The following is a 144,179-nucleotide window of genomic DNA, read 5'->3' on the forward strand; positions in this document are numbered from 1 at the left end:
GTGCATTTGATTTGGAGGAGGGCCTCCAAAAATCCTAATATTTATAATTTTTTCTAAATTCTTCTGATTTTACTATGGAATTTGGGGTTCTTAAGTCATACTCAGGGTATTATCATTTTGAAATTTCCATTGAGTTTTGTTGCATATGAGCTTACTAATAACATATGAAACCATTGATATAAGCTATGAGTCTTGACTTTTATGCTCCTAGAACTACTGTATTAGTTAGGGTTCTCTACAGAAACAGAATCAACAGGAAATTTTTCATAAATATAACATTTATAAAAGTGTCTTACATAACTGTGGGAATGTAAAGTTCCAAATCTGTAGGACAGGCTGTGGAGTTGACGACCCCAATGGAGGGTCTGGATATACTCCACAAGAGATGCTCTTCAGCTGAAGCAGGAAGAGAGCTTGTCTCTTCTGTACCATTCTTAAAAGACTTCCAGTGATTAGATTAAGCATCACTCATTAAAGAAGATACTCCCCTTGGTGGTTTACAAATGGAATCAGCTGTGGATGTAGCCAACATGATCATGATTTAATTCTATGAAATGTCCTCATTGCAACAGACAGACAGACAAACAGGCACGACCATCCGGCCAAGTTGACACACGAACATGACCATGACAGTTCATCCCTTGTCAACATGGCAGTTATCCTCATCACCTTAAATCATAACTACTTTCTAAATAGAAAACAATAAAAGATGCATCTTTTTCCCTAACAATACTCAACTGTCCTGAATATAACCGGAAACATGTTAAATCTCTAACAAAACAACATTACAGTCTTCATTTCTGTAACTGATCCCGTGGTCGTAGTTCATATTTATCACTACCTTCTTCTATTACCCATTCCATATTCTCTTTGCCCTCAGCAAGCACTTCGACTGGCCATGGCTCTTTGCCTGGTGGGGTGACCCAAACTTTCATTCTTGAAGTTTCAGAATCATTAGTCTTGCCTGGATTGGGTTGTTGCAGTTTTCCACTGATTTTAATCATAGGGCATGGTAGTACTAAAAGATGTCCTAGGGGATCTCCTATATTCCAGGAAAACTCTTCTTTACCTCCATTATGTAGTTGCAGTCCTATTTCCCCCTGATAGTCAGGGTCAATCACCCCAGCCAATAATATAATCCCCTTCTTGGCTTGTTGATCCAGGGGCATGAATAGCCCAAAGTGACCAGGCGGCAGTCTTAGATTCCAGTTCAATGGAATCACTGCTGTTTCTCCTGGTGGAAGCACTGCCCCTTTTAGAACTAAAATCTGTAGACCAGCAGAGCTCAGGGTCACAGGGACAAAGCAAAAATTTTCCTAATGAATCACTAGGGGTAATAGTAAGTGGTGCCACTCCCATTTCCAACCTTTGGTTCCTGGACCCATGGATTGTGGCTATGCTATGGGAGAAACAGCACCATACAGCAGACACTGATTCAGAGTGTACACAGCTTCTTGGAGAAGATTACCCCAGCCCTTCAAGGTATTGCCACCTAGTTGGAACTGTAATTGAGTTTTCAAAAGGCCATTCCACTGTTCTATCAATCCAGCTGCTTCTGGAAGATGGGGAACATGATAAAACCAGAAAATTCCATGGGCATGTGCCTTTCCCACACTTCATTTGCTGTGAAGTGTGTTCCTTACTTAGTAGCAATCCTGTGGGGAATACCATGATGGTGGATAAGGCATTCTGTAAGCTCACAGGTAGTAGTATTGGCAGAAACATTGTGTGCAGGGAAAGCAAACCCATGTCCAGAGTATGTGTCTATTCCAGTTAGAACAAAGCACTGCCCTTTCCATGAAGGGAGTGGTCCAATGTAATCAACCTTCCACCATGTAGCTGGCTGGTCACCTTGGGGAATGGTGCCACATTGAGGGCTGAGTGTGGGTCTCTGCTGCTGGCAGACTGGGCACTCAGAAGTGGCTGTAGTTAAGTCAGCCTTGATGAGTGGAAGTCCATGGTGCTGAGCCCATGCATAATCCCCATCCCTACCACCATGACCACTCTGTTCATGAGCCCATTGCACAATGACAGGAGTTGCTGGGGAAAAGGCTGGGGCTGGTATCCACAGAATGGGTCATCTTATTCGCTTGATTATTCAAACGTTCTTCTGCTGAAGTCACCCTCTGGTGCGCATTCACATGGCACACAAATATCTTCATGTTTTTAACCCACTCAGAAAGGTCTATTCACATACCTCTTCCCCAGACCTCTTTGTCACCAATTTTCCAATTATGGTTTCTCCATGTCCTTTACCATCCAGACAAACCATTACCAAAAGCCCATGAATCTAACAATGAGATTCTGAGTCTGATTTTCAGAGAACTCAAGTCTACGGCTTCAGGAACTAATATTTTCCTTCAGGATGCTCATAGAAACCTCCACATCTGTCCAATGGTGCTTACGCTTCTCATTTGAAGCCTTAAGCCCATCGCTTTCACTCATGAATGTATCCAGTGTATCTAACAAGAATCAGCCAACATCTCTATACCTCGCATTTCCACAAAACTCTGTAAAGGTGTCAAAAACATTATCCCCCCTGAGCCTGGCTTCATACAAGCGAGGCATTAGAAGAATCAAATGGTGATATTTTGATTATCTCTTTTGCCAACACACTCCATGGATTGGCAATGTCATTCTGATTATGTGAATCAGAGTCCTTAGTGCCTTTAAGTCCAGTCAGAGTAGAAAACTGGTGATAAAAACCCATTTTTAAGACTCTATTTCTTAAGACCCACTCCTGGTACCAAGTTGCATTAGTTAGGATTCTCTAGAGAAACAGAATCAACAGGAAATATCTGTAAAGATAAAATTTATAAAAGTGTCTCACGTAACCATGGGAATGGAGAGACCAAAATCTGTAGGGCAGGCTGTGAAGGTGATGACTCTGATGGAAGGTCTGTACGAACTCCACAGGAGAGGCTTGCCACCTGAAGCGGAAGAGAACCTGTCTCTTCTGAACCCTTCTTAAAAGGCTTCCAGTGATCAGATTAAGCATCACTCATTAAAGAAGACGCTCCCCTTGGCTGATTACAAATGGAATCAGTTGTGGATGTAGCTGACATGATCATGATTTAATTCTATGAAATGTCCTAATAGCAAAAGACAGGCCAGGATTTGCCCAACCAGATAAACAGGCACCACCTTCTGTCCAACTTGACACATGAACCTGACCATGACAGCTACTCCAAATTCCTCTGTAAATCTCTGTCTACCCTGCATAGATTTTGGAAAGTCATTGACAATGACTGTTGGTTCAGACCATGAACAGGACTTAAAATCCACCCTATAGAGCTTACTCTAATCTAAAGGGGATTTAACTTTGAAAGCCAACTAAGCTTTTAGAGTTTGTGGCTGGTAAGAAGGAAAGGGAAGACAACGAGAAAGAGGTTGAGGCATAGGGTAATAAAGGAACAAAGGATAGGAGAAGATGAATAGGATGATAAAAGCTTTGAGCTTTGAGTTGTGATTTGGGAAGATCTAAAAAAGAGATAATCTTTCACATTTTTCATTTCTTTCTGCCAAGGAGTCATTTAGGAAAGTAATTATGGAATCTAAATTTTAATTGTAAGCTTCCTGATACCAATAAAAATACAGATCATTGAATATTTGAAATTTTACTCTCTTTCTATTCTAAGACACTTCTTAAATGAAGCTTTGTTCATTTAAGAACAAAATGGTCACTGAAATTTGAATTACCCTTTGTAAAATTATGTCATTTAGAAAGACAGTCATATGTATTAGGCATAGTCTAAGTCCATGTAAAATGCATGAATCTGGCCTGGAAGAGGCATAAACTTAGGTTTATTTGGGAACAATCCCATGACAGTCTGCCAATGGTTGGTGAAACACATGGTTTATGTACCTCATGCTCTGGGCTCCCAACCTAATGGCTAGGCCATCTCCAATTGCAAACCCTGCAAGTTAGCTCATCTTGGAAGACAGAAGGTTTGCAGAAGAGATCTATTCCACAAGCCAGACTCTCATGGACAAAATAAGACTAGTGAAAGTTTTATAAATGTATAAGCTTTTGATAAATACCAAGGCAAATTTGCATAGAAGATGTCTCTCTGAAGAGAAACTTCCTGAGCACCAAACTCCCAGTGCTGGCCCAATGGATGGACTTAACTCAGACCAGGCTTGTCCTCTTTCTTAGGAGTTTCCAGTCATAAACTTGCAACACAAATTAATGAAGATAGCATTAATTAAAATCAATTTTGTTAATAACAAGGCAGTTTTCCACTAAGGATACATGTCTTCAACCAAGGATACGTGTTTTCAAATCCTCAAATAATCAAAGGAGTCGTGAAAGGGAGTCTTAGGAGACAAAATACAGTGACATTTGGGAGCTTAAATAAAAAGCAATTGGAGGGCGGGCCACGGTGGCTCAGTGGCAGAGTTTTCACCTGCCATGCCGGAGATCTGGGTTCACTTCCTGGTGCCTGCTCATGAAAAAAAAAAAGAAAAATCAATGTGAGACTCCACATTGTTGTAAGAAAGAGACCCCCAACAACGAGGTTCACGGGGCCATGGCAGTTTGCACTGTTTCTGAATTGAGGGTCCTGGGCTTCAGCAATGAAGAAGATATCAATGGGATATCGGTGGGACCTCCAGGTTATTGAAATCCCCAAAATATCACCCTCAAAATTTGATAAATAAAAGTCAAGTTTAGTAGAACTCATCGCAGTGTGCCAGAAGGGGTATAAATGTAGTAATTTTTGTCCTGATTCAAGTGGTTTATGCTGGTTCTTTCAAAGTGGGAAAATGATTAGGATTGGGCAAATTTCATGATAACTAGTACAGAATTGGTTGACAAAGATAACAGAAGGTCTTGAAGTGAGTCTTGACAATTAAACTGTTATTGATAAGTGGCTATTAGTGAAAATATTATTGTCTCCAATAAATTGACTTGTGGGCATTTTTCTTAAAGAAACATTGAATTTAATTATTAGTTTACGATCTTATCTTTCCCAAGCTAAAGTTTCCTAGAAGAAACAACTAAGTCATATTTCGATAAGTGGGCTACAGTTTCATCTAATTCATGTTTCCATGAATTAGTTGGTCTCAGTTCTCAAAGAATATGACTTTACTATCAGAACAAACAGAATTTCAAATAAAAAATATCAGAGGTTATGAAAATGGACAGTAACCACTTGCAAAGAAAAATAGATAAAAAAGATATTCATCATAAATATTTCAGATTAACAATATAGCATCAAGTCATACAAAGAAATAACTGACATAAGTACAGTTAGAAACAGAAAAAACAATCCCACAATTATAATTGAAGATTTTAACATCACTCCCAGACTACATTTGAATAGTGCTATTTATAAGATTATACTTACCACCCCACAGAGAAAGAGCATACATAGACAGTGTAAAAAATCAACCGTATCCAAGAGTCTCAATTAATTTCTAAAATCAGCATCATTTATAGGATGACTAAATGTAACAAAGTTAAAAATTAATGACAAAATTTCATCTCTCTCAAAATTACAATTAATGAATACCATTAAAACACTTTACAGCTAAAGAAAAAATTATAAGGAAATTAAGACATATTTATAGTTGCTTGACAAAAAAAGTCCTACAGGTCACAGGTGACAGAGATAAAGCCAAACCTAGACCAAAACGGACATTTACAAAATATGTTCATCAGAAAATAGAAAGTCAAAAAACAAATGATCCTGGTATTCAACTCAAGGAATTTAAAATTCTAGAGCAACAAAGTAAAATTGAAAAACAAGAAGGAAAGAAATAATTAAAATCAGATTTCAATGAACTAAAGAAGGTCATAATGGATATCAGAAAGTACATAATAGATAATTTATTAAACACTAATTCAAACACTATAATTCGAACACATCTTCAAAGGTCAGTAGAAACTCAATGTGTAAAGCAGCAGGGGGTGTTAACTGTGATTGGAGCCAAGGGGGCAGAAAAGATATCTAACTCTCTTTCCTCAGTTTCCACTGTCAGAGGAATGCTTTTTTTAAAAACTACTGTTTTAGGGGATGCAAGGGTAGTTTAGTGGTAGAATTCTCGCCTCCCATGCGGGAGGCCCAAGTTCCATTTCCAGTCCATGCTCTTCCCCCCCTCAAAAAATGAGCAAGCAAAAACAAACAAAAATTCAATGAATGGTGCTGTAATAATGGGATGCTCACAGAGAAAAATAATGAAATGTGAACCCGCCATACAGCATACAAAAAAAAAAGAAACCTACTGTGTTAGAAGGTTGTTGAAAAATAGGTAATAAATGAACAAGTGATAGACTTACAAACCCCAAAAAGGGGTTTCTTAAAGAATTTAGTAGTGTCGGTGATATCAAATATTTCCTAGGGGGTAAGGAAGGAAAACAATCTTTTCTGAGCAACTCTCCCTTTTTATCTTCAAGACTCTTAACCAATGTAGGATTGTCTTCAGTGTTGATTTCTTTTCCTTATTCAAGCACACTTTTTTCCCAGTCTGTCCTTTACCTAAAATAATAATATATTAGGAAGATGACATATATTTGAGGGAAAAATCTATATGTGTTGACTTCTGTATTCAAACAAAATGAACAATACAGTTATCATGACATATACTGAGTTTGCTAATTGTGCACTCTCTGCCCAGCTTGTCCCTATGGGTGGTGTAAATGCCTGAAGTTCTCAACTTCGGTTGTCCGTCAGAATCTTGATGTCCACGCCTCACCCCAGACCAGTGAAACCAGATTCTCTGATAGTACACTCAGGCAGGGTGTTTTTAAATCTCGCCTTGCAATTCCTAGTGCAAGCAAAGTTGAGCACCACAGTCATAGGGGAGGTTATAAGGAGTTCCAGCTTGTACCCTACTGTTACTCCAGTCTGTCCTTAAACTTTCCCTTTTCACAGCCTTACTGGTATCTAAACACACATATGGCAGCTGACTAGACATGCACATAGCTGGAAGACAGAAAGAGGGAGACCACGCTAAGTGTCAGAATACCAAAACACCTCAATAAGCTGTGATGATGTTCTGACTCTGGGAGGATAAAATTTACTGAAATGAATTTAAACCTTCATTGCTTAGGCAGAGTAAACAAGCTCCACAAATTCATGGTAACTAAACAGCAGTACACATGGAACAATTTTTGAGGAATTTAGTTGATTCTTAGTGCATGTTGATGCCAAATTGGCTTCATCTGAGGCTGCATCAACTAATACATAGTATCTAGAAAAGGAAGACTCTTTTACAAATGCGTGTAGAAACACTGAGTATTGAGTCATGTTCTGAGTAGTGTATTTTATGAAGAACATCGAAAAGAGTATGGTTAATGAGGAATTTGGAGCTGTCATATGAAAAAAAAATAGAGTTGTTTAGCTAGGAGGAAAGCTTGCATAGGGAGCACACGACATATTTTTAAAACATTTGAAGAACTCATATTTGGAAGCAAGATTAGATTTATTGTGTAAAGCTCCAGAAGTCAAAGCAATGGATAGATGGAAGAAAACAGTTTTCAGGGATGTTGACTGGCGAAAAGGGGAATGGGCAGTCACACAGAGGCTGTGTCTCTAGAAACCTCCTATCTCAGGTCTCCTGTCTCAGACCCTCCTGTCTCTAGAAGGAGGGAAGTTTCGGTTTCTTCAGGAAGTTAAATTAGAGTCTCTTTTCCATTTAAGATTCTTGAACCTATAAGAGCAACAAAGTCAACTTGGGGCTGAAAGTGAGTCAAGTTTTTCTGCTGTGCACTCGGCTGAAACTCCTAAGTTTCGCTCTCTGCAACCTGCCCTTCTACCTGAAGATGCCCGATGGCCAACGCAACAAGCTCAGGTGATTCCCCGGGTGCTTTTCTGGTGGGGAAGCGCATCGCTCTTCTGCAGATGCCACGTCCTGCCATACGTTTAGCACACATTTGCCCCAATCACCTCTGTCTCACTTAAACCCAACTTCTTGTGCCCTCAAGAGGAAGCAGAAACTGACTCTGTATCTTCTTTTTACTTTCCCCGAAGATTCTGGCCTTTTTCACCATCTCCCAGAGACTGAGGGTTCCAAGGGGATCGTTTGCATACATCCCAATAGCCTGCACTGTGCTGCGAGCAGCCTTCTAGTTCTTGCTTCCCAGGTCAAAGCTAAATTCCCCAGACGAAGAGGAAGAGGGGTCGCTGCAGATTCCAAGGTCCCTGCGGAACTCCGGGGGCAACTTGCAAAACTAGAGCAGGGCGCCGAGGGTCGGGCGAGCCGGACCGGAGCCCCGAAGGCGACAAGGACAAGGGGTCGGCCCCCGCCCCCCAGAATACCGTTTCCTTCCCGCTCCAACTTTCCCAAGCTTGGTAAAGTCTCCTCTCAGGTGGGTCCTGCAGTGGGTCCGCCAGCCTGAGACCGACCTCGCTCCTCCAGCCGCCGGGTCCCTGGAGGGGTGGGGAGGGGAGGGGACGGCAGAGGTGGGGAGGGGAGGGGAGGGGAGCGGCGAGGGGTGTGGGGGGGAGGTGGGGCCGCCGGGGAGGAGGCGAGGGAAGTGGGGAGCTGGAGGGCGCGAGCTTCCGAGGGAAAGTGAGAGGGGAGGGAAGCCCGGGCTCGGCACGCTCCCTCCCTCGGCCGCTTTCTCTCACATAAGCGCAGGCAGAGGGCGCAGCAGTCATGCCCTGCCCTGCGCCCGCCGCCGCCGCCGCGCCGCTCAGCCCCGCGCGCACAGCAGGCTCCCCCGCCGCCGCCTCCCGGGTCCCGCCGCCGCCCGGCGCCCCGCCGCCCTCCTCCCGCCCCGGCCCCCGCGCCGGCTCCCGCCGCCCGGCTCATTTCCCTTCGGGGAAGGGGAGGGCGGAGGGGAAGGACGGCTCGGGTGGGTCTGGAGGGCTTGGAAATTCCGGGGCGCTGCGGCTCCCCCCTGCCCGCTTCCAAAACGCCCAAACAGCGGCGCGACCCGAGGAGCCGCGGTCGCTGCCGCTGTCGCCCGCAGCCCGGCGGCTCCGAATGCGGGGGGCTCGGACGGCCGGGTGCCCGTGAGCCTGGGACCGGACCCCCGTGGCCTCCCCGCGCCACCGGCCGGGAGAGCGGCGTGCCAAGTTGGGAGCACCGAGCCCCGCCCCCGCCCCCGCCGCCTCGGCTCGCCCGGCCGGGGCTCGCCGGGAGGACACCCGGGACCGCGACCCCGAGGGGCCCGCCGCCGCGCCGGGGCGCCCCCGCCCCCACCAGCGGCCCGGCCTCCCCGCCCGCCGGGCCTTCCACCATGCACTTGCTGGGCCGCTTCTCTCTGGCGTGTTCCCTGCTCGTCGCTGCGCTGCTCCCGGGTCCGCGCGAGGCGCCCGCCGCCGCCGCCGCCTTCGAGTCCGGACTCGGCTTCTCCGACCCGGAGCCCGACGCGGGCGAGGCCACGGTAGGTGCGCGGTCCGCGCGCGCCCAGGGCTCGGGGCGGGAGAGGGGCGGTGTGGGTGCCTTGGGGCCCCGGACCCTCGCGCGGGAAGCGCTCGGACGAGTCGAAGCTTGCGTACGGGGGACCCCGACTTTTGCAGCTGCAACGCACTTCCTTGAAGTTAAGCTTCCCTCTTTTTTAAGTAGAAAGTCGTTACTAGGGGGTAGAAAAGAGCAAGTTACCCAAGTGAAGGGCCCGGCTGGTGACAGTGCACCCATAATCTCCTTTCGAGCAGTCTCCCTGGGGCCAGCGGCGGGTCTTGCGCCCTGTCCGGCTAACGGGGCTTGGCGAGCCTGGGCTCACGCTGCTAGAAAAGTGTCCCTTCAGTGGGACATCAGCGGGAGCTGCTCCACAGCTTCTGGAGCAAGGATGACCAGCGCACGGGGCTTATTTTCCTCCAGTGTTTCAGGTTCCGCAGAACCCTAGATTCCGTGCGCGATTTGAGAGGTGTTAAGGAATTTAGTAACCGAGCTTGAGCGCTTAAGACTTCATATTCACTTGGAGAAGTTGGTCGAACTTGAGAAGCAACAGCAGGAAATCAGCATCTGAGTTCTAATCAAGCAAGGCCGTTTCAGCCTATAAACTGCGCTTCTGAAATCTGGTCGTGAAATACTGAAAACACCTTTTTTAAAATGAGGTGTTTAATCCTTTTCCTTAAAAGAAACTTTCGAGGCATTCTGATTTTCAAAAAGCACTTCTTGTATTTGTGCCTCCTTCTTAACTTGTTCTTCTGAAAGTGTACATATTTACCTTAAAAACTCAGATCTGACAGAGCTCTTGAACTCCACAAAAAAAAAGTTTTATATTCGGCATCATCTTTAACTGGGAAGCCTCAGTTCCTGAACTTGTAGCCCCTTTGCTGAAACTACCCTGCAGCGGCTCATTTCTACCGAGGGCGCGTGGAGAAGTGCCTGGGGTGTGTTACCTCAACTGTCAGTTGACCTTAGCAATTAACACACTGAATGTGAAGAAATTAAATTATTTGTCCAGTCATATTTTGCAATACACTTTAAGATTGAGAACACTAACTTCTAAAATCTTACAGACTATCATATTTAAATTTTGGAAAAAAATTAAAATGGAATTTGTCATTCATTATGGGTCAATGGAAAGCCATTCTGAGTAAAAATGGTACGTGTTAAGTTGCAAAACAGAGGGCATTATATGATTCAGAAAGTGCTCTTCAGTGTAATACTTGCCTTGCTATAACTATAGTGAATAGAAGGTTCTTCTGTTCTTAAATACTGCGAAAATATAGCACTGGACCCACTGACACTTCGGTAATTTGAGAACCTTGAATTTTGTCATACCTATTCACTTCCTTTTTCTGCAGAGTCAAACTATTAAAAGTGTGATTTAGTAAGGCAACACCTCTCTACTGCCTAGAACTTACTTTTACATTAAGAAAGTGTGAAATAGAAAGTAAAATGAAAAGCATTTCCTGATAAGCCAAGAGGCTGCATCAGAGTCAGTGACTCTGAGGGTTATCTTGAATGACTATGATACTGCACGTGTCTGTGTGTGAGTGTGTGTGTGTGTGTGTGTGTGTGCGTCTTGTGTATAGATGTGGGGGTGGAGAAGATTACTTTTAATTTTCAAAATCTTCACTGGTGATGTACTAAAATTTCCCCTTTAAAATCCGTATGCACTTGTAAATCCTGACAAACAAACATACAGAGATAAAATCAGTATGCAGTTCTGTGGGCAAACATTACTTTTCTTATTTAACCATCTTTTATAATGTCTGGTGAATATGGGTTGTTATTCTATGTGATGGGGTTCTTTTCGATTTAATGAAGCACCATTTTAAGTTTTGAGTTCCATAGACCACAAGCCAGTGCATTATTGCTGTACTGTGTTTCCTGGTGGGTAAATAGAGTCTTAACATGACGTGGCATTAATTCCTTCAATGAAACTGCCCTAAGTCCAAAGACTCGATGTCTCTCCCTGCTGGTGTATACAACAGCTGCATTTAGGTTTAAGCAACAGAGAGCAACTGAGGAAGAAGGGACTGTTATTTTTGTATGAATTGCAGAAATCCCAATAAGGGATTTCAGAAGGTAATTGGGAGATTCTGCATATACATAATATCCAATATTTGATTTTTTTGGTGGTTTACTTTTAGGGAATATTTTAAAAGTACTTTAAAACTACAAAACAGCATATAGGTTATAAATCAAGTTAGCTATACAATGCTTCACCTCAAACCCAAAGTCATGCCAAAAATTGGAGATAAAATTACAAATGGAAACATGATCTCCTTGTTCCTCAGTTTCTATTTGCTTGAGTTGGATTCATTTTTTTAAATTATTCAGTTGTAAGACTTACTGAAAACCTCTAAAATGTTTCTCTAATGGGTGTTAGTGCAAGCAAGTGAATTCCACTAAGTAAGGCAGGTGAGAGTCTTGCCTATTATATAATTAAAATTAACTAGACGTGAAAGGAAAATATTTTAAATTATCATCTAACTCAATTAAAGTGCAAAACGTAGAAAAAAGCAGCATATTGCTAAAGCCAGTCAGTTGCCAATATAAAATTAGGTAGAACTCATTCTCCTTTGTTGAAGTTGAGGGGTTTGGTGTTAAAATAGAGAGAAATTGGTTTATGATCAAAAAGAAAAAAAAAAAAGAACTACTTTAATATGATGAGGTAAAGTTGTGGAACTCATCAGTCCAAAAAGTGGGTTGGATTGGAAGCACTGATGCACAGCTCCCTGTGTATTTTGAGATGAATAAATGTGAGGAGGGCATGTCTTACATTTCACACGCGCTTGTCAAACATGGAATGCAACAACAAAAAAGGGCAAGATTTACAGTTTTGTGTCAAGTGAATAACGGATCAAATATTTTTAAATTCTAACATCATATTTTCTGTTTTACATAATCAACTTTAAATATCCCTTCACTTTATGGCCTAAAAGCAAAAGAAGTAGATTGCCTTAATACTAACATTAAATGCTTTAATGAAAATAGTTATTTAAAACTATTTTAGTGAAAGCACATATGGTTTATGGTGCCTACCACAAACCATTTTCTAACAATGGCATCTAACTTACTACACATCAAATTTTCTTTCCCCATCATTTATACTCTGTGTACTTTTCTACTTGGTTTATTTTTGTGTTTACTGTTTCAACTTAATTAATCAGTGGCAATGTTTCTCAAAATAAGATCTGTAAGCCAACTGTATTAGGCTTCTCTGTGGATCTTATTTACTTATTTTTCCTGAAACTAACTAAATCCCTGGGATTGGGCCTAAGAATATGTATTTTTAACAAATGTTCTATTCTTATGCAAGATTAAAGTTTTTGATTCACTGATCTTTGGTATATATCAATAATTCATTTTATGATCATCTCTATTGGTTTTATCATCATCTGCATTACATAATTTTTGAGTTTGTAAGGCCCTTTGTTAGGTAAGGGCCATCTTGAGAAACATAAACTGTCTCTCCTCTCTTCCAGGAGCTTAAACTCAGGTGGGAAAAATAAAGGCTTATGAGCAACCAGCTGAATAATGCTGCCAGTTATCATATGCCTGAAGTCAGGGGAAGGGTACCAAAGTACTGTCTGTGTTCTTGAAATTTGAGTGAGAGATTCATCAGCATGGACTAGATGGTCTGGGTGCTTTGACATAAGAGTGGGTGAATTTCTAGCAGATTAATGCTCTAACCAAAAAGGTGAGAAGCGTCTCAGGTGTCTTAAGGGGGGTGAGAAGGTGAGATCGCAAGCAGGACTGTTTGACTGGAGCTAGGAGTTGATGTTAGTTAACAGTGAACACTTTGGTAAGAGTAAGTTTGGAGAACTAGTAGGTTCACATGGCATGGGGCCTGAGCCAACATAAGGACTGTAAACTTCATGTGGTGAGTCATGGAATGTTATTTGTGATATCTGAGCAGCTGAGTGATTTAGAGAATAGGGTTTTAGGAAGACTTTTGAAGCAACTTGTGGGATAGATTAGAGGTCAGAAAGACTTGGGTGGAACAATTTATGTAAGAAGCAACTGTGATAGCCTAGATGGAAAGTGATGGATAGTCAGAAAAGGGTAGTGGCAGTGGGAGCAGCAGAAAGTGCTTTTATAAAGGAAGGCACAATAGATTGGTGACCTATTAATGCAAAGATAGGGGAGTGGGAGAAGTTAAACCTTGGCATCGATGGTTTAATCATAGAAAAATGTTGGCTCTGATGGTAGGATTATGACATTTCAGAGAAGAGACTAGTTTTCATGGATGGATGATGGACACAGAAGGCCTTATTCCACAGGTCACTTGAGATTTTACTAGACTTAGGACATCTTTGAAAAGAAAGATATACAAGGTAAGCTGTAAAAACTTGCATCCCGTTAAAGGTAATTGATTGGCTAAGGTCAACAGAACTTAAACTGTATGATATACTTGAGCACAGGACAAGTATTACTACAATCCCTGGGGGGAATTAAAAGTATGCATATCCTATTATCCTGCATTGAAACGATGAGGTGAATTGTTCTCAGGTGAACTAGGTCATAGAGGTGAATGAAATATTTAATCAGTTACTTGAAACTGCCCCTGTGCTTCACGTTAAAGTACTCTCTGTTGTACTTCAGATACCCATACTTCTTGGCAACCTATCAGCAGTTTTCAGGAAGAGAGTTCAAGATCAGGGAAATGGGAAATATTTGTGATGTGGAAGGCTTTGAACTCTCTTCCTCTCTTTCCCTCACCCTGAATCCATCCATTTATTCTGGAGGGTCAGAGTTGGACTTGCAAAGAGTGCCTTAGGAGGGGAAAAGATTGTATAAGAGTTGGATCCTTGCCCCCTTCTCTTAGGTATGTGAATCTTTAATAGGAAGTCTACAGATTTTACATTTGAAATTTTCCTTGGAGTATATGATTAAGAATTTTGCCACCTCCTTTCTTATACAAAATTTCCTCCTCAACTCTGAGTGGTGCTGGAGACATATGACTTTGGATACAAAAAGCTTCACTCAACTTTCACTTTGACTCCCCTTTTTGTAACCTTTCTTGGAAACTGTGAATATCTGATTGGTAGCCATTTGTTCATGAGACAGTACTTTGTAACAAATAGTTTGTTACTTATATCAGTGGTGTATCCTTAAGTCTAGTCAGTCTCTATTCCTGTCTGTAATAATTTTCCCAGACTATTGTAACAAAGTACCACAAATAGGATGTCTTAAAGAAACAAATCTTGTCTCACACTTCTGAAGGCTAGAAGTCTGAAATCCACAGGGAAGGGGCTTGCTTCTTTCAGCTTCTCATGTTTTCCAGCAATCATGGGCATTCCTTGTCTTGTAGGCTCTGACTCCTTCACCTTCATGTGGCCTTCTCCCAGGTGTCTGTGTTTCTCCTTCCCTTTTCCTCTAAGGACACCAGTCACACTGGATTAGAAGTCCAGCCTATTCCATCATAACCTTATTTTAACTTAACTAATGCCATTTAAATGACCCTATTTCCAAAATAAGGTCACATTCTGAGACACTGGGGTTCAGGACTTCAGCATATCTTTTTTGGGAGACCCAGTTCATTCCATGTCACTCTTCTTTTATATTGATCTGAGAAGGGAATTTAAATTTGGAATATTTCTTTTTGGCCTTCCAGTTCCAGAACTGGAACTGGGCCTCTAGAGAGAGAGGGTTTTGTCTCCTTAGTATTACCAGAGATCCAACCTAGAGAACTGTTTTTTAGCTCTCACTGGGGTATTTTGGGGCCACGGGGGATGGTGTGAGAGGATCGTACCTCCAGCACTGCCCATGCCTTTGGCAGCTGCTTGTGTCCTCTCAACTTCAGTTCACTTTTTTGACACCACACATACCTCTGCATAGTGAAATTAGGAATTTAAATATTCATTCTTCTTTAACAGCAATATCCTGAGCACTTACATGGGCTGTGCACTTTGCTAAGAGCATTACAAGTTAGTTTTATTTTGTTCTTTGTTACAGCCCTAGGAGATTGATGTTATTATATCTCATTAAAGGTAAAGAACCTGACTCAAGTAACTTCACTAGGAGTGTAAAAAGGGCTTCTTTTTACTTTTTTTTTTTTTTTTTTTTTTTACTTTTGTGTATATATTTTAGAGAAGGATGGTAATGGGTTGGACATTCTCCTGATCTCCTCCAAACCATAGCCATGTGCAAGGCTTAGGCAGAGAGGAATATTCCTCAGCCATTGAGGACACCTCATTCCATTGTGATATAAGTTCTAACTCCCACTGGTGGGACAAACAGAAGTAACCTCAGACTTTCTTCCACGTGGCACCCCTTTGACTAGAGACAGATCATAATGTCACAATCCATAACAGTGATAGGATGACTGCTTAACTGGGTGCCTAACAAGAATTCCTGGCAGTCAAGAGTTTTCTAAGCTGCGCTAATATAGCTACAGTGAAAGACTTACTTATGCCAAATGACCTTTCACAAATAATTGGAGTTGGAAAGAACAAACTTTCATTGGCAGAGGGATTATACCACCTCTGACTTCCAGGTATGTATTGTTTCCAATTACATTACCCCCAGTAAGTATGCATTCTGACAATACCATGCAGGCCTACATTTCATTGCAAAACACATAAAGTTCAGGTTTGTATAAATTGTAAATAAGTCATCATTGATTTTTCACATTGGAAAGAATAGGTTCAGCACAGAACTTTCAACAGTGAGAAATGCTACTGGATTTGAGTTACAATGAAATTCTGAAATCTGCTGTAAATATTTTAAATTTGTTTATGTAATGTGTTTCTTTTGAGATTTAAATTGCTCAGGTCTTCCTATGTTCACTTAATTTACACAACTTACATATTTTTTCAGAGTTTACAGTTTATTTTGCTAGAGAGCAGAGGGTGTGTTTACTTAGTATACTTTATTGGACATCTATCATAGAATCAATCAAATAAACGTCTTAAAATATCTTTCGGTGATGGACTCTTATGGCTTCCTTATACTTGCAGTGTCCTAGTATTTGAAGGATTAGCAATACATATTTTGCAATTCTGAAAACCAAAAGCTCATCTTTGTAAATTATTTGGTGTTATAACCTGATCTGACCTGAAACGAGGCTTTATCCTTTTTTGCTTGTGACTGTTTCTGTATTTCACTGAAGAAATTATAATATGTTTATTTATGAGATGTTTCCATAGATCCTGCTGCAGGGTGAATGTTAATATGTATATACACTGTATTTCCTAGAACTCCTGAGATGATATGGTCCCAAAGGTGTAAAGCGAGCAATAGCACAGCTGTTGTCTACAAAAGATCTTCCTCGATGGCCTTATTGCCATTTGGCTGCCTGCAAGGGAATGAAGGAAATTGAGGACCCAAGAAGTAGGTCCTATGGATACGTCTAATACCTCTTCACCCATTAGTACTATATTTAAATGCTTTTTAATCCAAATTTTCATATGTAAATCTATTTCAATTCAGGAATATTTTGAGGTAGCTTCAATTCCAAGCAGAAAATTGCAGTGCAATAAGGGATGCAAAGAATGTAGCTAGCATAGGGTGTCCAGTTGTGAGGTCAAGCAAGCACTGGCCAGATTGGTGCTGTAGATGCATTTCGTAGATGCATGTGCATCTACACATAGTTCATTGTATATATGGCTAATTGCATCTGCAATCAACAAAGAATCTTGCCCTCAGAAATTTGGGGAGCCTCCTCATGCAATCAGGTGGAAGTCTTAAAAGCCAGGACTGAGGAAGCTGTACTTCAGCAAGCCAGCTTTCCCTGGAGAATTCATCTTCACCTTTATTAAAGTTTCCAGCTTACAGCCTCCCTTACAGAATTCAGTCTTGCTGGCCCCCATGGTTGCAGAAATCAATTCATATAATTATACATATGGGTATATGTGTGTGTGTGTCCATCCAACCACCTTGTTGGTTCTGTTTCTCTGGAGAACCCTGACAAATATATCTTAAAATATATTTTAGAAACAAGGAAATTACTGCTTAAAAAAATACCGATAATGACAAATTATATTCAAGACAATATATGAGATTTTGTAAAAGAATCTTATGATTTATTATCATTTTTTGGAGAGGCTTCTGGGAATTGAATAGGAATGGTGGAGTGGTGGGGAACTGTGAAAAGTGAGTAGATGCCAGTTACAGAAATGGGGGGGGGGAACTGTGAAAAGTGAGTAGATGCCAGTTACAGAAATGGGGGGGGGGGGAGAATATTTTTGGTATGGAAGAATGAGAATGAATTACAGAGGTAGTAATGGTCAGGGACATTTTTCTGAATTGGGAGCAGACCATTTGCTTAAGAATCAAGAGCTTTAAGGGAAGCCATGGGGGATTTGGCAGGAAGTGTGATAAACCAGAGTTTGGATCGAAAGCAACGGAGCCACAGAGATGCTTAAATGTTATGCTAAAAGTAGTATTCTGAGAAGCTCCCTCTGGCATCATTGTACAAAAGTATCTAAAGAAGCAGACCAGAAAGTTGTCCAAAGCTTCAGAGAAGCAACTTTTAACTGCAGAGTTTCCTTAAAGTGTCTGGCAGTGACTGTGCTCTTTTCAATCTTTTGGCCAACCTTATAAGGTATTTGAATTCCTCTATATGCTCTTGATTTCTGATGATGTTTAGTGATGATTACTTTTGACTTTTTATAAGCACCATGACTGTGCTATCTAGATACATTTATAAAATACATTAATAACAGACATTTTTGCTGTTTTGGCTTACAATCTAAACAGAGCCAGCAGTGTAAACAGTGGCTATGCTTAGTTACACACACACACACACACACACACACACACACACACGCACACACACACACACCCTCACTTCTTAAGGATTCTTCATTTTGCCTACCATGACTTCTGGATTCTTTCTTAGCTGGCTAAATAGATTCAAATAATTTATTGGAATGTAACATAAAAAAATCAGAAGTTTATGAGATTAGATTCTCTATAGTTTATAGACTTATTTGTGGCCCGGATGGGTTTTTTTTTTTTTTAATCAGATAACACTAAGGTTTCCTAACAATGACTTCTTTTAAAATATGCTTAAAAGTATTTCTGCTAACAGTAAGACTAAAGGGAGAAAAGATGAACTGTCAGATATATAGAAAAATTGCTTTGTAGTTGGTATTATAAAAATTGTTAAAAAGTGGTGGAAAAATTTACTCAAACTCAAAAGATGCCGACTAGAGTATAAGGCATACAGAAAGAGAAAATATTAAGATGTGGGGAAAAATATTCCAATGTGCAGCTTTGTGCAAATAGCAATATTTATGAGTTTAAAAGGCAGCCCTCTCTTGGATATCAAGTTGAGTATTGTTCTTGTTTGGTCAGGAGCAACTGAACATTTGGGGGTGGAGCAGAGCCATTTATTTTGTAACTTATTTTACCTTAAAACTTGGTCCCCAAATTACTGTTCTTCTCTACCTTTTGTGCAATAATAAAATATGCAACCATAAGTGGTGAAGCCTGGAACCAAAGGTAGCTCTTTTTCTGACTGCAGAACCTATGCACTGCTTTATACTTTCTATGAGAAAGCCTGGCACTCATCATCAGTATGTCTACTTTTTTCAGTCATTTTGCTTTGCTTAAATGGAAATACAGTACAGAGGATAAGAGTATAAACTCCGGAATATGACTATCTGGATCACATCCTGGCTATGCCACCTACTACCTGTGTGACCTTAGGCAAATTACTTAACCTCTCTGTTCTTCCTTAAACATAAAAAGAAAATACTTAATACCTACCTCATAAGAATGTTTTAAAGATTATAGAGTTTATATTAGTAAAGCCTTTAACATCACAACTGGCACATAGTGTTTTGTAAATTTTTGTTTAATAGTTGGACTTTGTGATCAGAAAAGTGCCATAGACATAACCACTATGTTCAAAGACATATGAAGTAACTGTGATATTCTTCAGAGTGATTCCCCAGCACATCCCAATGAATTTATTGTATACTTGTAAATAGAATCTTGATGAGGATGTTCCTGATTTCTAAGATACGGAAATGTCTTGTAATATTTATATTTGGTATTAAACCTAGAGGGAAATCCAGGATGTTTCATTACTCATTGCATCCATGTGCTGTACTCTGCTTAAACCATGTCTCTGCCTCTCCTGGGTGTCTGGATTTGATTGTGTTCTGGAGGGTGGTGACCCAATCATGGACCACAAAGCCCAGGAATAGGGGAGCTGGTCATCCCCTAAAGTGCTCTGTACTGAGGTCATTTGAGCGAAAGGCTTTACTAACACAAGACTTTTTTTTCATGCTATGTAATTCCGTACAAACCCCTTCTGAATGCATTCAAAGCAAGTTTCAATGTATAGCAATGAACCAAGTTAACGTTGCTGCTTTAATCTGAAGCCGTTATATTACATTACAGATAAAGAAATGTAACTATGCATTCTAGTTTTACAATGAAATCACTGAAAAATTTCTAAAAGGCTAAAAATATACCTTCACTGAATAAAAATATAAAAGATGATTTAATAATAGAATTTTACCTGCCAGAGTTAGACGCCTATAAACATATTTAGAAAAATGTGATTTCCCTTTAGCCTTGGGGCATCTTCCCAAAGAGCATTCAGCAGCTTTCCCTGTCTGTGCTCTCCCTTAGGTGAATCGTGGAGTAGATACCTTCCTCTTTCCAGAGGAAGAAAGTCTGCTTTACTAGAGGGCCCTCATTTACTCAGAATAGTTGATTTTGTTTGGCGGTTCCATTTGCCAGTTTCCCAGTTTGCCAGTGGTCAGGTAGCACTGTGAATGGCATGGACAGGGGGTTGGAGGTATGTGAACAGAACAGGGAAGAAGTAATTCATGAGTCGTGCACACAGCCCCAGCTCCTGAAGAGCTTACAGTATGTGGTTTTATTCAGTAACATCTTGAAAATAATCATTTCCTTAGAAGTCCAGTACAGATGTTAGCTGGAATATTTTAGGAACTTTTGATTAGGTGCTATATTTCTAAATGGAGAATTTTTTTCTGATCAAATCAGAACTCTAAAGAAACACTCAGTCAATATGCAAGTAGAGAAAGAATTAGATGGCACTACATTGTCCGTGCAAATCAATACGCAGACACTGGTATGACCTTTTGAAACAGTGGTTTTCATAATTTTATTGCAGGATTAGAACTGTGTGTAATTATATAAAAATGTGCCTTAAATATGCAATTATATTTAATTGTTGTTATATTTGCCTCATGTATTAGTTAGGGTTCTCTAGAGAAACAGAATCAACAGGAAACACTCATAAATATAAAATTTATAAAGGTGTCTCATGTGACAGTGGGAACACAGAGTCCAAAATCCACAGGGCACGCTGTGAAGCCAACAATTCCAATGGAGGGTCTGGATGAACTCCACAGAAGAGGCTCACCAGCCGAAGCAGGAAGAGAGCCTGTCTCTACTGAATCCTCCTTAAAAGGCTTTCAGTGATTAGATTAAGCATCACTCATTGCAGAAGACACTCCCCTTTGGCTGATTACAAATGGAATCAGCTGTGGATGCAGCCAATGTGATCATGATTTAATTCTATGAAATGTCCTCATCGCAACAGACAGGCCAGCACTTGCCCAACCAGACAAACAGGTACCACCACTTGGCCAAGTTGATGCATGAACCTGACCATGACACTCTGTGACAGTATTCACATTTAAATGTTAATATAAACTAATTTTTCTCCAAAGTGATTTTTCCAGTTTTCTACCCATTTCTTTTTCTTTTAGAAGTGTTGTGCTTATTTTTTTGCCAGAAACAAAATTTAAAATAATGTTCCTTATTTAACATTATTATACACAGAAAGGAAATATTCATGAAATTGGTAATACTTTTGCTCACTACTTGCTAAAATAATGGAAAAGGATGAAAAATCAACAACAACCACAAAATGGGCTTTGAGACTATGGTTGCTGGGGAAGACTCAGGCATATTAGAAGTGGGTGCCATTCTTGCTGCCTGGGTACTTACAGGCTGTTCTTGGAGTAAGGAAAGCCATTTACATATTTCCTCCTCAGCCAACTCACATTCAAAAGCTTAAATGCCTTTGTTCAAAATAGCAAAAATAATTACCTTACTTAAAAAGATGTTGGTAAAGGCCATATAACCTTTCACCAAGAAAATAGTACATTTACTTTTTTTGTTTGTTTACATTTAAATCAGATTTCTTTCTTCCCCTGCTATCCTCTCCCACCAAATACACACTGAATATATTTGTCCAATTAAGTCAGAGTAAAATCCTAAAGAAAGTGGCTTTGATTTTCTTTTAGCTGGAGTGACCACACAGCACCATGAATCCTATGACTGAAATCCTATTACCTGTAAAAGGAATTGTTACTGCCACTCACTCAAAGTTCCTTGGAAGTGGCCGGTTAGTTCTGAATACCAGATGTGAGGCTGTTTTCAGCCACTATGGTTTATCATTTCCTACATGGAGTAGTTTTAATTCTTTCTCTTTGTTTATGTCTGCTGTACATATTTAGGTACTTTATCCTTTTTAAAGTCCTCTCCTAAGTTTATCCTTTGAAAACTGGAACACTTATTTAGATTCATGTTTGTTCGTGGGTCATGGCATTTGCGACTTTTCTAAAAAACAAACTAATCCTTTTTTGTCAGAGCCAGATTTTAGTATTGAGATGATAGTAGATTCTTTGTTTGTTCTGAGACCTGAGTATTTCTTTTAATTTTTGGTGTCCATGCCAAGTTGGAAGTTTGTCAAGGCCAAAATTTTTCATGAGTCATGAGCATTACACTTAAAACTGGGTAATGTGAACCTGCCTTGGATACACAGAGAAAGCAAATCCTGATGTCATAAACTGTCGTGAGAAAAAGTAATTACTTTTGCTTTTGACATTGGTAGCGGTGAGGCCCAATCTGCCCAAGATGGACCCTTGCTTTACTTTAGAAAAGCAGACATTTGTCTCACGACCATATGAGCATAACATAGGTGATATATTACTATAATACAGCATCCAGTGATACAGAATTTAGTGAATGTAATGTAAAAAGGTCTAAAGTCTGGGTCACTTACTTGTGCCATGTTCATCTGACGGTGCAGTTTTCCTACAGCTATAAACTTGGGGTGCTGTGAGTGTGGCAGCCTGCCCTCAAGCTTCCTCTTGCAGAAAGCGCCTGAGATTTGAATTTTACCCTTATATACCATTCTTAATTAAAATTGCTCTTGATGGTGATTCTAACTTTGTTACACTTTTGTGAGATGCTGGGAGGTTCCATAAAGTGGGGTGGGGTGAAGGAGAGCACACAGACCTGATTATAGAGAGTTCTCTAGTCCTCTTGGACCTGGATTCCATCTGATGTAGTTCTGACTTTCCTTTCAAACATAGAAATGGAAATTTACAAATTAAGAATTTTATATGTGAAAATTAAATTTTTGGATATTCGGATGACTTATGTGCTCTCCCCGATGCCCTGCAAGTTGCCATAAGGATTGAACAATTACTGAGTAGTGGGTACATGTGAGGTTTCAGAGTTACCTCTATAAAATAGACAGCGCAGTACCACTGATCTGAAATTTAAGGAGTTTCAGCTAAATATGTTTAAAACCTTTTATGCTTTGATAAAATATCACCAAAGTATATTGAACAGTTGCCACTGTCTTCATTGAGACCTAATGGTACACAAATCTCTGAAATTGAAGAATTTCCCCAGTAATACATTGGAACATTGTTCTCTATCTAAATTTAAGTTCTTTCTTTTTTAAAACAGTTTTCTGGCTTTCTGAGTTGATGCTACTTTCGTTAATTAAATAGGGAGGCATTTTCGTCTGTCTGGATACTGTGCTTTCACAGTGCCATGTGCTGGGTCACCCCATGCTGGAGAGAAATGTGAAGTACTTTCAGATTCATGTTCCTCTTAGAGGGTGACAAAGACCCCAAACCTAGAGATCACTGATTCACTTCAAAGTGTCCCACCCGATAATGTGCTGTTGGGTGATCATAGATAGGATGACCCTATTTTCTAAACCAGTATCTCAAACATATTCTGCAGACCTTCTTTGTAAATTGCACATTTTTCTCTTTCCTTTTCTTGTATTACTTTCCTGGGGCTGGCCTAACAAAATGCCACAAACTGGATGGCTTAAGCAACAGAGACATATTGTCTGATGGTTTTGGAGGCTAGAAGTCCAAAATCCAGGCGTCAGCAAGCCAGGCCCTGCCCTGAAGTCTGTGGGGGGGAATCCTTCCTTGCCTCTTCCAGCTTTTGGTGTTTGCCAGCAATCCTTGGCACTGTTTGGTTTGTAGATGCAACTGCTTCTGTCTTCACATGACCTTCTCCTCTGTCTGTCTTTTTGTCCATGTCCAAATTCCCTCATCTCATAAGGACACCAGTCACATTGGACTCTGGCCCAACCCTATCCAGTTAAACCTCATCTTAACTAATCCCAGCTGCAAGACCTTATTTCCAAATAAGGTTTCATCCATGAGAATGGGGGTTAGGACTTGAACTTAACTTTTGGGGGGGACGCAATTCATCTTAACACCATCTTTTACTATAGTGTGCTACTTTTCATTTAAATATTTTTAAACACACTTCAGACACCTGTTCCTTATTACAAAGTAATTATGTCCCCCACTGTCAGTAGTTACACAATGTTATCATTTTGTCTCATGCTATATAAATGTTGCCATCCTCCAAAGAACTTAATTACTTATTTTGAGACCAGATCTTCTTAGAGTACATCTAAACTTGAACTTAAATTTGTTTGAACAGTCAGCTTCCACAAGGCCCTGTCGAATTTTTACCTCTATTTATACATCTTCCCACTATTTTGATGCATAAGTAGTGCTTTTATACTAGGATGATATCTATTTTAGTATAAATGTTAGCTAGCTTCATGGCATGAAAAACAGTACGTACAATGCATCCAGAGTAGACACTATATGTATATTGTTGGCATTTTTAGTGTGAATAATAAGAAATTTTTCCTACTCTGCAATGCTCGGTTTTTTGTTTGTAGTGGGGTTCAGGTAGGGTGCCAGATAACACTTCTTTCTTGTGAACATGCATACATTTATTAAAATTTGTAAACGTGCTCATTCCATTGATACAAGTTGAAATCACTAACTCGGGGGGAATATTTGTAGAGTTTACAGGAACAGAAATAAAGCATAATTGGAAAGGAGACACTCAGACAATAGAGAAATTTAGTTTCTTTGCAAAAGTGGACCAGAGGGCGTTTTGGATCAGAGCAAATGTTTTGCAGCAGGAGGTTGAAGCATAGCTATAAAATATATCTGTGTCAAGTTCAATTATCAACACGAGTTCAATACAGTAAAAATGATAGTTAAGAGGTGAATATAATTTACAGTCTCCTTATAAGTCTTTAATTGTTCAGCAAAATAACATGCTCTAAGATAATTTAGGAAAGGCTATTTAACTAGGTAACTCCTACTTCAACAATTGGATTCTAATAAATGGAGTAGTGCTGTAAAACTTGGGATTGCAGGAGTCTGGTTGTTGGAGCAAGACATTTTCTTCTCTCTTATTTAGAGTACATAAAGGAAAAATTTTCCCTCCAGTATCATTCTTTTCTAGAGAGGATCTTATTTGCTTTTGTGCTTCTCACCTAAATGTTTTTTTTTCTTTAATTTTTGTATTTCTTTTGCATTCCCTTTCTTGTTTCCAGTTATAATTGTGAATAAATGCCATAATTGAATAATGAAATTGAAATTTTTCAAAACTTCCAGCAGTCCGTGTTATCAAAATTCAGTAGCAAATGTGTCTACAAGGAGAAAACGGAGTTTGCCACAAGATGATCAGCAAGTGAGATCACATTGTCCTTTTATGCCTTATTTTGATTAGAGTTCAATATTTTGATGAGTATAATTGTGGTCAAAATAAAAACGTATTTCATTTTGCACTATAAACAAACACATTAAGTTCTTAGATTTGAAGAATGATTTTAGAATTTGATTATCATTTGATGTAGAATAAGATGGAAAGCTAGATTTTTAGGCACATTCAGTTTATTTATTAGATGCCTTACATATACCAAGAGTAGCTTCCATATTTATCTGTTACTTTTTAACATTTTTTAAAAATGTTAAATACTTGTCAGCAAGTATTGTGTGCTGTGTGCCAATGTTTTAAGGTATTGCGTAAAACATGAGGAAAACAATGATCAGATTGTGAGATATTAAGTGCTTTATGTATTTAAAAGCTATATATATATATGAAAATGGCTAATTTTTGTGGGACAAAAATATAGGCAAAATCTTAGAGTTCAGCAAAAATTAATAGCTAATCATCTAAGCTGAAGAAAAACTATTACAAAGCCCATACAATATTTTTTCCTTCAGTAATACATCTGTATAAAAATTTTTTTAGCATTATAAGGAAAAGACAAACTCTAAGAAGTGCATTAAGACTTTGAAAGCCACAAAGTTATTGATTATATTGTTTAAGGCAAATAACATTGTACTATTCAGCTCAGAGTAAAAATTATTTACATATAATATTTATTTGAAAATTCATAGAAATATTCATAGAAATTGTTTACTATGATTAGTAAAGCATTAACAATTTAGTAGTGATTCAGTGTTTAATTGATAAATGTATTAGTTCTGTTTTTCTATCTATTGACTAAAGACATTAAGATCTGAAAAATCTGTAAGAGATTATTTCATTTAATTTTTATTTTTATTTAACAGATTTAAAGCAATTGAAAAGAAATTTAAAATTTTGCCATGCAATAATAAGATGATGGATGGAATCAGCAGCATGTACTGACCTGCTGAATTTTTCCACTATTCATTACGCTGCATCAAGCCAATGAGTATAAAATATTTGGACATTGATAGATAGAATTCTATGCATTTAAAACTTCCTTCTCCATTTTTGCTGAATAATAAGTATCCAAGTCTGAGATAGCAGAACAATATCATTTAAATCATTAATTAAAGAGAAATAATTTCCTAACTATAAATACTAATACCTCGGTGAAACTTTTATACCTTAGCACACCCAAGTTCATTTTGATTTAGACCGAAAAACAAAGCAAAACAGAGCCTAAAGACTGTGTTACTGTTAATCATTTTCTATTTTTCCATAATTGTGGGGCCATTGTATCATATTGTACTTATTAAAAGACAGCTCTTAGGCAACGGTTTGGTCTGCTGTGGAGCACGAGCAGCAGAGATGAGTGCTCTGTCCTCACATGCTCTCCTCAGCCTTTTTTACTTCCCTTCTCTTGTAATATTAGTCTGCAGGTGACCTTGGTAACACTGCTGAAATATCACAGGGCACAGATGTCCCACTGTGTCTCATCTCAGATTTAATCATGTGTCAGGTATCACACCTTGATCTTGGTTCATATGAAGTTTTATAGTGTAATGCAAAGTATTAAATAGTTGGGACTAAGTTTTATTTGAGATTGTGAGTACCCAGTGGAAAATCCATATATCTCAGCTCCCTTTACTACTGGGGTTGCCAGGACGTAGTTCTGGCCAATAAACTATTAGAGGAGGGCGATGTGGTGGTGGCTAAGTGGCAGAATTCTCGCCTGCCTTACCAGAGACCCGGGTTCGATTCCTGGACCCTGCCCATGCTAAAACAGAACAAAACTATAAGAGGATATCTGTTATGGGTTTCTGGGAAAACTTTTTCTTTCCAGGAAAACAGAAAATGCTCTGTAATTTAAAAATTTACTTTATGTTCATTGAAAATGATGCTTTCATATTTATTTATTTACTTAACTTTATTTTTTGCATGGGCAGGCACCGGGAATCGAACCCGGGTCTCTGGCATGGCAGGCGAGAGCTCTGCCACTGAACCACCGCTGCCTGCCCTTCATGTTTGTTTAGAGACAGATTTTTATAATGATAGACTGTGGGCCCTTGACGATGGAGTGATTTTCTACATTCACTTTGCCATGTCCTTAATCTCTTGATGTTTAGAGTTAACATAATTTTATCTTTATAACTCAGCACTCCTCCCCTGGCTGGTTGCCTCTTTAAAAGTATTAGGTTTATATTGTGTGCATAATTTAAGAAGCCTTGTTCAGAAGCCACATTTCAAATAAACAAAAGTTCTGTCGACTAGCAAGTCTATACCTTCTAGCTGTTTAAAGTGTTATTAGCCTGGAAGTGACCCCTGGCCAGCTCTAATTGTTTGGAAGCTGGTAATTAGAAAAAGAGAAATAGAGAATGAGACACACACACACACACACACACACACACACACACATATACAGAGAGAGAGAGAGAGATTCTCATGGGATTTCAAGAGAAAACGTTGGATGAGAAATCTCAAAACTGTGTAAACAAGAAAATATCTTCGTATGCTTTATTCAGATTAATGAATTACGAAACACCTGAACTATTTAAAAATTGTCTTTGATTCAAGGCCTTTGCAAGCCTGAATTTGCCATTATAGTCATCAAGTTTGGAAATTACGAAAGAATGTTAATTTTAATGTAAAACAGATGGGAATACAATACATGGAGTATAAGCTTATCTTCTCATCTGTCAACAAGTGCTTGCAGATGTGATATGAACAATTTTAACTGCAATTATAAAACTCAACGGAATGTTTAGAGGTGACTCAAAAAAAATCTGATTGGCTGACATGCAGAGTACTCATTCTTAAGAAATGTTCTGTCCAAAGCAAGTTTTAAAGGTATACAAATTGTTTTACATTGATTCACTGTGTCAAGTTAATATTTGGGGGGGTGGAATTCAATGTCAAATAATGCCTACGATATATAACCTTACCGTAGTGTCAATTTTTTTCTAATAGTTTATTTGTAAAGCCATCACCTTCTTCTTTCAGTTAGATTTTTTTCTCAGTCATAGAAATTTGGAGCTGGAACCCATAGGCTAAACTTTACTAATTTGAAATGATGAAAGATTTTTTACTTGACAAGTGTTCTCCCTAAAGGTTATTTGCTTCTTCTTTGAGCTGTGGATTTATTGCCTTCCATTCCAGGGTAAATGTCTTAAATTCACTTCTGTCACATTATTTCGCATTGTCTGCAAGTTCATCTATAGATTGTTAAAATGTTGTGAGTCTGTAATATTTATACAGTGCTCTCCCAATGCTTAAGAAGACACTTTGACCACAACAGTTATTAAAATCCGATTGAAAGTCTGAACCTGGGCCAAATGATTTCTAGGATATTCTCAGCTGACAATGTAGAGGATATAAATCAAGGCATGCCAAATGCAGGAAGCAACATTAAAGCATGTGTTCCAGTGTCTTCCCTCATGATATAATCTGGGACATAAAATGTGCTTTTACTTATCTAGTTTATGTAAGAGATCATTATAATTTCTAGAATTACTCATATTTTTCTGTATCTTGATTCTTGGACCTTTAAATTTTCAATTTCATATTCTTCTGTTTTACATGTTATCCCTATTTTACATATGCAAATATATTTGTTGTGCCACAAAATCAACATTCATCAAGCTCCACACAAGTAGAATAATTGGCGTAACTAAACACAGTTGCTGAATCACAAGCAGAAGTGATTTTCTCATTTGGGCCTGTGATTTTGAAGTTGTTGTTAAACTATGCTACATGTGATTAGAACAAAAAAAAAAATGAGCTTGTGAGGGGAATGGATGACTGAGAGTCTTCAAATTACCAATAAAACACCTGGTACAAATTTAGTTGTGTGGTCCTCAGAGAGGAAAAGCAACAGTGATGTTTCCCAGGTGGTGTGTCCACAGTATTGGTACCAGATTTAAAAATCTTCACATGCATTCTAAGTGGTCTGCCTCTCTCTATTCATACTTACGCATTGTTTTAGTTTGCCTGTGCTGCTATGATGAATATCCCACAGCAATAGGCTTAAATAACTAGAATTTGTTGTCTCATGGTTTTAGAGACTAGGAGTCCAAAATCAAGGTCTTGAAAGGATCATGTTTTCTTTTGGGATCTTGAGCTTCCTGGTACTGGCTTGTGGCAATCCTTAGGGTTCCCTGGCTGGTATCTCTGCCTCCATCACATAGAAATCTATCTCCTTGGCATCTTCCTGTGGCGTTCTCCAACCAAATGCATATGAATTTTCTCTCCCTTATAAGGACTTCAGTCATATGGATTAAGGGACAACTTAATTCAGTTTAGCTGCATCTAAACAGGCTCTTTGAAGATCTTGTTCACAAATGAGTCCAGACCTTAAGTGATAATACCATCTGCAAAGGTCCTATTTATGAATGGGTTCTTAGCCGTAGGAATGTGGCATAAGATTTGAACATATGTTTTGTGGGGAGGCATCATTCAGTCAGTCCCTAACACACATTTACTCACTGAGAGAGAAAATGTGGAAACTAAGTCTGCAAAGACGTATTGAGTACATTTTTCCTGCTAATGGAACCCTCAAGAGTATTTTCTCTAACAGTATTTTCCCTATTGTTCTTGATATTCACCTTACTGATTTTATTGCAGAAATTTTAAATTTTATATATATATGTTAAATATTTTGTCAATAAATAGGCATTGTATCAAAGTCTCATTGGGATTTCTCATAAAGAGATATTTAAAAGGTGAAAGAAAGATATTTTGAGGGTATTTGAACTTTGAGTATTTTCCTTAGACTAATTTTGATAGATCATCTGATTTACTAATACAATTTGGAAAGTATATATTATTTTAATGTTTTTCCTTGCAGCTGTGTTGTTATTATGTGTCATTAATGTTTTAAATTATTCTGTTTAATGTGCCTTCTGAGCAATTGTCATGTGTGCTGGTACTTCCAAAAGGAGTCTATATTAGAAATTATTTTATTTCAAGCAGTCATTATTCTTTTGTGTTTTTAAACAAACATTTCAAAGGAATATCTTAAACCACCTCAAGGGAAGGTCTATCACTAGAATAAGAGCTCAGTTATTTTTCAGAGGACACTATAATATAAACCAATAATTTCAAAATTGAAATTATATTAGACACTATTTTTATTTTCTGTCTGGAAAGTCCACATCAAGGCTTTATTCTAATCTGCTTTGTCAGGGAAATATTCTCTTCAGCTCACTGGAAATAACATGTCAGGTTTGAAAAGAGACTTTATTTGTGGCCGAATAAACGTGCTAAAAATATTTAGAAAATCATTCTACTGACTAATATTTTAAACTGTTTCTATAATAACAATGTTGGTTAAATTAAGATTTACCCTTTTGCATTGGAAATGACTTGTCAAGTTCGAAAAGAGACTTTTGAGTAGCCAAATATATTTGCTAAGTGTGTTTAGAAAAGAATTTTAAGTGAGTAATATAAAGTTTTCCTTAAATATAGCCTATTAACTTAAAGCAATAATAGTGACTGAAGTCATTAGGTAGCTGTGGAGAGAAGTTAACCTGTTTTTTGCTGGTTTAACTTTTCTAAATATTTTCAGTTCAATGGGAAAAGAAGGATAAGTTCCAGTTACAATATGACATTTGAATATTCAATCTGGTTGAACTTTATTTCTCAAAATTGCTGTTTTCAAGGTCATATGTACTGATTGGATATTTTATAAGTTACCTGAGAACTTTTTTCTAATATATGCCTGTTTTTCCCTCTGAACTTTGTAGGAATGTGTTTTCTTGATTTTTGAGTGTGGGTAACCAGGAGTTAATATTTTTGAGGAACATGACACCCAGATTTAATACCTAGATAATTCAAGGATGTCTTCTTTAATCATTCTAATTTATTATTAGACAACATAGGGTAGTTTTAAACTGCATAAACTTTGGAGTCAGATCTGGGTTTAAAATTTGCTGCTACACCTTAGGATCTGTCTGATCTTCACCTGAGCCGGTTTCTTGATTTTGTACTAGGAGAAATAACATGCCTTACACAGCTGTGAGGGAGAGCACGGAGAAACACTGTCTTCTGCCAGCCCCCGACGATTCATTAGTTCCTTCTCGTGGTCTCGTCACGGTCCCTAACGCTAATGCTGCTGCCCACGCTCGTGCCTCAATAGTCCTCAAATTGAGATTTTTATGATCCAAACGCCCACAAATGAATACAGCCCAAATATCCATCCGTTAATGTCATATATGCTAGTTAATAGCAGACTTGTTAAATATAAACAATAAATTGCTCTTTTCAAGATGCCGGGGATCTACAATGTTGCTAAAACCAGTGCACAGTACCCAGAACTCTTCTTATTTGATTTGCAACAGTTGATCATTCTTCTGATATACCTTCTTCATTGGTTTTGTTTTCTGAATTTTTTTAAATTTTTTATTGTATAGTATAGCATATATGCAAAGCAAAGAAAGAAAAAAGCGATAGTTTCAAAGCACTCTTCACCAAGTAGTTACAGGACAGATCCCAGAGTTTGTCATGGGCTACCATCCCATCATCTCGGATTTTTCCTTCTAGCTGCTCCAGAACATAGAAGGGTAGAAGGAATAAATATTTTTTTATCATTACATTCACCCCTTTTTAAAAAAAAAAACAAAAAAAATTATACCCAAAAAAAGCAATAAATTTCAAAGCATAGCACAACAACTAGTTGTAGAAGAGATTTCAGAGTTTGGTATGTGTGACAATTCCACAGTTTCAGGTTTTTACTTCTAGCTGCTCTAAGATACTAGAGACTAAGAGAGATATCAATTTAATGATTCAGCCATCATATTCGTTTGTTAAGTCATCCCTTCTCCGTACAACTCCACCATCTCCTTTGAACTTTCTTTCTCACTCTTTAGGGGTATTTTGGTTATGCTCATTCTAACTTTTTCAGGTTGGAAGGGGCTGTTAATAATTTGAGGTAGGGAGATGGAACTAGCTGATGTTCGGGAGAGCCTGGGCCCTCTAAGTTTGAGGACTTATCTGGTCCAGGGACCCATCTGGAGGTTGTAGGTTTCTGGTTTTCTCTTTATTTCACTGGTTGCTCTTTCTCCTTCTTCCTTGCTGGCTAGTTTTCTCCTCCCAGAATTCTTAATATTGGAGTGTCAAAGGCTCAGCACGGGGTCCTCTGTTGTTTTCAATCTCTACTGACTCTCTTGATGAGTTCATAGCTTTGAACTTCAGAATTGTAACTGCTCTGTTTTCAACTTCCTAATTGAATCAGATGGCTGATAAACACTTTAGTTTTAAAGATATTCAAAATTAAACGTCTGATATCCCCAATCCCGGACCAAATGTGCTCTACACACAGCCTCCCCTAATTCAGCTGACGACAGCAAAACACTTTAAATTTGTCAAGTTTAAGTCCATGGAATCATCCTTGATTTTGTACCTTTCCTCCCCATGTCCAAATTCATCAGGAAGTCCAGTCCTGTTGGCTAAGTCTTCGAAGTATACCTTTCGCCTGCATCACAGGCGTGTGTCTTTCATTGTTGGGCCTGATTTGGTACTAACTCCCCTGAAGACTATTGTCCACAGAACAGACAGCTAATCTTTTAACAACATAAGGCACATTAAATTCCTCTCCATTTAAGACCTTCAGACAGCTCTCTATTTCACACAAGTAAAAGCCAAAAGTCCCTACCAAGGTGTAGCAGCCAGGGTCCTGGCAGGAAACACTCGAATGTTTTCATTGAGAAGAGTTCACAACTGGTGTGGGCAGTGCTAACGAAACCACAAAAGAATGCGACTTACCCAGGGGCTAGCAACAGTGGGAGTCCATGCAGGAGCTTGGGAGGGAATGGTGTTGCCAGATACTGGAAATCTCTGGCTGCCATGGAGGAGAAGTTGCGTAGCAAGGGCTGTTACTGCAGAATGCACATGCCACCATACCTATGGTGAATCAAAGAGCGTGTGAGAATGCATATCCCAGCCCTTGTTTCCTGTATATTCTAGCCAAAAACTTGGTTTTGTCTATCTTTTCCACTTCAGCCATTTTGGTGGTTATTTAATGGCATTTTATTGTGGTTTTGTTTTTGAATTTCCATGACTAATGAGGTTGGACACTTTTTTTTATAAGTTTATTGCCCATTTGGATCCCTTCTTTTGTTAGGTACCCATTTAAGTATTTTTTTTTTTTCATTTTTATCCTGTTTCATGTCTTTGAAAAAATTTCTTTTCTGAGATTCTTTTACATGACTTAGATATAAGTCTTTTATAAGGTATATGTACAGCAAACATCTTCCATGTCTTCTATGTATTTCCCTACATATGTATATATGTACATGGGAGGCAGATATGTGATAGGTATATCATAGGGAATTTTGTTCAGGATGTTTTTTTTGTTTTGTTTTGTTTCTTTTTGGTGAGGTGAAGGCGCATGGGCCAGGATCTTCCATCTCTTTCTTGGTCATGATTTTTTAATGGCCAGAACTTCTTAATTTTAATATGGCTCTTTTTCTTTATCATACTTTATTGTCTACACAAGCTCATGAACATAGTCTTCTAGAATTTTCATTGTTTAGTCTTTCATATTTAGATTTGTAATCAATCTGAAGTTGATATTTGCATATGGTGGAGAATAGGGATTAACCTTTCCATTTGGATCGCTAATTAACTCAGCCTCGTTCACAAATGCTCTGCAAAGCTGTCCTTGCCATAATGATGACTTTCTACATGTATATACTTTTTCTGGACTCTCTGTTTTATTATTTTACTGTATCTATTCATTCTGCAGTAACACTGGAATAAATTCTGTAGTTTCATAGTAAGTCTTGGTATCTGGTAGGGTAGCACTCTCGTTCTTTTTCTTTAGCATTGCCATGGCTATTCTGTTAGTAGTACATTAGAAGGTAAGATCATTTGGGTGAAAACTGACATTAGCAATGTTAAGTCCTCTATTTAGGGTTTCGACATTTTCTCTTAATTAAGTACATATATTTTAAAATTTATTTTCTTTGTGTAGAAGTGTTAGACAACTTTTTATTGGTACTTAGGCATTTGATATTTTTGCAGCTATTGCAAAAATTTTTGCATTTCGGTTTCTAATTTTTTCCTTGGTATAGTATTCTTGGTTGGGATCTATTTTCTTTCCATACTTTAAAAATAATTTTTCATTGTCTTCTAATTTCCATTGTTCCCGCTGTCAATGGTACTGTTGCACCTTTAAGTTGGTCAGCCCAGCTTTTGAGATTTTCTGTTTGTCTTTGTTTTTCAATAGCTTTCTTATGCACACTTTTAAATTTAGCTCCAATCTGCTAGAAGTTCATAGCAATTCTTGAATATATAGCTTCTTGTTTTATTCAAACTTCAAACTTCAATATTTTATCTCTCCAACCCTATGAAAATACCAAAAGTCATGGTTTTTTTGTTTTGTTTTGTTTTTTTACCTCTTAGTTGTCCTCTGTCTGGATTCTCAGCTTCCTCCCCAACTCAAGCACTGGCATATAACCCAAGGGGTAAAGTAGCTCTCAGGATATCAGCTCACCTCTCTGGGTTTACCTTGTGCCTCAAATCTTGGTCCCTGAAGCCTGACTGCCTCCATGGTTATATTATACCTTCAAATCACTATGTTTTGCTTTTGAGTTTATTTATATTTTCTAGTTGTTCTCAGCGGGAGCATTGTTTTGTCACAAACTGCTCATCATAGTCAAAGTGGAAGTCAATAAATAAACCATTTTAATAATTATTGTGTGGTTAGTATGCTTTAGTGATTGAGAACAAAATATTTGGAGAGACATTTTGTTTAAATTCTAGCTTTCCTGTGTTTGAGATACTTATCCATAGAAAGGTCAGTTTTATAATATGTAATCAGAAAATCAGGCTTTTTTATAAGACTTTTGTGAAGATTAATTGGAAAAGGTGCACAGGAAGAATTTATTACAGTGACCGTCACATAGTAGATATAATAAATGCACCCAAAATAACTTAGCAACATTATGATACCTCTAAGGTTAAATCATATTGTGGGAATTCTTTGAGACTGGGCTGAAGATAAGTATGACTAGAGTAAGTTTGCATTTGCTTTTACTAGGCACCTTAAGTACAGATCACTTTCAGAGGTGTTTTGGCTTAAGGCTGCTTGAACCACACAGGTAGCATTATTTTAGGCCAAACACCAAGTTATGAGCTTCCCTGTGATTCTGGCACAAGGGAGAAAATGTATTCTCTCCCTTCCTAGCACAAATATTGAAACCGGAAAATTTCTTTGATGTCCTCATCTGTGTTTTTTTTCATTGGGGATATTTTCAGCATCCAGACTTCTTGGTGCAGACTCCTTTTGAGTGATTTTGCCATATGCAAAGCAATTTCAAGTACTGTGAGTAATCATCAGCTTAGACAACATCCTGAGATTGCCGTTTGGAGTTGCCTCAATGTGGAGTTTGTTCAATTCTTAAAAAAAAAAAAAATTCTTTGTTTTGAAATAAGCAAATGATTAGTCAATGGAATATTTCTGGGGAATAAATGGAGCTTTTGTAAAACCCCATGCATGAGAACAAATTGGCTCTCTCTTTGTCAGAAAGGTCTAGTTCTTTCATTGCGTGTTTCACAGAGCAGATTTAAATTGTACGAACAAAGTTCTGGAGTAGAGTTAAAAAAGAAAGTAATGGATAAGGAAAGGAAACTGCAACAGCTTTTGGAATTCTTCTTTCATTTCCTTCTTCACTGAGATGACTAATAATTATTTATTAAAAATAATCTTCAAAAGGTGGAAACCAACCAAATGCCCATCAACAGACGAGTGGATCAACAAAATGCGGGATACACATACAATGGAATATTATGCAGCAGTAAGACAAAATAATGTCCTGAAGCATATGACAAGATGGATGAGCCTTGAGGCCATAATGCTGAGTGAAGTTAGCCTGACACAAAAGGATAGATACTGTATGATTCCACTTTTATGACCAGCATGAAGGTATAATCAGAGGCTTATAATATAGAATATAGGGAACTTAGAGATACATAGTAGCTAGAGATAGGTGAACTGTTAGCTAAGGAGGTGAAACTCCAATGTAAGGGAGTAGATAGGAGTGAACGTGGTTCTCTAGTGGGTCTATATTGCCATATTGAAGATGAACAAGATTGAAAGAGGTTGTATAGTCCTATGATTCCCACTGACTAACACTAGAAATATGAATTAGTTCTTGAGAGAATTACTTCAAAGATATGATTCTGTATAAAGAGTGTGTAAGTTCAACGTACAGAGGGAAAACTGCTATTGCATGCTAGGAGCTATGTTCAAAAGGAAACGATCAGTACTACTACAACAATAGCAGGAATAAATAATGGGGGAAGGGACAAGAATTAAGTGGAGGTTTCGATCTCCTATTTGGCGAAGGTATGCTTACTGATTTTCTTTCTCTTGGGACCAATTAAAATACATAAAATTGAAAATGTGGATGGACTGTGGACTTTGGGCCTTCTCCATGATGCCCAATCAATGCAGGTGGCTGAAGGATGCACTGATGGAGAAGTAGATTGGTGAACGATGGTGTACACTTATGAAGGAAGGTTGTGCTGCTACAAAAAGGAACAAAGTCATGAGGCATGCAACGACGTGAATGAATATGTTGGACATTTGGTGAGACAAAATATGCCAGAAACAAAAGAACAACAATAGTATGATCATCTTTAGAAAATGCTTATAAGAAAACAGGGTCCTATATAGTAAGCTTTTAGAGCAGACACATTATAAGTTCTGGAGTGGTGATTATTATTTCTAGATTTTGTGAGACTCTTTTATATATATAACCTGATATTTAGAAATAAGAATGAAGACAAACAGGTTGGGGTTAAATTAATTCAAAAAGCAGGGGAATGGAAGACAATGTCTATATTTTAGAACCACATATATGCTTTGAGACCAATGAAAGAAAGTTTTATTTGGTCTGGAATTAAAATTTTCTATAGTGCATATTCTTAGCAAACCTATCTCTATAGCTCATTGGAACAATTGAAACACAGGGAGCACAGAATAAGAAAGAGGTCCTTTAATCCTAGAATATATTAAGCAGATAATTGAAAAGTATTGGCGAAGTTCCCTGAAGGATGGGAGAAAAATATGGAAGTATTAAACCTTACCGTCAGGTAATACCCTGATACTGTGTCAAACTTTAGGGACACTCAAACCAATAGACCATGCCCTGGATCATCAGGCTTACTGTGGTGAAGCTCAGGTAGATAGCGGAGAAGCTTAGACTACCTATAGGCAGACCTAAGAGTTACTTCTGGAGGACCTCTTTTGTTGTTCAGATGTGGCCTCAGTGTCTCTAGGTCCCATTCCGCAAGTGAAATCACTGCCATCCCCACTACGTGGGTCATTACCGACAGGGGTGAAAGTCTCCCTGGTGACATGGGAGAGGACTCCCAGGAATGAATCCAGCCCTGGCACCATGGGATCAACAATTCCTTCCTGACCAAAAAGGGGGAAAAGTGTAACTAATAAAGTATCAGTGGCAGAGAGAGTTCAAATAGAGTCGAGAGGCTACTCTGGAGGTTGATCTTATGCAAGGTTCAGTTAGACCTTGCTACCTATCATAACCTGCCAACCTACAACCAGGACCATTCCAGCCTAAAGAACACCTAAGGTAATATATAAGATTCCAGAAGGGTTCCATGCACTAGAGTAACTTTCCAGAAACCTACAACCTCCAGATGGGTCCCTGGTCCAGATAAGTCCTGAAACCTAGCCCAGCCACTCCAGAACATCAGATAGTTCCATCTCCCTACCCCATATTAGTGACAGACCCTTCCAATATCACAAATTTAGAATTGCCATAGCCCAAACACCCCTAAAGCGAGGTATGGAAAGGTCAAAGGTGAAGGTGGAGTTGCACAGAGAAGATAGGATTAAACAAATGAATATGACTGCTGAATCATTAAATTGACATCGCTTAGTCTCCACTATTTTAGAGCAGCTGGAAGTGAAAACTAAAATTGTGAAATTGTAACCCATATCAAAGTCTGAAATATTTTCTACAACTATTAGTGGTGCTGTGCTTTGTAATTTATAGCTTTTCTGTATGTATGTTATTTTCCACAAAAAAAAGAAGGGAAAAAAGTCGATTGTGATGATAAGAAAATAATTAAGCCCCCCAGCCTCCTATATTCTGGAGCAGCTAGAAGGAAAAATCTGAGAGGATCATATGGTAGCCCATGACAAACTCGGATCTGTCCTGTAACCGCTTGTTGAAATGTGCTTTGCAAGCTATTACTTTTTTATTTCTTTGCTTTGTATACATGTTATACTATACAATAAAAACAGTTAAATATATATGGTCATTATAGCCTGAAAACACCTGAAGACATTTTAGCTAGAAATCTTAATCATTCAGATTATACCAATCACTAATAGATGGCTTTGCCCTGAGGAATTCATTATTCCTTGTGGACAGCTATGAACTTAAACCATTGTTTAGTGCCCTAGTTGAAACATAAGCATAAAATTCAGTTAAAAGTAAACTTTATTTTGCATTGCTTTTCTGATGATAGAAAAAATGTGATTGTTGTAGAAAATTTAAAAACAAACATATTTAAAATAATTATCTGTAATATCACCGTAAATATACTTTGCTATATATTTTCCCAAGCTTTATTAAGAGAAAATAAAATTATGCTTGAAATCTGTTTCATTGTCTTCCTTCTAAATGTACTCTTATTTTCCAGATCCTAAAGTATTACTTAAGAATATTATTTTTAAAGAATGCATTACTTCATTTATATTTATTTGTTTAGTGTCTTCTATTATGTTCTTTTCCATGTAATAATTACTTACTTATTTACTTATTTTCCCGAGTAATTTATAAGGTACAGATTCTTCCCAATAACAATAATATTTACCTTTTAAGTTAAAAAAAACATATTTCAATCTATTTCATTCTAATAATCTCAAGAAATAAATTTGTCCCATCATTAAATGATTTATAAGACATTTGCTAAATCTCTCCTCTCTAAAACGATGCTCTGTTTTGGTAGCATAATTGGGGACTCAAGACTTAGATCATTTCAATTAAATGATTATATTTACATTTTATATCTTCATGAAAATGTATTTATAAAAACTTGTGTCCATTTTTGCAACCATATTGCAAGGTATTCAGAGTTAATTTCTTGTTGAAAAATTTCAGAGCTCACTGTCAATTATTTTACAATTGATGTATTTTATTTTGATTTATTTTTTAGTCAACTAGATTATATCTTGAAAAAATGTTAAGACAATGGTGGCAATATATGATAACATTTCTGAATTTTGACGTATGTCCAAATGCTATTCTGCTCTCTTCTATCTATGTATCATTAACAAATAATTTTCAATAGTGTTCATAGCATGGAATCTCTCCCTTTTTACCCCCAAAACAACTCTATAAATATTCCTTAGTTGCTATTTAGACTAATTTATACAAGAAGAATCTGAAGATAAGATTTTGTCTGTGTTATTTTATTATCAAGCATTTCCTTGAAGATTTTCATTTATCTTTTTATTTTCTATTTGTATATTACAGAAATCTGTTCTCTTTTTTAAAGTTTTAAATATCTCATGAGGATAAGTCTATATATCACCTGATTCCCTCAATTTTGACTAATACTCAGACAAGTAGTAGGTGAACATTTTACCTTCAACGCTTTCTTGAACTTGAAATATTGTTAATATGTTATCATTAATATCATTAGTATGAGTTCCTTAAATTGTGCTTCTTCCTTATATCCTTTCATTGGAATTCTGATCATATGTATTGATTTTTCTGTAATTTCAAAAAATATTTCTCAATTTTTGTCATTTTTATAATTTTACACTTTTCCTCTGAATACTGAAAAAGAATTTGCTAGGCTTAGCTGTTAATTCTCTGCTTTTTTCATAGCACAATTTGCTACATGTGTCTTTTTAGCAATTTTGACCCAAATACTCTGATACTGAGCTCAATTTCAACTTACCTTGTTTAAGTTTCTTTTTCTTTTTCTTTTTTTTTTTTGAAATTCCTGTGGAATCAGCATGGAATTTAAAAATAATGTCCTGTGTCTCATGGTAATTGTATAGAGAGTCATTCATTCTAAATTTCAAAGTGAATTTCACAGCTGATAATTTTTCTCTGAACCTCTTCTTGATACAAGTATGAAAATGGCCCCTTATTGGAAATTGAGGTAGCTTTTGTTAGAGGAGATGTGATTTCATGTTAGAGCTTTTCAGATCCAAAATATAGCTGAAAGGATTTTGATGTATGGCTGTGCCTTTGCTTTGACCCGTTGTAAGTTCAGCAACCTGGTGAGCAGGGAGGGAGTTGGAAACTGTGGCAGCTGCAGCAGGAAGCATTGCTTCTGGATACAGAAGTGTCTCTTCTTTGGAGGCAGTCCCAGCAGTGACCCCACAGTGTCCTGGCATGGTCACACTCATCATGCTCTGATGGCACTAGCACCCCAATCTTTACTTGCTTAGCACGGAATTCAGAGGGAAGGGACCTATAGATTCCCCATTTTATGTTGCCTTCTGCATCTGGGAAGTTCCACGAGGTGGGAGAAATCAAGGAAGTTTTTCCACCTACTCCATAATCCACTACAGACACCCAACCTTGTTCCTCTGCATTAAGGAGGCTTAATTTTTCTACTGGGTTTGCTTCCACTTCTCTAGAATAATGTTTCCTTTTCTGCTGTTTTTGCCATGAAGCAGTTTCATACTTGCTTAATCTTAGCCCAATTATAATATGTCTAAAATAATTATTTCAGCGTTTTGTCCCTTGTTTAATACAATTCACACTCTCCCTCTGCATTTACGTTTACTAATATTCTTACATAGAATCTTGGGGGAATAGAGGTGTGTATATGAGCTCAAGTCATGATTTACACACAAGTTATTTGTAGGATTCCAACATTATTATGTATGAATTGTTTCAATAGGCTTCACTTATTAAAAAATAATGTTCACAAGATACTAAAGGCTAGATTTTTTAGCAAGTACCTTTTGTTTCTCGTGCTTCTACTGAATTGGTTCAATCCCCAAAATGTCAGGTCTAAGAAGTCTTTCCAGAGGTGAGCTTATTCAACTGTAATTTCTAAATGGGAAATGTGACCAATTTATCCTGACAGTTCATAATTTCAATAAAAAGAAAATTTTTTCAATTTTCCCCTTGTGAAGGTATTTCAGATTCTTACATATTTATGAATTTTGTTTCTTTTGATTTTTTAACCAGTGTTTGCCTTTAAGGAGGTAGATGATTTTCATGACAGTTCTAGAGGGAGTTGTTTAGTTTTTCAGAAAGGCTTATAGTGTGTTCAACTGGAAAGCCTCCTAGTGTACTTAAAATGTGATTCAAGGACAGTGTGCACTTGAAGATGAGTGATCTTGGCTTTATCATTACTGGGTATGGATGGTGATGGGATGAGCTCCTGAAACTTAAGGTAGAACTGTGCATATGTTAGTCAGGGATAAATATAGGGAAGAAACTAGGGGTCTGTAAATCTAGGAATGGCCACGTGATAGTGTGAATGTAGAAATCGGTAAGAACCTGGGCATCTAAGAAGAAAAAGGATTAGCAGCCTAGGAAGGAAACAAAATATGGTATTTGAGTGTAAGATGGCACAGGAGGTGGACATCATAGAACGGTCTCAGACTTTGGATACAAAGCATAGTCTATAACCATTAACAAGTAGGGTGCAGAGAGGAGCCTATTTTCTGGGGACGTATTACTCAGAACCAGAAAAGTGTCAAGTTCAGCATGGTGTCGATTTGGGAAGCTACTTACTAACACACCTTATTTCCTCTCTGACATAGATCAAGATTGATAACCACATTTAATTCAAATTTAGTCAATAAGAAGGAGATTTTCCAGTATCAGCTGCCAAGACTAAAATAATATGTATGATCTAGCTCTAAGGAGTACCTAGTATGATTGATGCTTGCTACTCAGGCACCTAAATACGTGTTTACTACTGGGAAAGAAATAACTTCTGCTTATTTATTTAGTATTTCTTGTCAGCAAGATCACTTAATTATGTGTAAGGACTGCTTGTTTATTAACCTCTAGAAGGGAAGTAAATGATTCAAACATAATCACAATAGAGAAATAAGAAATATATTCACAATAATAGTTATTAGTAGAGGGAAGAAAAGATTGACTACCAACAGCAGATAATACTACCAACAGCAAGATCACCAAAGTATGGCAAATCTCAGAATCATTCGGAATAAACCTCATTAAGAAAAAGTGAAGCAATTAAGCCTATGTTCTCCAAAAATGAGCCCTCAGATATATAATGGTATATTATCTGCTATTGGTAGTCAATCTTTTCTTTCTTCTACTAATAACTATTATTGTGAATATATTTTTTATTTCTCTATTGTGATTATATTTGAATCATTTACTTCCCTTCTAGAGATTAAAAAACAAGCAGTCCTTGCACATAATTAAGTGATCAATAAGCATATGTTATTGAATGAATAAATGCTTTGCAAAAGAAAATGCCAGAGAAAGAAATAGGATACATGAATTCAGAGAACGTCCAGAGAAACTACGCTTTCAACTTTTTGGAAATTAAAGAAAAGGCAATATATTAAATATTGTGAAATAATATTGCTTAATAAGATACAGAATCTATAATTAAGTTAATTTTCAAGTTCATTAAAGACAACTGTTTGTTAAGCATAGAAGTAATAAGACAAACATAGAAATAGGAGAATGAATGAAATGAAAGAAAAATTCAAACCTGATGAAAACAATGATAAAATCCAGCAGAAGGTATGCTTGAATAGTTGAAAGATAGAATTTTAAAACTGAAATCAATGTGATGACTAAGCATGAAGTGTTAAAAGAGACATAGAACATAAAGTATCAGATGAGAAAAACTGTTCTTTGTTTGACACCCTTTCGAGTTCTTTAGTTCTGGTAATTAATATGTTAGCATTTACATTAGAATGTGTATATGATTTCACCAATTACTGTTTAACAGTGTAAGTCTTGCTTTCTGTTATTGTTTATTTAAAGCATTTAACAGATTGAAAACTATCCATTATAGTTGAATGCCCTGTAGTGACAATGCATAACTTGAATTAGAAAAAGCATGTAATGCTTTCCCATATTGATACTCTAAGTTAATATTATGGATCTATAGATCCTCTGGCTGCTGGACTCTTTATGTAACCATCATTGTCTATTCCATTCATGGCATTTAATATATGTTACCTTGAAGACAGGTACATATTTATTTTTGTAGCCCTTAATATTTACTATCTAGTCTATGTTATAAAAAGTGATCAGAAGAAAAATATATTGATATGTATTGATAATGAGTAATTATTCTATCCATGCACTTATTTGTATTGCCTATTTACATACTTTTTCCACTTATTTCTCACGTTACCAGTCTACATTTAAAGACCCTTATCTTTTCACCAAGTCATAACTTATCACCTAGCTCCCATTTAGAGTTCTTAATATGTGCTGTGCATTGATGGAGGCACTTTACGTATAATTCCTGGGAAACATCTTTGATTCTTCCTTGACTTCATAGCACAATTAATCCATCAGCAAGCTAAGCCTTTTCTTCCTCCAAAATATGTCTCACATCCATCTACTTCCCTGCACTCCACTGCTGCCACACTAGCTTGAGCTGCTGTCATCCCTTGCTTTGACAGTTGCAATGGGCCTTAATTATCTTACCTGCTTCTGCTCTTCACAACCTTTCAGTTCATCTATCTGTGATAGATAGTTCATCTATCAGGTGTGTTTCTAAAAACTTAAGCAGGTTGAAGTCATTTCCCATCTCAACCATCTGGTGGCTTCTTCCCATCATATTTAGACTCCCCACCATGGACTGTTAGACCTCTGGTGTCCTGACCCCTGATGACCTGTCTCACATTACCCTCCTTCTACTATGCCACACTTACTCTTTTACCCTTTTGTGCACCATTTAAACACACTTTTTCCGTAGTGTCTGTACCCTCTTATGCAGACCTGTATGGCTTGCTCCTTTTTGTTGTGGTCTCATCAGTTCCTTAGAGGAGGTTCCTAAAAGAATAAATATCTTCTAAATTAGAAGATATTATCTACCAGTTTTTAACATGACCTTCGGTTTATTTTCATCACAAATTCATTTTCTTTTGTATTTATTGTTTTATTTCTTAATTGATTCTTTTCCTCTATGAAACCACCAGGGACCTTGGAATGTTTTGTCCCTAGATGAATGTTCAGCATCTAGAAAATGTCTGGATTCTAAAAAATGCTTAGATGCATTCAGTAAATTGTATTAAGTAAGAGATTGTGTCTTTTAATTCTCAGAGTAGCTTTATAAGTTCAATACTGTTACCATTATTTAAAAGATAATAAGATCAAAAATTTGGTATGTAAATACCTTTTCTAGGGTTTTTCAGAGATTTCAGTGTCGGTATGAAAATCTGAACCCAGCCCTGTAAGACTTTAGAACTTTACTCATAGTCTTGAACTTCTCTACCACATTATGTTCCAAATTGTTCTTATTTATATACAGTCATCTGTGGCCCAGGAATATAGTATTAATATAATAATTCATGCATAAGTTAACTGGTTGCACATTTGTTTGGTTGAATCACCAACCCCAAAATATCACATCAGCCATGCAATAATGCAGTAATGCATTCGTGTTAGATATATGAACTTTGGATATTCAGTTAAATGAATATGAATACATATGTGTCAATGGGATAATAGGATCATTTATGTGTTATAGTTTAGTATTTGCATAGTATATCCGTGGGTGAGGAGGACTGTCAGTAAAAATTTCTGATTGACTTCATTTAGGTTTCTCTAGAAATGAATTTGAGTCTAGGTTTTGAGGCACCTTATTTGTGTGGGAGGTGATCCCAGGGTACACTGGTAAAGGAATGGTAAAATGAGATAGGATGGGGAAAAGCCCAAGAGATGGTACAATATCGGCTACCATCATGGGAATCTGAACTTTAATTCCAGCATGGAACCATGTAGAAAATGCACCTAAGAATTATCCCAACCGAGAGGTAAGAGAGCAGGGTTATTTATATTTATACATCAGCTCCTGTTGATCTTTGGCTTAGGGCAACTCTTGGGGAACATGAGTCCCCCTGCATGTCCTGTCTGCCATTAAAGTCAGAGACGCACCCAGGCAGTGAAGCGTAGATGCTGACAGTGCAGGCTGAACTGACATTTACTGAAATAGTGAGCACATGGCCATCCAGGCAGGGCATCAGCAGAGTCTGCTAAACCTCCCACATGTATGTGGTAATCGGTATGTTCTGGTCAGAGCTTACATTGATAAGAATTGAGACCAACAGATGAAAAGCAGCTAAATCAAAATTGTAAAATGTAGGAATTACTTAGATGTATGTTATAGTATAGAAACATGATGCACAGCTAATAGTCTAAGTAAATTGCTTTCTCTCTGAATCTGTGTGGTGTTTACCATGTGACAGTTTGTGTTTTAGGAATAGTAAGTTTATTTGAGAAGTTATGTAGACTTATAATATCCTTGTCAGGACTAAATATCAGTAGATATCCTAACAACCTTTGCTGTATTTTCCTATATGTCCCCCACCCTGTTTTTATCATTCAAACCTACCTGTAGTAGGAAGAATAATGGATGTCCAAAAATGTCCATATGCTAATTCCTGGAACCTGTGAATGTGTTACCTTGCATGACAAAAAGGAATTTGCACTTGTGATTAAGGTAAGGATCTTGAGAAGGGAAGTTTCTCTGGGATTATCTGGACGAGTCCAGTTAATCACAAAGGTCCTTAAAAGTGAGAAAAAAGAGTCAAGACAGTCACATTCAGAGTGATGTGATAGGGAAAAGACTTGACCAGCTGTTGCTGGCTTTGAAGAATGGAAGGGGGCCACGATCCAAGGAAAACGGGCAGTCTCTCGAAGCTGAAAAAGACAAGAAGATGCATTCTCCTCTAGAGCCCCCATAAAAGAATGCAGCCCTGGAAACACCCTGATTTTAATGTGACAAGAATCCTTTTAGACTTCTTACCTCTAGAGCTATTAAATAATACATCTATGTTGATTTAAGCTGCTAAGTTTGTGACAGTTTGTCACAGCAACAATAGAAATTTAAAACATTACTAATCAAAAACATAATTATAAGGTCACTCAAGTAAAAGAATATTAAGATCTATGTTTTAAAAGTCATAGCAATATTTCACCTGGCTGTATGCCAGTGATAAATGCTGTATTTTCAGCATTGGAAAGAATTTGGAATTTGATTAAGCAGAAGCAGTTTGGTATTCTGCCTAATTACAATCTATGATAAGCTTTAAGTTCATCACATGGAATATAGTGACAGTCATAATATCCTTGCTTCGCTCAAGAATGTGTTGTTAGACTCAATTTAGATAATTCATACGAAAGTACATTTTGGACTGCAAAGTAATACATAGAATCTTATTTGGCTTTATTAGCAAATGGTAGTGCCAAAAATTAATCTCAGATACCAAATATGCAAAAGATATAAATTAAGCCCATAATTTTCGCCAATAGTACAGATTTATGAGTGTTTCCAAATCAAGTAAGCAAGTATAAATTGTCTTTGCAATGAAGAAGACACTAGGGCTTAACACAGTAAAATATTCACTGAGAATGAATAATGTCAGTGTTATTTTTCCACCATGCATTTTCAAATAGTTTTACTATTCTTTAATTAGAAATGTTCCAAAACAGTTCATTTATATGAGAGTAAAAGCATTTGAGCAGACTGTTAGATACTGAGCTTCTCTTCACGATAACTTTAGAAGACTTTTAAAACTGGGTTCTAATTCCAGGTTTTCTAAATAAAACTTTGGTAAAATAGTATTCCTTGTTTTCATCTCCCCTTTGTGTCTGTCTTCATATTAGCAGTGACTCTTCAGGCACAGAAAAGAAGGAAAGGGTTATCCTCGTTGCCAGTAACAACAAAGAGCTGCCTGCTGAGCAGCTTTGTAGCAAAACTCCAGGCTTCCATGGACTCATGGATGAAGAATCCATAGCAGCTAATGAAGTCCATAAGGTGCAAATGCAGGCGTCTCTCTTCTTAAGCCTTAGACATAAGGCAGCAGAGCCCAGGTCTTTTGTTTCATCGCCTATACATCACTCTTTGTCACTCCCTGCCATTTCCCACCTCTACTAAAAATAAGCCAAAGGCAAACAATAATAAACAATTTGCTGCTTGATTTTCAGACTGCACTATCATCAAACAGTCCTTAAGAATGCCACAGCCGCAGCGTGTCACTTCGTGTTTCAGCAGGATCAAACTGGAGGTGGAAGAGAGGGGCAGGTTATGTCACAATTTCTCCTTATGGAGCTTAGTTAATTGCTGTCAATACCAACTATATGTTTTGGACTAGTTTCCATGCATATCGCTCCCTCCCTTCATCATAATTTGTAGCTTAACGTTTCTTGAACCCATAATGGACATAATGACAGTGTGAAGATTTGGGGTCATAGGTTAGAAATATTTGTTTTATATTTACATTGCTGGAATATTATGCAGAGTTTAGCAAGGTGATATTTAGTGGTGGAGTAAATGTTTCAAAACCATTGAGTAATAATTATTATTGGGGCTTACATATCTTTATCATTTCATATGAATAAAATCATAGAAATAGAAATACAAGATAATATTCCATTGCTGCTGAAAAACCTAAGCCGAGTATTCTCCATCCTGGCTGCGCACCAACCACCTGAGCTGCATTGGATTTAGCAGATTAGGGTGGGTTTCCACTTGTGTGTTTTTAAGCTATCATTGCTACTCAGCTAGGACTGAGGTCTGTTACTCTGAATTAATTTCTGCACATGAAGTTTACTTCCTTTTCTCAGACTAGATTTTACATATAGTGACTCCATAACTGTGCATGATATATCCTGTCTCTTGTCCATTATCATTATTAGGCATTTAATCTTATATCCTTATTTTATGCTTCTTATGTGTGTGTGTGTGAACATTTAAAAACCATTTCAATTTTTGACAATAAGCAGGGAAAATCAAATACATACATACACATTTTGTTACAGATTTTCTTATCCCAAGCCTTTGAATTTTATTAATATAGAAACATATTTTTTGAAAATGAACTCCCAAATGTCTTTTGAATACCAATGACCTTGCCAGGCACATCACAAAGGAGAGAATGAACAAGATGAATGTTGATTATGGGTGTTTGCCTATGACTACCCTTTTGACTGGCCCTTTCGATGTGTTTCTCTTTATGTTTCCCTGGCTTGCCAGTCCTTTGTTGACTGTAGTTGACCTTCAGTATCTGCTTTTTCCATTTCCCTTGGTTAGGTACCCGTACGGCTCCTTTCTGTGGTTAACCTTGGTTTCTTGGCATCGTATTAGGTCCTCGAGCTCAGCATCACTACCTGTTCCCCCACCATCTCCAGCACCTGGCTCAGTTCCTGCCAAATAGACATTTGTTAGGTTAAGTTGAATTTCTGGCCTTTCAATCATCGTTGACAAGACGTATACCACCAATCCTGGAGGGGGTTGAGCAGAATTAAGATTAGAGGTGTTTCTTAAAGTTTTACAACCTAAACATTGCTAACAAAGTGCACGAAGATGGCATTGTGCCTTCGTGCAATATGTTAAGCCATTTAATCTCAGAACAATCCTGAAAATAGTGATTATGAAACCCATTTAAAAATAATTGAATGGAGACTCAGAATGCTTGCAAATAATTGTTTGAAGGTAAACAGAAATAAAGTCGAAAAAACTAGGATTTGAATCAAGACCCATATGGTCCCAATTTCACGACCTTCCCCTTAAACCATGGCATTTAAGTTTATGAAGAATAAGAAGCGTGCAAGTGTGTGCTCACACGCACCCAGCCCTAATTAGATGAGAGAATGTATTTGACACTATATGATGTATAGCTTTTCTCCTTAAATATGGTCCCATGCCAAGGAAAATAATAATGATGACTTTATGAGACCCTTGTTTTCAGTTCAGATTTTTTTTTTTAATGAACAGTGCAATCAGTATCAACTACAACTACCAAACATTTCAATTTACAAGATGTGTTAAATGGTTTTGCAAGTAAAGGTTGCACTTTATCTTTTTATTATCCTCAGCATAGCATATTTTACTATGTATGGGACACATACTCTATTAGTTTAAAATAAGGATCTAGAGGTCCCAGGCAACACATACACAGCATAATTCAGTAGCAATTTGGAAGTTTCCCAATTTCTCTAAAAGTAAAGATAAGCACACCAGATACATCAAGCCCCAAAGTGGACAATCTGGCCTGAATTTCCCAGGTTTTAATGAGCCTACTGAAAATGATTTATATAAAACAAACTCTGAGTTCAACAATTAAATCAGCTGAGTTAACACAAGTGGTTTTTTTTCTGTTCCTTATGTTAAGAATATTTCCATCTATCATATTAGGATTTAAGTCAAAACAAACACAACCACCTGCTGTATGTTCTATAACCTTCTAATTTATTATCAGAAGATGATATTACCCAAAAATAAGTTAGCAAATTGAATATTTTGGGTTGAAAATGATTACCTGGAGTCTTCTCCATACAAAATAGATACAATACAGGAGACATTGGACAGTGACACTCATAAATTAAAAATATAGAGCTAAATACTTTTGCTTTAGCTTCCCTTTTGGTTTCTCTCTCAACTGCAGGAAATTCTCATGGACTTCTAATTAATGATACAATGAATTTATACAAACAAACATCTGTTGACTACTTGCTATTTAGTGCTTGATCCTTAATATTAAGTGTCAATTGAGGCCTGACTACATGTACAGAACAGTTTAAGATTCAATGAAAAAAAATGGCCTGAACTTGGGAAAAATGAGAACTTTGTCTTTGCTTAAGACATTTTTTTAAGATTTACTTTTAAAAATGCCTCCATGACCTGTGGCAGTCAGTCCACTCAATAACAATTCAATTACAACAATAGTTGAATTGTTGTAAAGTATGAAGACAACCAAAGTCACATGGAGCCAAGTCTTATCAATCAATATGAGTATCTCAGTTCATCAGGAAGGCTACTTTTGATCAAAATATCTAATACTGATAAAATTAAGGGATCATATTTTAAATTTTGTTTTCGAAAACAATTTCAAATCTGTGGTTTTGGCATCTTCTCAGTCCTTCTTCACTGCTTTTGGAGACAAAATCCCTGACCAATTGAAAGAGACACAACGACCCTAGCATTGGCCTCACATCTTCCGTCTCTGAATTAAGGAAGCTAGAGGCTGATTTCTTCCAGGACCAGACTTATCATCATCAAGCTGTAAACAGATGGTCAGTGCTGTAAATCAGTGTGGGAACCTCTAAGTCAACACTTAATGCTAATGTGGTATATGCCAAAGTCCCCGTCAGATTTGTTTTGATGAGGTGATCCACAAGGTGACTTAAACTCTTTAAAGTCTGACTTCGGCTACAGATAAAGACCTTTTAGCCCTGGACAGGCTTTGAGCAAAATCTCTCCTGGGTCACTTGTCCATCACAAATTACCAAAATTATAAAACATAAACCCACACTAGTCTGGCATTTAGACATAAAAGTTTCAACCCGTTACTTATCTTGTTTTACTTTATTTCCTAAAATATTTCAAAACCTTCACATGATTTCTTTCCCACTTTTTCCTAGGTCTAGCATCTGATTCTCTCAAATGGGCACTAGGGAGAATTTCGTCCAGTTTATTATGATCACAAGAACCAATAAAGCTTTCTTCAGTAACTGAAGAATGTGGAATGATATCTCTTAAAGTTTGCAAAGCATTCTACTCTTCCTGCTTTCTGCGTCAGCAGTTTATAAGGATATATAAACACATTTAAAACTGAATTTGGTAATTATGTATAATGGCTTTTGAAAGCATGGATTATTTTTAAAGATTCAGTAAGGAATAAAATATGATAAATATAAGTGGTGAAGAGTTGATGTACTTTTCCAAGGAGGGTTTTTATTGCTACACAAAAAAGATATCTTATAAAAATTAAATAACCAGACTATATTTACAATTATTCTATTTAGAGCACTAATTTATATTGTTATTTGCGGGACTTTTTAAAATAAAGTGATTTAGAATATTTTTCCTCTTCAAATAAATATCATGAATGATATATGAATTACATGAACAGTAGAATGCATAAATTATTTTTTTAGGAATGAAATTAATTCTGGATTGATCTATATTTGATATGAAAACACCTCAAATTTAATATGTCTATGTTAATTATAGAAAATTTTAGAATATTTTCAAAGAAACTTCCTTTATAATAATTCCCTCCTGCTTCGATTAATTATTCTTATAGTAGTTTACATTTACTTTTCAATGCTGGTTTGTATTTGAATTTAAGATGTTTATTAGTTGGTGTGATACAGCGGGTGGTCTTTTATTTAGTAATACCACTTAAGTTTGTAAATAGCATACTCTGTATAATCATTTCAAATTTATACACTGATACATTTAGATATTTTAAGAATGGTTTTAAAAAACAATGATCATTTGTTGACTAGAAAGATGATTATTTAAAAATGCATCCTTAAAAATAAAATGAGTTGGGGTAAGTTTATGTTTCACTGTGTACATCACTGATAAATATTTAGTCTATACTTTTCTTCTATCTACATATTTAGCTAATGTGTTGAACAGTATACTACTTAGGAATGTGAAAAATATTTAAGCAATTATGAAATATTTAATAATTTTACGAAAAGAAAACATTTAAAAATAACAAAACAAGATATTCTCATTAAAATAAATATTTACCTCCAGATAGATTTTTTCTGTCATTCCTTAAATGTGTTTAAATTCCTTAAATGTTTTTAAAATGAACAATTTTCTCAGTTTCAGAGAAAATAGCTTAATATGTATTATTATTATTTTTTTTTTTTTGCAAGGTCAGGCACCAGGAATTGAACCTGGGTCTCTGGCATGGCAGGTGAGAATTCTGCCACTGAGCCACCATCGCACCTCCTGTATGGGGTTTTAATTATGTATATGGTTTTAGCTTGCTAGCTGCCAGAATGTGATATACCAGAAACAGAACGTCTTTTAAAAGGGGGAATATATTAAGTTGCAAGTTTACAGTTCTAAGGCTGTGAAAGTATCCCAGTTAAAGCAAGTCTATAAAGATGTCCAAATTAAGGCACCAACAAGAGGTGCCTTCCCTCAAGAAAGGCCAATGGAGTTCAGGTTTTCTCTCTCAGCTAGAAAGGCACATGGCGAATATGGTGACATCTGCTAGCTTCCTCTCCAGGCTTCTTGTTTCATGATGTCCCCCCAGGGGCATTTTCCTTCTTCATCTCCGAAGGTGTCTGTCTCCCTGGGCTCTCGGCTCTTGTGGCTCTGAAGCATTTTCCAAAATGTTTCCTCTTTTAAAAAGAGTCCGGTAAACTAATCAAGACCCAGCTGGAGTGGGTGGAGTCACATCTCCCTCTAATCAAAGCTTAATACCCACAATTAGGTGAGTCACATCTCCATAGAGATAATTTAATAAACTTTCCAACCTTCCATACTGAATAGGGACTAAAAGAAACAGCTGCTTCCAGGAGACGGATCAGGATTAAAATATGGCTTTTCTAGGTGCATAATCCTTTCAAACCAGCACTTACACTAAGCACTATCCTGAATTCTACACACATCTCTCTTAATTATCACAAAAAATCATGAGGCAGCTGCTCTTATTGTATCCTTTAAACAGCAGAACTATTTTAGTAACACGGTGACTAAATAATGTACTTAAGTTCCGGAGCTAATAAGTGGAACTAGACCCTCATCCACTATTGAGAGTACATACACAAACTAATATGTAGCTATAAATTGTAAATAAGTTATAAATCAGAGAAAACAACAGAGAATTTGAGTATAGTGTAGTTATACAAACTATGACCACTTCGTCATGAAGACTTGCTTGAAAGATGAGTGAATTTTAATAAATAGTGAGATTCAAAGCTATAATTGTCCAAAAGCATGCAGCCATTTATTTCCATTTAGGTTTATTTTCATTTATTTTATTTTGATTTAGGTACATTTTTTCTAGTATTTTTTTTCCCTTACTCAAGAAAAAATTTCAGGCCTAGGGTGCTGGCATAATTCTCTACTTACAGAAATTAACACCTATGTCTCCATGGAGAAGATAATGCTGTAAGGTGAGGATGGTGTCTTTTCTTTAATAGGATATAATTTGAATATAGCCCCATTTTTCAAAAGAATAGGTACACTTATCTCAATAAAGGCAAATTAGTTCTTAAAGGCTTTGCTATTTTATTTACATAGGAGAGCTGTTTGTGTATGCCAATTTAAATGAGATAAATTTCAGAAGATTATGAGAAAGAATTTTACATACTTCACTGAAACTATTTCAAAGTTCTTTCAAATGTTATTTTTGAAAATAACCCAAATGGCAGCGGCCTCTGAGGCAGCAGGCACGATGTAGAGGATGGCAGGTTCTCAGGTCCAAGGATTTACCATGAGAATATTCCACTAAAGTTTCCCTGCATGGGGAAACCCTTAATATTTAATGCTTTACAGTGTCCTCATCCATTAAACTCTTCCAATGCACCAAAATAAGAATTTAATTTCTAAGAAGAGTCCCTCGGCTAAGATCCTCTGTCCAAAACATTCAGTGCTGAAAAAGAAAAGGAAGTAGTGATGGCTATTTACTAATATTTCGTTTATTTTCCTTTATTCCCCCTATTTTATGATGTGTAACAAATAGAACTATTCAAAGATTTATGGGTCAGAATTCTTTTTTACATTGAAGAGCTGGGAATTTACATTGTTCTGAATAGCCAGTTATTTTATTTTGTCCAAATTAAACTGTTAAAATAAAAACACCGACACTTACCTTACAATGGTGAAGTAATAAAAAGCAAAGCATTCCTATACTTTCTTCTCAATGTGCAGGTAAAGTCCTAGATAAATGTACTATATAAAAGAGACAGTAAAATGTTTGAAAACTACCTAAAGGAGTATAATGAAGGAAAAAAAAATTCATTTGACACTGAAAGGTTGGTTTTGAGAAATTTTAATAGAATGTGAAGATACAAAAATTGTATTTGGATCACTTAACAATTACTAAGTCATGTCAGAGGAGCTCCAAGAAAAGAACAAACTTCAAGGGAAAAATTCCTAGTAAATTGAGAACAAATAACAAAATTCCATAGCAAACAAATCTACTGAAAATATACTTTCTTAAAAAGCAAGAAATGGCCCTTCAACAGATGTGGATGACATATTTACCAAAAGTAATGATTCCTTTGCTAATAATTGAAAGTAAAAAAGAAAATTCATGGAATATTTTCAAATTACATTTTGAAAATTATTTAATTATTAATTAAAAGTAAAAAAAATATATGATCATGTTAAATTTTTCCTTAAACTTCTTTTATTACAGCAGCACTTGCCTAGAATTGGGTGAAGTTTTCTCCACAGCCATCTCATGGATTAATTCCTAAACTGAAGGTTTAAGAAGATATGTTATATGAGTAAATATTATATTGATATAACATTAATATTATTATATTGATATTTATTATAAAATTGATATATATTTTCTTTTCAAATACTTCTACACTTTTCAGTTTTTCTCACCTAACTTTTGCTATTTATGACAGTCTCTTAAAATCTGCAAACAGGGAGGGCCATGGTGGCTCAGCAGGTAAGAGTGCTTGCCTGCCATGCCTGAGGACCTGGGTTCGATTTCTGGTCCCTGTCCATGTAAAAAAAAAAAAAAATCTGCAAATTCCTTCCACCCAATTTTCTCCCAAAGTAATTAGAGCTGATTTCATATTTGGCTTTGTGGTATGCAAAAATGGCTATTTTACATTACAGAATATGAATATTATATTTGTTGTAGAGATTCTTGTCTATATTTTATGTTACTAATGAAAACACAAGTTTTCTAACATAAATGCAATAGTGCCCCTTTTTATTGACCATTTGCAGTGGACTAGACACCGTAGTAAATGTTTCTTCTTTTTATTCCATTTATGTATATAATCACTGTTAAATTTAATTTGCAATTATAAAATGTATTTTTAAATTATGAATAATCATAAAACAGATCACCAGGTAGAGTTCATTAAATTTCAAGTTAAGCATGACTTTCTTAATCAAGATTTTGCATAGTGCACTTTGCATACAGCTCTAAAAACATAGCAATTTTGACATTGCATTAAATCACCATCTTATTAATGAGAAAACTGAGACCCAGAGAATTTTATAAATTGGGTGGTTCTTCAACATAATGTAATATTGTTCCCAAAATATGCAAAAGCCAACTCAGAAGATCATGTCATTTGAAAAAGAAGAGGAATCTCATAAAAATCATATGTATTGAGTACTTTGTTTCTAGAAAGAAAAGCAAATTCCTCATTTTTCATTCTTCTTTACATTGCTGAAAAATTGATATTGTTAAGGTTTTGTTTCTCCTTTAAATTTATTTATTTATTTATTTTCTGGTACATGATCCAGGAATTGAACCCAGGTCTCCCACATGGAAGGCGAGCATTCTACCACTGAACCACCTAAATTTAACTTTTAATATTTATTAATTTCACATTTTAATTTAAAATTTTGAATTTCATTTAGCATTTGGCTTATATGTGTGTAAAACTTAGTTAAATTTATGATCAGCTTTTTAACTTGAGGTAAAATTACATCCAGATAAATGCATTCCATTTAGTGTATCTATGAAGTTTGACAAATGCTTAGAGCAGATGCCACCACCCAACCAAGAAAGTTCAATCACCTCCTCCTCCAGCTATGCCCAGGTGCCACTTTGTGTTCAACCCTATTTCCACTTGCAGCCCTGTGCAACCACTGATCATTTTTCCCCCCTTCCCCACCCCCCAGTACTTTTGCCTATTCCAGAAATGTTATAGAAAGGGAAAATACAGTATGTAGTCTTTTGAATCTGGTTTATGGTACTTAATGCATTTGAGATTCATCCCTGTTGTTGTACGTACTACTAACATGTTGTTCCTTTTGTTACTTTTTATTACTAAATAGTAATGTGGATCTTTCTTTCTTTTGTATACATTTTACATTTCTTCTCTCCATACTTCACCTCCTGACAACACTAGCAAAATTTAATTTATTCATTAGTTTATTTTCCATCCATTTCAATGGATTTCATGAAAAGTTGCTTTTGAAATCCTCTCTCAAGAACTGGCAATCAGGGCGGGCCGCGGTGGCTCAGCGGGCAAAGTGCTTGCCTGCTATGCCGGAGGACCTCGGTTCGATTCCCGGCCCCAGCCCATGTAACAAAAACGGAGAAACAGAATACAAGAAAATGTTTAAAGATGTTTCCCTTTCTTCCTTCCTTCCTTCTCTCTGTCTTTCCTTTAAAAAAAAAAAAAAAAAAAGAACTGGCAATCACACATTTTGAGATTGCTGTTTTCTGGTTTCCTGAAAACCTTTAGTTTGCTGAGGTTTTAGTAATATCTTTCAACTCAGAGTTCCTCAGACTAACCTATGTTCTAGAGACCCCAAACTCAAGTTCATTATTTTAACAATCTAGGAAGAACTGGATAGTACAATTCCCTTCTCTTGGACAGTTCAACAGTTAATGGATCAACACCCCCTTATTTTGTCCACTCATTTTCTACTTTGCACTCTGATAAATGGAATGTATGGGCGTTACTGTCCCAGTGATCTTTTTAGTTTTTGTCTTATTGGAGTATGCGAAAGAAATCAACTTTCATTTTAAAAACATTTTCTTCTTTCAGAATCATTCTCTTACCTTCTATTCATGACACCACGTTCTCCAAACGCTCGTTCTCCTTTTTAAAATTCTCTTTCATTGGATCATCTTCTGGTGTATAAACTTTAGGGTCTGTATCTCCCAGGCTCTTTTCCCTCTACACTCTTTTTGCTAATCAAATCCCAACTACATAGGTAACTTCATTTACAACTAAATACATAGACAACTCTCATATTTGCATTTACAGGGTAGGTTTCTCGTGAGTAATAGAATCATATAGCCTACTGTCAACTCAGAATTTCAACATGAATGTCTTAAATGTTCCACAACCCACATTTCCAAAACAAATCATTATCTGCCCCTAGCCAGAACTGACCCTCTCATAGTGTTATCTATTGACCCATCACTTTGGCCAGAAACTTTGGATTCATTTAGACATTTCTCCCTCCCTCACTGTACAAATATAAACTAAATACCCTGCATTTTAGCATACAGGAGCTTTCAAATCTGTTTATAAGTCTCCATTTCCACAAGAAGTATTCAATGAATACTGATGACTTCAATTGCCCTACATCAAAAGACAGTACAGAGCGGGCCATGGTGGCTCAGCAGGCAGAGTTCTTGCCTGCCGTGCCAGAGACCTGGGTTCGGTTCCCGGTGCCTGCCCATGCAAAAAAAAAAGAGAGAGAGAGAGACAACATCAAATGTCAGAGTATGAATTTTTAAATATTGATTAAATGGCTGGAGAATACATCAAGATTAAGTATGTGAACTTGGCTTTGAACAAGAGGTATCATTCTGGTGGATGAGACATGAATAGAATGAATTACAAACTGAAAAATAGTTTGAAGACAAAGGAATTGCTGTATTCAGTTACACTTGTGAACAATGAGGATCATTTGGCTGATACAGATTTATATTGGGAATAGAGGGAGAAAAATAGTTTTTAAAAGTTGAATTAAATTAGGGAAGATATTAAAATATTCCCACAATAGTGCAATTATATATGCTCAAATATTGGGTTATGCATTTCTATGTTGTCAGTATAAGTCAGTAATCTTTTTTATCAAATAATACATGAGAATAGTTAAAAGTGAAATATTGTTACAAGCATTGTACTGAAAAAGAATCTCCCCCCTGCCACACATCTGTGCTCTAGAGACCTCTTTTAAGCCTTTTAATGTTTGCCTTCGGCGTTTACCTCCATTATTTCTAAATATTATACTTTCAGTGCTCTTTATTGTTTTTTTTTTTTATATTTAGGTATTATCTATTGACTTGTTGTTATAGAAGGTAAAGATCTGGACTTTTATCCTTCCCTTCACCACCAAGCCCCACACATATTCCTTTTACCACTCACCCCTCAATATGCACATTTCTCATCCATCTGTTGTCATCTTGAGAAGTATGGTATATCTGAATTTGGGGAAAATATAGATTTGATGTTCACTTTATTATGACACTGTGAGTATTATTTACTGCAGAGTGGGGAACACATTATTCTTGTACAAGTGTTTGCGTGTAAGTTTTTGGGGTTTTTTTTTTCTGGAATTAATAATTACTTTATTATTCTTTGCATGACCCTGTAACACATTTTCCCAGACTTCCTCAAATAAATATAAAATACCACTGAAAATTGTCAATAGAACATATCAGTTAACCTATAAATTCCTGGGGTTTTTCTTTCCTGGAGCCCTCTGTCTTCTTGTTAGGAGCAGCTAGGTAATCTTAAGGATTACTGCTAGAGACCTACTTTAATCCCATGTCTTTCCCTTTCTTAGCTATGTCCTTATTTTATTGAAGCACATTTTTTCAACAGCATGATTCTATTATAACTTACATAATGTAAAAATTTATCTACTATAAGTGGATATGATGTATAGTTAACTGTGAAACCATTTTAAAATATTTCTCGAACCCCCAAAAGTTTCTCTGTGCTCCTGCAGTCATTCCTTGCTCCCATCCTCAGCCTCAGGCAACCATCAGCCTGCCCTCATTTTCTATAGTTTTGGCTTTTCCGGAAATTGCATATAAACGAGGTTACATAATACTTAGTCCTTTGTAACTAGCTTCTTTGACTTTGTATAATGTCTTTGAGGTTTACTTATGCTGTAACATGCATTCATAGTTTATTCTTTTCGTTGCTGAATAGTATTCCATTGTGTGCCCCTTTTATTTATCATTAAATTAGTTGATGGTCATTTGGATTATGTCCACCTTTTGGCTATCGTGATTAATGCTGCTATGAGGGTTTGTGTACAGGTTTTTGTTTGAAGACCTGTTCCAACTCTTTTGTGTATATATATCTCTAGCAGCCGAATTGCTAGGTCACATGGTAATTCCATGTTTAACTTATTGAGAAACTGGTAAACTGTTTCCAAAGTGGCTGACCCATTTTCCATTTCCATGGACAGTGATGAAGTTTTCTGTTTCATGCTTGTTTTTATGGTGATCTGAGTGTATGTGACATGGTATCTTGTGGTTTTGATTTGCATTTCCTTAATGATTCATGATGTTGAGTCTTTTCATGTGCCAGTTAGTCATTTGTATATCTTTGGTGAAATATCTACTCAAATCCTTTGCACTTTTAAAATTGTGTTGTTTATTCCCAATGTTTAATTGTAAGAGTTCTTCATATATTCTGAATACAAACTCTTTATCATTTGTATGATTTGTAATTATTCTCTCCCCATTTGTGGCTTGTCTTTTCTATTTCTTAATGGTATCTTTTGAAGAACAATTTTATTGGTCAAGTTCAACTTCTTTTGCTTCATAAATTGCACTTTAGATGTCATAACTAAGAAGGTTTCTCTTAATACATGGTCACAAAGATGACCTAGATTTTATTCTGATAATTTTATACCTTTAGCTTTTATATTTAGGTCTATAATCTATTTTAAATTGATTTATGAGTATGGTGAGAGGTAAAGATCTTTGTATTTGTTTTTGTTTTTGCATGTGGTTAAGCAGTTGTTCCAGCACCATTTTTTGACTAGACTACCCTTTCGCCATTGATTTGCCTCAGCTCTTTTGTTGAAAGTCTTTTGATCATAAATGTAAGACTGTTTTGTTTTTTTTTCCTTTCTTGACTCGCTGTTTTGTTCTATTGATCTGTTTTTTTTTTGGATCTTCTTTAACTCCTCTCAGTAAACTTTTCTGGGTTTTAGTGTACGAGTCTTGCACTTCTTTTGTTAGTTTATTCCAAAGTCATTTATTCTTTTGGCCCTTATTGTGAATCAAATTGCTTTCTTAATTTCATTTTTTGATTGCTTATTGATAGTATTTAGAAACACAATTGATTTCTCTATATTGTATGACAAACTTGTTATGCTAATTTATTTTAAGTATTTTTCTTTTGTTAATTCCTTAGGATTTTCTATATACAGTATTATGTAATATATGAATGATGAGTGTTGTACTTCTTCCTTTCCATTCCGGATGACTGTATTCTCCATATTGATGAAAAGTGGAACTGGATTTTGTTACTTTCGTCTGTGTCACAGGGGAAAGCATTCAGTCGTCTGTCACTGAGTATGATATAGTTGTGGATTTTTTATAGGTAACTTTTATCAGGTTGAAGACATTACATTCTAGCTTTAGTTTACTGAGAATTTTATCAGGAATGAATGTTGATCTTTTTCAGAGATTGTTCACTTTTATTCAGATGATTATATTCTATTTGTCTTCATTCTATTAAGATGGTATATTAACTGATTTTTGGAAGACAAACCAAATTTGCATTCCTGGAATAAATCACTCTTTCATGGTGTATAATCCTATATTAAATGTTGCTGAATTTACTTCTGTAATGTTATTTTTTGAACTGTGCCAAAATCTTTATTTTTCATAACCTACACTTGTTTTCAAATCAGACAGTTCTTCACTGAATGATCCAAAAGGAAACTTATATTATCAATAGTTTACATGTAAGCTGGATTCCAGGTTTAATAAGCATACTGTAGTACTAATTAGCAGTAGTTACTTTGGTAATATACCTTGAATTTCTTAAACAGCTGACCTTTTTTCAGATTGTCGAGAAATCCTATAAATAGTTTGCTAATATTTTAAGAATTCTTTTGCTTCTGTGTTTATGGGGAGATATGTCTGCAGTTGTCTTTTCTTGTAATGTTTGTAGACTTTAGTATCAGCATAATAATAGCCTCATAGAATATGATGATAAATATTTTTTTACTCCTTTTATTTTTTGAAAATGATTATGTGGGAGTGGTATTATATCTTCCCTACATATTTCCTCAGATTCACCAGTCAAGCATATCTAGGGCTGGCTTTTCTCTTTAGGAAAGTTTTACTTACTAAATCAATTGCTCTGTTAGGTCCATTTGAATTTTTGAATCTTACAAATTTATTATCAAAACATAAATTGTTTATGATATTTTTAATTACCAATAACTTGTTTGTGCTTGGCATGTTATTGTTCAATGTCTTCGTCAAACTCTGAAGTTGTAGTTTTGGCTTTTTTTTTTAAAGTTTTCTCCTAATTCCTATATTTGCTGTTTTTGCTCATTTTATTTTTTGGTTTGTTTTATTTCCGTTTCTTTTGCATTAGAAACTTTCCTCAAATTCTTAATGTTATTTTGTTGCTGCTGTTCCTGTTTAAGGCTGAGACACTGAAAATGTCAATAGAAGTTCCCTCCATGTGTGCAGAGCTTGTCAACTGGTGGGCTGCCCTTTAGGGTGAGTGGGTGAGACCTGGCACTTCTCACTGGGGAGGCATCACTGTCAGTAACTGCGTCTTTTTCTTGCAGCCACACAGACTCTTCACAGAAGAAACATCCTATTTCATTGGCAGGGGGTGTTTGACATTTATAAGTCTAGCTTCCATCCATCATGGAGCCAGGCAAGGCAACGGAGTTCAGGATTCACCAGAACCCTTTAGGTTTTCTCTTCGTTCCCTCTTTTTTCAGTAAGGCTTGTCCCTGCTCGTTGCTGGATTTAGTGGCCCTGAGTTTGGAGCTCCTGTGCTGTAGTTGCTTCACAGAGTGACTCTGTAAACAAGCTAGGATTTGGGAGATGTAGTCATTTGACCAAATGGGAATGGTAGATAGGGGATCTGAGGGCTAAATTGGTCCTTAAGTAAACTTTCATTCAATATCTCCATTTTGCATAGTTCCAGGTAGGTAAATATTATCTGTGGCCCCATGTTATATAATATCTCACTTCTAATAGAAATTCCCATTTGCAGGCACATGATATTCAGCTCTCTCTCCTGTGATCACACCTCTGGAAGTTTTTTATCTTAAAAAAAGTATATATATATATATATATATATATATATATAATCAGTATCTTTCATCTCCCATTATTTCCTTTCCTGCTGTCTTTATCCACATGGTTTTAATATCTTACTCTTATTTTAGTAAAATTTGGGAGAGAACAGACCTTTATAGTTTTCTTCAAACTGCCAAGTTTAGCTAGAAGTTGGAAGATTAATTTTTCCATTTGTATTGCTTTGGTCTTAGGTCTGAAGCCAATAATTATTATAATAAGCTGTGTAGAGATGCCAGCAATAAAGAAAATGTTAAAACTAACTAGATCAAAAGATATTATATTGCTTCATTATATATTTGGTGTGACCTGTAACTCCTACTGCTTATTGACTGATTTAAGAATTAACACATTAAGAAAAAGTTATGTCAGTGCTTCTTCATCATTACAAAGTAAGAGTTATGCAGATTAAATATTTAATCCTCATTGATGCTGCACTCATCAATATATTTGGATAGTCAGCCATTAGAAAAAGTTTAAAACGCTTATCTTATTAAAAGGAAACATTAAGACAGAAAGAAAGAAGGATGGAAATAGTGAAAGAAGGATTCCTGGAAAAAAAACTACCTACCTTAGTCGCACCCCTGTAGACTTTGCTCTTTATAGCTGGTATCTTTTATCCTTCGGTCTTTTATAACCACCCCTATCCCTATGAACCCTCCCTTTTAATTTTCTAGTTGTGATGAAATGGGGATAACTGTAAATTGTTATTATTTTTCAGCCAATATGGAGGTTGGGGCCAAGGAGGGCAAGTGATATGCCACTTAAGAATCTGTACATTAGAGATAGAGAGTTAGTAAAAGAGAGGCACTTCTTCAAGGTTCTAGCCTTTATACTCCAGAGTTTGAATGAAAAATGATAAATCAATGGCAGTCTTACAGAGCTCTGTGATCAATCTGATGACCCTCACGTTATGTTGTGGGGAAAAAACGAGCTAGGGGTGTAGTGTTTCCGTTGTAACATAACGCTACTTTTCCTGTTCCTACCCCAAACAGTTGACATTCAAAATACATTTCTAACATCATCTGTTTTAATTCGCCTTGGATTGCATAGAGGAAGAAAAATGCAATTAAGTGTTTGTAAATTTTTCATTTAAAATATTATAAAATGAGTGGGGTTTTCACTAATAAAATTTTCATGAATTAAACTTCATATGGGGTGGGCCACGGTGGCTCAGCAGGTAAGAATGCTTGCCTGCCATCCCCGAGGACCCGGGTTCGATTCCCGGTGCCTGCCCATGTAAAAAAAAAAAAAATTTCATATGAATTAAAACTTATTTTATTACCTTTTTTATGAGGCTCCTTGAATCATTTTTTTTTCAGGAATCCTTCTTTCACTATTTCCATCCTTCTTTCTTTCTGTCTTAATGTTCCCATTTAATAAGATAAGCATTTTAAACTTTTTCTAATGGCTGACTATCCAAATATATCTGAGTTTTAACTGAGTATAAATAAAGTAGAGAAAAATATTTAGGTTAAAGAAAGGCATGAAAATCCTTTACCATTCTAGGCTACTGACTTAACCAAGCTGAGTTTAAATATTAACATAATGAAATAACTAGTTAAAATACAAATGTTTTCTCTGATGTTATTTTTTTAAGATAGAATTTGGTTTGCTTATTTCTTGCTTCAGACCAGACAGGAAACAACTTCTAAAATGAAACTTTAGTCACCTTAAGAAAATGAACGCATCATTATGAATAATTACTTTTTTTGTAACTTAAATAAGATTTGAGTTAAATTACCTTTAAATATTTTTTGCAATATTTCTCATTGGTTTTAGGAAAACATTATTCATAGAGTTATTCCAAGGCACGAAAGGAAACTGCTTAGATCCATCCTGTTCTTTCATTTATTCCTTCACTGAATGGCATATGCCAGATATTCTGCATATAAAGGGGAAGCGTATAGCAGGGAACAAACGACAGAAACAGGGGAGGTAAACAATGAAAGTGTAAATAAGCTAGGGTTTATGATGTCTGAAATCATACGAAGGAAACAAAAAAGGTGCTGAAATAGATTATGTAAGTTAAAATATTTACCTACAGTGGTTAGAAAGCTGCATTGAATATGTGGCATTTAAGCAGAAACCTTACTGAAGAGAAAATGTCAGCTCTACATTGTGCCAGGACAATATCGTGCTGGGAAGAGAACAACTTTTGTTAAGATTTTAAGCTTGAAAAATGCCTGCGGTATTGGAGGTATTGAAGTTTGATGAGTGCAGGCAAGAATGGTGTGAAATGACAGTGGAGAGGTAACAGAAGCCAGACCGTTCAGGGACTGACAGTTGGTAGTTTTTGTTTGAAGCAATGATGGGGAGCCACTGGGGTAGATTAAGCAGGCTAGTGATGCAGTGATCCAGGGAACAGCTGAGGGCAGCTTCAGCTAAGAGGCCAGTAGTGGGAAGGGAGACAAATTGCTATATTTTAGAGGTAGCATTGTTAGGACTTGCTGATAGATTATATTTTGGAGTGAGGGACAGGGTGATATTAAGTGTAATTCACAGTTCCTTGATTGAAGAATTTACTAAGAAAGTTTAATGAGATGGGAAAGACTTGGAAGGAAATGGTTTGGGAGAAGAAATTCATCAGCTCAGTTTTAGACATGCTAAGAATGAGATTTTGATAAATCCAATAGGAGATACCCTGTTTTAGAAGTTTCCATTGGGTACCCTTGAGTCCTCAGACATAGATATATTTGGAGGATCGGAAATAGATGTGGGTCATCAAAGAGGAGTGTAGCAAAATATAAGAGGAACTCAAAATTCTGGGCTTAGGTAAAGGAAAAGTCAGCGATGGTTACTAACAATAAAGCTGCTAAGGGAGGAAGACGAGCAGACGCACGTGGTCTCCGAAAGACAAGGAGCACGTGGTGTGGTTTGATAGAATAACGGTGTGATCACAGAACGGAGGTAATGTGTCATGGGGAAAAGTAGAGCTCATGTGAATATTGCAGGAATCTGATTCCAGTGGGTATTGGGGACCTAAACCAGGCTGGAGTGTTGACCAGTGACTGAGAAGAGGGATGGGAGGTTACAGATATGCGTGTAACTCTTCCAAAAAAACTAAGCCATGTAGAAGAGCAGGATGATGGGAGTAGGTTGATCAGATTTGGACTTAAAGGAGAATTTTTCCTCTACTTTTTGATATGTTTCTATATGCATGCTTGAAATTATATTTTTCTTCAATTTTGGAAAGCAGTCCATTTGTACGGTAATAGAAACACTTCATTTTAGAAATGGGAAGTAGAGAGAAGATGCTTAAGAGGTAGAGCAGGAACTGAGGACTAAACTGTTGCACAAGCACCTGCGAAGAGACTGGTCTTCAAGAAAATGGGGAGAAGCATTTTTTAGTTATCCTGAAAAGAGGAGGAAAGATTGGGTCTAAGTAAGTGAGTTGCTTTTAACAGCTAATTTCTTTCTGAAGCACGTGGTGAGTGTGTTCCGTGTGGCAAGCTCTGGAATGAACTTCTTCACGGACACGTCCATGGATCCCACAGCTGGAAATAATCACTTCCTCAGAACCCCAAAGAACTTTTCCAGTGTTCCCTTGAAATACCTATTCCTATCTTGCTGGAGTTTGTATGTCTTATTTCTCTCTCTTGAAGGAGGTACTCATTTCAGATTTATTCCTGTATTGTTCAAAGTACCTAGAACAGTTTTTTGCATCTAATTATCCAATAGATATTTACCTTATCATCATATAAATGTGATTTGGCTTTCTTTTCCATTGGTGATAATGAATTTCAAGTAAGCCCAGATATCTATATATCAGGTATCTGTGTGTGTGTGTGTGTGTGTGTGTGTGTGTGCACGTGCACATGTGTTCTCTCTCTCTTTATCCCTCTCTGTTTTGAAGTTGGTTGGGTCTTCTCAGAATAGATCCTGTGATCTGGATTTTATTATAAGCAGGAGAGCTTGTAAATTTATGTCAAATCCCAATTTTGCTTCATTTTTTATGTAATGATTTAACACCAAAGGAAAAAAAAGCTTTTTTTCAGGGTATTTATGACAGAAATTCATTCATTTCTTTCTCTTTTTTTGGGGGGGAAGACTATGTGGATAAATAAAGAGCAATACTTTTCTCTTTATTCTAAAATGAAAATACAATTTAGTAGATACACTGACCATACAGAAATGAGCCCAACATTGATAAATAGAAAATATTGAATTCTACACCATTGATTTACAAGAAAATTGAACTGTTTAATGCTTCAGTCATATTTTTCAGGCCAGGAAGCTAGTGGCAGTTATAAATTGAAGAGAATCAAATGTTTGCATTTTATTTGTATCTGTTAAGTTGATAATTTCCTCTGATGAAACTTTCAGCATGAATTCTGCCTGTTGACAGGGAAGGGAGTATTGTAGAATGTAAATGTTTAACTCTGACCTTCATGGGTCAGATTTTAAAACTGGAGTAAAATTTGGCCTGGTGTAACACTTTTGGTAAACTGAAATCTTAGCTGTAGATTATTGAGATTGGTTGAGTAGGACAGTAATATGATATGAATGATATTTTTCTTCTCTCATTAAATGTGTACTTTTATTCATCCATGTACCTCTTCAAACAAGTACCTGTTTAAAGAGAGGTGAACTGAGTCCTCAACACAGTACTCATTTGTCTAAATTGTGATCTGTTAGAACTAAGAAAACTTTCCAAGATAAAGAAAATGCTTGCTATCTCAAGCCATTAGCAATTTAGAAAAATCACTATGGTAATAAAATTTCAGCTTCTTTGAATAAGGAATATTTCTTCCTAATGCTTACCCTACCACTAATACAATTTGTAATTATATACCCTGCTGAAAATATGATAAAAGGTGAATTGCATACAGAAAATCATTGCTAACTTAGGTTTATGAAAAGTAAAAAAAAAAAAACAGATAAACATATTGTGGCATGATATTTTCATAAAACAAGCTTGGAAGTGGGAAATAGTTGAGCAAATTTGTTCCTAAAATATGTAGTTAGAGGTTTAGGAGTACCTGGCCTAATAAGGAAGCATTTGTGGTTTCCTCAAAGTAAGTAGTTTTCCCAAAACTGAGTGATATTGCCCTCAGGAAAACTTTCCAAATCCTTCGTCATGAATTAGATAAAGCGATAATCTCTAGTCATTGTTCCAGTTTGCCTCTTTACTGAGTATATATCCTCAGTGTGCTCTAACCACTCCATCTATCACAGACACACACACACACACACACACACAGAGCCTTTCCAGAAGCAGGGTGCAATTATGGGGCAGAATCAGGATTATAGAAAATAAGAATGTAAGTAAATGAATTTATAAAGAGAAGCATAATTTGCACCCTTTTTTTTGTTAAGCAAGTGTAAATGCTTTTGCTACACTAAAATAAAGTCTTAATATGGGTTTTAATTATAGAGAGAAATTTAACAGCTCTGATAGAAATTCAAAATGAAATTTTTGCGTTTTCAGACATAGTACTTCTGGTTAAATAATTCAACTTTGTTTTACTCAACATTGTTTCATAGCAACAAATTCTCCTCCCTGCCACTTTGGTAACTATTCTGGAATCCTTTAGGCACAGAAGCACAGAAGCAATAAGAAATTCATCTGGAACTAATTGCAATATACAAAACAGGTGTGCTTTAAAATTTGCAAATCCCTTGGAAAGATTGAATTCAAAGAGCTGATCATTAATATTCTTAGCTTGCAAAAACTGTATATAGTATCTAGTATTCAAGCTCCATGAAGAGATTGTGTTTACAAATAGTGTGCCAGAAGAGTCCCTGATACAGAGTAGTCATTCAAAAAACATTTTCTGAAAGACATAAAATCATAACTTTCCCTCATTTACTATTTAAAATATTTTATTAGATTCAAGTTGCTGTCTAGTGTGCCAGCCCTCTTCGTCTGTGCTTTACAAATATTGTCTTATTTATACACAGAGCAGCTATGCAAGGTAAATTTTACTATCTACATATTATAAATGGGGAATTTGGATTGGGGATATTATTATCATTATTTACTCTAATAAAACTTAATATAAAGCAAGCACTTGGCTATTTACATACCTTATTTCACACTTCACAGTAGCTCACTTAATTGTTACAGCAGCCCTCATACTTCAGAAATGATGAGAAAATGAGACTTGAACATCACATGCACAGTAAATGGAGAAGCAAAGATTCAAACAAGCTTATCTGGGCCCAAAACACATGCTTTTAGTATCATTTGTACAAGCCTGTGTGGTTCTTCAAAACCTCCTAGAAAATTTAAAATTCACTTAGTCATTTTGTTAGAAAAGTATCTCTGCATATGTGTGTGTGTGTATGATTTAAAATGATGTATGCATATTAGGGAAATTGAAATTGCACAAAGAAAATAAGTTTTAAGGGAATGATAATTAATATCACAATATGCTTGGGAAATTATTCATATTTTATACTTTAATGAATATCCCGTAATTATAGTCCACATGTTCATTGTTATTACCACTGAGAAGTATAGATAGCATTGAGTGCCTAATATGTAAAAGGCACTAGGTTATGCACTTTGCATACGTTATTTAAAACCATCAAGTACCTCACATTTATTTCAAAAGCCAGAATTGAAAGTAGTCATAGAAGAGGTAAAAGATATTTTAAACAATTTTTGCATATCAGTGCTTTTATTAAATTTGGGAGTCACAGGCAATAAATAACATGCTTAATATCAAGATTCAATAATGAAACTATTGTTGTATGATACTGAACATGAGGGAAGACCTAAATACCAATGGAACAGTTCCAAAAGTATAGAAACAAACCTGTTTCGGTTTGTTAATGCTGTTGGAACTGCAATATACCAGAAGTGCATTGGCTTTTTTCTGTTGTTGTTGTTTTTGTTTTTTGGCATGGGCAGACACTGGGAATTAAACCCGGGTCTCCGGCATGGCAGGTAAGAATTTTGCCTACTAGCCATGGTGGCCTGCCCTGTATTGGCTTTTATTAGGGAAATTATTAAGTTACAAGCTTACAGGTCTAGCTATAAAAATGCTCAAACTAAGCCATCCAGAAAAAGATATCTTGACTCAAGAAAGGCCAATGACATTCAAGGTTTCTCTGTCAGCTGAAAAGGCACATGACCACGTCTGCTAGTTTTCTCTCCCAGTTTTTCTGGGGTATTTTCTTTCTATGTCTCCAAAGGTCTCTCTCTCTCTCTCTCTGTTGGCTCTGAATCTTCTTCCAGAATGGTTGTTCTTAAGGACTCCAGTAAGCAACCTCACCTTGAATGGATAGAGACACATCTCCACGGAAACCACACCAACCAAAAGGTCCCACCCACAATTGGGAGAGTCACATCTCCATGGAAATAACTTAACCAAAAAGACCCCACCCAAAAATATTGAAGCAGGAGTAAAGAACATGACTTTTCTGGGCTACACAGCACCTTCAAACCAGTGCAAAACCCAACATATATCGCCATGTCATTTGTAGCCAAGGTGCTAGGGCAGTGCACTGGGGAAAGGATGAGTTTTCAATAAATGGTACTGAATTAATTAGGTATGAGAAAAAAAGAATTTTAACCTTATACATTGCACCATACTCAAAAATGAATTCTAAGTTAAATGTTGGTCCAAACATGAAAAGTAAAATAATAAAGCTCCTAGAAGATAACAGGATGGTATTCTCATATCCTTGGGATAAGTAAAGATTTTTTAAAGAATACCAAAAAAAGCACAGATCATAAAGAAAATAATCTGACTTCATTAATATTAAGAAATTGTGTTTATGCCAAAACACCATTAAGAGTATAAAAATACAAGGTAAAGAAGATATTTACAATGTACATCTTTGACAAAGGACTTATATTCAGAATATATTAAGAACTCTTACAAATTAGCAGGAAAAAAGTAGCCAACCAAAATTAATAAAAGGCATTCTTAACAGAGGCTAACCCTGTGCTCAAAAAAACTTAAGAAAAGGGTACTACCTCATCAGTCTTCCAGGGAGTACAAATTAAAACCATAATGAGATGTTGTCACATACACATCAGAGTGGCTAAAATGTAAAAACTGACAGCTCTAGTTGTCAAAGACGTAGAGAAAGGGAACTCTTTTATATGGCTCTTGGGAGCATAAGTTGGTATAATCACTTTGGAAAATGTTTTATCCATATTTGTAAAGCTAAACATATGCGTACTTCATGAGCCATCAATTGCACTTCTAGTTAATTTACCCAACAAAAATGCATAGGTATGTTCATAAAAAACATAAACTGTGGTAGTTCATACAATGGAAAACCCAGTCAGCAGTGAAACCAACAGTTTGACACAAGGATGAATATCACAATCATGATGTTGAGTAAAAGAACCCAAACACAAAAGACTATATTTATTTATTATAGTATTCCTTTTATATACAATTCAAAAAAGAACAAAAATTGATAATGTTGATAGAAATCAGGATAATTCTTGGTTACATTTGGTGGGGAGTTATGAGTGGGAAGAAAAATGAAGAAGGCTTCTGGGATGTGATTGTTTGTATATTAATCTGGGTATGACTACAAGGTTTGTTCAAATTTTAAATATCAAACTGTATAATTATGATTAATTAAATTTTCTGTATGAATATTATATTAATTAAATTATGTTTTAGGATAGCATTATTATTATTAATATTACTTTCAGTATTAAATAGGGGTAACATAAATCAGTCTTTATGAAGATAATACATTTTAATAAGAACTAATTTCAATAACCCACTTCATTTTTTAATTTAGAAAATTTCCAGAAAAATCATTTTTTAAAATAAGTAAAGCTTGTTCTGAAACTAGTTGAATTCTTCAACAAGAAAAAATGATAAGCAAAGGAAAATAACTATGAAACATTTTGTATTTGCCCAGGAAGGAGGATGGTCTAAATTGCTACATGCTCTCCTCATTATGAAATAAGGGGACACTTTTGAGAAATTCTTATGTAAAAAGAAAAACAGTATCAGAAATTACCCTGGCCAATAAACAGATCTTCCTAAGAATGTTTCAATGACTGCTGCTAGTGAGGTTTTAGATTCATTCATTCATTCTGATGTCTAGGGATTTTACAAAATTACATTCATGCAAATTTTCAAACTTCTGGCATGTTCTTAAGAGGGTAATAAATGACCTATACAGTAAAATTATCTTATTGACAAAGCTTTCTCAGACAACTGCAGCACTGTTGACATGTTGGACTGGATAATTATCTTATTTATGGGATGATTAGTAGATTCCTATCTCTACTTATTATGGCCAGTAGCATACTCCCACCTTGGCTTGTGACAACCAAAAATGTCTTTAGATATTGCCAGATGTCCCCTGAGTGACCAAAATTACCCTACTTGAAAACCACTGTCCAACTAATCGGTATAAATATCGGAAAATTTGTATAATAAGTTTTAGTTCCTTGGCATTTTCCTGTTATTTGATAAATAATTGTATATGTTATTTTTGGCTTTAGCTGCTTGTTGCTATTTCTGCAATTATATCTGGAAAAAGACAGGAAGTAATATTTCTGAGATCATTTTGTCATTTTATCATGAAGTGGAGTCAATGCAGCTTCCAGTCCAGAATAAGATTTGAGCCACTGGTTTTCAGTATCTTGTGAAAGAAATCAGTGTACATGGAGTATCTTTGTTTTCCAGTATGGTGACTATGGAGAGAAATATGATTAACTTCCTACTTTAGCATCAAATTAGAAAGGTACCTAAAAATAACATGATTTTAAATGAATATTTAAATGTTTTATAAGAGCCAATTTAATTTAGATTTTGCTGAAGGAAATATTCAAGTTTTCATTTGTCACAGATAGGCCAAACTTAAAAGTGACTTTTTATTTAAAAAATAAATAAATTGTGATATCGATAATAGAGATTTTTTTTAATTCCACTCTAAATTATCACATTATTTTCAACATTTCCAATAGAGAAATATATCACAGAGCAAGGTAAAAACCAAACTTCCAAATTTAACTAAAATTTAAATAACTGCTTCCAGGGTTATCTATTTGTGACACATCAGGTTGGTGTAGACATGTATGATGGGTGACCTGAAGGTGAAAGAAAACTGACTCTGACACCTTCACTGAAATATTAGGTAAAATGACTTGCTAAAGTTATGTACAGCATTTACAAATTCTATACCTTAGAAGGATATAGATATTATGGGACCACTTGAATTTCCATCTCTACGAAAGACTGATTTTTAAAGTGGACTTTATAAAGGCATTGGATAATTTCTCAAATCCAAGCCTTCTTCATCCTGCCAGCTAACCCAATTTTTGCCTTTTAGAAAAGGTGTTATTAAACAATTACTATATAATTTTAAAATGTATGTAATTTGACTATCATTGGTAATTAATTGAAGCCGATAGAATAACCTAGCCATTCATTTGTTCCACAACTGCTGTTGTTAACTAGGAAGAAAAATATAAGCAAGTTTCTTTGCTATTTTAGGGGAAAAATATATCAGCAACAACTTATTTTAATGACTGAATCTGAATCTGTTTTCCAAAGAAGAAAGAAAACGGTATAGGGTCACTTACCTTGGTAACTATACTTTAATAGAGTAATGGCTATTTATAATTTGGTTTCCGTATTAGGGTTCTCTAGAGAAACAGAATCAACAGGGAACACTCGCAAATATAAAACTTATTAAAGTGTCTCATGTGACTGCAGAAACACAGAGTCCAAAATCTGCAGGGCAGGCCGTGAAGCCGATGATTCCAATGGAGGGTCTGGATGAACTCCACAGGAGAGGCTCACCAGCCGAAGCAGGAAGAGCCTGTCTCTTCTGAATCCTCCTTAAAAGGCTTCCAGTAATTAGATTGAGCATCACTCATTGCAGAAGACACCCCCGTTGGCTGATTACAAATGGAATCAGCTGTGGTTGCAGCTGACGTAATCATGATTTAATTCTATGAAATGTCCCATTGCAACAGACAGGCCAGCACTTGCCCAACCAGACAAACAGGTACCACAACTTGGCCAAATTGACACATGAAGCTGACCATGACAGTCTACTCCTTGTCAACTTGGCAGCTATATATATTACCTTAAACCATACCTAATTTCTAAATACAAAACGTTAAAACACACATTTTTTTTCTTTCACTGAACAATACTCAACTGTCCTGCATATAGCTGGAAGCACATTAAATCTTTCCAGAATAGGGTGCAAGTCCTTGGGTAATATTCATTCTTAAACTTAATATCTTACAACTTTAATAGTATAACAGGACCAAAACAACATCACAGTCCTCATTCCTGTAACTGATCACGTAGTCATAGTTCATATTTATCACTACCTTCTTCCACTACCCATTCCATGTTCCCTTTACCTTCAGCAAGCACTTCAGCTGGCCGTGGTTCTTTGCCTTGTGGTGTGACCCAAACTTTCATTCCTGAAGTTTCAGACCCATTGGTAGTCCTTCCTGGATGGGCTGTTGCAGTTTTCCATTGATTTTAATCACAGGGCATGGTAGTACTAAAGGACACCCTAGGGGATCTCCTATATTCCAAGAAAACTCTTCTTTACCTCCATTGTGTACTTGCAGTCCTATTTACCCCTGATAGTCAGGGTCAATCACTCCAGACAATAATGCAATTCCCTTCTTGGTTTATTGATCCAGGGGCATGAAATGAAATATCTGAAGAATAATGTGAATCATCTTTCTTGAGAACTTTTTAGTAAATTCTTTATCTTATTAGTGATAATTTGAACAAGCAATCCCTCCCTTTGCTTATCTTATAGAATTGTCTATGGTAATGATCCTACTTGTTTTGCTTTATTTTAATATAAAATGTTACTTGAGCCAGATTTTTAATGACAAGGTATGGACTTTAAAGTAAATATAAAGTAAACTTATGGCGTACATAAAATTTTCCAGTTTGAACATTAGATTATTTTTCTTTCTTCTCTCCTAAAAAAAGGATATATTGGACACTTAAGCCTGTGACCCTTTTTGGCTGCTTCATTAATATATAGTAATAAGACTTTCTTTGATGGATTCTAGCCCATTTTTTCTGCTTAATAAGTGTGTATGCTTTAAAGCGAAGGAAATTCCCATAATGCAGGTATATCCATTTTCCCACAAATTTTGAACTTCATAGAATTATTAAATAAGTGTTAAATTTCTAGCAATATATAAACCATAAGAATTAATTTAAGACACTTGCTTGGAAGGATTGTTGGCTCAGGTAGATATTTGAAAACTAGTTTCCACTCACTGTCAAATCCAGAACCATTACTAACACGAGCACTAGATCACGGCTGTGATGTCTCACTTGAAACTGACGCTCTAGTCTAATCAGTTCTTGGAAGTAAGACAACCTACATGCACATGTACATTCTCCCTAATAGGCACCTGGATGTCCCCTAGTCAAAGCAGGCAGCAAGAGGGAAATTTGCTTTTGTGATCAATGTGAGTAAAATGTGAAGTTGTTGCCACTGTCAATTCCACCTCGAGAGTTCACTTCATGTTATCATTTTCCATAACGATGGAAAATTATAGAGTGCAGGTGAAACCTCAAAGCTCTCTTTCATCATGTAATTTCTTCTAGAACCAGAGATTGTACTTCATCTTTTTCCATTAAAGTAAGGGAATACTGGTCTTGAATTAATTAGGAAGGAGTCATTCCTGATTCTCTGTAGCTCCCTTCCTTCGACATTGCACATGCACTTTGAATTTCCTATTTCAGCTCAACGTCTTCCACTGAAGGTCACAAAGTTTGCTGTTGGCTAATGCATGCATGTTGAAGGTCTCTTAAGACTAATTACTAGAACCTACTAATTGATCCATCCAGGTTTAAATACAAAATTAGGTTCATCTTTAGATTATCTGAAGGTTTTATTACAGTTGAATATACATGTAAGACATTTTCTTTTGTAAACTCTATCAAATTCCTTTGGAAAAGAAGAGGAATATATATTTAAACAAGTGATCTGAACATTCTAGTAGCCTTAGAGAACACAAACACTTGAAGAAGTTGAGAAGGAACTGGACTTTCATATGCCTAGCACTCACACATGAAAGATTTGGGTGGATTCCTGGTATAGAATTCATTCTAGGTTACTGGGACCTCTTTGAATTTTTCAAAAGTAGAACACATATATGAATTTTGGAATTTTGGACAGTTATCTATAGTATAGTATCTACCTTCAGGATTTTGTTCTTATTGTGATTCGCAGAAATTCATCATTTATCTGATAATTCCTAATTTCTGCTCATTTAGAGCAAAAACTGCAGCAGACACCCTAAGGGCATATTTTGCCAGAACTGGTGGAGTACTCAGAGTTACAGCTCAAAATGTTCTAAAAATTTCAATTTGCATCTGAAAGAAAATCTCTGTATTATGCATTTGTTCCCTCAAGATAATATAATGCCATGCAGTTCCACTCCTGACTACGAGAATAATAATATACTTCTATATCAAATGCATATTTGATTCATCATAAAATTCCTCTGAGTAAGATATTATTCCCATTTTACAGAGTGAAATGAGGTGCAAAGAGATTAAGTGATTAATCAAATGTCACCCAATTAATAAGGACTGTACCAGGATAGATACCTGTGTCTTTTGAAACTAAAGTTTGTATTTCTTCCCCCAAAGTATAATAATTATTCAGTCTATGGGGATAAATGCACAAGTCTTCAAGCCATTTCTATACCATTTTTTCCACGATAGCCTGTGCTTTTCCCAGTTTTTGTTATAGATTAAATCATTTATAAAAGGCATTCTCAGGCAGTGCGATGGTGGCTCACTGGCAAAGTTCTCACTTGCCATGCCAGAGACCGGAGTTCGATTTCTGGTGACTGCTCATGCAAAAAAAAGTCTATAAAATAATAAATCAAGAATAAAAAAACAGGGTGGGCCACAGTGGCTCAGAAGGCAAGAGCACTTGCCTGCCGTGCCCGAGGACCCAGGTTTGATCCTGGTGCCTGCCCATGTAAAAAAAAAAGAAAAAAAAAGAATAAAAAAACAAAAGGTATTCTCTCTGCAGAAATAAGAACAATAAAGTAAACAAATGACTGAAATGAGAGCTACTAATGCTTCAAAATTGCTTTAGATTTTTTATTCTTATTTGAAATGTTGCATATGCTTGTTATCTAAATTTAAAATGTAACTATCTATAAAGGAGAACATAGTAATTACAGTAATTACCTATAATCCTATTACTTGGAGAAGATAGGTATTACTATTTGCTCCATAATTTTTAATCTTAAAGCTATGTATTTATGTGGACTTTTATGAAAAGATTACGTATAAACCCTAGATGCACATACATATAAATCATGTCTGTATAATATGTTGTTTTTCATAAACTTTTATTATGAACCTCTTTTCATGTGCAAATCATACATCTGTGTCATTATTTTAAAGTGACATTGCCTGCTTTCTGTACTTATTTCTGTTTGTATCATAAATTATTTAATCAATTCTTTATTATTGTCTGCATAGGTTGATTTTAATGCTCACTGTTACAGAGAGCCCCACAGTGAAGTTATGAATATATTTTTGCAGAATTATATGTTGGATAAGAAATTTAATTCCAGAGGGATTTGGTCTTTCAAAATGGAGCATACTTTTAAGGTTTTTCAACCTGTAGAGCAGAATTTTCCTTGAAGTGCTGTATAAATTTGGACTCCAGAATTGAAAGGATTTAAGGTTTCTTTCACTTCTGGCATCACCAAAGTTATGTTAATTGTGTTTATTTTTTGTGAAAGTTCAATGTTTTTTGCCCATTTTTCTATTGAAATATCAGTTTGTTTGTCCTCATTACCATGTTCAGGTACTATTTTAAGAACATTAGTGCTATCCTACCGTCATATATATTGAAAGTAGTTTCTCTACTTTATTGTTTGTCTTTTATTTTGTTTATATAGTTTTCTGCCATACATATATTTTACATTTCATTTTTATATCCACCCATGGAAAGTCCTTTTATTCAGCCTTAGAGTATAAATATCTTTCATTTTTTAACCAATTTTTTTACCAATTTTTTACCAGTATTTTTATTGTACCCTCTCTATTGTGAATTTTATGCTTATATTTTTCGTCTGTTGATCTATTGAGAACTTAGTGCTTTCTCCTAAAAATAAAATACTGTTATAGTTTTTATTTCCATTTCTAAATTTTAAAATGTAGAGGTAATGTGTTTGCCTTAAAATTCACATGATACTAAATTGAAAGTCCTTTTTCACCACCATCCTTTTTCTAAACCGGTTTACTGTGCATCTTTCATTATATCCTGTAAAAATGCTGTACTGAAGCTACTCTTGGTAGGATGAGCACTGCTTGTTTTTGGAAGTGGGGGCATTTGCATTATTAGCTTAGAAAATGCTATTTGACTCCGTCCCAGCTGGATTATAGGGAAAGAATTCTAGAGACCCCCACATTATGTACAGCCCCATGTTATTTTTTGCATTATAGGGCTATAACTCAAGCAGGCAGAGGCAGACAGATTTGTGATGTTTAGCTTTAGGTAGCATTGACCACAAACATACCTGTGTACTTTTACATAAATCTTTCCCTCCAGAATCTGTTTTAGATTCTAGAACATTCATTCATTGAGTTTTGTGCCATGTGTGAAATTTTCTTTGGACGTGTATTTCATAAACACTTACTTGGGACACTATAAGAGGAGATTTTTTGTCACTTTCATTTAAACCAAGAAATCTTTCTCCTCCATCCCGTCCTCCATCTATTTAACAAGATTTTTATTTTTATCTATATGTATGGTAGCAGTAATTATTCCATATATTCTAAAAAGAATGAATTGATATCTATAGTTTTATATCAAAGACTTAAAGAGATTGTGAAATACTCAATACATTAAATGGTGGAGAAGGGGAAAACTCACCATTCATAATTAATTTCATTATCTAATAGCCAGGAATATATTTTATAATCTACCTTTTTGAGGATGATCTGAAATAATATAAGAAAACCACATTAGATTATATATGTCAAAATGTGCTACAAAATCACCTGAATCACAATAACTTGGATTATTAAAAATAATAGTGAGAAAAGTTTTCAATTACATATTTCATTTTTGAGGCAAAACTATCAATTATGTACCTCAAAATTCAGAAAGGATTTATTATAGCTTATTAGAATGCAGTTTTTTAATGTCCGTCTAATAATCCATGGGAGATGGGGGACCTTCACCTTCATTCTTATGGTTCTCCAATTGATTTTTATTCACACTCAACTTTGAGAACCAGTGTCAAAAGTATTTACTTACATATTTAAACTTAAAAGCTAAAGATATCATGAGATATTGAAGGCTCAGCCTGTTAATCTGATTGTCCCCACTGCTTACAAGAGTATCAGAAATTCTCCAGATAGGAGGTTGAATATTTCTTCCTTTCTCCCCAGTCGCCAAATAGACTTTGCAAATACTTCTTTATTCACCGTCCAGATTACTCTGGGGTATATGGGGCATCATACTAATGTGGACAAACCCACAAGATCCCACACCCTATTCAAGATTCCATGTACTTCTGATGTTCAACTAAACTGACCATACAAGTTATATTATGTAATGCACTACCCACAATATAAATCTTGCACCAAATAGACATCTCTCCTTTTGGTCTCACACAGAAGTTGAAGTTTTAAAACATGGACGATATCGCCCTTTACCCTGTATTCTGATCTACCCCAGCCCTATCCAGATCAGCTTCATTCATTTCTCTAATTGAAGTCTGATCCCTTTTTCCGCTTTTAAAGCAGTTCCTGTATGGGGCACTGCTGACTTTCACAGCTTCAGTGCTCTAACTCTGAGTCTCAGCTGTCACATAAATACCCAAAGTTTCAGAGACCAACCAGGTTATATGCAAATAGCTCAGTGTCTCAGAATTTAGAAATAACAGTGACAGCGCTTGACTATATGTGACTGCTGTAAGAGCTTACAGTCTAGAACCCTTCACAATAGGCTCCAACCTGATAACTCACGTCCTACACTTCAATTCACTGAGTAATACTCATTATAATTAGTCCATATAAGTGAGGTATGATAATATTTGTCTGTTTGTTTCTGACATTTCATTCAATATACAGTCCTTGAGTTTCACTCACCTAGAAACATAAATCTTCATGGTCAAATAGTTTTTATAAAAATGCTGGGGCATTAGACTATAAAATGTTGGCAGCAGTGTGGGCAACGGTGGCTCAGTGGCAGAGTCCTCGCCTGCCATGCCGGAGACCTGGGTTCAATTTCTGGTGCCTGCCCATGTAAAAAAAAAAATTAATGCTGGGGGGTCCTGTCAAAATATTAATTTTAACTCTGACACTCTGTGAAATCCCATTCTTTTGTGATTATTTACTCTCACATCACTTCTGTGAAAGTACAGCTCCTACTTTTATTTCAGGCATCCAGCCTAATTATATTTTCTGATGCTGACACTGAAAATGACATAAGGCATTAGAGTGGATTTTATTTATGTTAGAGGATATTGTTTCATTTCATTTATATTGGATGATAATATAAGCTTGAAAGAATTTTCATACATAAATTTGCCAATTATGTAAAAGGACTATAATGCAAATAAGCTACTTTTTAATTTTCATTAGCATATATTTCAAGCAAGTTTTATCTTCAAAACCAAATATATATTTTAATTCTAATATTGATTCATATAAAGTTAAATATGAATATAATTATACTAAGAAAAGTTAGTAATTCAGGAATAATTAGCAATATTTTCATTAGGGAATATTGCATACAGCATAGTAAACCTGAAGGGTTTTGGTGTATCTGTTTCCATATTCCTTAATTTGATAAGTAATTGTTCTTGCATATTTCCTCAACAGGCTTATGCAGGCAGAGATTTGGAGGAGCAGCTGCGGTCCGTGTCCAGTGTGGATGAACTCATGACAGTGCTGTACCCAGAATATTGGAAAATGTTCAAATGTCAATTAAGGAAAGGAGACTGGCAACCTCCCAGAGAGCATCCCAATAGCAACTCAAGGACAGAAGAGAATATAAAATTTGCCGCAGCACATTATAATGCAGAGATCTTAAGAAGTAAGTACAGAAGTGAAAATATATAATTAACCTCAGATATCAAAATTAATGAAAATCATCAACGTGGTGCTTTAACGTCAGCATTTTACCATTCTATATAACTTTAGGGCCACACAAACAGAAAGTAAAGAATTGCTTTTAAAATATAACATTTTATGATTCCACTTTGAATGTTAACATGGTTTCCTGAAATGTATGGGTAAAAGTGTGCATGCAAAACATTTATTTATTAAATGACAATTATTTTCCTAATTGAGGTGGTAATCTGTTTAAAAATTTTTAAAACTTATGGATATGTGTTACATACTTGTCAGTTTAATCATTTGAACACTCTGTATCTTACAAAATAGTTTACATAACTTTTCCTTCTGATTTGGATTTAGAAATGCTCCATTTCTCTCAAAATGTACGCAAATCACTTTTTCAGATGTACTTTTAGTTTGCTGCTTCATAAATAGCTGACTTGAAAGCTAGATCTTTAACTTTGCTGAGATATCTAACAGAAGGCCTCACAAAAAACTATAATCTTGAATACCATGGTGTAGTATAAATTGGTGGACTACTTTAAAAAAAAATTAAATCCCTTCCATTGTAGCTATTAATCTCTATAAAGGGTTCTAAGTTTGGAAAGTATTTTGAGAACAAGAACAAACACATAAAATGACTATATGATTGAATAGTGAAGAGTTTATGCCCTTTTTTCCCCCCAAAGGGACTTGTATTTTAGGGGAAATATGGGAGAAATAAACTAGAACATTATAATTTGGTATTTAAGCAATTGACAGTATTATAGGAAACCACTAAATCACTGGAAACAGAATTCAAAGAGACAACATGAACAGAAAAAGAAAATTTGACTCTTGAAAAAATTAATCCAGGATGCAAATCCCAACTGATGGAAAATAGTCTTGCATTCTAAGCAGCTTCCACCATGGCATTATCCAAAAAAGGTGCCTGGAAATGATTTTTTAATTGACTCCAATTCAAAGTCCCAATTCATAGCCATCTCAGTTTTAAAATAAAAAGAATATCCCACTTAATTTTTTATATTAGACCACAAAAAATAATACAAAACAGTGTGACTCTCTCTCTGTAGAGCTCATAAAACATCCCTATATTAAATTTGCATTTTCTCCAAAAGGAAAACAAAATATAAATGCCATGGGATATTGACGTCATTTAAAAAAAGAACCAAAAAACCAAAACTATAATCTGATTTAGCTTGTTACATGGCCATAGGAATAAGTTGTTGTTAGGCGATATCCTTAGCAGCTTCTATTAAACTTGATATCGTATTCCCAGTCACAGGACAATTTAGTATCCTGTCAATTTTGATAGAGTTCTGTATTTTATTTAACCTTAAAATCTAAAATCAAGTGTGATGACTTCCAAGTGCTGTGGGCTTTTTTTCCCCTTGGTGGCTTCTGTATAACTTACAGACTTCCCTGTGACTCGACAGGTATTGATAATGAGTGGAGAAAGACTCAATGCATGCCGCGTGAAGTGTGTATAGATGTGGGGAAGGAGTTTGGAGCAGCCACAAACACCTTCTTTAAACCTCCATGTGTGTCCGTCTACAGATGTGGAGGCTGCTGCAACAGCGAGGGGCTGCAGTGCACGAACAGCAGCACCGCGTACCTCAGCAAGACGGTAGGTGTCTCAGCTGGTGCCCAAGAGCCTTCTCAATCGGAATCTCTAACTGTGGGGATCATTTACTTAGACTCCAAGTCCCTTTAAAGCAATTTAGTGCAACTCAGAGTTTCTTATATTTCCTTTGGGGAAGGAAGTGACTTGTCCCATGCGGTGTGTTTGCAATGACGTACTATTGCAAAGAAAGCCGTTGTGCTCTGGGACCTCTGTTCAGATTGCTGTGGCTTGGACAGGTAACAGAAATCATCTGCTTATAGAAATAAAGTTGCTCTTTCAAGATCGTCACTTTCATTGGCAATAGAAGACTGTAAAGACGGGGCAATCATCTAGTTATAGAGCTACAGCACAAAGTGTGTCTTCAAGGTCTGTGATCACACCCAAGCATGCTATGAAGCAGTGGGCTTGTGCTGAAGTAAACCGTCGCGTTGAACTTATGCATCGTGTTCATTTAGAGAGTAAAGGCAGAAATGGTGACACTGAATCTCTTTAAAGTCCATCACCTTAGATGTTAAGTTTCTAATAAATAATTAAGAAATTTCTCAGGAGCTTTGATTTGTGCTAAGGGTTTTCACAGCTACAGAGATGCCCAGTCCTAAAACATAGTAGCTCTTGCAGGGAAGAGTCGGCGAGCTATCCAGACACTGTTTATGTATTGCTGATAACCGAACGAGGGCTGTTTGAAATGGTGTACAACACTGATTCTGCACAGGGATGTTTGGAGAATTGCTGTAGGTAGGGATGGTACAAGCTTCTCCCAAAAAGACAAAACCATGGTTGCACCCAAGGCTTTTCCAGGCTCTTTCGAGAGGTAGAGTGACATAGAGGAACATAAGTAATCTGGCTACATTGAGGCTTGTCCTTTGACTTTTAGGATGAAAAAATTCAATTGTTTGAAAATTGCATCTGACTTTACAGTGTGGTCGTGGCAGCAAAATACCATTTTTAGCTAAACTATCACTATAATTAGACTAACATATAATAAAAATGTTATCACATATAAAATTTAGCTCATCTGCAGGATCCCCACTGATAAGAACTACTCCTATTTTATAAGATTAAAGGAAATGAAAGTTAAGATTATTATTATTATTTTTTACATGGGCAGGCACCGGGGATCGAACCCAGGTCCTCTGGCATCGCAGGCAAGCATTCCTGCCTGCTGAGCCACCGTTGTCCGCCTGAAAGTTGGGATTATTACAACAATTCCTGCAACTGCCTTTCGCCATTCATGTGAAAACTTCTAAGATTTTCACTATAATGGTCATTTAGTCTGAGTTTAGAGACATTGTCCTATTATAAAATGCAAATTGCCTTTTCTTAAATTGAATTTCTTTATATTGCTCACATACTTGAAGGAACAAGCTGAAAATGCAGATACTATGACTTGTAAGAAGAAACAAAAAATAAAGTATAAACCCAAAACCCAAAATTTCTACTGCCTCTGCCTAAACCTTAAAGATTAAAAATATGTATTAAAAGGTGATGTTTTGGGGCCTTATGTCATTCCATTATTGTGATAGTTTGTGAAATAAAGCTATAAGTAATTTATTTTCCAATTATTTCCTTAAGATACAGCAAAATAATACAGTAATCAGGTATCAGGAAAAGAGTATGACTCTAAATATGCTCAAGCATTTAGAAACTTAATCAGTAGAATATATGGCATCAATATAACATAACATTCCATGACAAAATTCTAATACTTTAATGATCTAACATATATTTGAAGTGTTAGGGCACAGCAAAACATCTCCTTGGTTAATTTTTTCTCCTTGATTCTTTATCAAACAAGAAATTATTAGTTAAGAAATTGTAGTTTTATACTGTACACTATTTTGAATAAACTAAAACTAATTTTACAGATTTTACTTATATATTTATCTTATCATAACCCTGCAGTGCAATAGCTCTTTCTAATCCTTAGTAAATGTTGGAACTAAACTATTTTTCAGCCCGGTACTTACCAAATAGACTTATTTATACCAGTCAAATATTCTCTAAAATAACACTCATCTTAAAAAGATACTAATAATAAAAATATTGCTGCTTTTATATTCAAGTCCAACACCATAGAACGAATTTTAGCATTCCGAATCTCTTGAAAAGCGGCATTTTTTTAAAGTTAGAAAAAATAAATATGGGTGATTTAGGAAATAAAACATGCTTTTGGAAGAATGCCTCTAAAAATGCATATTTTTAAATAATACAGTTAAGCCGCGTGATATATGTCCCAGATTATATTATTTATTATATTGGTGTTTGAGTTAAATAAAATCTCAATTTGGTTGATCAAAAAAGGTCAAAAGGTCCAAAAAGGCCAGGGCTGTATCTCCTTTAAAAATGAAATGACATGGAATAGATACAGAATGTAAGTTCTGAAGAGTTATTTCATCAAATAAGGCAAATATTTCTATTAAAAGCTTTGATTTATCATTTCAAAATGCTTTATTTGATGTAGTTGTTAGATGGCACTTTGCTTTCAAAGTGCTCATATTGTAATGATATAGAATTGAATAATTATGTAGGACTTTTCTTGGTTTGTTTGGTGTGTTTTTTGAAATTCCCAACTTCCCTTGTAGTTAGCTTATTTTTTTTTTTATAAAATTAATTGCCAAGTGACAGTATTGTCTTTACAGATTTCTCCCACAAATTCTGTTTTGTCTGTTTAAGTTAACACAGAGAAAAAGTTTTAAAGTGAGCCAACTTTGAAAGCTTTCTCAAGCGCGGTAGTTGTTGGGATCTGAGCTAAGATAAGGGATATTTCCTGTATAAAGCCTTTAAATACTGATGTCCAAATCTTTCACATAATAAGTCTCCAACAAGCTCTTTTGCTCCCAACACCAAACCCATCCCTGTGAAGCAGTGATACTCTAAAAGTACCTGAGTTTTCTTGTAGTTTTACCTCTCAAATTGCGTGACTTCACTCCCAGTCAGAAACAGAGCTTCGTTGATGCCTTCCCTCTCCATACTTCTGTCAGCCTGTCACATGTCAGTTTCAACTCCCAAGTATGTCAGATCTCCATGTCAGTTCACGTAAAGCTACACTGATTTTCTTTCCAACTAAAGACATATCTCTGTTCTCCCTACTTCCATTTTCCCTCTTCCTAATAGATTCTCTACATTGCCCCCAACCCTGATATTTTAAAAACAGGTTCCTAATTTTGTCAATCTTGGGCATGAAGTCCTTTCAAGATTTCTCATTGCTTTTAAAATAAAGCCGTATTCTTTATCATAGCCTTGATAAAGGCTGACCTCTGCTTCCCTCTCCAGCTTTATCTGCTGTAACTTTTCCTCAACCTTGCTTTTCATGCGTACAATGCCCTGGCTTCTTTCAAATTCCTGGAAAACCCTAATCCTCCCTCTGACTCAGAGCCTTTACACATGACCTTCTCCTTCCTTCTAAGTTACCAGTTCTTCAGATGTCAACTCAAACATCACGTAGCACAAGGAAGTCACCAGAGGAGATGTTTTTCACTGGCTTAGATTAGATCTGATTCTCCTTTTAAATGTTTTCTAGTTCCCCACACTTTCCTTTCATAGCACTTATTACAGTTTATAATCATATCATCATTATTATTTGATTAAGGTTTGTCTCCTTCATAATGATAGGGGGTCTTCTCTTTTTGTTCACTAATTAACCCAATGCCTAACATAAAATTAGTGCAACAAACCCTTCAAAATTGCATAAAAACTGAGCCAGAAAATATAAATGTTACACATCCAGAGCATTTGTTTCAGAGAGTTTTCTCTGAGCCCTAGCCCTTATGTATTGAAGCAGTTTTAAAAACTTCTGCCTTGAAAATTTATAGTAACAAAATAGTTGGCTTACTCAACTATGTTATTTTTTAATAAACTAATCGTTTCACCAAGCAAAAGATATTTATGCTATACATTTTAGCTTAATCCTTTAAAATATCCATTTTTCTTAACAAATAAGGAAGAAAATTCTCCTTTTGCTCATGAGCTAATATGAACAAAAGTCAACATTCTATTCCTCTTACCATTGGTTTGCTAAAAAGAAAAACTGCTTGCTTTATGTATGGTTGAATCGATAACGGGAATACCTTGAGTAAAAATCTAAACTTGGTAACCAAAAAATCAACAAATTGTCAGTAAGAAAAATAAATACATCTAGTCTTCGGCTAACCATTAGTGATTTATCCAAGACCAATGCCTATTTAGTTCACACTGTATTCTAGTTAGGTCTAATATTCACCTAATTGGAATCAAAGTACAAGTATTTATTCAAGTATAGATGTGCATGTACAATAGCATACAAACTGATCTGTGAAGATGGAAGCTTTAGAAGGTTTAGACATTAGAAATCAAGCCTTAGGACTTGGAGCAATCCTACTTCTTTTAGGTGACATACAGATTTTTGTTCAATATCCTGAGTACTTAAATATGCAATATTTAACACCTTATTTCTTATAAAATGTTGGTTCTATTTTAGATAATATTGAATCATTTCTCATTGGATTTTTATTTATTTATTTATTTTTATTTTTTGTATGGGCAGGCACCGGGAATCAAACCCGGGTCCTCTGGCATGGCAGGCAAGCATTCTTGCCTGCTGAGCCACCGTGGCCCTCTCATTGGATTTTATTTTCCTTCACCTTCAGCTTCACAGAGTTTAGGATTACTTCCATAAAATATATATGATGTTGACTCTATTAATGTTGCAGTTTCCTCCCGATTATAAGTTAGCATGAAAAAGCGAGATTTACCTGTAAAATTATTGACGCCTCTCTGTTTCTTTTGTTGGGGATGGTTTATGTTGTTTTTCAACTTTGTTTTGATCCTTTTTTGATTGGCTTAATACCTGCAATAGTCAGTTATAAATTCTGACCTGTAAAGCAGTAATATTTTAAAATTTATTCATGATATATCACAGCAGAATAATTTTGTGATTTTGATATTTAAAGATCTGCCGACATTTTGGAATTAAAAATCTGAGTATAATTGCAAACGTGGCATGCACTTCTCAGGGTTTTGCCCGAAGATGCCATCTCTTCTGACTCCACATACTCTCCTTCATTTCTTCATCTACTTTTTTTGCTTTTCATGGTGATGACTCCCAAGTCATTTCTCCTGATCTCTAGACTTTCTCAGCTTCTGGACTTGGCTTCTTCTCAGACAGATCAAAGTCAGTCTGTATATCATTGGAATTAAGACTTACCTTCCTTCCACCACTACAAATAAACAAGAAGATAGATGAATCTTGTTCTTTCTCCAGTATTCTCTGTCTTGGTAAGGAACAATGGCATTCATCTAGTTGCTCAAGCCAAGTTTTTCTTCCTCTCCCAAAAAGTCACATCAATAATTCTTGTTAAAGACACCATCCAGACATCCCTAGAATATACCCAGTGTCTTCATTCTGCTGACCCCTATCTATCTAGGTCTCACCTGGATCATTACAACATCTTCATGACTGTTCTCAGACCTCCTTGCATTCTTCCAATCCATTTGCCACATTTTAGCCAGCTTTTTTTTTTCTAAAATGATAAATCAGATAGTGTCACTGCTAAAAGTTCTTAGTAACATTGTATTGTTGGGAGTGTATCAGCATTCAACGCGTGTATAGACTAGTTGGTGTTTTCTAATCGGGTTTCTCAAGCCAGTTGGTTCCAGTTGGTTGCTCAAATGTTAAAAGTTGTTAAATATCGTAAATGTCTCCCTTCTTTAGGACAAAATTCCTTATCATGATTCACTCGGCCCTTCATGATTTAGCTGCTGCCTAAATCTCTAGCCTCACCATCACTGTGTTTTCTCTTCAATACTACCTCCCACCAGTCCCCAGCTTCTTTTAGTTCCTAGATTATGTAAATCTCTCTCACTTCCAAGTCATTATTGTGCTGTTACTTGTGTCTGCAATTCTTCCTTACACTCCATTCCCAAATCCTCACTTATCTGATTAACTGCTGCTCATCCTCAGGTGTAGGGAAATGTCATATCCATGACATCCTCCTGTATGATCCCATAGCATCTTTTACGGCCCATATTTTAACATCATTACCTTATCTGTCTGTCAGATTGTTTCATTCTGTAGACGCAACTACAGGAGAAGAGAGGTTGTGTTTGCTATTACCCTCTGACATAGCATGGTATTTGGCTCCTAGTAAACACTTGGAACTGAACTTGAATAAACTACTGAAATAAAGGGAACAGGTTTGTGATCCAAGGTAGAGTTTTGAGTATGCCAATTTTGAAGACTCTGAGTGGTATGAAGGTAGAGCTATCAGAAGAAAGTGGAGTATATAATTATAGAAGTCCAGAGAAGTGATCGGCTTTAGATATAGATTTGGGAGTAAGCAGCATGTAGAAAAATGTTATCTTAAACCCTGGTGAAGTTGTTATAGAGGAGTCCTGTATCAAAAGAGAAAAGAAGACGTCAATGCCAAGAAAAGCCAATATGCAATCCTTGATGGTCCCCACCATTTCTTCCTTTGATTTTGTTAAATCATACTCTTCTTCCAGCAATGAATCCACTCAGTTGCTTTTGTTTATATGAACACTAAGACTTTTAATTTAAATGCAATCAAGCAAATGTATTTTAAGCACCTATTATGTGATGTATCATACACTATGCTTTATAATGGGTGTACAGGTATGTATACATCCTGCCCAAGCAGAACTTATAATGTAGTAGGGAAAAATCAACATTTATCAAGCAATTAAAAGTAATATAAGCATTGTGAAAGAGAAGTGCAAAGATTTGCGGTAATGTATGTCAAGTTGGTTTATAAACCAAGAGAAAGCAAGGCATGAGATTCCTGAAGGCAGTGTTTACGCATTTGTGTTTAACATTTTTTACTAATATTTTACAGTTTGTGAAGGCTAGTACTTAAGTAACACATTTTACTGAGTTTCTTCAATTTATTTTATCTTCTTCAATGAAGTATAAATGGGAGTGTGTGGTAATTTTTTTTCAAACATAAAAAGAACTTTCATAGTGTTATATTATCTGAAGGCCAAAAAAAAAGAAAGTTTTCGTTTTGGTTAAGGACTTCTAAACAGATTTTTCATCAATGAAAAATCATCAGTTGGAATAATATTAATTGCAAGGATGAACTTGCCTCAATAATGTTTTTTAATAGAAACTTCATAGAAATGTTGTTTATGGGTTTCAATGAAAGCCAGGTTTTCAGAACGTGTGAGAAAACCAGCTGCTAGTTGAAAAGTAAAACCATATGGACTAAGCATTCCAAAGTGAACCAATCGATAACAACTGCTTCAAAGTCCTTTAAGTGGCCTTGAAAAACTAAATAGATTGAATGTCTTTTTGACCTCTTTCATAAACATACGGTTTAAGTATATTTTCTTACAAGAAATTGTGTATTTAAGAGATATAACCAAAAAGTAGAAAGTGAATTTTGCAAAAGGTAAATTGATTTGTGATTTAACTAAAGTAGAAGTAGAAGAAAGTCATCTGCTTTTGAGTCTAACATTTGTATTAAAAAGTTAGTATTTACCACAAATATTTTACTGACAATAGGGAACTCTTTGGAAATCCTGTGGTTAGAGCTGACAAAACTACATCCTGTTTTCCTGTGTTCATTTACTTAGGACTGAAGAAGCTTCCTCACTCTGAACCTGGGTTTCCATTTAGTTATTTCTGATACACATAGTGTCATTTAAAATTCTATATTGCCATTTTAAAAAGAAATTTCCTGTTTTTTATTATTTTATAAACAAGTGATATAATCATATCTATTAGCAAATACTTTCCAGAATATATTTGAGTTAAATTGAGAGCTTCATAAACTGTTTTGTTCTTCTATAGCAAAATATATTTAAACCCAAGTAAGAGGTTCAATTACATAATGAAACATAGAGGCATTGTGCACTGAAGACAGAGATATTTATTCCATGTATTAAACAGAACACTGCAGCAAACTGAAAGAATAACTCATTGCATTCATGGTGTATTCAATAAAGTAGAACTTGATTCGCAGTGTGCCTTTAGCTAATTAATATTTGGCAAGCACAGTTGTTGGAAATCAAATTTTATCCTGATATGGAAAAGGAACTCTTTACCAATACTAGCATCATAAGTTACTGAAAGAATAATATTTTCCTTAAGAAAAATATTAATGCTCCTGTGAAAAGTATCATTTTTTTCCAAGTACTAAGTACCAATGAGGTCCAAAATTTTATTATGCATTTCTAAAACTCTTGTTTTTTTTTGTTTTTTTTTTTTTTTTAGAAAGACAGAGAAGGAAGGAAGGATGGAAGGAAGGAAGGGAGGAAGAAAGGGAAACATCTTTAAACATTTTCTTATTTTTTATTATATTTTGTTTGTTTTTTACATGGGCTGGGGCCGGGAATCGAACCGGGGTCCTCCGGCATGGCAGGCAAGCACTCTTGCCCGCTGAGCCACCGCGGCCCGCCCACTCTTGTTTTTTATACCTATAGTGCTGTATATGCATATAGCAATATGTTAAAATTAATTCAGTACTATTACACTCTCTGTTCACCAGTGTTCTTAAAAGACAATTAAAGTTCCATAATCCCTCGAAAGGTGACCTCGTGGGTGGAACACTCAGTCAACATTTTAACTTCATATAAACCCTCATCTTTCACCTTTTCCAAGTTTTAGGGATTATTACTTTAAATATTGTGTAGTTTTTCTAACTATTTTATAATTATTAATCATACTGTCCAGGATCTACAAATCGTTTCTATACATAATAGACCCAAGTTGATAAATTTAAATTAACATGGTAGTGAAATAACATGATATGAAGAGAAACTGGATGTGTTTGGGTAGAAAGTTATTTTAAAGGAAGGCATCCTTTGTGTCACATTTGTTTCCCCATAACAGGTCTTTTAGATTTAGTACCAGAATATAAACCAGGATTTTCTCTAGGAAGTTCTACACCTTTTTCTTGAATAGCCTTCAAGATAAGTGGAAATAGGAACTGTTGCTTTACAACAGTTGCTATGTTGCCATAAACAATCTATTGTCTTAAACTGTGGCTTTCTTTGAAGTCCATTCTTGTTGGTGAAAATTGACTATTAAGTATTCTTATTAAAGAATGCCAGAAGAAAACAACTGGTAACCTCTCAGTTGGAAGTGCTTGCCATTTCCTCGTGTTTTTTATAGTTTTACAGAATAGACAATCAGTTTTTTTTTTTTAATTTCCAGCCTTATTTGAATGCCTTCTTTATATGTCTTTTTTAACTGATGGAAAACCGACAACTCTTTTAATAGGCGTAATATTATGCCTAATACTATACTAATTTAATAGGCATTAGTATAGTATCAGTTTTCATAATGAATTATATTACTACTTACACCCTAAATTAGTAGATATTAATATTACATATTATGTAACAATTTACTTTATAGCATAAGAATTATTTTAAAGGTTTTCAGGTTAATTTTTCAGTCTTTATCTTCCTTGATCAGACTTACTAAATTCAGGTGGACACTTACTTTCCTAATTAAACACAAACCTGAGAAAAGTGATATCAATAATTAAGATTTACTTTCCTTTGTTATAACTAGATAAATTCCAAGTACACCTTTCTGTCATTGCATATATGTCTTCCACTCACAAGCAAAGCCAGTTCTCTTAACAGCGACTCGTTTTTAGCGCCTCTTTCCAATTTCCTTATCTTTTTCACTGCATGCCCTAACACAAATCTCTGCCATACTTTGAAAGTGTAGAGCCAGGCATAATTTCCAGGAAGAGGCTTTCTTAATGTGCAGTGAACTGTTCTCTGCTTCACTCCGAGCAGTCTTAGTCCCTCAATACAACGTATAACATATCCTGATAATGGACATTATTGACCCAGGAATGACTGATGCCTGCCCTTGATTTCACTACATGTTCAGTGGGATATTTTCCCCTTTTGAAAAACGGGCTAAAGTGGAATCTGGAATGGTTGCAGTCTCTGGGGCCAGGAATAATGCTGCCAAGAGTTAGGGACACAAGGAAATTGCATTCAACAGCTGTCAGGTCAAAGAGTGCCTTTTACCTTTCCCTATCAGGCTCAGTTCTGCCTGCTTCACTTGAGATGGCATAAATCCTGCAATGGCTACCCACATTCAGTAAGCACAAATATTCCCGGTGGCCTGGGTCATCTGAGCTCTTTTCCCTCCAGTCACAGCAGGTCTCTGTCCTTGTCCTTCATTTCCCTCTGCTTCTCCTCCAGATACTCTCTTCCCTGCGAGAAGTCTCAGAGCTACTGCTTAGAGCCCAGGTCACCCCTCATTCCCACTGTACTTCATTTCCCTGGGACCACACCCCCTGCTCCGCAGCATTCTTTCTTTGACTTCCCTTGGTCTGGCAATACTCATTCCAGGTTTTCTGTTTTCATGTCAGACTTCTTCCTACATATTTGCTTGTTCATTTGCTTCACTTACCCCTTAAATGTTCCTGTTCCCCAGGTTTCTATTATTAGATTTTTTTTTTCTTCTCACTGAGTATGATTTCACCAAGCAGTGCCATTGATGTCCAAGACTTCAACTAGAACTGCAATGCGAATGACTCAAATGGCTCCCTTACGCTCCAGACTCACATCTCTAATTCTGATTAGACACGAATCCCTGGACTTTTGTGAGCTGACTTGTAAACCTTCCTACCATTTACACTATTACAGAATTTCAGTAAGCAATTTATAAACATATGAATTGCTTATTTTGAAAACTACTGTACATTTCTTCTGCAGCACTGTTTTAAGTGTAGGGCCCATTAATATAATAGGAAATAGAAAAATTGTAGCACATGTTGATACTGCATAGTTTCTCTCTAAAAATAGTTTGGGTACAGAGCAGATTTCTAATGTGGCATTTCACCGAATAAAACATTTCATCTAAGCTGCATAAAAAAATATCATTTTAGAGAAGAAACTAGTCAAATATAATGCCAGCAAAGCTTGAAGTCATTCATTGAGGCTATCTGTGTAGAATTGACAGTATTCTCAAGAACACAGAATTCTTGAGAATTTAAGCAAAGAATAATAATCTCACAACTATAGAGCATACAATCTGCACATCACATTCATAATTTAGCTTATATAATTGTCACAATATTCCAATGAATTAATCAGCCAAATATAGTCTCTATTTATTGATTATTAAAGGAAAATAAAGCTTATAGAAGTTACATGACTTTTCCAAGTTTAAGTAGAAAAACTAATAAAAATTTCCTGTCTGGTTGTAATCTTGTGCTCATTTCTCCTAAATCACATTGTTTTATGTTAAGAAAGTTACTACATTTTTAACTGAATGTATAATGAATAAATTTCAAATGAGGAAAATGTACAGTTTATAATTTAGGTATTTCTGTATTCCATTGTTCAAGATCAAATTGAGATGTCTCCCTGTGGGTTTGGACAAAATTAGCAAACCAATTCTATCCCCTAAATATTTTCAGTGATCTTCAACTTTTGGCATGAAATCACAGCAAGAGGCTGGGTCACAAGGCTCAGGAGGATGTAATCTTTTTTAGCACAGCTCAGATTATCATAAAGGTGACAAAGAGCACGTTACTCAACTACAGTTAAATTACTGCAAACTAATCTTATCAAGCAGCTAAAGCCAGGATTTCACTTTTACCATTTGACTAGTAATAATTTATTTTAAGAACCTCAGGAATTTAAATCCACTTAGTTTTACCTACTAACTTATTCATATATTCAATGTAAAACATTGTTTGGAGAAGGAAGAGAACTGAAGCTATCCATAAATAAGATATTTCAAAGTGAGACTATGGTTAAACCAAATTTTAAGAATCAAACCAGTGTCATGTAAAAAGGCCTACCTTAGTTTAAGCTCATTATTTTCATAATTCCTTAAAGCAAAGCTTTAACTATCAAGTGATAGAATGTGTTTGTTTTTATTTTAAATAAATTCATAAGACATCTGAGATAAATGTAAAACTAATTTGAGGTAACATTTTAATTTGGAGACTATGTATTCATAGTTTATTTAACCAAACTAATATTTAACATTTAACCAAACTAATCTAGGTTTTGTGGCACTAGCTCCACTTTTATATAACAAAGATTTTAATATTTGTGCCACATTTTAAACCCTTGGAATATTAGGTACCATAACTCAAATGCTTTTCTAATTTAAATTTGATATCAAATAATCTGAGACTCTCAAATAGTTTCTTTCCCTTGCACATTAGTGGTTATACACTTTATAGCTAGTGTCTTGACATACAGATATGCACTATTAATTATTCTGTTAAAAGATACTGATTAGAAGAAAATATATTTTCCATTGTAATCACAAATAAAAACAGTAGTGCCCTGTGTATGTTATGTAGCACTACATAATCATAAACAGTTAATCTCACTTTTTTTGGACTCCAACACTTAAAATAAAAATGCTTTATAGCATCTATATAATTTTTTCTTCTTTTTGTCCCTTCTTTGTAGTTGTTTGAAATTACAGTGCCTCTCTCTCAAGGCCCCAAACCAGTAACAATCAGTTTTGCCAATCACACTTCCTGCCGATGCATGTCCAAACTGGATGTTTACAGACAAGTTCATTCAATTATTAGACGTTCCCTGCCAGCAACACAACCACAGTGAGTATGAATTAAATCTATTTTTTATGCATCCTCTAATACTATAAAATTATTTTCAGGTAGATGCAAGTTTATTAGAAGACTTTTTGTGGCACTTACCACAATATACTTTGCATCACATACAAAGAAAAGACAATTATTAATAGTGTACCATAAAAGTAAATTTAAACTGAAATAGGGAATCCCATTTCAAAGACAAAGTAGTTTACAATATAAAAGAAGTGTTTCTATGGAATAACACATATCCTCTCAATGCTCATCCACTCAGCAATTAATTGACTTATTAATTGATTTAACATTCTTGAAATCAGATGTTCTAATTTGTAAATGCTATTAAACCTAATGATCAAAAATATTTAAGTTTTGATGAGTTTTTGGTCCAAACTTAAAAGTAAACATAAATACGTGTTTGACATTTATTAATATTCAGTTGCCTTTTAAAACTATCAATTTGTATAAATTTGTATTATATATATATAAATATTATTTCCAATTTAGTAAGAATTAAATACTGAAATAGTGATTTATTATTCGGATAACGTGTTGTTCAAATTTCCTTCTTATAGTACTTCTTAGTTCTTTAAATGGCAAAAAATGCTTCTTTTGGTCACATAGAAGGGACTAGACAGATGATCACAAACTGGCCCTACCACTAGTTTATAATGAGTCATTTTGTGTTGCCACCAGAGGTTGAGGGAATTTCTACTTTCTATCCCCAAGTAGGGATGCCTCTCTTTGTTCTTTAGGATACTCAATCTGTTTGAAATGTGTGTATGAAAAATACTTATATGAGCCTAACATTTGTAACAGCACTATAAATAAATGATGACTAAAACGTATATGTTTCAAAAATTTTAAAGAAAGCCTTGCATTTTAGGGTCTCAGCGGTGAAAATGCTATGCTGAGTAGCGCTTTTCCCCACTGGCTGCCTTTACTGCACGTAGCACTCACTCACCGTGTCACATAGAAGACTCACTGCATTCAGGGACGCTTTAGGAGAAGTTCGGGAGTGTTTCAAATTGGGGAAAGCCTGATTTGAGTGACAGATTTTTCCTCCATATCCCAGAAAGAAAAGACATGACACAGACTTGTGAATAAACTCTCTCCTGTGGGTCCATTTGCTCAGTCCTTGCCACCTTGGGGATTTATCCATTTTTTTAGCGCTTCTGCCGTTATCTTTGTGTTGATGATTCCCAAAATTACATTTCAAGATCTGACCATGTTCTTGACTTATCATACTGTATCTAAACCTATTTCATATTGGCTGATTGTAATTATATTGGGCTATAGCGGGTACAAAACTGAAGATTTTCAAAAATCTTTATTTCTACATTATTTGTTGGCAGTGTTCTCTCCTATTCTTAGAGAACTTAAAATTACATTGTTGTCATTAATTGCTCCTTTTCGTTACATCTCACCCAAATTGATTATGTTTTGGTGAGGGGCGGGTATGTATTCCCACCTAAATTTCTTTTTCATTTCCATCGCTGTCGCCCTTGTCCACTTCACTGTGTATGATGTCTGATTTAATGCAGTAAACGGCAATACTAGTTCTCTGGTATCCAATCTTTTCTTCAACTCCTGAATAGCGCCACTAACAAAAAGGTATTGTTGCATTCATCTGAGCAGAAGCTGTCACCGACTTCCAACTGCTTAAGAATTAGGCACACATTTCTCACCCGCTATTCTGGTACCAACCTTTCTTTTTCATTCTGCATTTCACAAAGTTTGATTCCCTGAGCACCAAGCTCATTTCCTGCTCTTGATATGGTTTCTGTTCTGGCCGTGGCTTGAAATAAGTTCCTTTTCTTTTCTGCGTTTCCAAAGCCCTGTCCATTTCCCAGAGTTCAGGTAGTTCTTTCTCCTCCGTTGCTCTCATCCAAACACTGTGGCCACCTTTGCATCTCAGAATTCCCGTAGCAATGACTAGATTTACTTCTTTCTAACATGACTTTATAGAGGTCTATAAAATTGTATGTGAAATTCGATTGTGAGAGTATTTCAAGTAGGTTTATATCTTCCACAATATACAGCTAACAAATAAAAAATATTAGAGCCTTGACTACGCTTCAGCCCTTTACATACATTGTTTCATCTCTTCTTTAAAAAATAAAACAAAACGCTTTGGGTTTGGGAGTAGTATTAACCTTATTTTACAGATGAAGAAGCAGGTGCTGCGGGTTTTACTAAACTGATCAACAAATGCTTCTTAAATAAAATAACTTATTTCTATGAACAATTTTCATAGCATTTGAGAAGTTTTACTCTGCATCATCATAATTTATTCATATAAATATTTTACTATGTGTGGTTTGAGCGCAAGAGGGGACAGAAAGTTACAGCAAAAGAATCTGGGCTTCAGAAAAAGTAAGCTCTGAATCGGAATTCAGGTCTACCCTAGTGACCTTTTAAGGAATGAGTAGTTTTCTATTGTATAGAATGCCAAGATGTAAAAAGAATTAAATGACACACCAAGTGCTAATGCAGTGTTTGTCATCTAAGAGGCAATCACTAAAGGTCAGATCTTATCATTTATTATCACTAAGGTCCATGCCTGATGCATCCTCCTGTCTCTTTGTATTCCAATGATTTTTATTACTATCCTTAGTAAGAAATATATTTTATATTTCAAGTCAGTATGCACATAAGTGTAGGTAATAGTATATATAAGGCTATATTGTTTTTAAGTATAACTACATATGCCTAAAGGTAAAATATATATACCTTTGTATATAGGTTACATAGTTATATATAATTATAAAACTAAAAGAAAGTATCATTTAAAATTATTTTAAAATATTTTCCATTATTACAAAACTTTTTTTTAATTATTGCCTCCTCCATGGAGTTTTGGTACCACCGGTATACCATATACCTCTTTATGTGTACTGTATGGACATAGGAGTTTTCTTAAAAAAAGAAGTGTAAATATTTTTTTTCTTTTAATTCAATGCAGGCTTTAAAATGACAAAATTCAAATTATAAGTTAAAAAATTAAAAATGTCGAAGCTATTAACAACGTAGCTTTATCATTGTATTTACTGAGAAGCTTTTATGTAATTTATTCACTTCTTTAAATGGTAATATATCAAATTACACATTCAGAGTAGCAATTAATATAAATACCCAGCAATAATACAACCATAAACATTTTTTAAATATTCTAAATTGTTTCACAGCAAAAGTAAAATAGTTTAAAATAATTTCTTAATTTTTTAGAGATCTTAACTTTAAACTTTTTGAGTTGAGACAACTTTTAACATAAAGCTGCTAGGTATTCATTTGAATATTACTGACATGTTTTACTTGTCATATTTAGTGTAATAATGTTTGATAATTTTTGTAGAATTAAATCATAAAATATATACTATTTTTGTTTGCTTCTCAAAGCTAAAGTCACACACAAAGGCATTGATGATCAAACATAAGCAGCATTCACAAAGCAGCTAATGGATACATGAATTTGAGATTGAGGAATTAAAAGACAGTACTTCAGTTACAGCCATCTATACAACATAATTTTACAACCCTGATCTTGCATATATCTTGTGTAACTTCCTGTACTAATGCTGCTCCTGTGATACCCAAAAAACCTGAGAGACATAAATACTAAGGACCAAAAGTTTGTTGGGTTTTGGAGAATCAAAATCCATTAAAATAGCAAAGATTTTTATGCCTGCCTATATCATTTCACCTGTCATTGTGAAATGGTACAATACTTTGAGAATCAGTTTGATAGATGCTTAAGAAGTTAAACCAGTGTTTTAACATAATTACATTAAAATTAGGTATTATTGTGCTGTCCATTTTTGAGTTTTTGTATCTAGTGTATCAAACACTGAATGAAGCTGCATCTGAGCTATAGTTTTTGTTTGTTTGTTTGTCTTTTTTTTCTTTTTCCTTTTATATATATTTTTTTATTTTTTATTATTATTATTTTTATTTTTTTCTCTATATTAACATTCTATATCTTTTTCTGTTGTTTTGCTAGTTCTTTTCCTAAATCGATGCAAATATACTAAGAAATGATGATCATACATCTATGTGATGATATTAAGAATTACTGATTGCATATGTAGAATGGAATGATTTCTAAATGTTGTGTTAATTTTTTTTTTATTAATAAAAAAAATAAAAAAAAAAAAGAAGTTAAACCACCGTGTGAGCTAGAAATTTCCATTTATTTACTCAAGAAAAATAAAAGTAAAAACATATTTCCATACCATAACTTGTACACAAATGTTCATAAAAGCTTTATTAATTTTAGCAAAGACTGAACTACTAACTCTCCATCAAACTAAAGGTATAAACAAACTGTAGTATATCTGTATAGTAGACTATTACCCAGCAATATAAATGGAACAAACTATTGTCATGTAAAACAAATAAGAAGTTAATCAAATGTTTTTATATCAGTGTAATACAATAGCACTAGTGATAATAAATATCTCTTAGAGTGGTTGTGATGCTTACAAACTATAATCAGTGTTAAGTGTTAGCACAATGCTTGACACACTGAAAGCTTTCAGTGTTAGCTGCTATTATTACTAACATTTTAAAAATGAAAAAATGGAGTTGTAAAAATGATAATTAACATGTACAAAGTTAAACAGCTAAAAATGTTCTAGAAAAAGATGAAACTTCAGGTCTTTCTATTTCTGAAATCCATGCTATTTTTTTTTAACCAATGTCTTATAGTAGTTCTAGTATGCACAGCAGAATTTTCACATCTCAGTAGCATCAGAACCAAAATGCACTATAGTTTCCAGAGGTAGGAGAGATTATCTCTAGCACTGATAGTTGAATTTCAAATTTTATACTGGTGTTCTCACAGATTTTCACTTCATTTCCAATTATTTCCTCTTATGGATTCTTTAAATTAAATCCCATTCATTTTCATTACCCTTTTAGTGAGGGTTGTCTTGATAAGTGAAGCTATTTGTAATTTAGAAGTAATTTTAAGAAGATTTTCCTACTTGGCAAAAGTAGTGTCTATGTATTTATTCATCTATCAGATGTTTTTTCTGAATCTCAAATATACAAAGCATTGTACTAGGATATACCAAATATTTTTAAATAAATAAAATAATCTCTCACCTAAAGGAATTCATGTTTTAACAGAGTACAAATAAGCATAAGTAAATAACTCTAATATAATAAGTGGTAAAGTGCTGTGTTCTACTTCATTCATTCATTCAACAAGCATTTGTTGTGTGTCTACTAGTTACTAGTATTGTGTAAGTCTTGGAGATAGAAAGATAGGATCCCCACTGTAGGAGAAATCCCATAAAAGAGTCAGGCATTAAATATATGTGTAAAATCAATAAGGTAAGTTTAGTGGCTGTGGGATTACAATAGAATGTGGGATGGAGAGGACATAGATGAGTGTGAGTTAAATAGAATTACAAATGCCACATTAAGGATGGACGTTTTCTTAAATTCTCTTGGGAAACACGAGAAGATGTGATACAGAGACATGGTATCTGCATTTGTGTATAATAAAAAGATACAATGGCCCAGTGGCAATGCAGTATCTAGATTAGAGGGAGCAGAGCAGGAGGTGGAGAACTTGGGGAGGAAGCATCTGCAATAATCCAAGAGAGACATAGTAAGGACAGGAGTCAAGGCAGTAGAAACGGGATGGAAAGAAGAGAGATGAGAAGAAAGCATATGGCTTGGGAACTGCATATGGAGGGTAACAAAGAGGGAGAAGTTGAGGATAAAATTCATGGATGATATTCAAAAAAGAGAGAATACCCCGCCACGAAAGAACAGGTTTGAAAAAGGGAATTTAGCTTCGAACACTATAGCATGAGTGGTTGTTGTATTTGGAGAAGTCAAAGAGAAAAGATACAAAGGCAGTTGGATGAATGAATCTGGAGAAAGCACTAAGCTGGTGACCCTCACTTTGTAGCTACCAGCAAGTAATCGGTGGTTAGAGCAACTGGAAGAGATAAGCTCAACCTCGGGAATCATAGGAAGTAAGATGAGAAGAGAAGCAACAGATGGAACCATAGGAATATCAATATTTAAGGAACTTCTGAAAAAACAGAAGTCTACAAGAAACTGAGAAAGTGCGGTCAGAAAGGTAGGATAATAACTGGGGAAGGAGATACAAGGGTAGGTCAGTGGTGGAATTCTCCCCTGTGGGAGACCTAGGTCTGATTCCCAGTCCCTGCACTTCCCCCAGAAAACAAAAACCAAACAAGTAAAACAAACAAGCAAACAAATTCAACAAGTGTTGCTGCACTAATGGGATACTCACATGGAAAAATAATAAAATGTGACCCCACCATACAGCATACAAAAAAAGAGAAAGAACTGGGAGAGATAGCACAAAAGTTGGTAGCAACAAGAGTTTGAGAAAAGGAGGAAGTGTCAAGTAAAAAGGTGCAAATATTGGAAGAAGTTCAAGAATAGCTAAGACCAGCTTGTTTAGCTGAAAGCAGATGAAAATGGAAAGGAAATAATGTTTATTGACTAATAACATACAATATGCTAGGAACAGAGTATGTTGTGAGAAAGAAGGGAAAGAAAAAAATTAGAGGTAAAATTATTATTTGCACAAAAGAAACTCTGAATCAAAGGGATTAAAGACCTTCCCTCAACATCACTCAACTAAAAAGTAGCAAAGCAGAAATTCAAACTCAAATGTGTTTGTATTCAATCTATTTTTTTGAGGATGCAGTCATTTCTGAGTTAACTTCTTTAGATTAAAAAATTATGAGTATATGTATATATGTTTATATATAGTAAAGGACAAAAATATCAATGTACCCTCTCCACCCTGATCTAAAACTTAAAAACTGTCATATTTTCTTAAGATGCAGTGTAATAGCCCCAATGTTCATTGTTCATTCTCCATTCCCAGAGATAAACACTTCTCAAGCTTGTATTATGTTCATACATGCCTTTATACTTTCACTGCATATGGATATATTAATCTATCCAAAGAGATTATATAGTACAGCTTTGAGTGTTAAATCGGTTCTAAAGGTGATACTGCTTTTTTCTCTCAGCATTACATTTTATGTATTCACATTGATAGTAACAGACATAGTTCAAGAACTGTAAGTATTTCATTGTGTAAATGAATGAGTGAATAAGTAAGTAGATAAAATAGAGACAGAGAAAGAGAGAGAGACCATGCTTTTCCTATGGCAGTGCCCTAAAGGAATGGAACAGAGTGACCCCAGAGGTGAGAAAGATGCCATGTGGAGAGACAAGTGCCTTGAAGTTAGTTTTAGTTAATGGTGTTGAGTAAATTTATTGGTTACTTAATTAGCTAACATGGACAATGTCCCTAAAAATGAAAACATATAGCGTGCTCTGTGGGCAATTAGTAGACCAAAATAAGTTAAGTGAGTTTTAATCTATGGAAACAATGGGAGGTCAAATTAAGGAGCAAGGCCAAGATGTGCTTTTGAAGCCTTGAGCACCAGCCTAGAAATTTCACTTTTTTTGTAGAGTTACTGGTTAGCATAGAAATTTTTTTTGAATAGAGGAATGATGAAACAAAGTTCAGCATCGTCAAAGTATTTTGATCTTTTTTAACTGGATAAACGAAATGATGTGAATTTTTTTCAGTTTGTAAAGAGGCCATATCAGTCCTTCGAGGGAGAAGTCATGTTGTACATGTTGTGGTAGAGAAAAAGAAGATAAGTCTCAACTGAAGGCTAATTTGTGCTTTTATCTGTTTAAGATTTTTCATTTATTTTATTAAAATATCCACAGTGTTTGCTGCAACACTAACATTGTGCTTAAAAGAAGTTATAATCTGGGGTTCCTACTCAGGAAGATTTCATTCCTGTGAGAGCATGTCTCTGCTTCAAGGAACAGAAGTAGATATATAGCCCATGCAACCTTTAGTTTGAAACTTGATTGCTCACTGTCTTTGGACTGCTAGTCTGTAAAAGACCCTCAACCCAAATGCTTAGAACCTTGAATATCCATGAACTTTTCTTTTTCCCACTTTAATTTTCCATATTTTTTTCTTTTTAATTTGAAGATAACGTGTTGTTTTTTCACCAAAATTAGGAGTAAACAGAGTTGCATGATAAAATTAATAAACTGTTATCAGAGCAGAAAAGGGGCAGTCATTTAGCTGCCAGTTAAATTGGGACACAGCCCTGATCAGTTAATCAGAAACTATTTTCCCCCAGCCTTTTAAAAATTCACATCTTTCTTCTGCATTGAAAATATACTCTTTGCAGGTTCAAAATTCTTATGTCCATATGCAGTTATTTTCCCAATCTTAATTCATATATCTATTTCATCCTGCTTTCAACATAGTTCATTAAATAGTGCCTATTTCCTTCAAATGAGCATCTATTGATATGAATAGATTTGCCAATTGAGCTCTTATTCCAGACCTGAGTTATTATTTTTTCTTAAGAATAGCTAAATATGCTATCTGTCATTCTTCCTTTGGACTGCCTAACTTCTACCTTCTATAAGGAAGTAACTGAAAACAGCATTCCTACTGCTTGCTGAATGACTGGGAGAAATAACAGTATCTCTCAGAGGTGGAAGATATCAGATCAGAGATTTTGAGATGCTTAATACTAAATCAGAACAAACTGCGCTGATTATTTTTAATGAATGCCCATATTAGTAGACCAAATCAACAAGTCATCTGGGAACATATCAACACTCTAATGTCCTTAACATGTGTTTTGAAAAAATATTCTCTCAATGAGGTGTCACTGTGAGATAATGAGACTTTTTGGAAGGCATCTCTGTTGTGTTACTGGCTACTAATCTGTATCGATTCTGATCTATTTCTGTTAGTACAAATTAAATGTAGACATAAAAACGGACAAGCTAGTAAATGTAGTAACTACTAGATTTTCATTGTTTTAACTTACCATTACTTCTCACAATCTTATATAACCAAGAAAAAGCAAAGGAGGGGGTGGTGGAACAAAACCTTTCAAATTTATCCACCTTGTGCACTAGATTTCCAATCTAGATGCCATTCAACATAAAAAACAAGCAGTCTTTTATTTGACTTGCCAATTAGTGACCACATAATGTGACCCATATTTTATATTAAAGTCTCACATGGTAGGTGAGCTTTTGGATATGACAGGTTATTGTTTTAGGAGAAAATAATCATTTTTAAACACGAGATAAGGAAATCCTGGATAGATAAATACAGTTTTTATACTAATACAACTATTCAATTAGCCCTTCCTCCTAATATGGTCATGCAAAACTGATAAACCCATGGAATTTTCCTTACTCAGACCTATTTACACGTCTTCCTTTTATATCCTAACAAATACCAACTTCACCCACTGTTGCTTCGGTCCATAGACTAATGGAATATAGAAAAACAGTCGTACGAACAGACATAAGCACAATTTGATGTGAAATTAATAAACCCTTTGTAGTCAAACTTGAAACTTTTTACCCAGGCTCTATGGCTGGTGATAATGAAAGAATTCATTGACCTTCCCCCTGTAATTCAGACAGCAATCCTGAACAAGAAGAGTCTAGACTGATGTTCTCCCATAACATAATTACAGATTTGAGTGATGTTAATCATGGAGGATGACGTTTATACAAGCTCAACATTTGGCATGTAGGAAATTAAAACCCTATTTTGATATTTATCAAAATTATTTAATCAGGGTTGCCCTCATTTGTTTTCTGAATGGGATACAGACTATCTTACTGGATATCCTGCTGAATGATGTGAAGTTCATCTGAAAAAACGTATGAGAGCTTGCAGATTCCTAATATTGGATTCCACTTCACATTTAATAAGATCACATTTAGTATTGGATAGATTTTTGAGGAACCCGTCTGTGGAGTGCGGGTGCCATGTGAAAAGCAGAATTTTAATGACAGGTTGTAAAATATCTTATTAAAAGACCTGTCAATAAGATTTATTGATTAATAGCACGGTTCATATCCATCGAAATAATTTGCTTTTTAAAAAACATGTTTGAAGAGTCAGTGAATCTCAAAGCATATCAAAATTCCAGTGCCCAAAAGAAGGGAAAATAGAAGAGTCATGAAAATAGTATGCCTAAAGTAGCCTACTGCAATGTTTAAAATGGAGATAGTAACTAGCACCCACTATTTATTCTAACAGAAAATTTTTGGAGCACGCTTGTCATTTAAAATTTCAAAAGAGAGATAAATAACAAACTATGAGTGACTTTAATCATTAAATTTGTTGTACTGTTATTTGAGAAGCACGTATACCTTTAAATTTTTTAACTCTGGCTTTATAGCAAAAAACAATAGCTACCAACTAAAATCAAATGAAATTTTGAAATAATTGATGAAGTCATCCTTATAAAAATATCTTTACCCTTAACGTTAAATAAAAGTAGGATTGTGGTTGCATGTGAATGTGCCTGGGTAGGAAAGAAAAAGCAGGAAGATTACTTAATTTACATACTGCTTCTCAGTATAAATTACATATTGATTCTCAAATCATTGCACAACCTTCTGTTTGCTTTCCTGACAAAATGTGCTTTTGAAACAAAAATATATATATATGTATAGGTACTGTATATGAAATATTTTAAATTTTGTTTTAATGTTTTATGCACATTAATATACAAAATTTTATACAGAAATTTCAATGAGATGAAAATGCTATGGAGATGAAAACCTATAGGTTTTAAACAAATTCTGCTAAACTTTCTGACCACAACGTAAATATTTCTGTTTATTCTAAAACTTTATCTTGGAAAATTTCTTGGATTTTTTTTTCACAAGAGCAACTTTAAATGTAAGAAATCACTACTACTTTGGGGCAAGCCGCATCATTAAGGATTTCTGAAAATGCATTCTGCCTAATTGTATGTTTCTTTAATTCAATTGTATCTAGCAGGATTTCATATTTCAACATTAAAATTTTGGATAATATCGATAAGTAATTTATTTTCTGCAAAGCTTCCAGGGTCATATTTTACTTGAAATTTAAAGTAAAGTTTAAAATTATTAGAAATTAAAATATTTATTTTTACATTGGGCATATCATAATTAGTCAGTAAAACAAAAGTACATATCATCAAAAGTGTTTCAAGCATGATATACTTAAAAGTATATATCTCAGACCTATGTTTCTATTCAGCATTAACCTGCAGAAGAAAAAGAGCTATTGTAACCAGATTATATGAAATCATAGTTTAACTCTATAAAACTAGCTATCTGTTGCTTTACATAATGTTTAAAAAAACAGATTACTACATTTTTTCTATATATGAAATTCGTATTTTTGAATTTAGATTATTTGAAGATTTAAAAATATTAGGGGGTGGAATAATATTCTTCCCAACTACATAAGAGGCATGAAATTGTGTTGTTTTGATGCTCATTTAGAATGAGCTGTTTTGCATACATATTTAAAGCCTCAATGTGGTCGTAGATTGCACAAAATCCTGCAGTAGATCTCACAGTTCACCAATCTCATTTAGGCTAGCGATAGAGATGATTCTTGATGCTTCTTTTTGACATCTAAATAGCTTATACTGTGCTTCATAAATTCTGTTCACTGTAACTTAAAACAAATGCAGTTGACATTGCAACTATATACACAAACACACAACCCAACTATGCATACACCCACAGCACAGAAAAGGGTTGGGAGAGAGGTTTTATGATTGTAGGATTGCATAGCATATTTAAGTATGTATAATACATAACTGAAACAAAATTGCATGAGCCAATTTTTACCATATCCAATCTAGTAGTTTGTATTTTATTATATGCCACTCTGTTACATTTTTTTGAACTGCTCTTCCCAGCCCATTTATCTGATTTCATGACCTCCTAAGGGGTTCCAACCAAAGTTTGGAAAAGCCTCAGTGTAGGCAACGGTAGTATGATCACGTATTGACAGAATGAAAGAGGTCTCTCTCCTGTCACCATCACAGCACTGTGCCAATGTGATTCCAGCATAGCAATGTGTTTTTAAACCATGTGTAGGTCAACATAGAAGCAATATAGCCAAAATGGCTTTACCATCATTTCTATGAGAATGCTATGATTTTCCCATACCCAGCTTAATTGCATTCCTATTATATAACTAAACATAATTGCATCATATTTGATGGAAGGATGCTAAAGATTTGGATAGGGCAAAAAAATTTAAAGTAAACACAATTGTATTAATTTAGAAATGTACAGATACTGTCTAAATTTTATCTGGAACAAAGTACATTCATGATTAGCCAAGAAAATAATGACAAAAACAATGTATGAGTAGATACTTATCTTCAGTCTTATCTAAAATTATTAGAAAAGTATAATGTTCCATAAGGTGTTTGTTAAGTAAAAAAGCAAGGTGTAAAACTACTTATAGGGCTGTTATCTTCTGCGTAACAACGTGAGAAAGAACATAATGCATACCTACATACACATGTATTTTCTTTTATCTGCAGAAAGAAACACTGAAGACATAAAGTAAAAGCTAAGAAAGGAAACTCCATGCTAAGGGCGTGGGTCAGAATGGTCTTCTCTGACTACACAGGTTCACATACTTTTAATTCTGGTTATCACGTACATGTTTTACATATTCAAAAATAAAACATAAAAGAAAAATGTCATGTAGTATATATGTAAGGTGAAGCAAATATTTATATTAAGATGGTTAGTAACCAAGATTTTAATGGAACTTTCAATGTAAAATCAAGAGTTTAAATTTAAAAACCTCAGTAATGTTAAATTAAATATGGGAATACAGTGTGAACTCTTTTTTCCTAAAATGACATGCAATATCTCTTTTCCAAACACTCTAAGTGCAATGCTATTTCTTATTGTTTTACATGGGAAAAATTACAATGCTTTGAAGCTCAGCCCCCCAAAATAATCCCATTCCTACAAAATAACTTAAACACAGTCATGCCTATAGAAGAGTAACAAAGTCTTTTGATAGGACCTAAAATACATGAAACATTGTTTCCTGATCACCAAGCAATTAATACGGTTACTACCAAACGGTTGATTTCAATATGGTTACAGGTACTGTTTGCATGTATAAACTATTAGTTCTTGCTTACCAGGCTGCTATGACAAGTACCACACAGTGGGTTGGTTTAAATGACAAGTGTTTTTTGTCTCATGCTTTCAGAGGCTAGACATCCAAAATCTAGGCATCAGTATGGATTCCCAGGACTCCCTGACACTCCGGATCTGGCTTGCTGAAATCCCTGGGGTTCCTTGGTTTGCATCTCTACTTCCAATCACAAGAGCTCTCTTGCTCTCCTTGTCTGCTTTTCTGGTTTCCACTGACTTTCAGCTTTTGTCTGCTTCCTGAGGCTTTTCCTGACACTGTGTCTGAATTTCTTCTGCTTATAAATGATTCTGATAATACCAGTCAAGGCTCATCCTGATTCTTTTGGGTCACATCTTAATTAAAAATAACATCCTCAAAAGGTCATATTTACACATGAGTTCGCACCCAGTGGAATGCAGATTAAGATTAAGAACATGTCTTTTTTTGAGTGCATAAGCCAACCTACTCCATATATAGTATTTATATAGCAAACAGCAATCAAAGAGTTATTAAAAATTAAGACAAATATAAGAAAATTTCCCACAAATGACTCCCTCACTGTGCTAAAAGAGACATGAAGCTTGAAGAAAATGCCGAAGGAAGGAGGGGAATAAGCTTAAAGCAGTAATTGCCAATTGCAGAAGGGGCAATGTGAAAGAATTAGGTTATAAGGGACAATTTTAGGCAAACTATCAGATTCAGAGGAAGACTAGGTATTTTCTCGGTCTTAGCACAGCAATGGAGAGGGCTGAACAGGAAAGCTTTGAGGAAACATCTTGTGTGGTAGTTAAGCTGAAAAAAATTATTGCAAAATGAAGATTTGCTTATTCTTCTGTTGATACATTTCTTCATATGATGCTATACCAGTTATTAGACTATTTTTAAAAGAAAGGTTTGTTGTTGCATCATCACATGATGACTCTATGAAATTTTCCTTGGCACCAACAATGTCAGAGACACATGGCCCCTTTGTTCACAACCAGTGCATTTGTTAAAATATATACACGTGATTCTTATTCTCTGCCAATTTGGAGTACAACACTCTCCCATTGCGTAATGTTTATCATATTGTATTATGTATGAAGGATGTGAATGTACAATTTTCCTCACACTAATATCAGCCAAAAAATGAGGAATTTAGAAGTTAGAAACACTCATGAAGTTAGAATATTAAAAACCAATAATATTAAAAACCAAGTATCATTCTGCATTAACTAGGGAGATATTCTGTGGATATACCTGCATTTTATAGCTCTGTCTATCAGATTACAGTGATGTAATGAATGAAACTAAACACACTTAATCCCAAATACTGGTCTCTAAAGCCATTTTCCAACCAAAAGAATTACAGCCCCTTGAAAGCAGAGATGACTCATGGCATGCAGCAGAAAATAGACAAAATGAGCTTGTGACATCTGATCCAGGCAGAAAGCTAAAAAGTTGTCAGACTAATGACCTAATATCATATAGGTACCAAAATGAAAGGTCCCTAGTTAGCCAACAATGGGATGATTGGACCAATAAAGAAGTAATCAGGGTCATTGAAGTTTATGTTGGTCATACTTTTTACTAAGAGAAAGAAAGAAGGGGAAAGAAAAGGAAGAAGGAGGAAGAAAGGAACAGAGGATGAAAAAACCAAAAAATCTATAACAATAAAGCAAAGCTTGCTCCTAGGCAGTTTTCTGTGGGAGTATATAACAAGAAATTTTGCAATGACAGAGTCTTTAGAGTTATGGAATCTGCTTCAGAAGTAAGTTGACAAAAGCACATGCATAAGGATGTTTCCTGAAGTGTTTCAGAAATGTCAAAAATTGGAAGCTATTTAAATATCTATCAATGGGGAAATGACAAAATAAATAAGGATATATCAGTTCTCTGGAATATTATGCAACCACTAAAAGTAATGGATCTTATTGTTTAGTGGAAAAAGTACATTTTAGAGCAATAAAAATGCTCTATCCTGTTTTTCCACAAATCAGAACACTAAATGATCATATAAGTAAATGTACTTATCTTGTAAAAATTAGAAATCTGGAGAGATATAGACCATATCTCTAACAATGGTTCCTTCTAGCATTAGGATTTCACAGCAGTTGAGCGTGGGAGGTAATATGAAAGAAAACCTCCACTTCTTATTTTACATACTTCTCTATTATTTTTTGAATTTTTAAGATTCTTCTGAAAAGTTTTATTTTAAATTTAAGTGTAATTTTTAAAATATTTTTGTTAGAGACACTGTAAGTTTACAGAAAAATCATACATAAAATGAGTTTACATATACCATCCTACTAAAAACACCTTGCTTTAATAGAGTTCATTCATTACAATTGATGAAAGAACATTTTTATAAGAGTACTGTTTACTATAGTCCAGGTTTACCTTAGGGTTTACTGTTAATGTGGTACAATCCTATATGTTTTTTGCACATTTTTATTGTAGTAAATATGCAATCTAAAATTTCTCCTTTAAATCACACTCAAATACATAACTCACTGTTAATTACATTCACAATATTGTGCTACCATTACCACTATCCATTACCAAAACTTTTCCATCATTGCAAATAGAAAGTATGTATAATTTAAGCAATAACGCTTCATTCCCTATCCCCACCCTATCAGCTGAAACCTATATTCTCGTTTCTGATCCTATGAGTTTGCTTAATCTAATTTCTTCCTGTCAGAGAGGTCATTCAATATTTATCCTTTGATGTCTGGTTTGTTTCACTCCTCACAGTAATCTTGAAGGTTCATCCATGTTGTTGCATATATACCAGAACTTGGTTCCTTTTTGTCTCTGAAGAGTATCCCACTGTCTGTATGTATATGCCACATTTTGTTTGTGGACATTTGGTTTGCTCCCATCTTTGGACAATTGTGAATAATGCCACAGTGGACATCAGTGTACAAATATCTGAGTCCCTGCTTTCAATTATATTGGGTATATACAGAGAAGTGGGATTGCTGAGTCATATGTAATGCTGTAATTAACTTTCTGAGGAACTGCTAAACTCCTTCAGCAGTAACTGCACCATTTTACATTCCCACCAAAACAGTCTTCCTCTTTCTCTACATTCTGTCCAACACTTATTATTTTCCTGCTTTATTTTAAAACAGTAACCATTCTAGTAGGTGTGAAATGATGCATCATTGTGGTTTTGATTTACATTTCCCTAATGGCCAATGATGTTGGGTTTCTTCTCCTGTGATTTTTGACCTTTTGTATATCTTCTCTGGAAAAATGTCATTTCAAGTCTTTGCCCATTTTTAATTAGGTTATTTGTCTTGATCTTCTTGCATTATAGGATTTCTTTTTATATTCTGTGTATTAAATCCTCATCAAATATGTGGTTTCCAAATATTCTCTCTCATTGTGTAGGGTGTCTATTTACTTTATTGATAAAGTCCTTTAATATACTGTTTTTAAAATTTTGATAAGGCCCCATTTATATATATTTTTTCTTTTCCTTTTTTTTTTTTTTTTTGTGTGTGTGTGTGTGTGTGATTTGGGTTGAAAGTCTGAGAAACCATTGCCTAGCAGGGTCCTGAAGATGCTTCCCTATGTTTTTTTCTAGAAGTTTTACAGTTATGGATATTATGCTTAGGTCTTTGATCCATTTGAGTTGATATTTGTATATGCTGTGAGATAAAGTTCACTTTTATTCTTTTACATATGGCCATCCAGCTTTCCCAGCACCGTTTGTTGAAGAGACAATTCTTTCCCCACTGAGTGGACTTGGCACCCTTGTGTCAAAAGTCATTTGGCCAATATGCCAATATGCAGGTGAACTCTCTGTCTTCCCCGCTACATGGGACGTGACTCCCAGGGGTATAAATCTCCCTGAAACATGGGACCTGACTCCAGAGATGAATCAGGATCCAGCATCATCAGAATGAAAAAGCCTTCTTGGACGAAAGGGAGAAGAGATAAATGAGACAAAGTAAAGTTTCAGTGGCTGAGAGATTTCAGACAGAGTTGTGAGGTTATCCTGGAGGTTATTCTTATGTATTATATAGACATCTCTTTTAAGTTTATGATGTATTGTAGTGGCTAGAAGGAAGTACCTAAAACTATTGCGCTATGGCCCAGTAGCTTTGATTCTTGAGGATGACTGTGTAACAATATATCTTTACAATGTGACTGTGTGATTCTGGAAACCTTGTGTCTGATGCTCTTTTAATCCAGGGTATCGAAAGATGAGTAAATATATATATATATATATATATATATAAATGATAGGGGGAGATAAGGGGTAAAAACTGGGTAGATTGAAATACTGTGGTTCAATGAGAAGGAGTGGTAAGGGGTATGTGATGTGCAAGTTCTTTTTTTTATTCCTTTTATTTCTTTTTCTGGAGTAATGAAAGTGCTCTAAAAATGATCATAGTGAAGAATACACAACTGAGTGATGATATTGTGAACCATTGATTGTATAATATGGTTGAACTGTATGTGTGTGGATATTTCTCAATAAATATATTTATTTTTAAAAATCGGTTAACCATAAACATAAGGGTTGGTTTCTGAACTCTGTTTAATTGCGGTGGTCTATATGTCTGTCCTTGAGCCAGTGCCATGCTGTTTTGAATGTTGTGGCTTTGTAATAAGTTTTAAGATCAGAAGATAGGGCCCTTCAGCTTCATTCTTCTTTTCCAAGATGGCTTCTTATTTGGGGCCACTTACCCTTTCATATAAATGTGATGATTGGCTTTTCCATTTCTACAAAGAAGGCTGCTGGATTTTTATTAAGATTGTGTTATATCTGTAAATCACTTTGGGTAGAATTGACATCTTGACACTGTTTAGTCTTCCAGTCCATGAGCATGGACTGTTGTTTTATTTACTTAGGTGTTCCTTGATTTGTTTTAGCAATCTTTTGTAGTTTTCTATATATAAATCTTTTGCATCCTTAGTTAGATTTATTCATAGATATTCAGTTCTCTTAGGTGCTATTATAAATTGGTTTTTTCTTAAATTTTTTTTCAGGTAATATATAGAAGCACTACTGATCTTTGCATGTTGAACTTCTTTTTTAATGTAACCATTTAAAGCTATCAATTCCCTTCTTGGCACCATCTGTGCTGTATTCTATAAGTTTTGGTATGTTGTGCTTTCATTTTTATTCGCCTCAACATATTTCCTAATTTTCCTTGTGACTTATTTGACCTATCGGTTGTTTAAATACATTGTTTAATTTCCACGTTTGTGGATTCTCCATTTCGCACTGTCGTTGATTTGTAGCTTCATTATATTGTGCTTAGAGAAGATACGTTGTATGATTTTTAATATTTTTTTAAATTTATTGAGACTTGTTTTGTGACCTAACAAATATGGCCTATCCTGTAGAAGGATCTATGTGCACTCAGGAATGTATTTTGCTGCTGTGGAGGGACGTGTTCCGTGTACCTGTTAGGTCTAGGTGATATTCAGAGTATCACTCGAGTCTTTTATTTCCTTATTGATCCGTCTAGATGTTCTGACAATTATTGAAAGTGGTGTATTGAAGTATCTTACTATTAATGTAGAACAGTTTGTTTCTCCCTTCAAATCTGTCAATATTTGCTCCATATATTGTAGGGCTCCTCTTTTAAGTGTGTATATATTTATTATGTTTTCTTGTTGAATTGACTTCTTTATCATATAATTACCTTCTTTGTCTCTCAGAACAGCTTTTGGCTTTAAGTATATTTTATCTGATATTAGTGTAGCTACCCTAGCTTTTTTTTACTTCTTGTATGGTATATTTTTTCCATCCTTTCTCTCTTAACCTACTTATATCTTTGAATTTAAGTGTCTCATTAACAGCCTATAGTTGGGTCATGCTTCTTTACCTCTTCTGTCAATGTCTCTACTTTCACAGGTGAGTTCTATCCATTTACATTTAAAGAACTATTCATAATGCTGAACTTTCTTCTGCTAATTCTCTGCTTTGTCTTTGTAAATCTTCTGCCTTTTTGACCCTCAGTTCTGCCTTTAATACATGCTTTCATAGTTATTTGATTTTGTATTGTACCATTTTGAGTCCTTTCTCATTTCTTTCTAATTATGTTTTTTTTTTTTTTTGGTTATTTTCTTTGTAGTTGCCATGGGATTAAAATTCAACATCCTAACTCCAAAACAATCATATTTTGCTACCAAATTATTTTCAATGATATACACATACACTTTTCCTATACCCCTCTTTCCCGCCACCTTTTTTTGTATCAGTTACAAATTATATCTTTGTACACTATATGTCCAAAAACCACAGGTTTATCATTGCTTTGTGTACATTCACTTTGTAGCACCTATAAGATATAAGAAGTGGAATTACACAGCAAAAAATGCCACACAATAAATTAGGCATTTATAATTACCCACAGGGCTACCTTTCCTGAAGTCTTTATTTCTTCTTGCTGCTTTGATGCACTGTCTAGTATCTTTTCCATTCAGTCTGAAAACTCCCTTGAGCATTGCTTGTAGGGCAGATCCAGTGGTAATGAGCTCCTCAACTTTTGTTAATCTAGAAAAGTCTTAATTTCTCCCCTGTTTTTGAAAGGAAGTCTTGTTGAGTTATAATCCTTGGTTGGCAATTGTTTCCTTTCAGCACTATATTCTATACCAATTCTTTCTTGCCTCCATGGTTTCTGCTGAGAAATCAGAGCTTAAGCATACTGGACTCCCTTGTACATAACTCAGTGCATTTCTCTTGCAGCTTTCAGGACTCTCAGTAGTTGTTTTGGTGGAGGGACTGATTTCTGGAGCTTCCAACTCCACCATCTTCCCACAATCCTCTGTTTTATGATTTTTTCGCAAACATGTACTGATTTTACAATGTATAGCTAATAAAATAGATGTGTCCATCTACAAAATAGTTATCTTATTGCTTAACCCATCTATCTCTTTCAAAGGTGCCAGGCAGCAAACAAGACTTGCCCCACAAATTACATCTGGAATAATCACATCTGCAGATGCCTGGCTCAGCAAGATTTTCTTTTTTCCTCTAATGCTGGAGATGGTAAGCAGCTTGTATTTTAAAGACTAAATGTGAAGGGTCTATATTTTCATTAACAAATAGTTTAATATTCAAATTGCATATATAATATTCAGATCATTATTCTTCAACCTGTATCTATAAAATAGGACATTTGCTGTTTGCTAATGGTATTGTTTTGAACACCTCTGTAAAAGTACACACTCATCTTTGTATGTTACTCTTTAAAAAAACATTTAGGGCAGGCAATGGTGGCTCAGTGGCAGAATTCTCACCTGTCAGATCAAAGACCCAGTTTCGATTCCAGGTGCCTGCCCATGTAAAAAAAAAAAAAAGAAAAAACATAAAAAAGGAAGATGTTTTTAGATGTTTTGCACCACATCCCACACCAAGTCACATATTCTAAGTTGTTATCACTGCATTTGTCTAGATTCTGTAGATGGATTCCATGACATCTGTGGCCCCAACAAGGAGTTGGATGAAGAAACCTGTCAATGTGTCTGTAAAGGGAGTCTCCGGCCTTCCAGCTGTGGACCCCACAAAGAACTAGATAGAAACTCCTGCCAGTGTGTCTGTAAAAACAAACTTTTCCCCAGCTCATGTGGGGCCAACAGAGAATTTGATGAAAGCACATGCCAATGTGTTTGTAAAAAAACCTGCCCCAGAAATCAACCCCTAAATCCTGGGAAATGTGCCTGTGAATGTACAGAAAATCCACAGAAATGCTTCCTAAAAGGAAAGAAATTTCATCATCAAACATGCAGGTAAGAAATTACCCAAATAATTTTAATTTCTCTTATTGGAAGTAGTTTGCTCATCCTAATGCATGTTCAGGAGTGCTGTAACAAAGCTCAACACTTTTGTACTTTGTCTTACATAGCAGAAAATTATCGTTTACAATTCTGGAAGCTAGAAGTACAAAATCAAGTTCTCAGCAGGGCCACACTTCCTCTTAAAGGGAAGAGCCCATTCCGCACCTCTCCTCTGGCTTCTGATGGGTGACCAGCAATTCATGGCATTCCCTGACTTCCAGTGCATCGCTCAGTCTCTGCCTCTGTCACATGGCTGCCTCTCCTTCTGTCTGTCTGTCTGACTTTGTCCAAATTTCCTCTCTTTATAAGGACACCAGTCATTGGATTAAGGCCCACCCTAATCCTATTGGCTTCAACTTAACTAGTAACATCTTCAAAGATCCTATTTTCAAATAAGTTCCCATTCTCAGAACTGTGGTTTAGGACTTAAGCATGTCTTCTGAGGAGTGGGGGTCACAACTCAACCATAACCAGCACTTTCTTATTAGAATGAGACCAGGATCTGCAAATTCTGAAAGACGAGTTCTGATATTTTTTGACCTATGTTAAACTTTCAGGAGACTGGAATTACCCCCCCCCCCCCCCCCCCCCAGAAATAAGACATGAGCCTTTGGGACCCAAAGCAGATCCATGGTCAGAATAGACTGTAAAGCATCGTCTGAAAAGCTAAGTTGTGTTGCTCAATCCAAATTGGAGGACAGGTGAATAGAAGTCATCTGTGGAGCATTTTCAAAATGCATCCAGGCAATCCACACCTGACACACAAAAAATTATACCTTCAGATGTAATTTAGACCATGGCTTTAAATGCAGACAAGTTTTATGCCAACCTTGCAAACAAAAGATATATCATTTACTGTAGAAGTGTAGCTGGAAATGAAAATGTTTAAACTAATTATTTAATGTAATTAGACAAATAAATTAATACTTTTTAAAAAGATACTCAGCACATTCTTTAAACTTTGATTTTACTCCCTCTTCGCCAAGAAAAATGGGGATATTGGGCTCAAAATCTTTCAGTGTAAAACCCTGAATTCCTGCCCTCTTTAATCCCAGAGAAAAAGTTGGTGTAATGCTTAAGCCTGATCTATGCTTTTGGCATTATTTCCTTAGACATCCCTGTGAATATTGCTCCAGCAGTCCTACATTCTTTCATACTTCAGTATCTTCAAATCTACTTTCCTGGTTTTTCAGTTTATGGAAGTTCTCAAATTCTCCAGCTTATTAAAGTTCAACTGTGGTCGTGAGCATATTTTAGCAATCAGTCTATTTCTTTCTCTTCTAAATTGCTCAAGATTAGGCATCTTGCATGGGCTTTCACTTCTCATTCTTCTCCCATTTATTCCTTACCTAACCCTAATCTGGTTTTTGTATGCCCTGGAATCCCATGAGACAGCTCTATTTAAGGTGTCAGTAACCTCTTAATTGCCAAATCTAATGAATAACTTTGTCTCTAGGCATCTGTACTTTCTGGAGCTTTTTTCTTTAATATTGTCTCTTCTTTGGCTTTGTGCTTTCTTGGTTGTCCCCTTATATTCTATTTGGTCTTAACCACCTTTCTCAATTCTCTCATCAGCCGCCCCTCCTTTTTTTTCAATTAGAGGAGTTAGGTGTTTATAGAATAATTGTGCATAAAATACAGGATTCCCAGATACCATCTATTCTTAACATCTTGCTTCAGTATGGATCCCTTTAAATATGGATAAGAAAATTCAACAGATAAACTCTTCACATGACTTAAAATTTTTATTTCATTTGTTCGCAATTTAGTGTCTTTATGAATGTTCATGATTACTTTTTTCCTCAGTAAACATCCATATTTTTGATTCAAAATAATGTTGTGTTCTCATTTTCGTTCATAGTCCTGATAATCTGTCCACACTATTATTTTAGCTAGTACAAAATCTAGGTACTTCAGTGATTATATCTTTTCTTCCCAAAGGTACTCTTTGCATTCAGAGTACCTTACTAGAATCAAAGTACTTCATAGGAACCCTTTTGTTTCCTCTCCAGAGTATTTTGAGACATGGCTATGTTCCAATTGTACTTGTATATTCTCACTCTAATAACTACAGATTTTTCAAAAATGCATTACTGTATTCAGAAAGATATAAAGTACTATAACATATTAAACCTTCATTTTGTATATTAAATCCTTTTAAATGAGCTAGTAATATTGGAAAACTTGACATTTTTAAGTTTTCAGATGGATATATTTTTCGACAGAATTCTTATATTAACTTAGTAGAAAAATGTCTATCATTGTATTACTTCTATTAGCTATTGTCCTTTACAAAGATTTTCTATTTACCGCAAATCATCCTTTGTTCATTTTTCTAAATCTGTAATTCCACATTTATGGTGTAATTCCAAGTTTTATGGTATATGTAAGAGTAAAGAAATCAGTTGATTCTTTGAAACCAGAAATATTCATTTTATTTTAATATTTATTACAAAAGTGTGGTAGACAGAGTATAAATTCTTTGGATCCACTCCCATAACCAGCAACTTTCATTATCATTGAGAATTTTGTCCCTGATTAGTGAAAGAATGCTAGTAGTCTGTTTACTTGTATTTCAAAGTCCAATTTTCCATTTCAAAATAGTTTGTTTTAACTAGATAGGCTTTCTATTCCAGGGCAAAGGAAATGAAATTTCAAAACCAAATTTGTAATTTTTAATAGTGTTGTGTGAATTTGCACGTCAAGTCACCTTGCATTTTTCCTTGTATGCTCATTCTCATAAGTTAGACATACTTATCCTCCCCAAAAGCTCTGCAAAGTTAGCTTCAATTCACTGAGGTACCATGGCTGCTGACATAATTGACCAATTGGTAGTTTATCCTTTCCCCTGACTAGGTACTGAAAGTTTAGGGTGGAAGGAGAGGGACCCAGGGGGGCTCTCATGGAGAACCTCAGGGCTGCCGAAATGGTTGTGTTTAATCTAAGCCCAGACTCTTGTGCCATACTTATATGATCATAGGAAATCAGCAGACTGTGAATACGCACTTTCATGATTTCTGTTTTATGCTACTTTTATCCATGAAGCAGAGAGTAGTTCAAAAGAACAAATGCTCAGAGCATCCCATCCTTCCATTCATTATATCAGCAAGCCAAACATGTTTAGCCTTTTCCATTCCCCTTCAATGAAGTAACTCTAAACACAAACTGTAAAAGTTTATACATCTAAGAACAATTTTTATGACAAAATGGGTAATTTTGTTCTAGTGTGACTCTCTCTTAGAGTAATACAAAAGTGCATTTGTAGCATAATGACTTAATTGCCTGGACCTTTAACAAAACTGTTTCTCCTTTTCTCTAGTTGTTACAGAAGACCCTGTACAAACCGACTGAAGCATTGTGAGCAGGGACTCTCCTTCAGTGAGGAAGTGTGCCGCTGTGTCCCTTCATATTGGAAAAGACCGCACATGAACTAAGGCAGCACTCTTCTCCAGCTCATCCACCATTTTTCCACCACAGAGAATTGTCTGTTGCCACATTTAGAGCTATCTATGAACAGAGAGACCTCTGTGGGACCCTGGCAGCACAGACAAAAGTCTGTGTTTCCTATACCATGTGGATAACTTTACAGAAATGGACTGGAACTCACCTTCAGAAGACCTCTTTCAAAGACTGGTTTTCTGCCAATGACCAAACAGCTGAGGTTTTTCTCTTGTGATTAAAAGAAATGACTATATAATTTATTTCTACTAAAAATATTGTTTCTGCATTCATTTGTATAGCTATAACAATTGGTAAAGCTCACTGTGATTAATATTTTTATATCTTTCAAAATATGTTTAAAATAAAATGAAAATTGTATAATAATCTGGTAAGTTCAGTCCATCACCAACATACGTGAGATACAAAAAAACCAATATCATGAAAACATTGGTCTCAAACCACTTCTTTTTTTCTTTAAGCAAATGCCAGATTTCGAACGCTACTACAAAAAAATGTGATTTTATCAAAGGAAGTTTCAGAGGGACAACAGTATGCTATTACTTTTGTTTACATCAATCTGTTATCATATTTAATGACTATAAGCTTTTTAGCACATGACGCTTTTGAAATTAAAATCAAATTATTCAACATAGAACATAACATCTGATAAGATAGTTTGCTTGGCATGTCCATGTGATTTAAAAATATTAAGTGTTCTGGGACCATTCAGACTCATAATTTGGAATAAAATCCTTATTTATGTATTAAAATGGTTTAAAACATTTTACTCAAAAAAGAAAATTTTCTGAATAAAAAATCATCTACTAACCAGCTAAACTACCTTTTGTGAGCTGAAGTACTCCCACCCAATACATTCCTGGAATAACCTGGAAATAACACTTAAATCTTCATATAATCTAAAAATCTAGACGACACCACTGAAGTACTTGTTTCATTTTAAAAGGGTATCTTGCTAAAATACTTTTCTCTTGGAATAAATATTTTGATTGCTTAAATACAACCAAGTAAATGATTTGCTTTTGGCAGAGAACTGATTATATGTTAGTATTGATATAGCCACCGTATGAAAATAATTAGTCCTGAAAGGAGAAAAAATCTCCATAGAATTTTAAATAAGTAGAACTCTAAAGAAGGTTGAACATCTAATATAACAGAAATGTATTTTTAAATAGTAGAGATGGCTAATCAGTTCAGGGTAAGCATTAGTATCTTATATGTTCTGCTATAACATAAATCATATTTTTAAAATTTAATTAGAAGGTTGATGCCCTGAGCATATCCTCTGTACTTTTAATCCTGACTTTTAAAACAGGTACAGCATTGTTTACTATATTCTAATTAGGTGCTCTGGACAACATTATAGTTCATGAAGTAAGATTTTTCATGTATTTGGAAAGAAAAAACAGTATTCTAAAATTCATTCATTATACATTTATTGTTCATGTTCTTTTAATTTTAGTAAATATGACTCTTGATGACTTTATTGAGAGAGAAAATATGCAATGTGCATTGTACAGACTATAGATTACTTATGGTCTAGGGTAAAAAAAGAGAAGCAAATATACAACAGGTACAGTTTACTTAAAATTTCTCTAAGAAATTTAGAAGTATTGATACAGCCACTGAAAGGAGATATATTGTCCTCTGAGAGGACAAATTCAAAGGTGTTTATGAAAGGAAAATGAACTCCAAATAAAAAAATCTCTCTGTAATGATGAGGTACTGTCCCTTGTCCATAAAATACTCATCATCAGGCGGTGTAATGGTGACTAGTGGCAGAGTTCTCGCCTGCCATGCCAGAGTCCTGGTTTCATTTCCCGGAGTCCACCCATGCCAACACCAAAACAAAAAAGCCCATCATCTATGAAATCCAGCTGACTTGATTCAATACTTTTTATTTCATTTAAGTCAAGATTTAAAGCAAACAAATATTATCTAATCTGGCAGTGTCTATTTTTAGTTCAAAAATGTAAATATATTGTCTTTTTAATTTGGAAAAAAATCTATTCTTAGTTCCAAGTAAGCCCCTGAGGCTATTTTTAAAAAAATTAGGACCTGGCACAATGACCATTATATGTTATCAGCTGAAAAAATAGTTTCAACTGTGTGTTGACATTAGTTTCTCAGAGTATAAGGTTAAACAACAAAAATTGCTAGACCAAAAATTAAAGCCTGATGCATGCCAGAAAAATAACATTTAAAATTTCCCTTGAGATGTAATAATTTTGATCAAAAACAAGAGTTTACACGGACAAAGAAAAGGCAGTGCCAGAGATAACTTGCAGGCAATTTATGTGGACCATAAAAAACCCACTGCACTCCATTGTATTAACTGCAATTTTGGAATGCCAGTGAAGAAGCTTGGCTAAAGATGCAGCTAAACAATTATTTCGAATATTAGCAAATGTCATTCAACAAAAAGCAAAATATACGGTGAGAATGTTCATAGCATCTGCGGATGAATTCCAAGGTATTAATGCAGTCAATCTAATGAAAAAAAGATGGAAAAAAAACTCTGGGGGGCTTCAGCCATAGTTACTATATTCAAATCTTGGAAAACTTCTTAACAGAATTTTAGATGCAGAAACCCAATACTATCTATTAAGGTTAAAACACTCAAGGAAAAAATATTTAAGTAAGCAATTGAATAAGATTTAGCCCCCAGCATTTTTTGGAAGTGGATTTTGACACTTGCTATCTGCTTAAGTGAAACAGATTCCATTATTATGATTTCTAAAAATAACCTTTGTCCCTCAGAGCCACACAGACAGCATTAACTGGCATATTTATAACGTCCTTCTTTAAGGAAAGAGAAAGGAATTACTCTTTCCCCCATGCACTCTAGGCATTCTTCAGTGGGAGAGAGACACCCTGCTCCAAAGGAATTTCACTCAATGGGTCAGAGAGGAAAAGAATTTGCAACAGTTGAGAGAGTTCATATTACAGCAATTATTTGAGCATATGGCCAAAGATTGTGAAACTCCTAACATGGTTAAATAAGTTCCCATGTCCACTATATGGTTGGAGCTTGAACTAAAGCTGAACAAATCTCTCTTGACCCAAACTTTACCCACCGTACTATGTGATCCCCAAGATTTGAGCTTGCATTAGCAGGTCTTTCAAAGGATACATTTTCGGGACTTTACCATTTGGACTGGATTAAATATGGCACAAAAATTGTATTTCACTCTACTATAGTAGAAGAGAGAGCATGGATTCTCCTGAATTTTGTAGAGTAGCTTAATTCTACAAAGCTCCAAATAAATCCAATTATTGTCCCCTAGGTCCTGACACCTATCTTTGTGAAGTAATTACTAGTTTATCAGTTTATGTATTTTAAACTTTGGTATATTGAATATTTTAAAGTGAGGAATAACTATCTTCTAATTTGTGGAGTGAGGTGTGGTTGGTGATTTGAGTTCTATTTTAAAAAAAGTTTAATATGTTATTTTCTCTTTGTTCCATAGCTAACAACTCATTGCTTAAGGAAGCGTACTTTATTAGAGAGAACACTCGATTGAAAATCAGGAGCCAAGCTTTTACTCCTGACTTTTCTGCTCTGTCTCTGAGAAAATCACTGAAACCCTTCGAGTCTCAGCTTCTTAATCTGTGAAAGGAAGGATTTGGAGTAAAATTGTGTATAAAGTCCTAACTCTAACATTACAAATTTGTACTAACCTACATGCAGAGGGAAATCAAAACCAGAACATTTTAAAGAATGTAAGGAAGTACCACTCGAGAGTAGTGAACCCGTTAAGAGGAAATATTTGTCTTCTAAAGATGTTTACTAGAAGAAATTATAAATGAAAATTCTGACTCTTTATAATTCCAGCTACACTCCTTAAATCCTAATTTAGATTGTTCAAGCATCATTCTGCGTGATTTCTTCATATCGAAGGTAGTCACACATAGAGACATTGATTTAAACTGTTGGAAAAAGTAAATCGCTTGAAAAAACAAAACCTCAGAACTTTTACAAAACAGTTAAAGAATAAGGTTACTCACCCACTACTTCCAAACCTCAATCAGATACACACATACTTTCCTTAATCCAAGCAAAACCTTTGAGGAAGAAATTGACTTGTAATGTTCCATCTGGCATAATGATGATCAATTTGATTAGGTATTGGGCCAGGATCTAGCATCTGCATATTTGTAAGTACAGAGGTCAAAATGCTTGGGTGCTGTCCATGCACTGACCCACCAGGGATGGTGTATATCACGGTGGATGGGACACGACCATCCACACGGGCAGTGGTAACTATTTTTTATTTGATAGGCATGTGAGAGACCTTTAAATACTTCTTGAAGCGCACAGGAAAATTTTCTGCAATTTGTGAGCAAACATGGCAAAGGCAGAATTTTATTATCGGTGAGCAGTATTTATTAGCTAATTATAATAAATACCATGATGGTTATTTGATAATTTCCCTAGTAAAAGCCTAAAGCGAACCACTACAAGATGTTTGGCATGAAATAACTTTAGTCTTTGCTTGTGCACATGGATACTTTGCCTCTCTTTTCATTACAAGATCATTCATATAATTATAAATTACTTTGGAGAAAGTCGTAGGGAAACACGAATTTCCTCATCTTTGGATTTAAAACAGATGTTTTGCATGAAATTTCAGATAATGCGAGACTCCATTGTGATTATTTTCTAAAAAAATATACGTATGGCTGTTTTGCCCTATGCTTCCGAAAGTAACAGATAAGTACTTTCCCCTTTCCATCTGGATGGGCAGAGAAAATTCTTTTTTTACTTTATGGGGCATGGTAGAAAGATAAATCTTACCACATCCATATAGTATGAGCAGCTATGCTCGGGTGCTGCAGAAGTTGCAGCATTCTCTTGAACAAAACATTCTCTCCTTTGAATCTGAGCTAATTCCAGGAATTCAGGTTAGCTCTCCTGAAAGAGATTTTTCGTAATTACACAGGTCAACCTCTTATTTTTAGAAATAAAGCATCTGTACCCCTGAACAGTTAGATGGTAGTGTTAGAACCACACATGTGGTGGAGTGGCAAAACCCACATGCAAGCATGGGGCAAATGATCTCTACTCAGATGTTCCTTACACTTCGACAGTGGAATTCAACATGTGTCCACAAGGACCTGTGCTGGCCACCAGACCTGCACTGCTGTGCTAACCGGGGTGAGCCTGCTGTTCTTTCTGTTTTATGTAAAGATGGTATGAAAAAAAATATTTTACTTTACCAAAAAAACACCCTTTGTCAATTCCTTTTTCAAATTATTGCTTTCAAATATGATGTTTACCTTGTTGGATGACTTTTAAAATGCTTTGCTCTCTGCAAAAGGCAGCATCTCCTACAGGTACAACTGTGGGTGCGGTTGTGCCCAAATCCTATAGCCTTGAAGCCCCAGGGAGCCAAGATGTTGCTCACACAAAGCAAGACCACTACGCTTTCCACAGAAGACAGGAGAGCTACTATGCCTCCTGCAAGATGTACCAGCAATACTGCCTAGAACAGAGACGTTTGGTGAAAACCTCTGCAGTTTCTGATTCAGCTTTTATAACATTACTCTTATTTTACAGCCTTTCACAAAGCAGAAACAACTTAAAATGAACTGGGCTGGAGCAGACTCTGAGTGCCTGGATTAATAATCATTCCTTCCCTTTTGGCCCTAAGGCATTGTTTTTGAACCTAAATGGTAAACCTGGGTTCTTCCTTCCCTCCTGAAAAAGTATTGCACCAAGGCTTTGAATCCTGTTTCAGACACCTCCCCTTAACCAGACATGCCTTTATTTATCATAAGGCTGTGGTGAACTCAGCTCATTTTTAAATGCACTTTGACCCTCTGTATGTGCAAATGCTAATTAATAGAAAAGAGTAAATGTGTATAGATATTTTGAGACCAACAAGATTGTTCCATGACAAAGCAGAGTACCTGAATACAGTCAGTTTCTAGGATGAGAGAGAAGTGAACAAGTCTGCAAGTTAGGGATGTGCAAAGAAGGTAATTAACACAAGAGTGTTCAAGTTACACTTGAAACTCCACTTGAGAAAGTAGGCTGAAAAATACCCTAACTGAGCTAAGAGATTTTTTTTTATCAGAATTCAAGCATCTGTATGCATGTATCAAGTGAAACTGGATTTTTACTCCAACTCAGAACCAAAAATTTTCGTCTATGTATCTTGTACTTTAAGATTCCATACATTGCAATGAACTTATATTGAATGCTAAACAATTGTCTGACGCTCTCATACATTGTTACAAAGTTATTAAATTGCTGAACTCAGGCGGTAACTGAGAATCTACAAACGATATTCCGAAGACACAAATTCACGACCCCATCCAGCATTGGGATTCTGCAGGTAATCAAGTATCAAAGCCACAGTTTCAAAGTTGTAGATTTCAAAGGGAAATCCTTTAACTTCGCAGTTGCTGGCTCCAAAATTGGCAAATTATTAATTTTAGAATAGTGCCTGACCCATTAGAAACCCTCAAAAAGTGATGTCTCTAACATTAGGCAGTTTTAAATGCTGAATCCTCTACCTCACCAGAGACAAAGTGCCCAGAAATTCAGCCTCATCTACAAATTACAACATTTATGAAGTTCTGAGAGGGCAAACACTTGAGAAAATGATAGTACTCAACCAAGTACCAAATTTTAGATTCTCAGTCTATGGCCACCTGTGATTACAAAAAAAAAAAAATTATGAATTTCATTTGCAATTCAATCATGTTTCTTGTCAAATTAGGTCATGAAACTTTATGTATAGCAATCCCAGCTCTGTGTCCCTTAAATATAAGATGGTACATAGAGGTTGGAGGGTTGTTATAAACGATCAAGATAAATATACTGAAAGATGATATTAAACTAATTTTTAAAGTAAGAAAGGATGAAGGAAAAGAAAGGAAAGAAAGGAGGGAGAGGAAGAGAGGAACTAAATGTGAAAAATAATTTTAAAGTATCTGAATACTAATGATATCAATTGTAAAGAAAGTTTGTATTCAAATTTCTGCTTAAGAATTTCTCATATAATTTTAGTAAGAATCTCCATCACTTTTACTCATAAACTTTAGAAATTCAGTTTAAATCAGTACTTTTCAGACATTAACTATGAGGGAATTCTCACTGCATTTTTTAGGGCAACATGGTCTGGAAAATTTCACTGAGCAGTGTATAATGTTCCTGTGCATTAGACTGAACAAAGGGACAATACCACGCCCTTAATATATGACTTGCTTATAAAATGAAGTCTACCTATTAAACAGCTGCTGGGTAAAATATATATATATATTATAACTCAGAAATAACTATGTTGGGAATTTTCATACATTTCTAACATATTTTAATTCAATTTTTCATTCTTTCACTCTGCAAAGGAAAATAAATGTATAGAGACCCATTGAAATTCAATGTACTTTTTTCTGAGATAAGCAGCAGAAAACTCAGGCAATGTGGTTCAAAGCATGGCTTGTTGAAATGGGCTAAAGGTTAAAGTGTAGAATTGTGAGAGCTTGGGAGCAGGAAGGTGATAATTTAAAAATGAATCTATAAATATCTCCAGATCAAAGAATGCATAAGTATATATAATTTAAAAATTCAAATAGAAAGCTTAAAAAAAATGGACTCTACTATGATATTGATTTACAATACAGATAGCCCTTGTGTACTACAAATACCAGGAAAGTCTAAATGCTATCAACCAGATTCAACTTTCAGGTGATATTTTATTACATCCATATAATAGTCTTCTAAAGGACTCACTCTGCACACGTTAGGGAAGTGACCAGATCTTGAAATAAATCAATCATCTGTAAGAATTTTCCTGGTTATCCAAGATTTTAAATGATCTTATTTTGGAAAAAATACATGCATATGGGGATAGCAGCATTTTAAACTACTGTTTACATAATTCCCAAACAATTAGCATGCATATATTATTTACCTACATGAAATGGGGAAAAAAAAGTATCAACTAAAACCACCTATTCTAATTGAAGTTCATTTAGTGTGGCAGGAAAAGGATAATTTGAACCTAGGTTCTCCTCAGTAGCTGGAAGACCACTTACTCTCATTAAGTTCAGTTCTTTAATCAGCCTTGAAGAGTGTTGCTGTAATGATTCACTGCAACAGCATACTGCAGACTGCAACAGAAGGTTTTGCTTGTTAAAGATGTTTAACAAGAAAGAGACAGCAGACAAAATAAATAGCTTATATTAGATCCTTTCCATTGAATTGTAGCCTTATATATTGTATCCTGAAAAATAAGATTTGTTTCTCAAAATCTAGAATTTTTCATTCCAGTTCCTTCCTTCCTTCCTCCATCCTTCCCTCCCTTTCTCCCTTCAGCCAGCCCTACTTTCCCCTTCTTACAAATATCCCATTCATTGTGTATGTGTAATTTTTAAATTTCAGTTATTATTTTGGAATTAATCATATCATAAGGTCATAACTTATTTCATTTCCCTTATCTCTTTTTGCTCCTCTACGAAAAAATTGATTTGATTAGTCAAATTTCACACAGTTTTTCCTTCCTTTTAAAATTCGTGTGTGCTTGCTTTAGGTAGGTACACAAAAGAGAGGGAGAAAGAAGGGGAAAGTAGGGCTGGCTGAAGGGAGAAAGGGAGGGAAGGATGGAGGAAGGAAGGAAGGAACTGGAATGAAAAATTCTAGATTTTGAGAAACAAATCTTATTTTTCAGGATACAATATATAAGACTACAATTCAATGGAAAGGATCTAATATAAGCTGTTTATTTTGTCTGCTGTCTCTTTCTATCAGTAAGGTTTCTGGGAAAAACTGAAAGTTTTAAGTAGAAAATTCAGAAGCGTATATTAAAAAATTACTGTGGTCTGTAATGATGCTATCCAAACATTAGCATGATGTTAACATTTTCTATATTTCTATGACTATTTTCATGAATATAAAACTGGTAGCAAATAATATACATTTCTTTTACAATGATTCAGTTTTCCATGAGTGCACAATACGTCAGCTGAACAAAAATTTATTTCCTGATTCTCAGATTTGAGCATTAATTTAGTTAGCTTATTATATTCCTAGTATTAAATCATTATTTATTTATGTATTTATATATTCATATATTTATGTATTTATTGTCCCCAGTTCTACTTCCTTAAGTAATTTCCTACTTGTTGAATATACAAGTCATTTATTAACTTTCTAGGAATCTTGATAGCTAGTCCTATTGCCCTCCAGAAAGTTTGTGGCCTCGCTACCAGTTTGAGAGAGTTTAAGATTCATTTCTCCTTCACTAATATTTTCTTTATAGAATCTCAGCTAATTTTAGGTGGAAAAAATATATCTGAAATTATTTTAATTTGCAAGTATGGGGGATATAATATGCTTTCAAATACCAGCCAATTATTTATTTCTCTGTGACAAAGTTATTCAGCTCCTTCGCAATTTTTAATGATTTGCTTTACTTTCCAAATTGTATAAGCTTTTTAAACAATGATATTTATTCAAATACTTTTTTCTACTTATTCACATATTTTCCTTTGCTGCTTGTTATATGCTATTTGCCCGATAATGTAATTTGTGTTGTTTCTATAGACCAAAAACTTTTAAAAAATGTTGTCAAATCATTTTTTCCATTTGTGGTTTTTCATTGCATTTATACTTAGATCCCACCTCCTTCTTAAAATAATTTCTTGTTTCCAACATACCAAAATTAGTGGTCAGAAGATATTTCAAGATTATGCAAATTTCACAAAGGAATTTCTTCAAGACACCATAGAATTGGAGATGGGCTTTAAGTAAACCTATGAAATTCAGTGTGAGGAAATCTTTTGTATGACAAGTCTTTTATTTTTTATCTTCCTTTCATGATATTAAAAGAAAAAACACTTATTTTCCCTGAAAGGAACATATAGATGATCCTTAGAATTGTAACACCAATGATACTTCTTTGGATATTCTTTGTTCTTAGGATATAAAGTTCCTAGAAAAGTAGAATATCTAATATCATAAAGTACCCAAGGGCTAAAGTGGACTTACTAATAAATTTTCTGGAGAACCTATCAGATCAAATACCAATTATTTCATCTTAAAAGAATCTTTTTTTTTTTTTTTTTTTAAAGAGAGAGGGAGGAAGGGAAGGAAAGACAGAGAGAAGGAAGGAAGGAAGAAAGGGAAACATCTTTTAAACATTTTCTTGTTTTATTATATTTCGTTTGTCCGTTTGTTTCTTACATGGGCTGGGGCCGGGAATCGAACCGGGGTCCTCCGGCATAGCAGGCAAGCACTCTTGCCCGCTGAGCCACCGCGGCCCACCCTTAAAAGAATCTTTTGAAACAACTAAATGGGATATGTAATGACAGTTTACCAAATTTAACTTTATAAATTGATGGGAACTTATTTCAGCATATGACTTGATCTAACTTTCGCTCAAATCATATAGTCAATTTTCCTCACAATATATTTTTAAACATTTTTCATTGTGAAATATATATCCAAAGAAAAGAAGGAAAAAGCAATAATTTTCAAAGTACACTTCAGTAAATAGTTACAGAACAGATTTCAGAGTTTATAGGTTATAGTTTCACTGTTTCAGATTCTTCCTTCTAGCTGCCCCAAAACACCAGAGGCTAAAAGAAATATCAATATAGTGATTCAGCAGTCATACTCATTTTTTAAACCCTATTTTGTCTTTTATACCTCCTCCTCTCCTTTGATCCTTCTCCCAGTCTATAGGGATCTTTGGGCAATGCCCACTCTGACTTTTTCTTGTTGTTCATATTATTTTTGATTAATTATTTTTTCTATGGCCTGCAGGTATGCATGTGTCTGAGGAGTGGTGTGTTGCTGTGATGTATTATTTTCTTATATATTCTTGGTTTGCTTGATGGGCTGTGTGCTCTTTTTTATTAATCTGATTTTCATTATTTAATCAGTTTTGTAATATTTCAATAAAATGGTAATTTTAACCATTTTTAGCTACTGTTTAGCTCTCCTTTTGCTTAACCACCTTAGCTCCTGAAAGCCATGGAGACTAATCTTTCAAAATCACCACCACAGCTTCCTTGACTGATATTTCCTCAGAGCTATAATCTCTAAAGGAAATAAAAGAGGAGGAGAGAAAGAATACTAGTCTAGCCAGTTCAAAAGTAGCACCTATACAGTAATAAAAGAGCTGTCAAGTTTCCCTCGGTAATTTCCCAAGGCAAGTGTCCCTCCATGGGGAAACTCCCTATGACTTTCCATTTTCTTCAGGTTGGACTGACTGAATTTTTTTTTCTTTTTTCAGAAGCCTAAGATTGAGTGCTTCACCCACTTTCTTCTCCATCTGGCTATTTCAACCCTATACTTAGAATGAATGCCCCCCAGATTGTACCTGTTACATGCCTGGAGATCAGTTTTTAGTGGCCTTCAAAAGAATTTTGCTACAAAATTGAGATAAGTAAACCAACCAGGTGATATTATATCCCAAAGCCCACTGTCTCTTAAGATTGTTATATTTATGGACAACAGTTATCACAGGACATCACATTTTGTAATTTGTCTTTTCAACAATCTAAGGATAAACATACTGTAACTCAGAAATAGCCTTTACAAGTGATGCTTTGTATGGGAGGAGTTTTCAAAAATGGGTACAGAATTGATACTTGCCCTGTCAGCCACCAACCAGGTATCTTGTAAGGAATCTTGTTGAACATGTTTTCTTACTTAGAAAAAAAATTACTTCCTCATCTTCTAATGACCTTTTGGATTAATGGGCTACTGGATAAAATATAAAAATCTCTCCTTCAACGTCAACAGTGATATAGTAGGGAAGAGTCTTTGAAGGGATAGGGGGAATGGCACTTCCCCAAATGAAAGTGGTAACAGAATCTTGATTTAGGTGCTTTGTCAAACTACACATGCCTTTGGACACTTATTTTGGCAACTGGTATGGAATGTATGAAGTGCCTGAATTTCATTGTCCAAAATTAAAGGCATTAAAATAACAAGTGCTTTAGACCCATTGGTGAGGTCTGAAAATTGAAATCCATTGGAATATCAGGTCTTATCAGATGTAGTCAGAATACGTGGTTGGTGGTTCATTTTTCTCTTCCAATTTCCTTTGACATCCAACTTCTTGCTTTTCCTGGGGCCTCTCTTTCTATCTGAATTTCATTGTACTTATAAAAGACTCCAATAACCCAATCTGATTCAGTCAGGCCACAGCTTAACTGAAGTGCCATCTTCAAGAGATCATTGGATCCGTATCTACAGCAGTTCAGACCTGAACATGCTTTTAGTTGGGGACATGATTCAATCCCCAACAGATGCTCTCTGGTCCCCAGAAAGACATATTCTTCTCATATGAAAATTACTTTCATTTCATCAGACTTCCCCAAAGACCTAAGCCATTTCAGTAAGGAAGCTAAATACAAAGTCTCATTAAAATCAGTGGAGGATGCGAGCTGTCCTGGGGCAAAATTCCTCTCCATCTGAGGACTTTAAAACCTAGAAAATAAGATATCCGCTCCCAATATACAAAGGTGGGAGAGGCATAAGATAGAGATTCCCATTCCAGAAGGGAGACATTAGAAGGAAATCAGGGCCGTAGGTTCTGAGCAAGTCTGAGACCCAGTAGAACAAACTTCATTAAATTTCAAAGTCGGAGATATTCTAAATGGGTTTTGACCTCTGAGCCTGTGGAAGGCCAGCCCCACCCTTTCCAAGCACATGCAGCAGCTCTGCCTTTCCCAAACGTCCCATATTCTCCACACTTTGGAATGGGGGACAGGATGTGCCTGAACAATGGGGTACGGCAGATGCCCTGCCCCCTCTGAGAACAGGAGTGGACACTCCCTCTCCACACATATGTGGAGAGGTGATCTTTTCCTTCCAGATCTTTGTGTCCCTTGAAGCCATTCTTCCTACAATTTGTCCCTTTTCTGTCGTTTCCAGGCATTGCTTCTCTTCACGCAAATTTGCAGAAGTCTTGTTGGTTTGCATGTAGTTCAAGTGGGTCCAAACCATCAGACAATACAATTTTCCACAGATCCATTCCAGATGACTGCATTTACATTCCTGAATTCCACTGAAATGGCTGACTAGAGCCCTGTTTAGTCACATCTTCTTTAGCAAAGCGTTGTTCAATTAAACCCTCAAGTGGAGCCCTGCGCCCTGGGGACTCACTTTCCTTAAGTTCGGGGAGGTCCCTGATAGAGCTGCTTCTGGCTCTGGTCTCAGAGCATGCTTCCTGAATAGGCTGAAAATTTTCAAAATCATTACTTTCTGGTTCCTTCGTGCTTAAGAGTTTAATTCTCAGCTTGTTCCTTTACTCTCACATTTTACTACAAGCAGTAAGGAGAAATCAGGCTGCACTTAGCTTAGAAATCTCCTCAGCTCAATATCACAGTTCATCAATTTCAAGTTCTGCCTTCCATCTAACATCAGAACACAGTTTCTCCAAGTTCTCTGGCACTTTATGAGATGGATTACCTTTCTTACAGTTTCCAAGAACACATTTGTCATTTCCTTCTAAGTCTTGCCAGAATTACTTTAAATGCCTGCATTTCTACCAATGTTCTGTTCATGGCAAATTACATATTCTCTAAGATTTTTACACAGACTTTATCTACAGCTCCCATGTTGAGCCCCTACAGTTCTTCCAGCCTCTACCCATTACCCAATTCCAAAGATAGCTCTGTATTTTTAGGTATTTATAATAGCAGCACCCTACTTTCCAGCTTCCAAAACTATATTAGTTTCTCAGGTGCTAAAATAAATGCCATACAATGGGTTAGATTAACAAAAGGGATGTATTGGATTTATTCTGGCCAGCCAGACATTTTTGGGCTCCTTTGGGCTTTCAGTCACAGGGCAATGAACAAGGTGGCATCTTCTCCTTTCTCTTCAGGGTTCTGTTCACTTCTAGCTTCTTTCTTTCCCTGTGTCTTCTTTCTGTGTGCATTTTATTATGTTTATAAGGAATACCAGTGATCTGAATTAAAGACCAACCTGATTCAATTAGGCAACACCTTAACTGAAGTAACACCTTCAGGAGATAGTATTTACAATGGATTCACATTAGAAACCAGGTCCCAACCAAGGGCTGGGACCTCAACATGCCTTTTGTGGGGGACATAATTCAATTCCAATAAATCTAAAGTTAAAGTGGATATCATTAAGCCTGATATAATCATACTTCAAATATTGTTTAAAGTAACCATATTACATAAGTATATGTATGTATGCAAATACACACACACACACATTGAGTCACTAGTTTTTTTTTTGTAAAACAAGCCCTTGCCTTTGGAGGTGGATCTTGGCTTAGCTGCACGTACACACCTACAATCCTTTTACTTTTATGAGTTTTGATTTTGTTAAAGCTTGAGAAATTAAAGTGACTTGCTAAACGAACTTAAAAAAAAAAAAAACTCTTCTGATATATTTTCCCTAAACATTTATATTTCACTTTTCCATATCTGATCAGAAAGATTTTTTCTTGTTTATTGTAAGATAATTTTTATTTTTAAATAATTTCAAGCTTACCTAAAAGTTGCAAGAATCATACCAAAAAAAAAAAAACCTGCTCTGCATATTTTAAATTTTGCATCATTTGCTTTATTATTCTCTCAGAAGAGTCAGATTTGGAAAGAAGACAACGGGTTTGGCTCAAGACATACGATCTAGGAAAATGGTGGAATATCCAAGTAAAAAAGCTCAGCAGATATTTGTATTCAAGGGCCTACAATGCAGGAGAAAGATCATTCATAAAGATAAAAGAAAAGATTGAAGAAAAAAGTAACAGACTAATTTGGCTGAGGGCATAGTTTCAGAAAAAATGCTAATAATGGAAGGTAAATCTTAATTCTTGCCAATGAAAAGGCATGTAATATTACATGAATAGCTAGGTCCTTTTCCCTAATTGGCAAAATGAGAGCCAAATGTGATTAGCCCTTATTTCACATTTCAAGAATATTTGAAAAATATGAAATTCATTACGTGGGCTTCTTGGGGAAAATTTTATATAGATTGTTTCATAATTGTTAATATGGCTTTTAGGTTACATATATGTCCCAGTTACTATTGCTGAGTAACAAACCACTCCAAACTTGGTGGCATCTTGTTATGCTTGTAGAGTTTATGGGTCATGAATTCAGAAAGGGTGCTGTATACTAGGGTGGGTGACTTGACTCTACTATGTCATATCAGAAACCTCAATTGAGAAGACTCAAAGGCTGGGGTGACTCAGAGTTGGGGGTTGGAATCATTCAGATGTGTCATCATTCATGTCTGACAATTGATACTGGACCCCCTTTTTTTTGAAGCTCTCCTTGATCGAGTCTTTCCAAGCATTCAATCAGTTTCCTTAGACTTCTTAGTACTTTTCCACATATTACTGTTCTTTTCAGTGGAGTTACTGAATATGAAGAGAACACTGAATAAATATACATTCATTCATCCATCACATGTAATGACTTACAGTGTTAAGATGACCAAGTTTGCACATTTAATTCCATTAGTTTGAAAAGAAAGGTGTTTTTTGTGACTAAAATAGACACATGCATCATTAAAAGTTTTCTAACTATAGACAATGATAGTCCAAAAAGTCACCCTGTCCCTTTTCAAGAAGACAGCCCCTAGGTTTATAAAAATAAACAAAAATGTTAGCCCAATGTTTGCAAATAGAGAGCATTAAAATAGTGTGAATTTAAGTGTAAGCGGTCTCTTTAAAATTTTATTTTATATTTTTCCAGTGGATTTGCAGTACTCAGGATATGCTCAAGAGGAACATGTTTACCTTTTCTGTAACTTTTAATTTCTTAGTCTTCATTTCTTGCACTCACCTTCTCAATCCTCAACCCCTAAGTGGCAGCTCCAAGCTTATTGCTAGGAGACTTCAAAATAATTTGTCTGGTGAAAAGCTGAATGATGCCTCTTAAAAGCTTGCACTGATCAGGATAAAAACATAGTAGTAAAGGAACAGGAGTGTAACATCTGACCTCTTTGAGCCTGTGAAATGGCTTTGCAGGTTAAAATGTCATTTACATTTTCCAAACAGGAGTCAAATAACTAGTAGGTAATAGTAAATTTAAAACAATATACCTGGCAGCCTTTCAGATATTCTTTTTCACATAATGTTTTGAACAATGTCATATTTGAAAGGAAGGAACTTCCGCAAAAATAATCTCAGATTTTATTTTTCTCTTGCACCTTGTTGCCTTCCTCTTTTACTATTTTAATCTTCTGAGAAAAGTTCTGAAACCTCCACCTCTGAAGCTGTGCCTATTTGCTATGGGCACTTTTGCTTAAGGTAATCTTAGGCTATTGAGTTTGATTTTAAATGCAGTTTCTAATAAATCCGTAACCATTATTTTTATTTTTAATTGTCCCTTAGACACACTAAAATATTAAATGTTTAATTTGTCTATGCAGTGTTAAAATATTTAATATGGCCCACCTTATTTTTTCTTTCTCTCTAAGGGAATCTGATTATATTTTTCTGTCCATGCTTTTACTGCAAATGAAATGGAATTTCAGTACTTTAGACAGCACCTTTTTAATCTTGAGTCCTGTCAAATCCTGCAAGGATATTGCCAGGTTGTTGATCCCCATATTTCCTGCCTGACTTCATTCTTTCATATGTACAGCCTGTTGACTTACTCTCCTTTTGAAAACAAAATAACTTTAATCCCCCATGGCTTCATGGGCTTCTGTGCCACATAGATCTGTTTATATTAAAACAGACATTTCCATGTAATTTCATATTCTCTGAAATGTTTTCTCCATAGCCAAGTACACTTACAAGTTGCCTTTTGAGATATTATCTGAAAAGAAAATCTTAGCTGCCTCAGACTAAAAGGAATGGGTTTCATTTAAATGTTTCCTGTTTTCAATACCTTGCCTGATAGAACGATTATGTGTAACACAAAGTCTGATTCAATTGGAAACTATATAGCCACAACTGAGTTTCAGCTCACTCTATAGAAAATGAGTAAGAAAGTTTAACTACTAGAAAAGGAGGCAGGGTCAGATACCATTTTTATTTCAAAGGTTCCAGTATTTTACACTGATTTGTAGGAACTTTGTCTTTGAGCTGAGGAGTTATTGTTTATAGCATTGTTCATAAGTCAAAAGATTGACAACATGAAAAATTTCAGAATTTTTTTAGTATTTAGACCATTAAATGCAATGAAATACTGGTCATAAATAGTCATCTTGTTCCTGTAGTGGAAATATTATGCCCAAAGCCCGCTACCAAGGTAATGAACATATGATAAACTACAGAAAACTGCCAAAATGTTTAAGATCAGAGCATTTCCAAAACAAATATAATTTAAACAGAGAACATCTTACACCAGTGTGCACACAGTCAGTACACAATTTAAATAACTCTTATTTCAACTACTTACTTAATTTTGAGGAATGTATTTTTTCCCACTAGAGCAATGGTGCTTTCAAGTCAAACTGAACTAGAAATGTTTTACACATTATCTCTTTATTTAATGCTTTTAATTTTAAAGGTCACATTGTCTAATATTAATATTGCAATCCTTTCCTTAGTTTGTGATCTCCACTCTTTTGTTTTTTAGTTTGTGATATCCTGCCTCTTTATTTTTATTTATTTATTTATTTATTTTTTACATGGGCAGGCACCGGGAATCAAACCCGGGTCCTCCGGCATGGCAGGTGAGCATTCTTGCCTGCTGAGCCACCGTGGCCCACCCTTGCCTCTTCATTTTTAATCTTTCTTGATTAAGTTGTTTTAAGCTTGTTTCTCAAAAACAGAATATAGGTTTTGCCTTCTAATGTAAGAGTTTGAGTTTTCATATTTAGTTCAATATTCTATCGAATTGATTTAATTTTTTACCTTAATTTATAATTTATATTTTATTCTTATTTTCTTTTTCCTGATTTTGTTGGCATTGGCATACTCAACAAAATCCACTCCAAATGCCCAGTCCAGGCATTGTTAACTTCTCTTTCTATCCTTTCATAAACACTTGCATTGTCTAGTATTACATCAAGGAAAGATAAAAATATTTTATTTAATGAAGACCACATTCCCCTACCACCTTCCCACCTCAGTTTGATGACAACTATACAATAAATTAATGTTTATTCTCTCTTACCTTTTTCTTGCCTTCACCCATGATAGCAGTGGACTTCTTCCCCATCCCTCCCTTTTACTTCTTATTCCATACCTCTTTGATTACCAAGATCATCCTGTGGTATAGTTGATAAACTTGGTGCTCTGTAATATAGAGCTCTTCCTTATGTTCTGTATTTCACTTCCCAGCTCCCTTGCTCTGGGTTGAGACCATGTAAAAGATTTTGGCCAATGAAATGTGAGCAGAAATGATGTAAGTCATTTCTGAGCTGGGGCAATTAAAGTCTTTGTGCAATTCTACAGCCTTTCTCTTCCTCTCCAAGAACAGTCATGGAGAAGCACTTGTCTTGAGATAGTAAAGCAACAAAATTTAAATGGCTTGAAATTTAAGAGATCTTATGGAGAGCAGCTGCCTGGGAGAATTGCCAGGGTAAAGAAGATTAATATGAGCAAGTAGAAGTAAGATTTCATTGTTGAAAAGCTATAGAAAATTCAAAATTTTTTTGTTTTGTTATCAAAATCTAGCTTGTTTTCTCCTTTCCTTTCAAGAATCCTTCTTTATCAATTGTACTATAAATTCTCATGAATAGTTAATTTATATGCAATGAATTACATTGCTCATATCTATTTTCTTTCCTCTTTATGTTCCTCCATCATGAGCTCTATATAACACTTTATTTGGTGGTTGATTAGCATCTTTTATCAATTTCATCAGGTAGTAAATGAATGAGGCACTTTCTAAACTCTTGTTTCTCTTAGGTGTATGCCACCTTAGCTTGATGACAAATTCTTGGGCTGCCGTACTTTTTCTCATTAGTCTGTAGATATTATTCTACCAATATCTGGCTTCCAGTGTTGCAGAGAGAAGTCTCATGCCAGTTTGAGTTTTTACTTTTGTATTAACAAGTAAGGTTGGCCTTGAGTTTGATTGACACTTGGTATTTAGATTTCAAGGCTTTTATGCAGAATGTGTATTTGTATGTTTTCTTATTGAGTGCCCTTTCTTATCAAGGGTTATTGAGTGAGGCTTTTCAAATTACAGACTGGTATCTCTTCAACCCTAGAAGAGTGTCTTCTATCAGACTTGTGGTGGCTGCCTTGCAGATGACCTCTAAATAACCACATCTCCCAGTATTCAGGGGAATCCCCTTTCATGTTGTACTAAGGTTGGTCTGTTGCAACATACACAGAAGTGATGATCTGAGATTAGGTTATAAGAAACTTTGGGGCCCATCTTGATCACTCTTTTCCATTCATTCTCTTGCTCCAAGGAAAGCCATGCTGAGAACTCTTCTGTGGAAAACCCCATATGTTGTGGAACTGCCTCCTGCCAGCAACCAGTTGAGTTAACTTGTAAGTAGATGCTTCACCTCTTGCCAATTCACAGACTATAGCTTTGGTGAACAGCTTGACAGAAACCTCATATGAGACTCTGAGTTAGAACCACTCACCTAAGTCACTCCTGGATTCTTGACCCATAGAAATTGAGACATTCAAAATATAATGATTTATACCAATGAGTCTTGGGGTAATTTGTTACACAGTAATAGACATCTAATACAATAGATTGGGTATATTTATTGTCTCTTCATTTCCATTTATGTCTCTTCCTTTTCTTCTATAACTCCTATTATATCATATTGGCTTCTTGTCTTTCCCCTCATGTTTTTCAACTTTTTAATATTTTTGTCATGGGCCTTGAAATATTTTTGCACTTGATCCTCCATTCAAACAATTCAAGCCTCAAAAGGTATTATCCTGTCCTGTAATTTGTCTTCTGAAATGTTTAATTGGAAATCATGTTTTCTTTTCATTCCTGTGACTCAAAATATTGCAGATAGGAAGTTTGTCTGTTCCTGAAGAAACACCTTCTCTGTATTCAAGACAAGGAAGATCAATCCTGTGCATTTGTTTATTTTTCCTTTTTGAGAGTCAGTCCAATAATGTGAGACTGATGCAATTCCCACAGGATTCAACAGAACTCTGGAAGCCAAGATATTCTCAAGCATATGTTGTTTCCAGGCTTTTCCCCACACTAAGATGTTAAGTCCAATCTCTTGAGTCGCCAACAAGTGAGAAACCCCTCACCACCTCTCTCTTTCCCAAACTTCAAAGAATCAAAACCTAACATATTCTATTTCACTTAGATTACAATGATTCCTAGTGCAGTAAAGAAAAAAGCTTAGAGTTACAAATAAGCATGAAAGAAGTTAATTTAGATCATCATTTTCACAGCCAACTTTTAGAGAAATAATATATCTGATATATTAATCCTGGAAATGGAGTCATAACATACACAGAGTAATCATTGTTTGGTAAAAGGCACTAACCTATTGGTATCATACATTCATATGTAGAGAACAACTGGCTATTTCTTGCTGAAAGTAACTCTGCTTTAAGGAGACTAGAACCAGAACTTTGTTGACTTTCAAAACCTAATATGTAAGCAGCAAATTGATTCTTGCACTTCAAATGATACACAAACATATACAATAATGAGAACTTTTTACCTTAATAAGGTTATTCTTATCTAATGTATGTTTAATTGAGTACCTACTGTGTATTAGGCATTGCACTAGGTGCTTTACACGTGTTTTAATTCTTCAAAACCCAACATTTTAGTTATAATTATTACAATTTAGAGACATGGAAAAAGAGGCCCAGAGAAGCTAATGGTTAATGGTATGTGGTTTGAATATTGATTATTTAAACTTTCTACACTTCTTTCTTCACCAGTTTGATGGAGAAACCAACAATTGTCTACCTTTACGATTGTCATAAAAATGCAAAGTTGAGGCAAAGGAGATCAATTGTTGTCTGTGGTTATAAAGAGAACTTTGGTGGAGTGCATCTAATATTTTAAACCCCTTCTAAAGAAAGGTAAACTTTGCAGCCTAAAATGGCATGACTTTATTTTAGTAATGAAGTGGGCATGCTGGGTGGGGGTTAGGACAAGAGTCAGTGGTTTGCTTCAAGGCATCAAACTCAACTGCTTCTTGGAACATTTCTCTTCAAGACCTGAAGAGAAATAAGAGGCATTTTCTAGTGCCTCAGTCTACTGACTACTTTCATGCATTCATATACATTTTTAGCCACCCTTCAGCTTTCTAAATTAAGGATGATGAAGCAATATTGTGCTTAAAAAGATTTTTTTTTCTTTTAATCATTCCAAATCCAGCTTAAGAATCTGCCAAATTCTGAATAATTATGTTTCTGATCTAATCTTCCTCCCATGTCATTATAAATCATGGAAAACAATGTTCAGTTTCAGCCTCACCAAATTCTGACTGCAAAGAACACAAAGAGCCTTTCAAGGGTCACATTCCATCAAATGAAATTATGGCTATAAGACACTCACAGATGTCAACAAAGGAAAATAAAGCAAGATGTTTGTAGAGAAATATCCCACAAATCAAGAGCACACACAGGTGACAACCTGGAAAATGGCCCACTGCTCAAGTAACCCCAGGTGAAATGAAAGTTTCTGGACCCCTTGCTGCTACAGAACTCACGTCATCTTCTACTGGACAAAAAGCAGGTATAATAAGAAGTTTCAAGGTTGCCATTGGCCACAAATCTACTTTTTAACACTTTCCCTTTGAGAGCAGCAGCCCTCATCTTTATACCACGATGACTGAACCCTGAGGGATGACTGGGAGATTCCCACACAGAAAAATACTCACATATTAAAGTCCACGGCAAAGGGCAGATAAGGAGGGAGAATTATTCCATGGGGAAGAACACGGATAACATTAACAGATCTCTTTGGAGGTGCTGGGGTCTGAGCAAACCCATGTAGCTAGAGGTCAAAAGTCATGAGAAAACCAAAAATTACTCATTGCAGCCTTGACAGATGAAAACTACGCCCTATGAAAGGAAAAATATCATCTAAATATTTAGACAGTAAGTCCTTGCATTTGGAAAATCTGGGCCTTGCTATTTCCAGCATCTCCCACTCTGCCCCTTTTTCTTCTTTTTCATTAACAATAATATTATAATATAATATTCCATTTTCATTTTCAAAATCATTGTAGGACTCTTAAAATTGTTTCAGTGAGTCAATTAAAACAGGGTACCTGGGTGGGCCACGGTGGCTCAGCAAACAGAGTTCTCACCTGCCATGCTGGAGATATGGGTTCAATTCCCGGTGCCTCCCATGCAAAACAATAAAAAAATAAAAAATAAAAAATAAAAGAGGGTACCTTCAAATTTGAAATGAAAAACAATGGGCTGAGTAAATAATTATCTTCTATTTAGGACTGACTCCCCTTCTTCTCTCCACTGCTAATTTCAAGTACACTTTCTACAGACAAAACCTTGGGAAAAAACTATACGGTACACTATTCAAACTCCCTTTAAACGTCACAGTTTAAAAACATGAAACTGAAATACTTGTGTCAATCAAACCGTTTGAAAAATTGATTCTGAAAACTAATGGGGGATTCTCCTAGATATCTTGTGGCATTATTTGGGATTTGGCAAAGAACCCAACTTCCAGAGAATTGTTAAGGCAAGAAAAAAAAGAATATTATTCAGATGTTATTAAAGTATTTCTTTTTCCCCAGTTTCTTTTCAAATTTTGAGTCAAGTAATCCTTGTATGAACATTGTGTTAGTTAGATTCAGTTGTCAACTTGGCCAGGTGAGCATACCTAGTCTTGTTGCTGTGGACATAAGCCAATGGTACGTGAACCTCATCTGCTGCTAATTACATCTGCAGTCAGCTAGGAGGCGTGTCTGCTGCAATGAGTGACGTTTGACTAAATTGGCTGGTGCTTAAATGAGAGAACGCAATGTAGCACAGCTAAGCAGCTCGGCATTCCTCATCTCAGCACTAGCAGCTCAGCCCAGGCCTTTGGAGATGCAGAAAGGAATCACCCCAGGGAAAGTTGTTGGAACCCAGGGGCCTGGAGAGAAAACCAGCAGAGACCATCCTGTGCCTTCCACGTAAGAAAGAACCTCAGTGGAAAGTTAGCTGCCTTTCCTCTGAAGAATCAACAAAATAAATCCCCTTTTATTAAAAGCCAATCCATCTCTGGTGTGTTGCATTCTGACGCTAGCAAACTAGAACAAACATTTAGCCTTCAAACATTCATAACAGTACTGAACTCTTCCTTAGCCATTTGTTTCACAAGGAACTGTTTGACAGTGATTCAAGATTTTTACACATTATGGGTGTATGAATGCTTTAGCCATTTACTAGGAAAGATGAGCTGAAAATATCAGTAATTGTATAAACTTTCTATTGATTAGTTACTATTTCTTACATTGTTATATGTACTTTACATATAGATATTAATTTAACTCCCAAAATAGCCATGTTAGATTGATAGTGTTAGAAATGAGGAAACTAAGGTACAGAAAGGCTAAAAAAAAATTCCCTAAATTGTACAACTAATGATTGACAGTCAGCTAGAAATTGTACCATGGGCACTGGGCTTCAGAAATCACTTTCTGAACTGCCTCACTGTTGAGTATAAAGACATTTATACTGAGTTGTGTGTACATCTTAAATGCACACCCAAAGCATCTAATACAGGATGTATTTGCACATTAAACTAATTACTAGATTGTTGTAAAAATGGGGATGAGCACTTGTTTGTTACAAATGTCGGAACTTTTTGGCCCCTCTGTCCTTCATTCGTGAATTTTCGGATTAAAGCCTAGAAACAGAAAAATAAAATGCCCTGAATTTAGCACAAATTATAAACTCATAAACAGAAGAGGAGAATGAGTTGTGGCAGATTGCATTTTTTAAACATGGCCACAAAAACATCCCACATCCACATACCCCACCCTGGGCCCTGCAATTCCCCCATCAAGAATCTCAGTCCCATGAATCTGGGTCAGCTTGGACTGGTTCAATCAATGCAGCAGAGTGGAGTCATGTAGCCCTCCAAATGCCCTCTCAATATGCTTCCTTTTCTACCACTGCTTTCATGCTGTGCGAAGCCCGAGAAATAGAGAAGCCACATGTGGATGGTGTGGTCACAGGCTCTGCTGAGCCCAGCTTTCAAGTAATTCCAGTCCAGGTGGCAAACATATGGATGAAGAAGCTTCCATATGATTCAAACTCCTAATCAATCAACTTGTGGTTGATTCATATCAACCACAGCAGAATCTCCATATTCATGGCCTTAAGACAAACCATCCCTGCTATAACCTGTCTGAATTCCTGACCCAAAGGAAAATGAGTGTTGCTTTTTGGAAGAAAACCTGAAAAGTATTTTGTCAACTAGAAATGGAGTGCTTCTAGAGCAAAACCTAAAAGAGCTTGCGTTGATTTTTAGGAATATGTGTCAGGAGAAGCCTGAGGGCCTTGTGGTAGTTAAAAATTGCTACCACCTGCTCCTCCCTCCCCAAAAAAGATATTTTTGTCAGAATCCCTGGAACCACTGAAGGTTACCTTATTTGGAAAGAGGGTATCTTCAGATGTGATTAAGTTACAAATCTTGTGATTGGAAGGCATCCTGGAGTGTCCACATGGGCCCTAATTCGGTAAAAATGTCCTTAGAAGAGTGAAGTAGAGGGGGATTTGGCATACACACACACACATAGGAGAAGGAGACACGGACGCAGAGCTGGAGATTGGAATGATGCAGCTACACACTAAAGAGCGCTGGCAACCACTGATGCTGGATGAAGCCGAGGAAGGAATTCAGAGTATACCCTGTAGACACCTTGATTTCAGTCTGGGGAAACTGATTTAAGTCTCCTGGACTCCAGAACTGCAAGAGAATAAATTTATATTATTTTAAGCTACCCAGTATCCATGGGAAAATTAATATCAGGATTGAGGTGCTGTTGTAACAAGAATCTTAAAATATGAGAGTAGCTTTGGAATTAGGAAATGGTTAGAAGCTAAAAGAATTTTAGGGTGCATGAGAGAAGATGCCTAAGTTTCCTTAAACAGGATACTCATAGAAATATTAACATTAGAGGCACTTCTCGTGAGGACTCAGAAGGAAATGAGAAGCATGTTATTGGAAATTGGAGGAAAGGTGATTTTTATATTGTGGCAGAAAACTCAGCTGGTTTATGCTCTACAGATGTGTGGGAAGCGAATTTGTAAGTGATAAGCTTGGATATTTTGCCCAATGAGATTTTCAGGCAAAATGTTGACATGTCACCTGATTTCTTGTTAGTGCATTTAGCATATGAGTGGAAAGAGATACATTGTGGGAAGAACAGTTAAGCAATAATGAAAGAGTATTTAACATTTTAAACCTGTCCCATGAAAGATGCTAAAATTAGCAAATTCACTCTTTTTTCTCAGCTGATAAAATTCCTTTAAAAACATTGCGAGCATCTCATATATCAATTTATAAATCGATTCCTTCAGGCAAAATCTTTACTCAGAAATCATTGGAGGTAGGCCCATTACTACTTTGGACCTCTTGTGGGACTTTTGTGGAATGCCACCCTTAAAATATTTTGAAGCCTTATATTTTTTCCCAATAGAGGCATGTCCTTATGGCCATTAGAAAGCTTTTTATCTGTCTAAAAGTATCTATAGGGCACTATAGTGGCTTGGAGCTATGCACTGCAGAAAAATACGCTCTTAAATTTAATCCATTTCTGTGGTGTGAACCCTTGTATATAGAATCTTTTGATGAG

The 144,179-nt window shown here is 35.5% G+C and overlaps 1 protein-coding gene across 1 annotated transcript; it reads left to right on the forward strand.

The window, feature by feature from the left end:
- The first annotated feature begins 9,154 nt into the window (after positions 1 to 9,154).
- Positions 9,155 to 118,879, forward strand: VEGFC (vascular endothelial growth factor C). Its single transcript, XM_077144624.1, has 7 exons — positions 9,155 to 9,334; positions 79,840 to 80,053; positions 81,513 to 81,703; positions 94,100 to 94,251; positions 114,160 to 114,266; positions 114,673 to 115,006; positions 118,374 to 118,879. The coding sequence occupies exons 1-7, from the start codon at positions 9,188 to 9,190 to the stop codon at positions 118,486 to 118,488; spliced, it is 1,260 nt and encodes a 419-aa protein (XP_077000739.1). The 5' UTR covers positions 9,155 to 9,187; the 3' UTR covers positions 118,489 to 118,879.
- Positions 118,880 to 144,179: the final 25,300 nt, after the last annotated feature.

The sequence above is a fragment of the Tamandua tetradactyla genome, chromosome 26, assembly GCF_023851605.1.
Source record: "Tamandua tetradactyla isolate mTamTet1 chromosome 26, mTamTet1.pri, whole genome shotgun sequence".
NCBI lineage: Eukaryota > Metazoa > Chordata > Mammalia > Pilosa > Myrmecophagidae > Tamandua > Tamandua tetradactyla.

Coding starts and splice junctions, on each gene's coding strand:
- VEGFC (XM_077144624.1), top strand. CDS start 9,188: ATGCACTTGCTGGGCCGCTTCTCTCTGGCGTGTTCCCTGCTCGTCGCT. Junction 81,704..94,099: donor CCGCGTACCTCAGCAAGACG/GTAGGTGTCTCA, acceptor CCTTCTTTGTAG/TTGTTTGAAATTACAGTGCC. Junction 115,007..118,373: donor TTTCATCATCAAACATGCAG/GTAAGAAATTAC, acceptor CCTTTTCTCTAG/TTGTTACAGAAGACCCTGTA.